This window comes from Centropristis striata, chromosome 23 (assembly GCF_030273125.1).
Source record: "Centropristis striata isolate RG_2023a ecotype Rhode Island chromosome 23, C.striata_1.0, whole genome shotgun sequence".
Classification (NCBI taxonomy): Eukaryota; Metazoa; Chordata; class Actinopteri; order Perciformes; family Serranidae; genus Centropristis; species Centropristis striata.
Window position 1 is genome coordinate 29,240,419 of NC_081539.1, and position 136,359 is coordinate 29,376,777.

General features: G+C 36.9%; 1 protein-coding gene across 1 annotated transcript; it reads right to left on the bottom strand.

The window, feature by feature from the left end:
- Positions 1 to 6,563: 6,563 nt before the first annotated feature.
- On the bottom strand, positions 6,564 to 114,864 carry ahrra (aryl-hydrocarbon receptor repressor a). The gene is made up of 9 exons (XM_059327474.1): positions 114,639 to 114,864; positions 114,179 to 114,271; positions 111,650 to 111,831; positions 33,012 to 33,130; positions 25,124 to 25,213; positions 16,715 to 16,853; positions 14,831 to 14,964; positions 13,644 to 13,846; positions 6,564 to 8,964 (listed from the first exon to the last, which is right to left on the bottom strand). Exons 2-9 carry the CDS (start codon positions 114,238 to 114,240, stop codon positions 7,818 to 7,820), a joined length of 2,076 nt encoding a protein of 691 aa, XP_059183457.1. The 5' UTR covers positions 114,241 to 114,271; positions 114,639 to 114,864; the 3' UTR covers positions 6,564 to 7,817.
- Positions 114,865 to 136,359: the final 21,495 nt, after the last annotated feature.

Below are 136,359 nucleotides of genomic sequence, written 5' to 3' on the forward strand. Positions count from 1 at the left end.
TCTGTCTGCAGCCAAAAAATGTATTTGGTAATGAAGGTGATTTTCCAATTTCCCATTGCAGATCAAACATAACGGTGAGCCACTAACGTTGGCGGTGAAAGCAAACAAATCTCTGCACAACTATTAAAATCTCTATTTTGCTTCGAGACTTTTCTTTTTTTGACTTTGGAATCAATAGTTAGCCTAAGAGAAACTAAAAAACTAGACACCACTATTTAGGTTTGGTAAAATGTAAAGCATTAGTCAGGACCAGATGTATGTAAGAGCATTTTAATTTACTGAAATGTTAAAAAATAATGATAATTCGGTGTTTAGGCTACACATTTTTGGCTGACAACAATGATATCATTGCCCTTTAATGTCTCCACCCATGGCTACTACCAAGCGGCCACATAATTAAATGACAAAATGATATCTTTATATTGCTTTTGCTGAATTTTAAAACTGGACTTCATAGCTTTAATTGTGATAAATAAAAGAGCAATTATTGAATGTGATTTTTTAAATATTTTTTTTGTGTTACAGTTGCATTAGAACAAAAAAAAACATTCATCCAGTCCCAGGGTGTCATATAACCTGAGGTTTTGAATATAGACACTCTGCCATATAGTGCTGCACAACAGAACACTATCCTGCAGTAGCTGTTCCTGTGGTATGATTCCAGTTATTTTTTTATTTTAATACATAGTTTCCATCTTCCAGTGTTGTTATTGTTAGTTACCCGCTTTTGCTCTATTCCTAAACCTATATTTTTATGTCCTCTAAACGCAACCACATGGCCCTAGAAGTTTAATTTGACCTCATTTACATATAAAATTGGTAAAATTAGATGGCTTGCCAGTGGCCAGCTAAACTTCAGAAATGGAAAATATTTGTATTTCACACTGAAGCTGTATGAACTCATCTATTCAGTATTAAGAGTTTTACACAACCGCAAAAGACCAAAGGGCATTAGAAAATAAGTCTGAATAGACCCAGTTACTATTGCTGTGTAGAAAAAATGTCCTTTTTGAACCGCAATTTGGCCTTAAGAGCTACTATGATCTACAGTGAGGGAGTGTTATTCAGTGATCAAAGGGCTGATTCTCCCTGTCACAATGCATCTTTTTTAAGACTGATATTTTGGATATGGGTTAGAAAAATGTTGAGTCCTGTAATCAAAATTGTGTCTCTGTTCAGAGGGAGTAACATTGGATAAAGAAGATATTGAAGGTTCTATTTTAACCCATAAGAACCCAGACCCAGTAATCCTTAAAGATTAATTATGGGGGATATACCACAGACCAAGTGGACCACATAGAACACATTTATGATGTTTAAAAAAAAAAAAAATACTACCCCTAAATGTCAAAGATCTGTGATGTGACATATATACGTTACATTGGGCATTTATAGTATTTATGTTTATGATATTTCTTATTTTTAAATGAATAAACTAGACACATTTTCCTTTTTCTCTGCATCTCCACAACATATATTAAAATTGTGACACTAATAATGCTGTTTAACAACAAATTATTTTTCAGATTTCTTTTTAAGTAACAAAATAATGATAAATCAATAATAAATAAAAACAAATAACCATTTGCCTTTTTGTTTTCATCTCCATAACATGTATCATAATTGTGACTTTAATAGTGCTGTTCGACAACAAATTCCATTTCATTCTCAACAAGCTACTGTAGCTGAAAAACACACTTATGTACTTGAGAAATACATGAACATTACTAGAACATTGAAAATGTTTGTGACACCCGTGTCACCGTGGGTTCTTATGGGTTAAATCCAGTGTGAATCCAAATGAATACAATTAACTACCTTGTAGGATAAGACAGCTATTCTCAACCTTGGGGTCGGGACCCCAATTGGGGTCGCGAGATGATTTCTGGGGGTCGCCAAACCATTTTGGAAGTCAGCTCTGTCTCCACTGTGTCTTTTTAGTCTTTTTGGTCACTTAATGTCTTTTTTTTGGTCATTTTGTGTTTTTTTTTTTTTACTTATTTTGTGTCTTTTTTTGGTCATTTTGTGTCTTTTTTTTATCATTTTGTGGTCAATTTGTGTCTTTTTTGGTCATTTTGTTTCCTTTTTTTGTCATTTTGTGTCTTTTTTGGTAATTTTGTTTCTTTTTGGGGTAATTTTGTGTATTTTTTGGTCAATTTGTGTCTTTTTTTTGTCATTTTGTGTCTTTTTTGGGTGATCTGAACTGTGCATGTGAGATTGTGTTCAGTGAGCGGGGGTCGCGGACAACATGGATGTTAAATTGGGGGTTGCGACTCAAAAAGGTTGAGAACTACTGGGATAAGAGACCAGCTCTACTGGGAATCCCGAGGACCAGGATTTAACCACAGCTTTTAGGTAACATCTCTTTCTCTTTTTGTTCTCTGCTTCTATTCTCGCCCCGCACCTCTCTGTGGATGCCAACGTTCCCCTGGCTCTAGCTCTCGTCCTAGACAGTGGTGAGAGACTGGTGTTGAGTTTCCCAGATCGTGTGAAGGAGCTGTCATGCCAACTTTACAGCACATTAATCATACAGGCAATGTGGCTAGAGATACTCTGTATCCTGTTCTGCTGAGTATTTATTATTAATAGAGACACAAATCTGAAGGATGAGACCATATTTGATATACGTGAAAAATTCAAAAGCTACTAAAGAGACAAGGACGTAAGCTGAAGAATAGGATTTTCATTCTGGAACGTGTTCAAGAGAGCCACGTTGGACATTATTTCACATTATTTGATTTGAGCTTTATGATATTTATATGACATTGTTAAAAATGACTTCATCTTCATGATCTAATATCTAGGACTTTTTGTTTTACAAAGCTACGCTGCTGTGTGCTTTCACTCATCTATTGCAAATCTTAAATGTTGAAGTGCTTGACATTTACAGCTGCATACACTGCAAAAAAGCCAACTTGTAGCCTATTTTTTTGGCCTAAAACAGTGATTTAAGTTGGTAAAACTTGGAAATATAAATTATTGACATTTAGGGCAATAATGTAAGTTAGCACAACAAAGGAAGCCAGTTGTCTGCTCAAAAACAAGTTGGTGAGTTGTTGTTACTTATATCTTTAAGTTGGGGTTCAAAACAAGGGACAATAGTTCTGCTAAATTCGGTCATTAGCGAAAGCTAGCGACTAACTGATGCTAGCTGCTTACTGATGCTAGCGGCTAACTGATGCTAGCTGCGCTGCTTGTTACAGCTACAAGAGTAGCCATTAGCGTATCAATGCTAACTCAAAATTGTGGTCGCAACATTAGCTGACATTTCATAGCGGCGTTACAATCGTGCCAATTCAGCACATTGCAGAAGTTAGCAGAAGAAAGGATTAAAAGTTATTACAATGTAAAATTATAAGTTAGAACTTAGTTATAAGTTTGACAAAAATCTGAATTCAGAGTTGAGCAAACTCAAAAACAAAACTTAAAATATTTAGTTTAATCGTCCAACTTAAAATTTTATTAAAGTTTGTTGCCTTACAATTTTGAGTTCTTTTTTTGCAGTGTAATGTTCATATTCTGAATAACTAATTGTTTGTAATCTGTAGCAGCCCTGAGAAAAATTATAATTTTATCTCGTGTTTAAGAACAGGTGGGGAAAAAATGTCAGACACATCTTCTTTATTTACTTTTCTTTTTAAATCTGTGAAAATTAAGTATGCATGTATGTAATTAGGTATCCAAATGTTCCACTATAATGTTTTTAAAAAATCATTTATTGGCAAAACATCCTACTCATAATGGCTGAATGTCCCTGTTACCCTGATTAACTGTAAACTAACATTGTAGGTTGTAGCTGTTGGTTAGCTTTTAAAAAAGTTTTTTTAGTCAGCAAGCTGCGGGCTAACGGCTAACATCAGTGAAGCTAAGTCTGACAGCAGATTTGCACCATTTAATACACATTTCTAGTCAAAGGACAAACACGTCAGTAAGGTAACATAACCTGTTAACACACAATATAGAGAAATTAAAACTCACTTGGGAGAAAATATGAATGCTTTTTGTTCTATTTATGACAAAGGTTAGTGGTGCAATTCAGCCTCTAGTGGCCAAAATTAAATATTTATATATATATATATATATATATATATATTTATAATTATAAATTAGTAAAACATTTATTGTTCATCTGTTTAGATTATCCTAGCTAAACAGTTTGTTTCAACGGTTCTTAAGTCATAAACACAGAAGAGAAACCATTTTGATCGGACCTAGAAATAGATCACCAGAATTTTTTTTCTCACTTGCCTCTCGGGGATTCCAGAGTGATTTGATTACTGTGAATTGTGGATTTTGGTGGAAGTCCACATGTGACACCAAGCTTTATCATCATCTGTCTCATGGCAAAAGAACAACACTTCAGCCAGATTTTCCATATAAAGAAAAGTCTTTTAATAGATAAGTTCCATTTGCAAAAACACGTAGAAACATTGGAAGACACTGCATATGTACACTGTGTTCGCTACCTTGCAGCTACCTCCTCCATGAGACAAGTATGAGTCTTTTTAACAATTATCAAAAAAAAAAGCAAGAAAAAAAGCCATATTTATTTACCTTAGTGAAACAGAAAAGCCTTCAAAACTGTAGTTTTTAAATTATACACTTTTGCCTCTTACAATAAATACGAATTGTCAAACATTTATTGAAATGAACACACACAAAGAGAAAAAGACAAATTCAAAACAGTGACACCATGTACAGTTGTGCATGTCGACTCAAAAACTTATCTGGGTAGGCTGAACTTCAACTGAACTACTCCCAGTAGTGCAATTAGAAACTACAACAGTAGCTTCACAGAACTGAGATTCTAACATTGAATCAATTTGGTGCTTTTAATTCATTTGTGCAAAAATATTGATCGTGAAGACAATGTCTGATGTTTTCGGACTCAAAAGACAACATGAAAGGTGTATATTCATTTCAAAGGAAATGTGTCGTATCTGCAGTGAGATAGGCTGTATCCAGTTGAAATGCTGATCTTGCCATAAACACTAATCCAAACTGTACAACATTAGCTTTGACATAAAATCACATAAATCAATTAATTATTTGTATGACTTTAAATGATTGTCATGAATCAACATCAAACCTTTTAACAACAGACAGACTGCCTCGTTTTCCTTCAGTTCAAACTAACACTTCTACCATGTCCAAACAAACCTTCAAATGATAATTCATAAAGTAATTTCACCGACGCAGACCGTCATCCTTAGGTCAAAGTTCATTTTAGGTCCTGTAATTTAAAGGGCAACTCTAGTGTGATCATTTATCTCTTGCACAGGGCGGTCAGAACCAAGGAGCACATGCTTGAGTGATCATTAAGGGTTTGTTTCTACCTGTGCTGCCTTCATGGGGGTAATCAGTTTCTGGTTTAATAAACAGATGTAGTGAATGTACTTAAAGCTTTGTCCAATAGTTTTACAAGTTTTGGTCCATTAACTGCAACGTTATCCAAAGGATTCTGTATTTGCAAGAAGAAACCATTTTTAAAAACCATTTCAAACCATTCATCGTGATTTATTTAAGGATACTCTGACCAAAGCATTGCATTGTACGCACAGACTGTATGAAAGAAGTGGATGTAGCCTCTGGGTCTTAAGTGAAGCCAGTGAGGAAGTGACTTAAACCTGCATTCTTTCTAATGGCCAGCAGGGGGCGACTCCACTATTTGCAACAACAAAAAAAGTTCTAATTGCATAGGAGTCCACGAGAAAATGACCCTACTTCTCACTTGATTTATTACCTCATTTATTTTTTGACAATGTTTTCTCTCCCTCTACACTCTGGCGATGATGTCACACACTGTGACACGAACATTCCGTGCAATACACACCCATTATAATCTCAGAATTTCTCCAAAAATGATCATGGTCTTTGAACACGGATTGATAAAAAACTATATGACCTATCGAAACGTGGATTAATACACCGATACACAAGACTTGTGTCTACTGTTTAAAGTTTAAATTGAGTCTCTAGGTGAAATTATGCCGGAGAAGTAGACGTTTAAAAATCTCCAATTATTGTTCTTTTTCGCTCATTTTCTTCCGGCTGTCCCATTCATTTCAATGCAAAATTTTGGGCAGTTTTTTTACGTCGCGAAAAATTCATATTCTTTAGAGAAAAGTAATAGCACACCGATCCCAACCAAACCGCATGTTTTGATATATCATTTGTCCTGCAACTCTTCAAGTTGTAGGACTAGTAGCGGGACGAAATTGCGAAATTGCGAAATTACTTCTCACTTGATTTATTACCTCAGTAAACATTTTTCTAATAAATGTATGGTCTTCTTCAATACAGCATAATGTTGACTTTTTTAACGTTATGACCCATTTAAGAGTGAAATAGACAAAAAAAAAAAGGGTATGCTTTAGGGCGTATCTATCTTGGGATTGAAAAATCATCATCATCATCATCATCAGAAACCTGTTTATCAGGATAGAGCGTAGCAATGTGCATCCATGGCATTATGTAAATTGACATATAGCTGTAAACTTTTTTTTGTTGTAGTTGGTGGTATTTTCTTAAAACTTTTGTTCAGTTCAGGAAAATTAGGGGACACATTTTGGTCACCTAAAACATATTGTTTAACATTCAATTAAACTAAAGAATAGGCTGTTCTTTTTTCTTTTCCTTTTTTCCACAACTGCATTTTGTTTATTTAGTTCTTCGCTATCCAAAATTAGCCGCCCAGTTATTAGCACAGTTAAGGGATTCACCTTGCTAACCAAGCTAGCTAGCTATTGCTAGCATTAGCTGATAACTTAGCATTTGGGACCTCAGTAAGATCCACCCTCTCAACCAAATGAGGTCGCCTCTGGCTCCAAAAATAAAATAAAAAACAGTGAAGGCCAAAGTGCCAGACTTGAGGCTTTAAAATGCTTGTTCACAAATTATGGGTGTCATCACGGTGGCCACGTCCACTTCTGTTATACAGTCATTGCATGCTACGCTCTTGGAGAATCAAATTCAGGACACAAATTCTGAGTCAACAAGGATGTGAAAAAGATAAAATAAAATTGGTTCTGTGATGCATAAAAAACAGCTTTTCCGCAGCTGCTCAGTATTATATTTTAGACTCCTTGAAGGGTTTAAATGATTAATTAAAACAGACCCTGGTTGCAAACTTAATATCCTGCAAGTTATGTAATTTTGACCAAACATATTTTTACTGCAATTGATTAAGTTTCAAGTCGCTGCGAGCTGATTAAATACAATTCTAAAATGCATAGAAACCAGTAGATTCCATTCATACAGCACTGGGGGCAGTCATGAAGAAGGTAGGCGATTTTTAGTTAAAGCACTAAAACATGCAAAACCACCATCAACACAGATAATCCTTAGGTTGTTATGACTCCAAAGTGTGCTCTCACAATCAGCCATCTCCCTAGATAAGCCCAGCAGGGTGTAAGTCATCTCCTGTGTGCGCGATTCAAAAAGTCTTTTTACAGCAAAATCTTTGTTCCTCCCACATAAGCCAGGTGTACACAACACATAAAACAAAAAATGAAATTGTGTTTCTAGACATAATTTGTCTCATTGTCACTAAATCCAAAAAGTGCTAGGAACAAACTACAAATTAATAATCCATTAACTGGATTCAAAGTATTATTTTTGATTGTCACAACACGAACACGAGAACCTGAGTCTTATTTGTGACCTCTTCGTCGATTAGAAGAAGAAGCCATTTTAAATGTTGACATCCTGGGAATCCTTTTGTAATGCTGGTGCACGCGGCGCAATACAAAGTACTTAAATGCACACTGATTGATTGATTGTGCGTGTGTGAAATGACCTGTTTGCACTAATCACTTTTATGGCATATAAATGTAGGGACTTGACTTGTGGTGGCCTGTGCTCATCACACACGGCATAATGTTCCTTTGACCAACCATCATGGATTGGCTTATGTCGTGAGTGCCCTCAGACCATGGTGGGGAGTCCATCGGCTCCTGCTTGATGGAATGCACCAGGCCGTGACCTTTGAACTCATAAGTGCCATGCTTGTTGTAGTCCGGGTGCATGTACGCCTTGTGAGGGTCCTGCGGGTAGATGTGTGAGTCCATGAGGTTGACAGGTTGGTTACTGCATAGAGAGTCTGAGTGAGAGAGTCTCTGAGGACTAAACTGGTTGTTGTCATTATTATTGCCCAAGTCTTTGTCACATTTCAACAGACGTCCGGTTGCGTTGCCGCTGTTGTTGACTGCATAGTTCTGATAGTTGCCGTTGTTGTACGGTGGGCTGATTCCTGCTTTCCCTCGGTGACAGGGCGAGTACTGCGGGTCGTAATATTCTGCCTCTGATTTGAGATGGAGGTTGGAGCTCTGGTCGTATACGCCGTTAGCGTAGCGGCGGTCGATGGCCTCGGGGTCGCGGCAACCCCAGGGTCGCCCGTAGGCGTCGCAGCCGTTCTCGGAGTCGGAGTCGTGCTCCACCTTGATGGGAGGCATCTCGGGCATCAGGTGGCCATCGTAGCATTCCCCGTAGCCGTTCTCGTTCTTCACCAGATCAACACAGTAGGCATCCGGGTCCGACGGAATCTGGACGTTCCCGTAGAGTTTAGAGACAAACACCTCGCCACCTCTGCCGCTGTGACAGCTCGGGGAAAGGCGGTACGGCTTCCCATACTGGCCGGCCTTGTTCATGCGGTTGGAGGGGATGTAGCCGACGCCCTGGCCCGCCCTCAGGGGACCCGAGTTGGGCCGCAGAGGCCAGCCGCCGCCCAGGCCTGGGCTGACACCTTTATGGGTGGCCATGGTGGACTTGCAGTAGTTGAGGGGCTCCTCCTGGTTGTAGTAGCCATCAGGGCGGTACTTGAGGTTGTCTTTGGAGAGCGGGGTCCAAGGAGTGTGGTGACCCCGCTGGGTAGCGCCAGGAGTGGGACAGGAGAGGAGGAGAGGGTCTGCGATGTCGCCCATTCCTCCGCTGAAGGAGTGCCTCCGGAGGTGTTCCCCTCGCTCACTGTGAGGGAGGAGAGAGAGGAGATCATTAGTGTCAGTGGAGATACGAGGTAGTCCTGGAGGACACTCATAGTCCGGCGGCTTAGACCAGATTTGAGAAGAAAGGGGACACGTCGGACAAAAGCACAAAATTTTTCCACATGCTCTCTATCACCATAGGTTTCAATTTTTGGTAGGAGCCACTTCATCAAGATTGTGGATTGGAGATGGCAGCCATATAAAGTCTATGAGAAACAATAAATCTTCCAAGCCACTCAGAAGGTCAATCTTGGTGTCAAAATCTACATTTTCTGGGTCAAAGAATCATTTAAAGCTACTGAGAATATCACTAGATGACTCACTGTAAATAATGTGTTGATCAAGATCTGACATGAGATGAAAGCTTTACCTTGATTTGTTTGAGCAGTGTACATGGCAGCTAATCCTAATGCTATGCTAATGGAACATAGATTCCAAACATTTTCAACTCAGGATTCCCTGCTGCAGCACTTGCAGACCTACCAGTCTGGGTGAAAATGAACATATCTATTTGATCAAATAATCATCTAGTGATATTCTCAATAGCTATAAATGATTTCTTGACCCAGAAAATGTAGATTTTGACACCAAGATTGACCTTCTGAGTGGCTTGGAAGATATAGCATTTCTCATAGACTTTATATGGCTGCCATCTCCGATCCGCAATCTTGATGAAGTGGCTCCTACCAAAAATTTAAACCTATGGTGATAGAGAGTATGTGGAAAAAATTTGGTGCTTTTGTCCGGCGTGTCCCCTTTATTTAGCTAAGAGGTGGTCTCTTGAAAAATCTCTGGATGTCCAAGATATCCCTATGAGAATGTCCACAAACTGAATGTTTTTTCTACTGATTGATGAATGACTCAAAGCCCAAATATCTAGGGTTTGGTTCACTTAAGTTTATAAGAAAGTGTTTCCAAAAGTGACTCATCTTTTCCAGGATTCGACTCATCTTAAAATTGAGAACAGAGTCAACATCCATAACCCGAAGATCAATGATAGACCGCACTCCAAGTTTATAGGCAGAACAATGCAATATATCTTCATTTTCTCCTAAAACACTGAGTATTAAGTGACCAAACAACACTATAATTCTCATCCTGCAGTACAGATGTTGATTGATATGTAAGTGAAGGGTTAACACCAGGAAGTGCTTGACATGTTTTACATAAAACCAGAGCATACACAAAGGTAAAGGCAATATGGATTTAGTCAAATTTCCACAACTGGATTGACTGACTTTCTTTAAGGAAGTATTAATCCCTCAAACAAAAGATAGAGACATATGTTCAAGTTTTTAATTAACTTTGTTAGTAATGAGGACATTTTTAATTTTCTTTCTGTCATTTTTTGAAGATTATTTTGTAAGAAGAATGTTTCAAAACCTTTTTTTTTAACAATGTGACTGAAACTTTTGTCAAGATCAGACAGATCATTTAATTATGAATGCATTTTCATGACTATATATTGGATATATATGCCTTATTATGAAAAAAAAATGTTTTAAACTAGGAGAACAAGGAGAAAAATGTATTTTTTCTCCTTGTTTTACTGCTTTGACTGTCTTTTGCTTCTCTTAACTCTTTCAACTGGATCATTAAACATTACAATGATGAGCAGTGATGGGGAGAACTAGTATTACCCATAGCATTAAATGAAAATATTCTCTAATATTAGCTAATCTGCTGCTCCTACCCTTCAAATCATGTGTTGTGAATATTGCACATGGCAGTATTCTCAAACCTGATAAGCTTCACAGCAGGGGTCTCAAACTCAAATTACCTGGGGGCCGCTGGAGGCAGTGTCAAAATGACCAAAAAAAGACACAAAATTACAAAAAAAAAAAGACACAAAATTACTAAAAAAAAAAAAAGACAAAAAATGACAGAAAAAAAACAAAATTATTTTAAAAAGACACAAAATAACAAAAAAGACACAAAATGACAAAAAAAAAGACAAAAAAATGACCAAAAAAAGACACAGAATTACCAAAAAAGACACAAAATAATTTTAAAAAAGACACAAAATGACAAAAAAAATACACAAAATTATTAAAAAAGACACAAAATTATTTAAAAAAGAAACAAAATTACCAAAAAAAAGCAATTAAAGAGACCTTCCACACACAACACGGTAAAGTGCCATTCATATAAAACTCACATTAAACTTTCATATCGAGGTGGGGGCGACAAAATATCGTCACGAGGGCCGCAATTGGCCCGCGGGCCGCGAGTTTGAGACCCCTGCTTTACAGCCTTCCAGTCCAACCTGCCAACATGCTGTCCACTTATAAGTAATTGGTATTTTTCTAAAGAAACCTGGATGCTGCTGAGGAGGAATGAACAGCAGAGGGGGTGGTAGGGCTCTGCTCCTTAACTACAGCTCAACCCTTTGCCTCTCAGCTTCCCAAAGTTGTTAATGATGCATGAAGCACGGAGGACCCGGTCCAAGCTGAGACATGTATTTGCTCCTAATTGGCCACAGGTAAGGCGTCCAGCATTCATCTGGTTTAGTGTCAGAGCCTGCTGGGTGAGGAAAGGGCTTATGTTTGTGTTGGTAACTGGGTCCCTGGGTAAATACTTGGGTGTTCAGAAAGCTGTTGCTCGGCAATAAGCTGGTGCCTCTAAAAAATAAACTGAAAACTGAATAAATAATACATGAGAAATTATGTCTATGTCGTGGTTCATCCCGCTAATACAGGTTTTAATACAGTACAGGCCAAAAGTTTGGACACACCTTCTCATTCAATGTTTTTCCTTTATTTTCATGACTATTTACATTGTAGATTCATCAAAACTATTAATGAACACATGTGGAATTATGTACTTAACAAAAAAGTGTGAAATAACTGAAAACATGTCTTATATTCTAGTAAGCAAAGGGTGGTTACTTTGAGGAATCTAAAATACAAGACATGTTTTCAGTTATTTCACACTTTTTTTGTTAAGTACATAATTCCATATGTGTTTATTCATAGTTTTGATGCCTTCAGTGAGAATCTACAATGTAAATAGTCATGAAAATAAAGAAAAACGCATTGAATGAGATGGGTGTGTCCAAACTTTTGGCCTGTACTGTATGTGTTTGTGTTCTCTGGCCTCGTGGCTCTTAGTCAAGGCACACTGTAAAAAAAAATCTGTTTAATTTACGGTAAAATACCGGCAGCTGTGGTTGCCAGAACTTCACCGTAAGAAATACAGTGAGCGCATGTAAATGTAAATATCAGCAAAAAAACTGTAATTTATACTGAATAATCCCATTACTTTCAGGATAATTGTGTCATCGTGGTATTTCTCCATTCATTTTACATGAAAATTGTTTATTTTTACAGCACAACTGTGTGTTTTCTACAGTTTATGACAGTAGAATTTAAAGTTTTATGCTATTCTTTGATTTACAGTAATTAAAAGTATCTACTACGGTGATGTACAATGTTCAATTTTACGACCTATTTCTGATGCAATTTGACAGTGTTTTACTGTCATTTCTACAAACATTTTTTACAGTGCAGTCATTAAGTTTGTTTTTTACATGTAAACTGTACTTTACCAAAGTAAATCCAATCCAAATAGTGTTGTAATTATATATTATGATGGCATGTCTGTGCTGACGGCTGTGGCCTTTCAACGTTTACATTTTTGACCTTTCCTTGTAGCTCCCCCATCAGGCAAATCCCTGTAATCTCTTAAAGAGATAACAGGTTGCCAAAATACATCAATCCTCAAGTTTGGACCAAAGGTGTCTGAGATATCAAGTTTGTGTTAAATGGCTTGACCTTTAATTACTGTACAGCACCCCCATTAAAATAATCAGTGAATTTACACAAGGACACAGTGTGCACATACACTACCGGTCAAAAGTTTTAAAACACCCCAATTTTTCCAGTTTTTTATTGAAATTCAAGCAGTTCAAGTCAAATGAACAGCTTGAAAGGGTCCAAAGGTAAGTGGTGAACTGCCAGAGGTAAATAAAAAAGGTAAGCTTAACCAAAACTGGAAAATAATGTACATTTCAGAATTATACAAGTAGGCCTTTTTCAGGGAACAAGAAATGGGTTAACAACTTAACTCTATGGAGTCTTGGGCTATTTTGTCCATTTTTGAATTCTTTTCATGTCTTTGTAAGTCATTTTGTGTCTTTTTTGTCATTTTGTGTCTTTTTGTGTCTTTTTGTGTCTTTTTTTTCCATTTTGTGTCTTTTTTTAGTCATTTTGTGTCTTTTTGTGTCTTTTTTTAGTCATTTTGTGTCTTTTTTTGTCATTTTGTGTCTTTTTTTAGTCATTTTGTGTCTTTTTGTGTCTTTTTGTCATTTTGTGTCTTTTTTTAGTCATTTAGTGTCTTTTTGTGTCTTTTTGTGTCATTTTGTTTCCTTTTTTGTCATTTTGTGTCTTTTTTTTGTCCTTTAGTCCAACATAAAATGTGATTTTGAATCTTTTTTTTACTTTCAAAACACTATCATGCTAAATAAAGAATTTTAAATGTTGCAAATGTGCATTCATTTCAGAGTACACTGAGACATTAAACTGCATCATTTTCAATTAAATTCTGGAAAAGTTGGTGTGTTCTAAAACTTTTGACCAGTAGTGTATGTATGTATGTATATTCATCTTCCCTCTATCTTCAGTTTTAGTTGTAAGGATGTTGCTCATATATGAGGTCTCTTACCCGATTTGCTCCATTATCCCTCCACCTCCTCCCTTGTTCTTTCCCCGCATTAACATGTTCTTCATCTTCATCTCAGTGATGGAGGGCAGTAGGAGGGGTACACCTATGCAGAATAGAGCCATCTGGGGAGGCAGCGGTGCCCCGGAGGCTGACTTCTTCTTCTGACCGTGGAGGAACTTCAATCGACCCTGGAACTGCATAGTCTGGCAGAGAAGAGAAGAAGGAAAAGAAGGAATTATTGCTTTGAATATGTACAATTATCTACAGTATATATCATATGCACTGCAAAAAAGCCAACTTGTATTTTTTGGCCTAAAACAGTGATTTAAGTTGGTAAAACTTGGAAATATAAATTTTGCCACTTTCATCTTTATTCATGATATTCAAGTTTGTTTATATATAACAGTATATTTTTGACACAAACACAGTGCCAGTGAATATTACAGTAGAGTAATGTATTTAAAAAAAAAAAAACTGAGCAACTGAAACTGAATTAACTCATTTATCATTTTACGATCTTTTACTGTCATGGTTTAGCAGTTTTTTACCGTAAAATCTACAGACATTTTTTACAGTGTAGAGAGAAAGGGCAATTCTCTGGCCTGTTTATTTGCTAGCACAATGAGTACTGTGCACTACAGTTTTGTGTCTTTCCTGCAATTATGTTGACTGATCAGGAAAGCATCTTATTTGCTCACTCGTTGGCTACAAGTGCTTCCAGTATAAAACTGCCATCTAGAATTTCTGTTGTGCAGCCAAGCTCAGTGCAACCAGAGCTGACTTGGTGACAGTGAACTCTAATGACCCTGATGAAATGGTCCAAACCCATATTCTTATTGCTCTGTCATCAGGGCCTCTAGCTTTTCCACTGCTGTTCTCCAAACCACTCCAGTCACAGCCATGAGAGATGAACCAAGCTCCTTCTGCTGCTGTGTCCAGGCTCCCAATTACCTCATAATGCCTTGCTATACAACTATAAATAACTGTACACACTACAATTAAAAATGAAGTTTTGCTGCACCAAAGGGGTCATAATACTTTTTATAGGCCTGGGTCTTCTCCCAGAACGTGGGCACAGTTACTCCGAGCTTCATTTTCATAGCATATTCTGCACTGCGTAAACTTTGATGCATTAAAAACTGAAGTTACTGTTCAGTTCAGCTGGCAGTTTCATTCAGACCACTCACCAAGAATCCAGAGGTGCTGTCCAAGAGGCATCGGACTCTGGCGATGAAACATCTGTTGAGAAAGCAGGAGAGCTCTGGAGGAATTCCCCCCGCCTCGGGAGAATGGAACAGGCTGCTCACTACAAAGTCCTCACCTGAAATATAATCAGGAAAAATGGAGGAGGTCATTTGTGTGGCAGAACTACAATGTGTTTCACAGTCAGGAAAAAGGAAAAAAGAACACAAAGAGCAATAAAACGTTTTTAAAAAAAAATCAGTCTGTACACATGCACTGTTAATATGTACACTGTAAAAAGAAATCCTGTTGTTTTTACGGTAAAAAAACGGCAGCTGTGGTTGCCAGAACTTTACCGTAATAAATACGGTAGTACATTTTTTAATTTTACGGTAAAAAGATATTGCCACTGTTGATTTTAAGATTGCCATTTTCTTCCATTTTTTACTGTATAAATAAAAGGTTTTTCCATCAAAAGATTGTTTTGCCATATAATTGACAAGAAAATACTTCATAAATGAAAACGCATAAATTAAAGATTTTACTATTAAATATTACAGTATATTTTTGTTAGAGATATAGTGTTTAGTACATTTAACAGTGAGAAAAAATATTTTTACAAAAAATAAATGCAAAAATTACAGTGATGCTTGTATATTATTTACATTAAAGACATATTATAGCATATTTTACAGTGGAGTAATGTATTTTTCAAAAAACAAAACTGTAAAAAAATACTGTTTTGGCTGATATATACATATACAGTGTTTCATTGTTACTGAAACTGAATTAACCCATTTTTCATTTTACAATCTTTTACTGTCATGGTTTAGCAGTGTTTCACCGTAAAATCTACAGACATTTTTTACAGTGTATAACTTTGCAAAGTAATGCATTATAATTTGTATATTAAATGTAATCGTGAGCTGTGGATGATGAGCAGGACCGCCTCTGAGGAAATCGGGTATTTCAGTATAAAGAGCGACAAAGTTCACGAAGGGAGGAGTTTGGGTTGGATGGATCAAATAAACACAGGACTTTCACCCTGGTTTGTGTCATGGAACTTAAGTACTAAACTAATGTAAATTACATTACAAATGTAGTTTAAAAAAGGACAAAAAACATTCATTTTTAGCAAAACCTTTGTTTCCTCCCATCTAGATGGTTTTTAGATTATGTATGTATGTTTTCTGTTCTGTTTTTCCCCCTTTTTTTTTATCCTTTTTATAATTAGACTGTTATGCTTTTAACCTGTAGCACTTTGAGATTTCCTGTAATGTAAAGTGCATTACAAATAAAATGTATTATTATTATTATTATTAGTTATTTTAACCCAAATCACAAGCTTTTACTAAACCTGACCAAGAAATTCAAATGTAGTTATTTTAATCTAAATCATGATCTTTTACTAAACCTAATCAAGTAGTTTTGTTGCCTAAACAGGTTCTGCACTGCAGGGATACCCCTGTTGCTGGGTATTTATTATAGATAATGCATGAAAAGGGTGCATAACCTTTCCTAAGGTATCATTCGAATCATTGTATGAGGGTAGGTAAAAAAATAATAGAACTTCAAAATTGAATCAAATAGTTTCCGAAGAGAGTCCATGACTACACTGTAAAACCCAATGTTGCTTGTTTGTTATTATAACAAAATTTTCCTTTTCAATACAACAAGATTTGTGCAAAAAGTCATTTTAACCTAAAATATTGAGTCAAATAGCAAGAATCATTTGAGGTAACTCCTTTTCCCTTGTTGTCTTGACATAAAATTCTTTCGCAGCATTGACTCAAATATTTAAGTTGAAACACTAAGTTGGGTTTTACAGTGTACCAACATAACTACAATTTAAGCAAACAGCTTGCTCAAGAGAAAATCCCAGTACCCACCAGTTCCTGCAGCGAGCTGGCTGTCCTGGTGTGAGGACGTCCCCTGTGGAGGACACATGGCCCAGTGGAGCTGCCGTTTGAACTCCTGGCGGTCGTCTATGTGGATGTAGTCAAACACATTCTGGTGCATCACATCAGTCTGTGGGGGAAAAAGGATTTTATTACACTTTGACAATTTGTACGTAGCAGGGCTGTAGTACTGGAGTCTGGTCTAGAGTAGCTATTCTCAACCTTTGAGTGGGGTCGCGAGATGATTTCTGGGGGTCGCCAAATCATTTTGGAAGTCAGCTCTGTCTCCACTGTGTTAAAGTGTTCATGTGTTAATGTGGTTTAGTCTTTTTGGTCATTTAATGTCTTTTTTTTGGTCATTTTGTGTCTTTTTTGTGTCTTTTTTTAGATCATTTTGTGGTTAATTTGTGTGTTTTTTGGTCATTTTGTTTCCTTTTTCTGGTCATTTTCTGTCTATTTTTTGTCATTTTGTGTCTTTTAGGTAATTTTGTTTCTTTTTTTGGTGATTTTGTGTCTTTTTTTGGTAATTTTGTTTCTTTTTTGGGTGATTTTGTGTCTTTTTTTGGGTCATTTTGTGTCTTTTTTGGTCATTCTGTGTCTGTTTTGATCATTTTGTGGTCAATTTGTGTCTTTTTTGGTCATTTTGTTTCCTTTTTTTGGTCATTTTGTTTCTTTTTTGGGTGATCTGAACTGTGCGTGTGAGATTCTGTTCAGTGAGCGGGGGTCGCGGACAACATGCATGTTAAATTGGGGGTCGCGACTCAAAAAGGTTGAGAACTACTGGTCTAGAGACCATCTTTTTTGAAGTCTTGCAAGTGCTTTACTGGACTTGGAGTTGTTTTAGTCTCTTGACTATTAAAAATTGATCAAGTTGTTCCTGGCATGCTGTTTCGGAATAAGTTGTACAAAAGGTTGCATGATTGGCATGATTAGATTATTTCTCTCCATCTCCCTAATCACTATATTAGCATTGGAAAGACACTATTATGGCGTTGAATAGTACTTGATCTGCTTTAGACTCAGTCTTGACTTGGTCAAGACTGCCTTTGGACATAGTCTTTCCTCAGACTCGACCAGACCGGACCTGGTCTTGGACTTGACTTTGATGCGATTGAGTTTTTCTTGGCTACAAGCCTAGTGCATAGTTTAGTTTAGTTTATTATTAAGATCCCCATTAGCTGCAGCAAAGCCACAGCTATTCTTCCTGGGGTCCAACAGTATCAAATATACAGTTAAAAACACAAAACATAATAAAAATAAAACAAAACAAATTATTACAATTATTCACATATTAATCCATATGACACACATTTCTACATATATGTATACATCATTACAAAATCTACTAACACATACTAATACATATAGTAATCATAGGCAGAGCCACTTCTAGTTCATCAGTAGCCATTTTTAAAAACAGATTAAAAACTTATCTTTTCTCTACAGCATTCGGTTGAACTGTGTGCATGTGTGTTTGTGGGAGTGGGTGCACTTGTGTGAGTAAGTAAGTGTATATGTGGTCTCTTCAATTAATTTGTAATTGATTTTTGTTTGTTTTTCTGTGTTTTTGTTTGTTTGTTTGCACATTGAGTCTGCCTTGTGCATGAAATGCGCTCTATAAATAAAGTTGAATTGAATTGAATAGTTGTAGACTGTCACACTTTGGAGGGGGGGATTCCTGTTGTTGCTGCTCTGATACACACATCTACCTCAGGACTCCCAGGGAGCATGTTGACTTCCCCCATCAGAATAGGTTTTTATTTGTCATTGTCACATGTGCAACGAAATTCAAAGTGCTCTCCAGTAAGTGCAACATTTAAGAGTCTATAAAAATATGAATATAAAAAGAGAAATATGTACAATTCAAAATACCCAGTTTAGACAAACACATAAACACACCCAGACATACATGCATAGTCACACAGGAAAAAAACAAACAAACAGCATAAACACAAAATCGAGACAAACAACAGTACAGAACATATCTCAAGTGTGTTGAGCCATCAATGTGAATGCAGTGCAATATTATCGTTTTCTGGGGGTTGCCAAATCATTTTGGAAGTCAGCTTTGTGTTAAAGTGTTCATGTATTTTAGTCTTTTTGGTCACTTAATGTCTTTTTTTGGTCATTTTGTGTCTTTTTTTGGTCATTTTGTGGTCAATTTGTGTCTTTTTTAGTCATTTTGTTTCCTTTTTTGGGACATTTTGTGTCTTTTTTGGGTCATGTTGTGTCTTTTCTGGTCATTTTGTGTCTTTTTTGGTCAGGTGTGTTGAGCCATCAATGTGAAATATTATCAGTGCAATATTATCAGTTTTTTCCAGTATTGAGGGTTATTGCAGTTGGATAAAAGCTGTGTTTGAGTCTGTTAGTCCTTGTGTTGAGTGATCTGTACCTTCTGCCTGAGGGCAACAGTTCAAACAGTGAGTGACCGGGATGGTGTGTATCTTTAATAATGTTCTGGGCTTTTTTGAGGCAGTGGGAACTGTGTAGTTCCCCCATCACACACACACATAAGGACCATAATGTACACACAAAGTCTATGGAAGTTACAGAAAAATCCAGTCCAGTAAGAGTCTAAGGGCCGCAGTAGGGCCAGTGAGGGCAGCTGTGTTTGTCAAACATCGCGTGACACCGGCTCCCGAACAGCAGTCCAGCCACACACACACACACACACACACACACACACACACACACAGAGAGAGTGAGTCGGGTTCCAGCCCACTCTCGTCATGCCTCTCTCTCTTTTCCAGCAATAGCTTTGCTTTCTGTCATTCCATGACAGATTCCTCACTAAAATGTTCAACCTTCTCCTCTTCCCTCTCTCCCTCCTCCCTGCACTCTCTCCATAATTTCCACACTGGTGGCACGCGAGGGTTTTTGATCGCTTGCCTCTGAAAACACAATCTGTTCCCACCGTCTTCGGCGGGCGCTTCGTCCTGTGGTTTGGTTCCCTACCGGCAGTCAGGCAGACAGACGGATCGAGTGACTATTGTTTATGTTTCTCGTAAAAAACACAGAGAGGAAAAGAAGAGGGTAAAAAAATGAGAATAAGTGATATTTTCGCTGACCTTCAAAGGCTAACTGTCCCAGTAACAAATGGGATCAAAGGCCAGTGGAGGTTTTCTGCTCTTCTGCAGGGCTTTCTTGTGGTGCTACTTAGTGAAGCGTTCTGGTTTCTTTTTTTCCTGTGGTATATTAGGGATAAGTGTCCTTCTGACTACAATTGTGGGCTCGAAATTATGTGACATGTTGTCAAGGCCTCAGAGGCAAACTATGTGACTTAAAAACAACCAATAGCTCCTTTGCAATAATTGAACATGTGGGAAAGGCTAAAAGAATGTTTTGGTGACAGTCTCTGAAATATAACATAATAATCTGTGAGTACTTAAAAAAAGATTTTCATTTTTTTTATGTACTGCAAGAACAAACTGTTCGCTGTCAACAACACATTCATTCCACTTTGGTCTGAAGGTCACAGTACTGAGAGCGTTGACAAGTGCAGAAAACTATATGATATGGTTCGAAGTGAAGATTTTCTACCTCTGGTGATCAAACATCATCTTATCACACAAAATACTTTGCATGTTGGATTCTCGGGCTCTTTCTCTTGAGCATTTTTTTTGCATTTGTTGAATTAAGACTATTGATGTTTTAAGGCATAGAACAAGCCTTTAAAACAGTACTGTCACTGTTATGTTCTGTATACTTAAGGACCTATTGGGGTTTTATTGGCAGGAGTTGGTTAATTTGATTGTTTGTTTAGTCCTAATTACTATAAACAGATATTTGCATATGAATGCAAAATATGTAGGCAACGGGACAGGATTTTGGTATCAGAAGCGTTCAGGCGTTCTTCCAATGTGTTTATAGTGATTAGCCGAAATGCGGGCTTAAAACCAAAAAACACCTGCTAATTTGGAGTGTAAACAATGGCCGATGGATTCTGAAATTGGTTTGGTCAAGACTGAAATATCTCCACAACTATTGGATTGATTGCAATTAAATTTTGTACAGAATGCATGGTCCCAAGAAAAATAATCTGGTTAACAACCCATTGAGGTAGGACACGCAGTATAGGAGCTAAGCCACACCCCCTCCATGTTAGCGGCTGGGAAATGAGCCAAACTAAAAGATCAAAGTCAAAGTACTTGACCATGATAGCATTCTCTTTGGGAGCATTTTGGCATGCTGACGTAAGCAATTAGCTCAAAGCACCGCTATGCAGCCTCACAAGGCTGGTAGTCTAGACGGATTTCAGAATAAAGGCCTCCTATAAGAAGTGAGGAGCATTTATGGGTACAAGTCAGGAACCGGCCTACCTTACATATCTCAAGGGTGCTGAGTCCAAAAAAAATGGTTCCCAAGCGAAATTGTGAGTTTTTGACCTTCTCATTTGTATCAAATGGCCACCAAATTGCCCATCTTGCTCAGTCATTGGACCATTTCCCCTTAGTTTTTTTGTAAGTAGGCAATCAAAGATGAGGAAATTAAGTTTCTGGATCTATAGTCTAGGGTCAGAGCAAGGATATAGTGGAGGCTCAGTGTCTTTTTTATGCATATATATATGCAAATTACCAACTGGAACATTTAAAAGTGATATTGATTGAATATTTATGTCGGCTTTAAAAAAATGACACAATTGCTTATGCTTAATTTCACCTTAAAAGTTTGTATTTTGCATATATATATATATATATATACATACATACATAAAAAAGACACTGAGCCTCCACTATATCCTTGCTCTGACCCTAGACTATAGATCCAGAAACTTAATTTCCTCATCTTTGATTGACTACTAACAAAAAACTTGGAGAAAATGGTCCAACGACCAACGGCCGCCATTTTGATATGCAAATGAGAAGGTCAAAAACTCAAAATTTCGCTTGGGAACCATTTTTTTTTGGATTCAGCACCCTTGAAATAAGTAAAGTAGGCCAGTTCCTGACTTGTACCCATAAATGCTCCTCACTTTCACTTTTTGGACAATTCCATCTAGACTATGGGGGGCTATAAGTCTTTTTTTATATGAAGTCCACTGAACAGTTTTCTTGCTTTGTTTACCCATGCATACACACATTTTAATATACCTTACAGTTTTAATTTCCTTTGTCTGTCCCTTCTGGCGCCCATGCTGCCCTGCATACACACACACACACACACACACACACACTTATGTGCACACAGACACACACTGTGGCAGGATCTTTCAGACCGCTTTGGTTTGCATGTCGATTTCATGGCGCTGGGTTACTGCCCCCGTCTGCTTGTAAGCCAAGTGGGAGTGCTGTAGCAGAATAATTTCTACCCCATAGTGTAAGTGTGCTGTGTGTGTGTGTGTGTGTGTGTGTGTGTGTAGGCAGACATGAGGGCAAAGAAGGGATTTTAACAGTGAAAAGCACTTTATTCATGGTTTTGAAGGAGAGCGATGATTTCAGCATCGCAGGACAGGCAAGCCGTGTTGATATCATCCATAATTAATGACTGGCTGGCTATAGCCGCCGGAGAGGAAGGAAGCTAAACCGTTGGTGACTTATCAGTGCCCGCACACACTCAGACATACACACACAGACACCCACAGCGTGTATCCAAGGGTGAAACTGAGGTCTTCACCTTCCTGTGGCCTCTTAGCTGTGACTTAGTGGGTTCACGCTGCCCTCTAGATAGAGTTATCAGGCAGACTGAAAGAGAGCCTTTTCCTCTGGCTCATTAGCCAAAAGGATGAAAAGGGAAGAAAGTAGAACAGGATGGATGAAAGAGAACAGATTGGCTGAGGCTAAAAAGGGGAATGCGGAACTTGCTGTATAATAGCAGAGACCTCTGACACTTGTTGAGTGAAAACTTTGAGACGGGCTCAATGAGAGGCTTCCCAGGGCTGGGTTTATTAGCTAACCTTAGAAAAAACTGTGACATCTGTTGGAGTAAACATTGATTTTATTTCTACAGGTTATTAAAGAGATAGTTGGTCAATACACTCACTTTGTGTCTTTCCAATAGTGAGATGCAAAGATAAATACCAGCTTTGCAGCTGGAACTAGCAGTTAGTTAGCTTAGCTTAGCTTAGCTTAGCATAGATTGAAAAAAGGAGCCTCCCAGCTGCTCGGTTTCAGACTCATTCACATGAAGGGAGGAAGGAAAATAATCTGGATTTGTCTATTAGGGACAGTGGCGGTTCTAGACCAATTTTACTGTTGGGGCCAAGGAGGGGCCAGTGTTTAATCAGAGGGGCACATTAAAAATCGTCAAAAATGATATTTAAGCATTCAAAACCTTTATTTTAGCTAAAAGTCTCATATTTGGAAGAACTACATTGATTGAAGCAATGAGACTCACCAACATTAACAGTTATTTTTGTACGACAATGACATTTGTCCTTTTTTTGCACCATCACTTTTTTTATTTTGAAAGTGCAGTACAGTGAGAATGATCTTTATATTTAGCTTTTATTGCACAATTAAACTATTATACAATGTTCACATTCTGGGTTCCTTTTGTGTACAATGAGATATTGTTTATTATCAATACACTCACTTTGTTTCTTTCCAATAGTGAGATGCAAAGATAAATACCAGCTTTGCAGCTGGAACTAGCAGTTAGCTTAGCTTAGCTTAGCTTAGCTTAGCATAGATTGAAAAAAGGAGCCTGCCAGCTGCTCGGTTTCAGACTCATTCACATGAAGGGAGGAAGGAAAATAATCTGGAATTGTCTATCAACGAACTTTGTTTTAAAGCTCTGAGCTCTTCCTGGGGGGTTTGCTTTCTATACATTCTATGGTCGGGATCATAGGCATCTATCTTAACATTATCCTCCTAAACCCAAGCTTTTGTTTGGTATGTATTGTTAGTTTCTCCTAGATATTTGATATTTTGGATTTGTAGGACATGATAACTACAACAGCTAAGCATTGTCTTTGAACAGGAAGTAGTTTTTGAAAAAAAACAACAAATCGGTTAATTTCACTGTATTACACAATTAATTCACCAGTGTATAAAACTTTTATTTCCTTACATTTACTCCCTCTCTTTGGAAGAACGATAGTAAAAGTCTATTCGTTCTCAAATGAGTACTTCCTGATTAGCAGTCGTAGCTTGTTGCTATTGCTAAAAAATAGTCAAACTTGCACAGAATATCACGCTACAAACATTATTAAGCACAAATGAACAAGTTTTAACCATAAAATCTGATCAGATTTTGTACCTGGTTCACTTTTGTCTAGGGATAAGCTGCTGATTGACTTTAGCAAGGTGCTGCCATCTGATTTTTACACTGATTGATGTATTGTGCTTTTTCTAGAGTGTGTACTACTGAGGACAACATGTTATAGTTAAGCAGAATTAAGTATAAGGTCCATGAAACCTAAAATGAAATGTCCACATATGAGGACGCAGGGTGACAGGAGGTTATGCCTGCATTTTTTTATTATTATTGCATTTGCTGTCAGGCGCCTACATTTCTGGAATAGTTTTATGTTGTATAGCTTGAGCTCACCTTAGCCTCAGGCAGAAGCCCACTGGATGACTGACAATTAGTCAAAATGTGACCAGCTGAGTAAAGAGAGAAGAACCAAGAGATCTGTTGCACACTGTGGCTTAGTAGATGTCATTATACCTACTCTGACTGCTGATATGTTCAACATACTACTACACAGTTCCCGCTGCCTCCAAAAAGCCCAGAACATTATTAAGGACACACACTGTTTGAACTGTTGCCCTCAGGCAGAAGGTACAGATCACTCAACACAAGGACTAACAGACTCAAATACAGCTTTTATCCAACTGCAATAACCCTCAATACTGGAAAAAAACCATAATATTGCACTGCATTCACATTGATGGCTCAACACACCTGACCAAAAAAAGACACAGAATGACCAAAAAAGACACAAAATGACCAGAAAAGACACAACATGACCAAAAAAGACACAAAATGACCAAAAAAAAAGACACAAAATGACTAAAAAAAGACACAAAATGTCCCAAAAAAGGAAACAAAATGACCAAAAAAGACACAAATTGACCAAAAAAAGACACATAATGACCAACAAAAGACACAAAATTACCAAAAAAGACACAAAATGACCAAAAAAAGGCATTAAGTGACCAAAAAGACTAAAATGTGTGTTGTGTGTTCATGCTGTTTGTTTTTTTTGTTTTTCCTGTGCGACTATGCATGTATGTCTGGGTGTGTTTATGTGTTTGTCTAAACTAGGTATTTTGAATTGTACATATTTTTCTTTTTATATTCATATTTTTATAGACTCTTAAATGTTGCACTTACTGGAGAGCACTTTGAATTTCGTTGTACATGTGACAATGACAAATAAAGACCTATTCCTATTCCTACACATCTTTCATGATACAGCTTTGTAGCAAAAATATATATTTGAGATGTCCATCTCACCTGATGAAATCCCAGATAGTCCACAATGGTTGAAGAGGCGTAAAAGACCATCCCATCACTGCTCACCACCAACGCAAAGCCTGTAAGTGACTACACACACACACACACAGACAGAGAGACAGAAATAAGCAGTGACTCAGGATAACTCATGCAGCAAATAAACTCAAGTGCAACAAATACATAATTGACAAACACAAACAACTGCATTTAATCGCTGCCAACTCAGCAAAGCTAACTTTAGACGGTATGAAACACAGTGCAACATACTCAAAAGGTTTTATTTAAGACCCAACTGTGGTTACAGTCATTACTGTACATTTATTATTTTTTTAAGCAAAAGCCGCCAGAATTTGACTCCAGCCAGACTTTTTATAGCACAATGTTCAATTTATATAATTCTTTCCATAATAACAGTAAAAATGGAACAAAAGATCGAATAATACTGGACACTGGAGCAGGAATGAAAGACAGATGGTCATGGAGCTGAGCGGGCCAAATAAAACTTGCTGATTTGTAATGCAAAATATTGCTTTTGAAAGACCTTTTTTGAATATTTTCGGTGGTATTTAGATTAATGGTATTTTTAAAGCAGTTAACTCGGGGATGACATACACACCAATTTGCTCTACTTTAAATTTATGTATTTCATAACTTTGATAATTAAGTCTGTTTGACTGGTAACATGCTTTGATTTGTGATACCAAACACGTTGATTAAAAGCAGAGAACTCCAGACACAAACACAGACTCATTCCTGCTTTCCCTTTTTACTCACACACACACCCGTGCACGCATGAGGGAATGTGTTTGGCCAGAACAGCTTACAGAGACAAGTGTTGATTAAAAAGAAAATTTAAATAAATACATAGCTGGCTTCAGTACAATGAGGAGCGATGGACAGACGGAGAAAAAAGAAAACACAAGAAAGACACGTGGAAAAGAAGTCCTCCAGTGTGTGTGTGTGTGTGTGTGTGCGTGTGTGTGTGTGTGTGCACAGCTGTGATAGCGTGACAACTGCAAGGCTACTTGACTTGCGTGACTGCTGCTGCCAGAGTCTGTCATCTCTATTTTACTGCGAGACTATGCAGGTCTTCCCTTGTGTGTGTGTTTGTGTGTGTGTTCTATGGGGTCGTACATCCCTGTGGCCTTTCAATTCACACTCACTCCCTCTCGTTCTCTGAACATTGATCTGATTGCCTTAGCAATGCTCTGCTAGCTGCACATGCGCCATGCTAACTGCAGAATAGACTCTTATACCTGTCTGTAAATAGAGCAATTTGTCCCAGAGGTACGTGAGTCATACTGTGACAAAGCAACGCAATATCTGCACGGTGATATGATGACAATATGTGGGAAACATAGATGTTGGGGAGGGAAGCAGAGATGGAGGATGACTCAGGTTCTCAAAGGTGTAGATGTAGATTTTGTTTGACAAGTTCAACTGGAACATGTTCATGACATCCAGGGAGAGGACGACCCCCCACAGACTCACACACACACACACACACACACACACACACACATTCTTGTACTTCTACCTTTGTGAGGACCCTCATTGTAATAGTGAATTTTCATTAGTTTTAGTTTTATTTTCATTGTGATTTTTTGTTTTCAAATTCAATTAGTTTTAATTAGTTTTTAGAGTGAGTTTGCCAGTTTTAGTTCAGCATTTATGTTTTTGAAATGCTTTAGTTTTAGTTGAGTTTTTATTAGTTTTAGTTTTTTGTTGGATCAACTTAGATTAGTAGGCTATAGCTTCCAATATACTTAATATACTGGTCACTTGGGGCCGTAAAAACATCTGGTAACAGCATGTTGAGAACAAATAAAACATGTTTTTTAAAAACAGCGCTTTGTGTCCAAATCCAACATGCCAGTGTTGAAAATATAAAAATGTTTGTTCTCATATTCTCATTGTATGGGAACCTTGTGTCTAAGAGCTAAGATGTAAGCTAAGATGTAAAGGCTGTGTAGCTTTTTCCTGTGTCATTTCCCCCAGAGTTGTGATATTTCCTGTCTAATTAATATATCTTATATAATTCTTGCACTAAAAATGTACATCCAGTTGCAGAGCTTGTTGTAATGCAACATTTCTTGCGTGTGAAGCTCTGACCAATGATTCAGTGATCTGCAATTAGGAGAACCAGTCCAAACAATGGACCTGAAAACAGCCTGAGTAGACTTGAATGTGATGTTGCCTGTAGGAGGTCCAATGAGGCCATAAAAAGGCCAACATTTACATGTTACAGGGTTCATTTAGGCTTTTTTAACCAGTTCACCTTTCCCCATTGCTCTTCCACCTCACTGAAATGCCACAGTACATTTCTGCAACCCATTTTCTTTTTAAAGGACTATGACATTTTTATTCTCCTGGAACAAACAGGCCTTTGGACTTGAGCCCTTAAAGAATGTGTGCCGACAAAAACACTATATTTTGTAAGTTGATTACTGTAATTGGCTTTCCAACATGGAATGCTTGGCAATTATACTATAGACAAATACAGTTCATTTATGTCCAAAACTATTATGGGAACACCCATTAACTATGTTCAAGACAAGCCATTTACAATGTATTTCATAGAAACAGAGCTGAAAGGAATAGCTGTAATAATGATTATTCTTTTTTATTTATTAAAAAAAAGAAGCTGATAGATCGCAAAGATAAGATCAAACCCTCTATTAAGATTTTATTTTTAATTACACTGTAAAAAATAATCCGTTAAATTTACGGTAAAATACCGGCAGCTGTGGTTGCCAGAATTACACCGTAAAAATTACAATGAGTGGGTTTTCTACTGTAAATTTAAATGTAAATATCAGCAAAAACTTCTAATTTAGACCGAGTAGTCCCTTAATTTAAAGGTAATTGTGTCCTTGAGACAATATGGTATTTCTCCATTCATTTTACATGATTTTTTGAAATATTTTTACAGTAAAACTGTGTGTTTTTCAAAAGTTTTGTTATATTCTGTGATTGACAGTAATTAAAAGTGTCTATTATGGTGATATGCAATTTTTATTTTAGGCCGTATTTCTCATGCAATTTGACAGCTTTTTACTGTAATTTCTACAAACACTTTTTACAGTGTACTTCGTTATTTTCAAGCAGCATCCATCCTTATATTTTTATGTATGATGTGCTTATGTCGACTCTGCTGTTTTACTTAATGCACAATCCTCCCCTTGTTATGTTATGTTTATGTTTATTTTGTATGTTCTTGTGCCCACTGGCACGTATGTGTATGTTACTAAGAAAAAACGAATAAAAAGTAAAAAAAAAAAGTAAAAAAAAGAAGAAACTAAAAGCCATAAATGCTGTTTATCTCTATGATAAAACAAGAAAAGAGTAATAGACAGAAAGAAAGGAAGAGAGAAATATTGTATTAATATTGGCTGCACTGTGCTGCATGCTGTTTTTGTGTGTTTTCTCCATTCACTTCCTTGCATACTAAAGCCTTTAGGTAATGGAAACAGGCACCTGCTGCTGGCCTGCTCCGCCACATATCTGCAACTACGACGCCCCCGGCTCCCATAACCGCCCCTGGGAGACTAAAAGCTTTGACTTACAAATCTTAAGAGGCGCTTTGCACGCAGAGCCCAAAATAAAATATTGGTTCAGTGGATTTGGAAGCGAGGGAGAGGAGGGGAAGAGGTGGGAGGTGCTGTGGTCTTGTCTCATTGTTTCGACAGAGTTCCTTCAGCTTTCCTTCTGTCTGGCTGTCACAGCGAGATGAAAGCAGTGATGATGAGGTCATGACAAACATGGAGACCTTCCTACACACGCACACTAAGGTTAGAATAATATCGCATTCTGATATATTGAATGATATTTGAAGAAATGTTGGATATCAGCCAATGAGTGAAATAGTTTCACACATACACTACCGGTCAAAAGTTTTAGAACACCCCAATTTTTCCAGTTTTTTATTGAAATTCAAGCAGTTCAAGTCAAATGAACAGCTTGAAAGGGTCCAAAGGTAAGTGGTGAACTGCCAGAGGTAAATAAAAAAAGGTAAGCTTAACCAAAACTGAAAAATAATGTACATTTCAGAATTATACAAGTAGGCCTTTTTCAGGGAACAAGAAATGGGTTAACAACTTAACTCTATGGAGTCTTGGGCTATTTTGTCCATTTTTGAATTCTTTTCATGTCTTTGTAAGTCATTTTGTGTCTTTTTTTTGGTCATTTTGTGTCTTTTTTTAGTCCTTTAGTCCAACATAAAATGTGATTTTGAATCTTTTTTTTACTTTCAAAACACTATCATGCTTAATAAAGAATTTTAAATGTTGCAAATGTGCATTAATTTCAGAGTACACTGAGACATTAAACTGCATAATTTTCAATTAAATTCTGGAAAAGTTGGTGTGTTCTAAAACTTTTGACCCGTAGTGTATATTGAATGATATTTGAAGAAATGTTGGATATCAGCCAATGAGTGAAATAGTTTCACACATAGGAAACACATTACAGCTAGCTGGCTGTCTGACAGTTGGTCTACACCCCCAAAATGACCATTTGCTGTTCATTACACTGTAATAAATGATTCTGTAGTCATTTAATTTTACTTAATATATTTGATAAAATGTATTAAATATAAATGCATCCTTGATTTTGAGGCAGTTGTTTAAGTAACTTTAATATAAAAATGTTGTTAAATATGTATGTTTAGGGGGGAAAAAAGTGTTAATTGAGTAGTGGAGAAGGGGTAGGTTTAAATAAGCATATGCTTCATCCTACTCCTTTTCGGACATGTTGCGTTCACATTACATCGTTTGTTTTGACTATTGCTATTTTTTTTTTTTTTTGATTATTCTCATTGGATGTATTTCTTTTTGTGTTTACTTTGTTGTGTTACTCGCACATGTTCGGAATAAAAGCTGAACTGAAATATCAACCTCAGTGGCGGTTCTAGACCAATTTTACTGTGGGGGCCAAAGAGGGGCCAGTGTTTAATCAGAGGGGCACATTAGCACATGAAAAAATAGCAAAGATGATATTTAAGCATTCAAAATCTTTGAATGTCTTGAAAAAAGACACAAAATGACCAAAAAGACACAAAATGACCAAAAAGACACAAAATGACCAAAAAAGACACAAAATGAGAAGACAGGATAACAAAAAAAAAAACACCCCACAGAAGACACAAAAATGACAAAAAAAGACACAAAATGACCAAAAAAAGACACAAAATAACTAAAACAGACACAAAAAGACACATAAATTACACCAATGACAAAAAAAGACACAAAATTACAAAAAAAAGACACAAAATAACTAAAAAAGACACAACAACAGACAAAAAAATTACCAAAAAAGACACAAGAAAACACAAAAAAGACACAAAATGACTTACAAAGACACGTAAAGATATGAAAAGGATTAAAAAATGACAAAATAGCCCTATAAGACTCCGTAGAGTTAAACTATTATACAATGTAACATTCTGGGTTCCTTTTGTGTACAATGAGATATTGTTTGAACAAAAGAAATGTTAGAATTGCTTCATTGTTCATTGTTATAAATTGATCATTTTAGTATTAATTTGACACAAGGGCCACAGCAGGGGCCAAAGGCTTCTTCACAGGGGCAGTGGCCCCTGGAGGCCCCTGTGTAGAACCGCCACTGATCAACCTCCAAAACTCACACAGAAACATGCAGAAGCAGATAGAAATGCACCTCTCAAACAAACATACCATGTAGCTAAACACATATAGCGTAACTCACACATACACAGACATGCGATCCAACCAAACACACACAAACATGTCTGTCTCTTCCTCTCTGGGGATCCCATCACCATAACAACTAATGCACAGTTTGCTGTGAGGCCCTGCTGCAGGTTGAGTCACGCAACGGGAGGCAGCACATCACTACGGTCAATCTATCCTTTTGTTTACCGCCCCATTGAGACAACCTAACACGTTAACAGAAGCATCAGTGGGTCGGCTCGGCTCTGTGTGTGTGAGCACGGAGTCGCTGGCCGGCGATCAGTGTCGCCCTTTGTTCGGCAGATACACACTTAGGGCACTGAGTGTGTGGAAATGATCTGACGCTAAAGTAATTCCCATGATTATGACATCCTCTCTGCTCGGATGCCTTCAACAGAAACATTTGCCTTTCTAGGAATTAAAAATACTTCATCGCATTATTTGGTCATAGCCAAGTACATTTGCAAGTCCTGACATAATGTCAAAAAAATAACAAATGACTTCATCATACTCTTAAAAATCTGGTTAAAATCTGATTAAAGGACCTCCAATGTAAAAATGAAAAATTTAGAAAAAAAAATCTGCAAGAAACAGTCGTACAAACAGAGTTATTCTTCAACTTGACTATGACGGCATATTAGGGCCAAGTATGAATAAAAATAAAAATACAAACCCGGGGGAGGGGGTTAATATTTTGAGAAAAAAGTTGCAAATTTACCAGATTAAAGTGGCAAATCTACAAGAAAAAAAGTCACAGATTTAAGAGATTTAAAGTGGCAAATCTGCACGAAAAAGTCACAGATTTACGAGAAAAAAAGTGACGAAAATAAACAACGAAAAAATCGAAAAAATAAAAAAAAAAGGATACTGAGTGTGTGGAAATGATCTGACGCTAAAGTAATTCCCATGATTATGACATCCTCTCTGCTCGGATGCCTTCGACAGAAACATTTGCCTTTCTAGGAATTAAAAATACTTCATCGCATTATTGGCCACAGCCAAGTACATTTGCAAGTCCTGACATAATGTCAAAAAAATAACACATGACTTCATCATACTCTGAAATTAATGCACTTATAATGAATCTGTGGTGAAAATCTGATTAAAGGACCTCCAATGTAAAAATGAAAAATTTAGAAAAAAAAATCTGCAAGAAACAGTCGTACAAACAGAGTTATTCTTCAGTGACTTGTTCCAGGAGAACTTGACTATGACGGCATATTAGGGCCAAGTATGAATAAAAATAAAAATACAAACCCGGGGTAGGGGGTTAATATTTTGAGAAAAAAGTTGCAAATTTACCAGATTAAAGTGGCAAATCTGCACGAAAAAAGTCGCAGATTTAAGAGATTTAAAGTGACGAAAAAAAACAACTAAAAAATCAAAAAAATCGAAAAAAAGGATAGTGAGTGTGTGGAAATGATCTGACGCTCAAGTAATTCCCATGATTATGACATCCTCTCTGCTCGGATGCCTTCGACAGAAACATTTGCCTTTCTAGGAATTAAAACTACTTCATCTCATTATTTGGTCATAGCCAAGTACATTTGCAAAGTCCTGACATAATGTCAAAAAATAACACATGACTTCATCATACTGTGAAATTAATGCACTTATAATGAATCTGTGGTTAAAATCTGATTAAAGGTTTGAGGTCAACTGACAAAAAACAAATCTCCCATTTGCTCTGATTACTGTTGACAGGCTTGGTGTGTTCTTCTCACTCTCTTCTGCTCACTTTCACACACGACCACATGCATTCAGACAGAGGAGCACTCACACACACACACACACACACACACACACACACACACACACACACACACACACACACACACACTTGACTGGCTGCTCAAGCCGCCAGCGTGTAAGAGTCCCCACCTCCTTCATCAGCTCTGACACTCCCGTCTCACCCATATGTCACGCAACACCACAGCACTGCAAAGGAGGTCAGAGCAAAGGGCGAAGGGCACACACACACACACACACACACACACACACACACACACACAAAAGCTCCCCCTACCTACCCCTCTTTTTCCAATTCACACTCACTCACTCAGACACAAACGGTCTCCTGAGCATTTCGTCGGCGGGACAACGGAAAAGACAACGATATGATAGTAGCATCATATCATATTTCTATTCCCACATAACACTTTCTGTTGCTCCACACTTACTTCCAGGAGGAGGCTGCTCTCGTTGACCGCGTTGCCCAGTGGAAGGCTCTCTTTCCTGGGTTCGGGGTTGGAGGATGCTGTGCTCATACTGTGCTTCCTGGAGGGCTTCTCATGGTTCACTGTGGTAAAAAAGACAAAGAAAAGGGTCGTTATTTTATGTTAACTCACAATAAGTTATATGATTTGGCTCATTTAATTCTTGAGCTGTTGCAGACATGTGGTTGTTTCAAAATAAAGGCGTATCCTAAAGATGATACACTACCGGTCAAAAGTTTTAGAACACCCCAATTTTTCCAGTTTTTTATTGAAATTCAAGCAGTTCAAGTCAAATGAACAGCTTGAAAGGGTACAAAGGTAAGTGGTGAACTGCCAGAGGTAAATAAAAAAAGGTAAGCTTAACCAAAACTGAAAAATAATTCAGACACAAATAGGCCTTTTTCAGGGAACAAGAAGTGGGTTAACAACTTAACTCTATGGAGTCTTGGGCTATTTTGTCCATTTTTGAATTCTTTTCATGTCTTTGTAAGTCATTTTGTGTCTTTTTAGTCATTTTGTGTCTTTTTTGGTAATTTTGTGTCTTTTGGTGTCTTTTTTTAGTCATTTTGTGTCTTTTTTTTGTCATTTGTGTCTTTTTTTAGTCCTTTAGTCCAACATAAAATGTGATTTTGAATCTTTTTTTTATTTTCAAAACACTATCATGCTCAATAAAGAATTTTAAATGTTGCAAATGTGCATTAATTTCAGAGTACACTGAGACATTAAACTGCATCATTTTCAATTAAATTCTGGAAAAGTCGGTGTGTTCTAAAACTTTTGACCAGTAGTGTATGTATCGATTTTTCATTATAACCTTAATTCTGCTTTCAAGGTCTGGAAAAATAAAACCAATACAGAGCTGTGAAAGCCTTGTCAACACAGGAAAAGTTAAGGGCGAGAACAACATTTTCTAAAGTATGCTTGCCAATTCTCCCACAACCTCTATGGTGTGGCAGCTAGCGAGAGCTGGACCAGCGCTCAGACATGTGGCCGACACATTAACGGCATCAGGCTCCTTTTGCACTGCACTAACACCAGGTATTAGTCTGTGTGGTGGGGCCATCTAACAAGACAAAACAGTGGAGGATTTCATGACTTTACAGGATTCTTCTCACACGATACAGCCGCACGCACATGCAGAGCTCACTGGTGCACGGAGAGTGAGGTAGAACAGTAGTTCTCAACCTTTTTGAGTTGCGACCCCCAATTTAACATGCATGTTGTCCGTGACCCCCGCTCACTGAACAGAATCTCACACGCACAGTTCAGATCACCCAAAAAAGAAACAAAATGACCAAAAAAGACACAAATTGACCACAAAATGATCAAAAAAAGACACCAAATTACCAAAAAAGACACAAAATGACCAAAAAATACACTAAAATGACCCAAAAAAGAAAAAAAATTACCAAAAAAGGAAACAAAATGACCAAAAAAGACACAAATTGACCACAAAATACACTAAAATGACCCAAAAAAGAAAAAAAATTACCAAAAAAGGAAACAAAATGACCAAAAAAGACACAAATTGACCACAAAATTACAAAAAAAGACACAAAATGACAAAAAAAAGACACAAAATGACAAAAAAGACACAAAATGACCAAAAAAAGACACAAAATGACCAAAAAAAGACACAAAATGACCAAAAAATACACTAAAATGACCCCAAAAAGAAAAAAAAATACCAAAAAAAGGAAACAAAATGACCAAAAAAGACACAAATTGACCACAAAATGACAAAAAAAAAAAGACACAAAATGACAAAAAAATACATTAAATGACCAAAAAGACTAAAACACATTAACACATGAACACTTTAACACAGTGGAGACAGAGCTGACTTCCAAAATGATTTGGCGACCCCCAGAAATCATTTCGCGACCCCAATTGGGGTCCCGACCCCACGGTTGAGAATAGCTGAGGTAGAACACAGCAGTCAGGGGTCCGGTTGATTGTTGAAATGGACTTAATTGCACTAAAAGAGGAGTCTGCGAGCGGATAATTGCTGAAGTTTCCGTGAGTGTGAAAGCTTTGCAGTTCCAGTGCTACTGTTTTGAGCTGAGTCTGACCTCTGACCTCATAGTGGAGGTGGCCAACACAAAAGAAAAACTCTGTAAGTAGATCTGTAAGTCGGGTTATGCTACATTTCAATCCAACTCAAATGGACAGTGTAAAGGGTGGTAATTCTAATCTTTTATCTCTAATCAAGTCAAGTCAAGTATAGTTTATTTGTCCCAACTTGGGCAATTTGTTTGCAGTCTAGGTGCATAAAATACATAAAAAACAATACATTCCAACACACAGACATACAACAGATCACAGCCTCATTATATATATATATCTAAAGATAAAACAAACAAAACAATAGTGCAACAGAAGGCAATTTCATGTGGAGTGTCAACCACATAAGTCCCCAACCCTAATAACCAAACCCTAATCTCTCCACACTGCACTGCAACTGAAGATAATTCAGCCTTTTTCCTCACTCTTCTGCTCCTTTCTGCCATCTGATATTTATAAAAAAAAAGTAGAAATCCCTACTAAACTTGTAAAAATATCATAAGTAAGTCTTGCTCCATCAACCACTACACATATTCCGTGTTCCCGCCGTAGAGTACTAGAGGCCTACTATACCTACTACTACCATGCCAGGGTGTGTGTACATGCAATTAGCCTCCACGACTGTGGCGTGCAGAACTGTCACATGTGCATTGGTGACGTGTGTGTTGCGTGTTGGAGGCATGTTTGCGTGTTTCTCTTATGGGTGTGCTGTCAGGGGGCATGTGGCTCACTCCAAGAGATCAGCCCTTCGCTCCGTCACTCATTGTAGCAGGCACAGATTAGTCACGCAACACACACATGCACACACACACACACACACACACACACACCATAGCCTCATTACGAAAAACTATCTAAGTATGTATGTATGTATCTTCCGATGCTTCGTATAGGCCCCTCCCCCACTCAATAACCCCATTACGGCTTCCATTCCTCCCCCTTTAACCTTCTACTATCTCCTGTCGTCTGTCCATCCCTCCCCCATCAACCCTTCTTCTTCTACCCTCCTCCTCCTCCTCATCCTCCTCCTCCTCATCCTCATCATCCTCTCCACCCTTTCTTTGTTCCACTCGGCATTGCAGGCGATCGACAAACCGATTTCGTGATGCTGAAAGAGTTCCCCTTCTCTTAATTCCACTCTGGAGCACGCTATCCATACATTTTGTCTGGATTAACTTTTCGCATGTTTAATCATTTATTCCCTCAGTTACAAGAGCAGCTAGCCACCTAAAATAATCTATATCATTTTAAGTGTACGGTCTATTTAGAATATGTTCACTGCTTTGTTTTGCTGACTACTGCTGTCTCAATCTGTTAGTTTGTTTGTGCAAGAAGCAGTTTTTAGTCATTGTGCATTGTCTAAAGTGCTTTTGACTAAATATTTAAAAAACATGGTTTTCTTATTTTTTCTATTACTACTATAACTATGTTTTGTATGTTTTTGTGTATTTTTTATTTATTCTTACTCACTTTTTTTCACTTATTTTAAATTCTTATGTATGCATATAAATATTTCTCTATTCTTCTCTTTTACTGTTTCACATTTTTATATATGTGTTGTTTTTAACTTCGACAAACCGATTTCGCGATGCTGAAAGAGTTCCCCTTCTCTTAATTCCACTCTGGAGCACGCAAAAGCTAATGCGCCCGTTTTTTTTTTTTCCTATCCATACATTTTGTCTGGATTAACTTTTCGCACGTTTAATCATTTATTCCCTCAGTTACAAGAGCAGGGTTTTTCCAAGCTATGTGTGAAAATAAAGGGCGCAATTTAAAGGGATAGTTTGGATGTTTTGAAGATGGGTTGTATAAGGAACTTATACATATTTAGTGTATGAAGAATCAGGCACGGAAGCTAAGTAATGTAATGCTATGGACGGCAGCAGCTAGCCACCTAAAATAATCTATATTATTCTAAGTTTATGCTCTATTTAAATATATATGTTTATACAAAACAATATATGTTTGTTTGTGCAAGAAGCAGTTTTTAGTCATTGTGCATTGTTTTAAAATCCAGACTCATTGTCTAAAGTGCTTTTGACTAAATATTTAAAAAACATGGTCTTCTTATTTTTTCTATTACTACTATAACTATGTTTTGTATGTTTTTGTGTATTTTATTTATTTTTACTCACTATTTTTTACTTATTTTAAATTCTTATGTATGTATATAAATATTTCTCTATTCTTCTCTTTTACTGTTTCACATTTTTATATATGTATTGTTTTTAACTTGGAATCGATTTGTTCCAACTTTGTTTTAATGTTTTAACTTCTCTCTATAGCAGCTATTCTCAACCTTGGGGTCGGGACCCCAATTGGGGTCGGGACCCCAATTGGGGTCGCAAGATGATTTCTGGGGGTCGCCAAATCATTTTTGGTCATTTTGTGTTTTTTTGGGGGGTCATTTTGTGTCTTTTCTTAAGTCATTTTGTGTCTTTTTTTGGTCATATTGTGTCCTTTTTTTTAAAAGTCATTTTGTGTCTTTTTTTGGTCATTTTGTGTCTTTTTTTGGTCATTTTGTTTCTCTTTTGGGTGATCTGAACTGTGCGCGTGAGATTGTGTTCAGTGAGCGGGGGTCACGGAAAACATGCATGTTAAATTGGGGGTCGTGACTCAAAAAGGTTGAGAACTACTGGTCTATAACACCTTGAGTCTACATGCTCTATGAATAAAACTGCCTTACCTTGCTTAATTGTATGACTTTTTTTTTTTTAAAGGCTAGGTACGGATTCACCAAAGTCATGCAACAACACAAACAAACTCAATAACAAAGCAACTTGCTCCTTCAAAGGTAAAATTGCTGTTTTTGTCAATGGGATCTGGTGGCTTTGACGAGAGCATGGAAAACATCTTCACTTCCTGTCTGACAGCAAAATAAAACAGTAAAAATATTCTGCATTTAGCATACAATTAAACTGATATTGATTATTTTTAGGTTTCTAAAATATGTTAGCTGCTGCTCTCTGTCCACAGCAGTATACTGAAAGCTTCCACGCACAAAAGATTGTACAATATTCTAACGTTTGCAGCTAGGAAAAATATCCTTTTGCAATGGGTCAGTGACAAGGTTCCTTCTGTCTGTGCTTGGCGCAAAATAATTTTTGATCTGATCCCTTTAGAATATCTTACCAACGTCATACATCACAGTGTAGATCAGTTCTACAGAGTGTGGCGCCCATTTTTGGACTATATCGGACCTGGCCTTTCCTCCACTCTATTAAAAGGTGATGTGCACCTGAATGACATTTGTGTAATGTAAGACTGATCCACCACTTTGTGTATAATGCAACATGGTCTCACAGGAATCCATGACATAGCCACGGATTTCGCTTAACTCAAAATCCGTGGAATAGCCACGGAATCACTCAAATTTCCGTGAAACTGACACTGATTTCGCTACAATGCAAGTTAATGCCAGTCATATCCCGTGGCTATTCCAACATACAAAGTGATTATGTACATTCACTGAGTGAATATTTAGAAAATAAAACATATATTTCTCGCTAGAAATGTGATCAAAATCCATTTTTTTGCAGAAACTAAGTCAAAAATATTGATTTTTTCACTAAAAATGAGAGAACTGTCCGCCATGTTTTTTTTTTCTGACCGCCGGGTCCTTGAAGGTCACGTGACTTGGAACAAACCAATAGCCACGGGATATGACTGTCATTAACTTGCATTGTAGTGAAATCCGTGTCAGTTTCACGGAAATTTGAGTTCATAATAATGCCATATGTTCATCTTTTATGTAAGAGCTGTCATGTTTTGTGTTTGTTTTGTTGTTTGTCTAGTTTTGTAGACACTTTTGTTTTGTTGAATGGAAACAAAAACTGCAATAAAAACAATGAAGAAAAAAAACAAACAAACTGGCCATCTACTGCAGGTAATAAATACACTGACTATGCATACCTCATGCAACTCCACTTTAAAAATCCAAACTATCCCTTTAAGCTGATGACTGCACTGACAGGCAGCTTGGTAAACTCATAAATGCCAGTAATAATGTTAAGTATTTTGTCATCACCTCCACTAGGTGCAAACACATATAAACAAACAGACTCAGACAGCCACACACACACACACACACACACACACACACACACACACACACGCACACAAAACCATTCTCTTCAATCACCGCAATACCATCCGACCAGTGGAAACTAGCGCAGAGGGAAATGAATCTAATAAGCCTCTTTATTTTCCTCCTTCAACGCCTCATGTATTTTTGTTTTCTCTCTTACGGCAGCTTTTGGAGAGGATGCAGCGTCAGGAAAGACAAACATACGGGATGATTAATTATCGGCACAGGCACTTCCTCTGCCAACAATACGGCCTTTATTCCTCGCCGCTCATGTCTTCGGGTTTGCTTTTCTTTGCCTCTATTTTCTCCCTCTCTGGTCCATAAAGGAAAACAGAGTAGGTAATGGTGAGGCGTTTATGTGCTCTGTGTGGGGACGGGGTGTTAAGTAAAAAGTGACAAGTAGCGGGATGTGGATGCTGCCAAAGGGTGAGGCAGAAAGCGTCTAGCTCCTTAAGACGGCCAGGCCTGTCTTTCCACTTCAACTGAGTACACAAAATGTTAGGACCACCCGCCAAAATATCAAGCTACATGATTTAATTTGCACATTTTAGGTCAGAATTGTCTCAGGACTTGAGTTGGCAAGTGACAGGACACTTGGATGAGCGGCTACGAAGCGTATAATGACATTAGATGATTTGTTGAAATGAAAAGATAATCTGATATTACGAAAGGGACGGTGATGGAAGTGAGAAAAGATTTGTAAAGACCGCTTGTAAAATGTGATTAGATTTACGAGGGATTTCTTTAGATTACTGTGTGACAAAAGAATTAGCTCTGCTGCTCCTGGAAAGCAGCTGAGTGTCAGAGACGAGACAAACTACACTCAAAAAAATAATTAAGCCAAAAATGTGGACTTTATGTAATTTAATTACATGTACATTTTCCTTGTAATTTTGTTACATACGTTGAATTTAAAAGGTCAAATTAAATGCAATGTTTTCCTTTCATTTAAAAGTAACATAAATAAATTAAATAACGTTAATGCAAATTACATAAACTTAATGTGTAAATTTACTTAAAGTTTATGTAGACTTTTACATAAACCTTTTGAGTTTATTCAAGCATCTCATACGCAAGCAGTTATGAAAAAGTTTCTTTATTAACATTAAGCACCAAATTGGGGCAACAGATTACTGTTTAGGGAACACATATTCAACATTAATAAGTTGCTTATTAGCATGCAAATAAGTAACATATTGGCTCTTAATGAGTCATTATTAAGTAGTTATTAATGCCTTTTTCTGCATGGCCTTATTATACAACCAGTAAGCCATTAACTAAGAGTTTTCCCTCTATTACCTCAGAATTATTGCTTATTAGTAGTAAGTAAGGAAGGTTTTTTATATGAGTTATGATCTTAATAAGCTTTACTTTGTATGGACTTTATAAGTCTCTTTAACTTTATATGTAATATTGAATGAACTCATAAGGTTTATGTAAAAGTATACGTAAATTTTAAGTAAATCTACACATTAAGTTTATGTAGAACTTTGCATTAACGCTATTTAATTTATCTTTATTACTTTTTAATGAAAGAAAAACATTGCATTTAATTTGACCTTTTACATTCAACGTATGTGACAAAATTACATGGAAAATTTACATGTAATGAAATTACATAAAGTCCACATTTTTGGCTTAATAATTTTTTGGAGTGTAGATTTCAATCAGGTATTAATTTCTGCCACCTCTAGGGGGTGAGGTGACTGTGCTCTCCTGGATGTGTACAGCAACAATCTGGGTGTGTTCTTCTGTTTTCAACACCATCTCCTTTAAAACCACTTCCTCCCATGCTACCAATAACAGCCGAAAAAAGAGAAACATGAAGAGAAAACAGAGAAGAGAAAGAAGAAACCTCCACATTGAGGGGGAGAGCGGTTAAAAAAAAAAGAGGAGGGGAAGCGAGATGTCTCTGTGGACACACAGTGTCACTGACATGCTTTTATTCTGGAGGGGTAATTGAGATAAAACACAAAGGAATGTCCCACAAAATGACGAGAACTGCAGAGATGAATATTTCAATACAGTCCTGTACATTAGATTCAAAGATGGCATTTCATACTATAATATGTAATAGTTATGCTTACAGTAGCCATTGCATTGTGAGTAATTTCATTTCTGATACTTTGTGCACATTCCTAAACTTGTTAAAATGCCAAAAAACTTTTTTTCTTGCCACATTGTAACAACAAGAAAAAAAGTAATACAACATATAATAATTAATATAATTAAGTGTGTGGTATAAAAATAAGCCCTAAATGTATCAGCTTAATCATTAAAGTAATGTACATATTAAAGCCCCAATAATTAAAATGAAAAGGGCCGTTCTGCATAATAAGAACATTTACTTTATTAAGTATATTTGATAAGAATATAGAAGAAAAAATCATATTGTAATAAAATAAAAGAAGAGAAAGAAGAAACCTCCACATTGAGGGGGAGAGCGGTTAAAAAAAAAAAAGAGGAGGGGAAGCGAGATGTCTCTGTGGACACACAGTGTCACTGACATGCTTTTATTCTGGAGGGGTAATGGAGATAAAACACAAAAGAAATGTCCCACAAAATGACGAGAACTGCCGAGATTAATATTTCAATACATGTCCTGTACATTAGATTCAAAGATGGCATTTCATACTATAATATGTAATAGTTATGCTTACAGTAGCCATTGCATTATGAGTACTTTCATTTCTGATACTTTGTGCACATTCCTAAACTTGTTAAAATGCCAAAAGCTTTTTTTCTTGCCACATTGTAACAACAAGAAAAAAAGTAATACAACATATAATTATTAATATAATTAAGTGTGTATTATAAAAATAAGCCCTAAATTTATCAGCTTAATCATTAAAGTAATGTACATATTAAAGCCTCAATAACTAAAATGAAAAGGGCCGTTCTGCATAATAAGAACATTTACTTTATTAAGTATATTTGATAAGAATATAGAAGAAAAACTCATATTGTAATAGAATAAAAGAAGAGAAAGAAGAAACCCCCACATTGAGGGGGAGAGCGGTTAAAAAAAAAAGAGGAGGGGAAGCGAGATGTCCCTGTGGACACACAGTGTCACTGACATGCTTTTATTCTGGAGGGGTAATGGAGATAAAACACAAAGGAATGTCCCACAAATTGACGAGAACTGCAGAGATGAATATTTAAATGCAGTCCTGTACATTAGATTGAAAGATGGCATGGCATGACATTATGTTGAGGAGTGTTGCATGACTTTAGAAATGGAGTACATGTAGTGAGTAGCATGCATTTGAAGTGATACTACAGGTCCATTCTTTAGCTCATGACTGATATCCAGAGCAGTGTGCAGCCAGGAGCAGGTAAGTGTTCATACATGGCTGCTCATAGACACAACACCAGCTGCTGCACGCCTTCAACCTACACGCCTGCATGCATGCTCCTCCAAATCAAGTCAAACAGGTGGTTATTGCTGCTTTTTTGAGTGTTTCTAGACATTTTCAGTTGGAAAATGATGTTGATTAGTGACTAACAAGCAGTAGTGGACTACTAACTAACTATTAATAGGGAGGTTAGTACAATATTTTAAAGTCTGATGTTGTAGATCAGGGGTCTCAAACTCAAATTACCTGGGGGCCGCTGGAGGCAGTATGAAAATGACCCAAAAAAAGACAGGAAATTACTAAAAAAAAGACAAAATGACCAAAAGAAGACACATAATTACCAAAAAAGACAAAATTATTTAAAGAAACAAAATTACCAAAAAAAGACACAAAATGACCAAAATAGACACATAATTACCAAAAAAAGACACAAAATTATTCAAAAATGACACAAAAAAGACATAATTACCAAAAAAAGACACAAAATTATTAAAAAAGACACAAAATTACTAAAAACGACACAAAATTACCAAAAAAAGACGCAGAATTACCAAAAAAGACACAAAATTATTTTTAAAAAAGACACAAAATTACCAAAAAAAGAAACACAATTACCAAAAAAGACACCGAATTAACAAAAAAGACACAAAATTATTTTAAAAAGACACAAAATTACCAAAAAAATTCCTAACATTCCTAAACTTGATAAAATGCCAAAAACTTTTTTTTTCTTGCCACATTATAACAACAAGAAAAAAAGTAATACAAAATATAATTAAGTGTGTATTGTAAAAATAAGCCCTAAATTTATCAGCTTAATCATTAAAGTAATGTACATATTAAAGCACCAATAATTAATGTGAAAAGGGCCATTCTGCATAATGAGAACATTTACTTTATTAAGTATATTTGTTAAGTTAAACATAGTATTTCTATGTGACCAGGCCAAAAAAATCATATTGTAATAAAATCAATTACATGGTTGCTCATAAAGTTGGATTAAAATATGTTTTACCTCTTTCCACATCTTCTCAAAAACTTTATTAACCAATATTTTCCAAACATGGGTAATTTTGTGTCTTTTTTGGTCACTTTGTGTCTTTTTCTGATAATTTTTTGGTCATTTTGTGTCTTTTTTGGGTCATTTTGTGACTTTTTTTTGGTCATTTTGTGTCTTTTCTGGTCAATTTGATTCTTTTTTGGGTCATTTTGTGGCTACTTTGAGGAATCTAAAATACAAGACATGTTTTCAGTTATTTCACACTTTTTTGTTCAGTACATAATTCCATATGTGTTCATTCATAGTTTTGATGCCTTCAGTGAGAATCTACAATGTAAATAGTCATGAAAATAAAGAAAACGCATTGAATGAGAAGGTGTGTGTCCAAACTTTTGGCCTGTACTGTATATTATCAATAATAAAATAACCTTTTAAGTTAAAGCTGCAAAATTACAAAAAAGAAACACTCATTTAAAAGCTCATTTAAGTCATTTTATAAAAAACTTTTGTGCATAAACCATAAATGTTTCAATTTCATTTCCAGCTATATACTGACTATGTTTACATGAGACATTTAAGCTAACATATTAATACATGGTCGCCCATAAAGTTGGAATAATATTGTTTTCAGACACAGTCCTCTGTTAATTGTGACTTCACTTTCATTGTGATATGTTTGGAAAAGATTGGTTAATAAAGTTTTGAGAAGATGTGGAAAGAGGTAAAACATATTTTAATCCAACTTTATGAGCATGAGTATTTATGTGTCTCTTAGAGAGGGTAGATGTTGTCTAAATGTTATCAGATCCATGCTATCCACGTGTGCCCAGGCTCTCCGTCCGTCTCCCTGATTCCAGCAGCGTGGTGCCATCTTTTGGCAGCTGATCCTCTGCTGAGTGTATATATATATATACAGTACAGGCCAAAAGTTTGGACACACCTTCTCATTCAATGCGTTTTTCTTTATTTTCATGACTATTTACATTGTAGATTCTCACTGAAGGCATCAAAACTATGAATAAACACATATGGAATTATGTACTTAACAAAAAAAGTGTGAAATAACTGAAAACATGTCTTGTATTTTAGATTCCTCAAAGTAACCACCCTTTGCTTACTAGAATATAAGACATGTTTTCAGTTATTTCACACTTTTTTGTTCAGTACATAATTCAACATGTGTTCATTCATAGTTTTGATGAATCTACAATGTAAATAGTCATGAAAATAAAGAAAAAACGCATTGAATGAGAAGGTGTGTCCAAACTTTTGGCCTGTACTGTATATTGTATTTATGATATGGAAACATTTATGGTTTATGCGCAAACGTTTTTTTAATAAAATGACTTAAATAAGCTTTAATTTAGGATTTTTACCGAATGGAGTGTTTCTTTTTTGTAATTTTGCTTCTTTAACCCATTGAGGCCTGAAACGCCTGTAAAACCTCTGGGTGATTTTAAAATAAGCCCCTAAAACCTGAAGTTTTTCTGGAAATTCAACAGAAGTGTCAACTCTTCTACTAAATAATAGATTGTTCAGCCTCTGTAGCAGACAGAAATTAAATTCAAAAAGTATTTGAGAGCTTATACAAATACTACAAAACGACATATCCGCTGTCCAGGCTTCAATGGGTTAACTTAAAAAGTGATTTTATTATTGATATATATTGTATTTATTTGTCTCTTAGAGAGTCTAGATGTTGTCTAAATATTATCAGATCCATGCTATCCACGTGTGCCCAGGCTCTCCGTCCGTCTCCCTGATTCCAGCAGCGTGGGTGCCATCTTTTGGCAGCTGATCCTCTGCTGTCTGGGTGTTTGACTCGTATACAGAAAAGCTCCGAAACCTGAACATGTGAGCGCCGTGCAGCACAGCAGCCCCTCCCTCCCCTCCCTCCCCTCCCTCCCCTCCCACAAGGCTTGCGTGAGTAGAGAAAACTGTGTGTGTGTGCATGTGTGTGTGTTGAGGTTGGGTTGGCTTACAGCCACTTCCTTTGCCTATTCCCGCCCCCTTCCCTCAGTGCTCTTCTTCTCTGTCTCTCTCTCTCTCTCTCTCTCTCTCTCTCCGCAGGCACAGGAAATCCACAGCAGAGAGAGCAACACCAACACACACAGAGCGAGAGAGAGAGAGAGAGAGAGAGAGAGAGAAGCTGGCTGATCAAGGGCTGGTTGTCACGCGAGCGAGCCGTCTGTCAATCTCCCCCCCCTTCCTCCTGACAGGGTGCTGGCGGCCGGCCAAGGCCTTGCGTGCAAGCCGGCGAGCCACATTAGCCCATAAAGAATTTCATAATAGCAACAGCTGTTAAATATTGATGACTGCTGGCAAGCGCTCAATGGTGCTCCGCAAAAAGGTTAAGCCTGCACTGTAATGGAAGCTAATACTTCATTATACCACAGATCAAATGTCCGGATCTCGGCCTTTCCAAATCCAACCCTTCGACTTTTTTTTCTTGTTTTTTTGCAATGTGGCAAAGAAAGACATATTTTTTATGAAGACAAAAAGGAGCTTTTTCCACTTTTTTTAATACTGTCCTTGATGGATATATATATATATATATATATATATATATATATATATATATATATAGTAAAGTACTTGAAGTACTTGAGTAAAGTAGAAGTACCTCAAAATTGTACTTAAGTACAGTACTTGAGTAAATGTACTTAATTACATTCCACCACTGGTAGAATGCATACTGTATATATATATATATATATATATATATATATATACAGTATGCATTCTACCAGTGGTGGAATGTAATACAGTACTATACAGTACTATAGTACAGTACTATAGTACAGTACTTGAGTAAATGTACTTAATTACATTCCATATTACATTCCATATATATATATATATATATATATATATATATATATATATACAGTATGCATTTTACCAGTGGTGGAATGTAATTAAGTACATTTACTCAAGTACTGTGCTTAAGTACAATTTTGAGGTACTTCTACTTTACTCAAGTATTTTCATTTTATGTAACTTTATACTTCTACTCCACTACATTTAAAGGAAGATATTGTACTTTTTACTCCGCTACATTTAGCTGTTACCTTAACTACTTTTCAGGTGAGGATTTTTTTTAAAAAACAAGTTCAATTTAAAGTGATGGTACATTTTTATAAATTAAACCACATAACAGTATATTAAGTAGTTAAAATTAGCCCTCCCCCAACAAAGTTAAGACACTGCTTACATAAATGCATCAAAAAATAATACATTTCAGGTCCTTTACTTGAGTAAAAGTACTTATACCATATTGTGAAATACTCCACTACAAGTAAAACTAGGATATTCAGCAAGTATTAAAAGTAAAAGTACTCATTGTGCAGTAAAAAGCTCCCTGTCTGTGTCTTACTGATGTTTTTGGATTAATATCATCACTGGAGCATTTTACTGCTGTAGATGTTTATGACTGTGGTCATTTCTCGGGTGATTAGTTTACTAATTGGTCGTTTCGGTTTTCTCTTTATTTCTTCCGTGAATTTTCAATGCTTTTTTCATGCAGAAAAACTTATTTCCAAGAAACTGATGAGCACAATGCTGCTAAACATAAGACTGAAAGTGGGGCTTTTGCATGATTATTTGTGGATGAACTTTTGTTTTTCAGGTCTGTGGATTAAATCAACTAATCGAATATCCAAGGGTTAGTTTACTTCTATTGCTTTAGTCGAGGATTGCCCTAATAACTAAAACTCCTTTATGAGTGGAAAGTTAATCTAAAGCAATGCATCATAATTAATAAGATCATCTTGTTTTTAGTGTGCTGTCCTGTGAGAGTCAAGTATCTTTTAACCCTTTGATGCACAACATATTTTAACCCCTTCTAATGCACAATATGGGTCTAAAATGACCCTCATTCATTCCCCATGTTATTTAATGCTGCTGTGTGTTTCTGTGCTCTATCTTCTAATATCAACTTATTTTTTTATTGAATATTCCAAGTGTTCTTTAAATATCTTGTTTTTGATAACAACAGATCATTATTTCCATTTTGCCTCTCATACTTTATGAAGAAAAAAAGCTTTTGTATTATTACATAGCTAACTACTTGGCTAAGTAGCTTGCTAAGCTAACTACTTAGCCAAGAAGTTAGCTAAGTAGTTAGCTTAGCAAGCAACTTAGCTAACTACTTAGCTGAGAAGTTAGTTAAGTAGTTAGCTTAGCAAGCTACTTAGCTAAATACTTAGCCAAGTAGTTAGCTTAGTAGTTAGCTTAGCAAGTTAATTAGCTTACTACTTATCCAAGAAGTTAGCTAAGTAGTTAGCTTAGCAAGCTACTTAGCTAAAAAATGGATATGGGTCATTTTTGACCCATGTTGTGCATTAGAAGAGTAGTGACACAAAAAGGGATTTTATTAAAGGAAAACATAAAATTAAGATGCATGATGATCAAAAACAAACTAATTGAGGGAAACCTGGAATACTGAATGATGAAAATAATTTATTGCAAAGATATAGAACATAAAAACTCTGTCGGGTCACTTTAGACCCATGTTGTGCATCAAAGGGTTAAAAGACAGAAGCTGCATTTCCAGCTGATCCAAGAGGGTTTTTAGGAGGAGATTTTCACAAACATTCAAGATCAACACATCTGGACATACATGGCTAACAAGTATTGATGTAAATACCTTGACTTCTACAGTAAAGTACTTATCAAAAAATGCTTTTGATAACATCGGATTGAGGTCTATAATCTTTGTGACGTTGTTTTCGATGAGATTGTTTTGTTTCCACTGTGACATATAAGATTACATTTGAAGGGATCGACTGGCAGGATTTAGAGCAGTTCCCCTTCAACAAAACAACATCGACAAAAAGTACTTTTCTCTGAGGAAGGGCGGGCAGGAATCACAAATATTCATCTTTCAGAGGAGATTATAATGTGAGTGAGTGATTTTTAAAGGGGAGTGCGCATGGGGAAGTCGATCTCAGATTCCTGAATAGAACATAAACAATAGCCCCTAGAAACTGAAGCGAAGGGGAAGTGATATTATGACGAAGCAATAAGATCACACAGATCGGAGGTTGGGATGTAAACTCAATTGTTTCCACTTCTCTGTTTTGGTTGGCACCAGTTACCATGTTACACAGGAGTGATACGCCACAACACACGAGCCCTCGGGCAGAACAGGCTTGTATGGCGGCTTGTATGCTGCTACTGTATGTGGTCGGACTGCACGGTGCATCATAAAACTGGCGCCATGCACTCTCCTCATACACACACACACTAGACTAGAGGACTATTATAGCAATCATTATATCAAAGTCATCTAATTGCTTCTATAAATAGAGAACATGACTGATTGTGGAGCTCATGCTTTATGTGAACACAATGTTTGTCTGCTGAGAAATTGGATTTCTGATGAACCGGCTGAAAGAGCGACACATACACGGAGCCAGCTAAAAGGCTGTCTAAACACTCCTAAATCTGCCTCGTCAAGCCCTGGGAACATTAAACCACAACATACGGCCAACGTGGTGCAATATTTATACAGACAATTAGAAAAACTAACAGAATGCAAATGGATGAAGGCCCAAGGAGAATGTGCTTCACACACACACACACACACACACAGGCTGCATCCAGGCATGTGTTGCGTGAGATGAGCCAGTTATGCAGGAAAGCTTTTAATTTGACTGTACCCAAATGAGTGCAACAGTGTATTTTCTAATTGAAGACAACAAGACGTTGCAGTTTTTTTCCTCCTGTTGCTGGGGATCTGACATGTTCCACCAGTACAAACAGCGACCCTGGCCTTCAGAGCGCTCAGCGGGGGTGAACTCAGGATACTAACTCCCTCATGAGTCACATATATCCCAGCAATAACCCTGCCTGGAGGGGGAATGACAACACATGTGTATGCACTCTGAAGCTCGCATGAACCGTTTGCAGTTGCAGACACAAACACACATAGTGGAGGTTTTTCGGAGTCGAGGGGAAACCCTATTGTTAGGCCTCTCTGCAGCCCGGCTACTATATTTATCGCAAACTTCCTCTGATTGGCTCATTCAAACTCGTTTTCTTTTAGAGGGCCTGAGTGTTCAGACATGCTTTTGTTTTGTGGGAAAACAATGAATGCAGAGGGGACACTTTCTACAAGCACAATAAGTAAAACACTTTTCTTTAGGATTGTTAGTATACAAGAAATATTAAGATCCTTTGGTAAAAGTACTAATACCACACTGTAAAAATATTCTGCATGCTCTGAAAGTGCGTCAGCATTACTTCTTTTTTTTTAAGATTAAGTATAGTCGCACTTGTTTTAAATAATCTTTTTAACAATTAAAAGCACATTTTAAATTGGTAATTTTTATAAGTTAAATATAACATTTCTATATTGTTAAAATGGTTATTTTGTTATAGTGAAGGGCTCAGTATAAGGGTATATAATAATAACTTGGGACTTGACTACACTGCAAAAAAGCCAACTTGTATTTTTTGGCCTAAAACAGTGATTTAAGTTGGTAAAACTTGGAAATATGAATTACTGACATTTAGGGCAATAATGTAAGTTAGCACAACAAAGGAAGCCAGTTGTCTGCTCAAAAACAAGTTGGTGAGTTGTTGTTACTTATATCTTTAAGTTGGGGTTCACAACAAGGGACAATAGTTCTGATAACTCTTATTTCTTTGTTGTGAAATTTGGTCATTAGCGAAAGCTAGCGGCTAACTGATGCTAGCGGCTAACTGATGCTAGCAGCTAACTGATGCTAGCGGCTAACTGATGCTAGCGGCGCTGCTTGTTACAGCTAGACAAGAGTAGCCATTAGCGTATCAATGCTAACTCAAAATTGTGGTCACAACATTAGCTGACAATTCATAGCGGCTTTACAATCGTGCCAGAGAAATTCAGAGTTGAGCAAACTCAAAAACAAAACTTAAAATATTTAGTTTAATTGTCCAACTTAAAATTTTATCGAAGTTTGTTGCCTTGAAACTTTGAGTTCACCCAACTTTTCTTTTTTTGCAGTGTGCTAATCAGTAGTTTCATGTACAACAAAGCATAAATAAGTTTTGTGTGCAACACTTAACATAGTATTAGGAATTAGAAACTGACATGAAAAGAAAAGACTCAAACGCCTCAAATTTGTTCTTAAGTACATTACTTGAGTAAATATCCTTAGTTCCAGTGCAGTGATGATCATCCAACTGTAGAGTGAACAGTATGAACTGTTAATGAGTGAACATGTGAGATACAGAGCATCACTGTAAGAGACATTAGCTCCTGCATGCATGTCTGTGTTTGCGTGGTTCCTTTATAAATAGCTTTTCCTTGGATTCCTGTTTTGATGAGGATGGCTGTGGCTTGTTGCTCTCTCAAGGAGCTGGTGGTTAATAAAAGTTGCATTCAGGAACCCCACCTGGCCACAATAAAGCACAAGCCCTCTATTTCTGTACTTGCACAATCTCCATTTTCACGAGCAGACTGAGATTCAAGAGCTGGAAATTAACGTACAGCGTGTCCTCTTAAACTGTAAAGTTTATGTGCACATTTTGCCAGTCGCCGTAAAGCCCATCTCACTGATTTTGAGTTTAATTAGAGATAAATTTGAAATGAAAACCTCTCGTGCTTTATAAACAAACAAGATGCTTGAAAGCAGATGTGCCATGAGAGGTGAATTTAATGTTTTAAATGATTGCAGGAGAGAGAGAGAGGGGGATGGGGAGGGAGAGGAGAAGTAAAAGCGGGATAAATTATTTTTTGGTTTCTCATAAGTTGAGTTGTTTAGGTCCAAAGAGTCCACTACTATACTCTAATAAAAGTAGAGCAGAGCACAGGACTGTTAGCTCCAGATGTATAGAATAAACAACCATAAAGCGTAAATACTATATAGCTCACTCCTGCAATATTTATAACTGCCGCTCAGCTTTTCATTACAAAAATGTCTTTGAGTCTCCTGTTTATTCTGACTGAAAAAGGAAATTCTTAACAACTGCTCAGGGAATAATTATTAGTTTTCTACCCCCGTGTTTTAGTCTTTCTGCATTCCTGCATGAGAGCGGAGGTTACAGTCTGCAGATGCACCTCCACTTTAGTAGTTTTTTCGTGTGTTGCGTGCCAACTAGTGTCACTCGCATTATTCTAAATAACAGGGAGAAAGACAAGCCTGAGATTGTCCCTCTCCTCCCTGCTGGCCAGTCAGAAGCAACTTGTTTTGTGGTCACATACAGAACATTCAACAGGTTTTCTGGAAAAAGACCACACCTTTCATGAAAATCTATGATCCTGTTAGCATTTTCTTTTTCTTTTTTTATCCATGCTGTCTCTCCATAACAAGAGGGTAATCTGTTAAAAAGATTATGGTGCCGTTTCGGCCCATTGAGGCAAATAATAATGGGCAGATGGTCCCTCAGGCTGAATCCATATGGGAGGGAAACTACACTAATGCTGCTGCAGCACGCAATGCTAAAGGAAAGCTAACCACGGAGCACTGCAGCGTCAACAAGTTGTATTCATTTGCTGAAACATGTTAGTGGAGACAATGTGTGCAAAGTGGCTAACATAATGGGCTAATGAGTAAAGTTATAGTGAGTTCAATGAAATGATGGAAAGAAAAGAGTATAAAGTAGTTTTACAGTACTGTGGTGAAACTATGCTTGGGCAAAATGTCACCATGTGTCCAAAAACTTCTCATGAGCTAAGAAAACAAACTTGTTTTTAACTATGACAATGTCTTTTTTGCCAATCCAGTGGGGGTTATATTGTTTATTTAGCCTGAGAAGTTGGAGAATTTTCTCAACCCATAAATAAACATGAAATCCTTTAGTTCTTCTGAAACCAGATTTGGCAATACACTGTTTTCTTTCAACAGGAACAATAAGTAAAGAGATGACTAATCAAGTATTTCCCTTCTCTACAGTTATGTAAGTCTGGAAATATTTTAACTCATCTCAATTTATGGGGGTCCATGGCACTTAACTTGGTTTACTTGCACCTAAAATAAAAACAGGAGGTGAAAACTCCTGTCTGCAATTTTTTAAATATCATTTAATATCATCATCATTTATTATATCACAGAAAAAAATATACACTGCAAAAAAAGAAAAGTTGGGTGAACTCAAAATTTCAAGGCAACAAACTTCGATAACATTTTAAATTGGACAATTAAACTAAATATTTTAAGTTTTGTTTTTGAGTTTGCTCTACTCTGAATTTCTCTGTCAGCTAATGTTGTGACCACAATTTTGAGTTAGCATTGATACGCTAATGGCTACTCTTGTAGCTGTAACAAGCAGTTAGTCGCTAGCATCAGTTAGCCGCTAGCATCAGTTAGCCGCTAGCTTTCGCTAATGACCAAATTTCACAACAAAGAAATAAGAGTTATCAGAACTATTGTCCTTTGTTGTGAACCCCAACTTAAAGATATAAGTAACAACAACTCAGCAACTTGTTTTTGAGCAGACAACTGGCTTCCTTTGTTGTGCTAACTTACATTATTGCCCTAAATGTCAATAATTTATATTTCCAAGTTTTACCAACTTAAATCACTGTTTTAGGCCAAAAAATACAAGTTGGCTTTTTTGCAGTGTAGGCACTGTAATGGCAGTTTTTTTTCCAGTCCTAATGCGTACACAGTATGTCCCATTCAGAAATCAACACTAACACACAAGCCAGTCCAATGTGTAATTAAATTGGTGTGAGGTGGTTAATGTGTTCAGAGCTGAGGAGGATCAAGTGATGCTGATCATGCTTTATGCATGAAAGCCATTAACTTGTCAGTCAGTAGATGCTATCAGAGGTGTTGTGTATCCAATGTGCCCCAGTGTGTGTGTGTGTGTGTGTGTGTGCAGGACCAATCTGTGAGGCAGGTAATGTAGAGCAATAGCATAACACAGTATTTAGGATCTTCCTTTCCTTATCTAATTCAATTTACATTCAGCCACAGTTCAGTTTAACCCCACCACAGCCCTTCATAGTGTTAAAAGCATATTTTTCATTACAAAAGGTCCAAAACGTTAAAGATAGACCCTGTTTATGGTGCAAGGCTGACCAGTTTCAGCCTGATTTCACTGATTTTACTTCACATCACCTGTCAGCTTCACTTTAACACGAGTGGCCCGTCTCTTGCGTTTCTCACCAACAATATCACACAACAATTTGGCCTCTGACAGAGCTAATTCATTAAGCGACACGCTAACCCAACAGTAATCTGATTATCCTTCTCCTAACACCCCATCCCTGTGTAGCAGGGTATTAGCGCCCGAGGAGGACGCAAACACTGGACGCTCGCAGAAACATCCCGGAGGTATCTGGGAAAATCATCAAGTTTATGATAAACTTATAGGAAAAGTGTAATGAAAGCTCACATTTCGTTAGCCTCATAGCATAATTGCCTATAAGTCATTTTTTGGCCAAATTGTGATATCTGCCTAACTTTACTCTCCTACTACTGCTGCATCTTTCTGCCTTTTTGCCTATGTTCTCAACCTATCAGAACACATGTTAGAGTCCAAAATCGCTTTCTGCCTTAGTCATCTCCTTGACTTACATACAAACCAAACTCCATTATTTAAATGTAAGAGAAAAATTGCCTTAGTCAGGGCATATTCTGCCTAAGTCACTTTTATCTGTTATGAAATAGATGTGTTTCATTTTCATTAAATCATCAATCAATCATTAAAAATTTTGTTTTTTCTTGTTTTCCGAAAAAGTTCAAATATGACTTAGGCAAATATGCTATGAGGCTAACGATTTGCAACCATAAAGAGCAGAAATACTCAATACTCAGAAGTATTAGCTTCCGACAACAATATTAGTGAATCACACAAACTCTGACCTGTATGTTTCACTGCCTTAAATTAACCATATGGCCTTAAAGTTGACTTTAAACTGGAACCTGGGACCAATATTTTGTCAAATACATTTTGATTTTGGACACTTTCATATAAAATCCAATGATTCTTTTAGAAATTCATTCTTGTTAAGCTTTTGAAACAGCAACTGAGAAACTGAGGATGATCGTATAAATGTTCCTACTTCTTTACTGTCTGATTCTTGATTGACAACAATATTAGCTTTCCAAAAATCCCAGTATTTGAGTATTTTTTTCTTCTTTCTGACACCACAGTTGTAAATAAGTGAGGTATCCTTTGTCAGGTCTGGACATATCGTGACTGTCCACTTCACATCCTCCCATCTGTGCCCCTTGCATGTCATCACAACCCTCTAATCCAAGCCTGTTTATACTAACAGTGTTTGCTCCGATCACTTCATTTGGCTCAGGGAGGGAGGACATATACCCCCTGTGCTATCACCCAGCAGGCGATACGTGTGTTTGTGTGTATGTGTGTGTGTGTGAGGGAAGGATATAAGGGAGGGGGGCATGATGGGGAGTGATGGTGGGATCACGCAAGCTTGCTAAAACAGGCAAAGTCAGGAGAGAGTCACGCATGGCAGGGCTTTGCTGCGGATGCCACTCAGTCGCCACTGTACTTCCTGGCATCTGGTGTTAGCGTGATGCCACGAGTGTATATATGTATGTGTGTGTTATGTTTAATTCCCAACCAACTGAGGAGATTTTCAGAGTGTAAACAAACACCGACTTGTGTGCCCTCTCCAAACAGGCTGTCACTCTGAATAGGAAGACTATTTTTCTCGCTGTTCTCGCCAACTGTAGCACCGTGTTAGCATTCAATACAGCTACTCAGCCGCTAAAACTGTTCTTAGACTATTTCTGGAGGAGTTTTGACCAGCCTGATGACGTCACAATGACATCATCAGCAAACTGGAGGTGTGGATTTGCACAGATATGGGCCTACACTACCGGTCAAAAGTTTTAGAACACCCCAATTTTTCCAGTTTTTTATTGAAATTCAAGCAGTTCAAGTCAAATGAACAGCTTGAAAGGGTACAAAGGTAAGTGGTGAACTGCCAGAGGTAAATAAAAAAAGGTAAGCTTAACCAAAACTGAAAAATAATGTACATTTCAGAATTATACAAGTAGGCCTTTTTCAGGGAACAAGAAATGGGTTAACAACTTAACTCTATGGAGTCTTGGGCTATTTTGTCCATTTTTAAATTATTTTCATGTCTTTGAAAGTCATTTTGTGTCTTTTTTTAGTCATTTTGTGTCTTTTGGTGTCTTCTTTGTCATTTTGTGTCTTTTTTTGGTAATTTTGTGTCTTTTTTTAGTCCTTTAGTCCAACATAAAATGTGATTTTTAATCTTTTTTTTTTACTTTCAAAACACTATCATGCTCAATAAAGAATTTTAAATGTTGCAAATGTGCATTAATTTCAGAGTACACTGAGACATTAAACTGCATCATTTTCAATTAAATTCTGGAAAAGTTAGTGTGTTCTAAAACTTTTGACCAGTAGTGTATGTGAGAAGGGTCTAAAAAAAAAGATGCTTTTCAGTTGGTAGTTACAGGAAATGTAAGATTTAGTGTTTGAAACTCATATTTGGGACTAAGTCAGGATTTCTCAGTGGCTGAACCTATTTGAACTATTTGTCAGGACTTCTCAGTTAAGGCAAAAGTATATTGGGATTATGATTATTCAATCATTGACTTTTTTTTCTTGAACAGTGGATTTTCTTGAATTTTTAATATCATTGGACTGAAAAAGAAATCAATAATAAATGGAAAAGGGATAAATAATACAAATACATAATATATAATTCAAATATATATGCCTTTAAATAAATTATATGAAAAGAATAAACAATTAAACACTGGATTAAAGAAATCGAATGTATAGAATATATAAAAATAGTGAATAAAGAATAGATTAGACCAGAATAAATTAGATCAAATATGTTGCAGTGCACTGCCGCAACCTACTGAAAACTTTTGAAACATATAATCAACATTTTGGTCAACTTTATTTGACATATTCCAGTCAGTAATGAGAGCATTATTGTGAAACAGGATGAGAGATTGAGCCATTTCTCAGCCGGTTTCTCTTTAAATGTGTTTCTTCAGAATGCTGGAATTTTCCTTTGAATCTAAAAGGTTATTGTTTGGGGCACTGGTGGTTTTGTGGGTCTGTATTTGTGTCAGTGGGTTGGTCAGCCTTTTATTTAACTCTTTGTGTGTGAACATACTTATGACAGTAACTGTTTGTGTGCATGTGTGTGTTTCAGCCCTCATTAACATTTAATCTGGTCATCCCTTCACATGACACAGTCAGAAGCAGTGTCAGCCAGTGTGTGTGCTTATTTGTGTATCTGAACCAGAGAAACAGAAGGATTGTTTTGGACAGTTAGGCAGTACAGTATAGTCTAGATGGATTTCAAAATAAAGGCCTCCTATAAGAAGTGAGGAGCATTTATGGGTACAAGTCAGGAACCGGCCTACCTTACATATCTCAAGGGTGCTGAGTCCAAAAAAAATGGCTCCCAAGCGAAATTTTGAGTTTTTGACCTTCTAATTTGTATCAAATGGCCACCAAATTGCCCATCTTGCTCAGTCATTGGACCATTTCCCCTTAGTTTTTTTGTAAGTAGGCAATCAAAGATGAGGAAATTAAGTTTCTGGATCTATAGTCTAGAGTCAGAGCAAGGATATAGTGGAGGCTCAGTGTCTTTTTTATGTATATATATATATGCAAAATACCAACTGGAACATTTAAAAGTGATATTGATTGAATATTTATGTCGGCCTTAAAAAAATGACACAAATAATGCTTAATTTCACCTTAAAAGTTGGTATTTTGCATATATATACATAAAAAAGGCACTGAGCCTCCACTATACTCTTGCTCTGACCCTAGACTATAGATCCAGAAACTTAATTTCCTCATCTTTGATTGCCTACTTACAAAAAAACTAAGGGGGAAATGGTCCAACGACCAACGGCCGCCATTTTGATATGCAAATTAGAAGGTCAAAAACTCAAAATTTCGCTTGGGAACCATTTTTTTTGGGATTCAGCACCCTTGAAATAAGTAATGTAGGCCAGTTCCCGACTTGTACCCATAAATGCTCCTCACTTTCACTTTTTGGACAATTCCGTCTAGACTAGTAGGCCACAGCAGGGTCAAACTCTGACCTGTATGTTTCACTGCCTTAAATTAACCATATGGCCTTAAAGTTGACTTTAAACTGGAACCTGGGACCAATATTTTGTCAAATACATTACACTGTAAAACCCAATGCTGCTTGTTTGTTATTATAACTCATTTTTCCTTTTCAATACAACAAAGATTTGTGCAAAAAGTAATTTTAACTTAAAATATTGACAACTCCATTGTCTTCGTTGTCTTGACATAAAGTTCTTTTGCAGCATGGACAATCAAATATTTTAGTTGAGACAACAAGTTGGTTTTACAGTGTACCTTTGATTTTGGACATTTTCATATAAAATCCAATGATTCTTTTAGAAATTAATTCTTGTTAAGCATTTGAAACAGCAACTGAGAAACTGAGGATGATCCTATAAATGTTCCTACTTCTTTACTGTCTGATTCCTCAAGATGGTGGATTTAAACCTTAGACACTCAGCGTAGACGGCTTGTATCTTTGCCAAATTAGCATAAACTGTTTAGATTCTCTAAGAACTTAGCTATAGATCTGTTTATATGCTAAATCATCCCTTCATGTTCGTGCACAGAAGAGCAATACTGCACTGCTGAGGCAAAAAGTAAATGTGGAAAAAGTTTCAGGGGAAATTTTGCAGGCTAATTTGATTTATGTAAATAGTAGGTAACTTACAGTCATTATATAATTTGATTTGTTAGGATTAACGTTACTTATAAAGACAGATGCTGGAAGAAATGCAAGATGAGATCATGTGCATCTGAGATTTGTTTTCAGCTGGAGATAGAAATGTAATCACACAGAAATGCATGCATGTATCTGTCAAGTCTTCAAAAAAAAACGGTTGGGGCAAAGAGTTCTGATGTGACATCTGCAAGGTTTGAACTTTAAATATTTACTCAAGAGAATTCCAAAGGTCAAGGGTCAGACAGGAGACATTTTTAACAATTATGATGAGCAAGAGGACCTTAATGCACGACACGCTTCTCAAACTACCCATGCAATTATCGCCTCTGCACTAATGAACCTCACATTACACAGTGTGTCAGTAAACCACCGTTCGGGCCTTGCAGCATATAAACTAACAGCAGAGACCTGTGGGCAGCACCGCTGGACCAGAGCCCACACCGCCAATCTGAACCTCCAGTCCTCCTGGCTAGTTTCATGCTGACACTGCATCTAAGAAAGACTCTTGAACCTAAAATCAAGACTGTTTAACATACACTACTGGTCAAAAGTTTTAGAACACACCAACTTTTCCAGAATTTAATTGAAAATGATGCAGTTTAATGTCTCAGTGTACTCTGAAATTAATGCACTTTTGCAACATTTAAAATTCTTTATTGAGCATGATAGTGTTTTGAAAGTAAAAAAAAGATTCAAAATCACATTTTATGTTGGACTAAAGGACTAAAAAAAGACACAAAATGACTAAAAAAAGACACATGACCAAAAAAAGACACAAAATGACTAAAAAAAGACACAAAATGACCAAAAAAAGACACAAAATCACAAAAAACCCCACCAAAAGACACAAAATGACTAAAAAAAGACACAAAATGACTAAAAAAAGACACAAAATGACCAAAAAAAGACACAAAATGACCAAAAAAAGACACAAAATCACAAAAAAAGACACAAAATGACTAAAAAAAGACACAAAATGACCAAAAAAAGACACAAAATGACCAAAAAAAGACACAAAATGACAAAAAAAGACACCAAAAGACACAAAATGACTAAAAAAAAGACACAACATGACCAAAAAAAAGATACAAAAAGACACTAAATGACTAAAAAAAGACACAAAATGACTTACAAAGACATGAAAAGAATTCAAAAATTGACAAAATAGCCCAAGACTCCATAGAGTTAAGTTGTTAACCCATTTCTTGTTCCCTGAAAAAGGCCTACTTGTATAATTCTGAAATGTACATTATTTTTCAGTTTTGGTTAACCTTACCTTTTTTTATTTACCTCTGGCAGTTCACCACTTACCTTTGTACCCTTTCAAGCTGTTCATTTGACTTGAACTGCTTGAATTTCAATAAAAAACTGAAAAAATTGGGCTGTTCTAAAACTTTTGACCGGTAGTGTATATATGTACATTTTCTTTAGTGTTGGCGAAGTTGCTCTTCAACTTGTGCATCATCTACTTCAAACCTCTACTTCTACTTCTCTTATCTCTATTCTGTGATGTTGCAACGACAAAAATCATTAAAGCTAATCTATGCAAATCTAACTGCGATACAGAAAGAGAGAGAGAGAGAGAAATGTGAGATGGCGGCTTTTATAAGTCTTGTGGTTTCAAACCCAGACTAAAGTAGCTGCTTTGTCCATCGAGTAGTCCAAAGTCAACTTCAGCACCACAGCTTGGTTTCACCCAACATTTAACCCACATCTTCATAAATCACATATTATAACTCTCTATTCACGCTGAGAGAAATCTTTAAATAAATAGATGATTTTAAGCGATTTGAAGACTGATCATATTTTTTCCTTAATGAACGCAGCATGTGACTTCCACCTCAAATCAAACATGTCTGAGGTAGAAGTGCAGAACATGTGTTTCCAAAGCTGCGCTGCACTCTACGGTATGTCACCATGCGGGCCTTTCCTCCAGTGTTTTCTGCTCACAGCTGAAGTCTGATTTATGAGCAGGACCGCAGAAATTCCTCTGCAATAGCTTCAGGATGTCTCTGGAATAACTGTAATATCTCTGATTTGGGAAAGTATTAACAGCTCAAAACACTGCTGTGTCACTGTGACCAACTCACGCGAGGTGAAGCATGCCTCTTTTCCTCTCTGTTGCATAAGGACGTCGTAAATTGTGGCTTGTTCTGTTTTTTTTTCCCTTAACAATTGGTTCTGTTGTGAAATCTTTCCAGCTGAATCGACTAGAAAATGTCCAGTGTTAGGCTGACAGATCACTGCGTTAATTAAGAGTTATGTTGAGTTTGTATTGAGTCCAATATGGCATAAAGTAGGAACGATTTTTAATCATTTCAATGGAAAGTAATTCTGTTTCTTTTGTTGACTACAGAAAGAGAAAGCACTGCGACAGTTTAAAGAAGTTAATACATCTCATTCAAGATCCTGATGTAATTAAAATGCACACACACACACACACACACACATCCAAAAACACAATGCAAACACATTTACATTTTAGTCCGCTAATTGTGGCTTGTTCTGTTTTTTTCTTCTTAACAATTGGTTCTGTTGTGAAATCTTTCCAGCTGAATCGACTAGAAAATGTCCAGTGTTAGGCTGACAGATCACTGTGTTGATTAAGAATTATCATTATTATTATTGAGTCCAATATGGCATAAAGTAGGAATGATTTTGAATCATTTCAATGGAGAATTTCAGTTTTCTGTGCTAGTAATTCTGTTTCTTTTGTTGACTACAGAAAGAGAAAGCACTGCAACAGTTTAAAGAAGTTAATATATCTCATTCAAGATCCTGATGTAATTAAAATGCACACACACACACACACACACACACACACACACACACAAAAACACAATGCAAACACATTTACATTTTAGTCCGTAAATTGTGGCTTGTTCTGTTTTTTTTTCTTAACAATTGGTTCTGTTGTGAAATCTGATGGGATTACTTTCCAGCTGAATCGACTAAAAAATGTCCAGTGTTAGGCTGACAGATCACTGTGTTAATTAAGAGTTATGTTGAGTTTGTATTGAGCCCAATATGGCAAAAAGTAGCAATTCTGTTTCTTTTGTTGACTACAGAAAGAGAAAGCGTGCAACAGTTTAAAGAAGTTATCTCATTCAAGATCCTGATGTAATTAAAATGCACACACACACACACACACACACACACACACACACACCCAAAAACACAATGCAAACACCTTTACATTTTAGTCCGTTAAGGATGTGGTGTCTTGCTCAACAATACTTCAACAGGACACACAGCTGCTGTTTCTGCTGCTGCTGCTGCTGCTGCTGCTGCTGCTGGGTTTGGACCGTCCATTTGAAGGCCAGTCTCCCGTTACACACACTTTGTGCACACACACACAAAATAAACACACCAAATACCCACATCCTCCTCACCCGACAACAGTGCTGCAACTGTTTCTCATGTGACAGAAGGGGGGTGAGCTGCTGAGCTGAGGGAGTGGCGGGGAATAGCGTGCGAAGACCTAATACAATGTTTCAACCCCAGATGGGTCACATCAGTAGCCCGCAATCAACAAATTTGGCCCTGCCAACTTTACACGCTTTACATGTCAGGATGGGACGGCACAGGGAACAGAGAGAAACCTGTTTCTGCTTTTTTTCTCTCTCCCCCCCCATGTTTCTTTTTATCACCTGCCACAGCTTATAATTATTAATTACTGTGACTGGTTATTCCATTGTGGAGGAGAAGAGAAGAAGGAGAAAAAGGGGAAGAAAGGAGAAATGAGAAAGGGAGGGAAATAGAAGAAAGGGGAAAGAAAAGAAGGGGGAAGGAGGAGAATAAATGATGAAAACAGAAGAGAAAAGAAGAGGAGATAAGAAAAAGAGAGAAGATGAGAAAAGGAGAAAGAAGAAAAGGGGAGAGGAGAAAAGATGAAGAATACAGAAGAGAAAAGAAGGGGAGAGGAGAGGAGAGAAAGGGAGGAAAGGGGAAAGGAGTGGAGTAGAAGAGAAGAGAAATGAAGAGGAAGAAAGAAGAGAAGAGATGAGGAGAAGAGAACAGAAAAGAAGAGAAATGAAGAGGAAGAAAGAAGAGAAAAGATGAGGAGAAGAGAAGAGAAGAGAAATGAAGAGGAAGAAAGAAGAGAAGAAATGAGGAGAAGAGAAGAAGAGAAGAGAAAAGAAGAGAAATGAAGAGGAAAGAAGAAGAGAAGAGATGAGGAGAAGAGAACAGAAAAGAAGAGAAATGAAGAGGAAGAAAGAAGAGAAGAAATGAGGAGAAGAGAAGAAGAGAAGAGAAATGAAGAGGAAAGAAGAAGAGAAGAGATGAGGGGAAAAAAAGGATATAAAGGACTGCAGGACAGAAAATCAGAGTGGAACCCAGTGGGATGAAAGCAGAAAATAACAGGGCTGGTTCCTCACATCAGGGTATTTCATGGAAACTTGGTGAGAATAAGGTTAACTGCAATAGATGTTCGGGGTCACGGGACACCCTGGAGCTCTGTCTACCCTCCCAGTCCACATCTTAGTCGAGCAGAAAGTGCTCAGCAAAAGCTCTGCGGTCAGCCGATCCATTTCCTCGCTGACACCAGTGATTATTACCAGCACCGCAAAGCCATTTAGAGCTGGCAAAACACCTTTGTCTCTGTCCAAAGTGGTTAGGATGAGCCGAGAGGACACCTGGTGAGTAACTTTAGACCGAGGCCTCCCTAATGCGCTCACAGTAGGGATGTTTAAATCAGGCCGATGTTATCGCCGCCTCTGGAGAAATAAAGCTCGAGATAACAAAAGTTTCTGCATCCTGCGCCAAATTATCAGTGACAAATCACACGCATGCCTGCATGCATTTGCACAAACACACACAGTAGACATACCATAAGAGATATCTGCCTCAGACACACAAACGGCGCTTTACCATTCTCTTCCCATGACGGAGAAGTGTGTGGTCTTGTCATTCAGACTTTGTTTCCACTGTGGCCTCCCGTCTTTAAATAGCCTGCTATAATCTGTCCATTCAAGCACAGACACATCTAGTTTCACCCAATTTTATAGCGCACTGTGCAGTTTGAAATCAGAGCAGACTGGAAGATCTGATCTGCTGCAGGGTTGTGCACATGGCGACGGTGGCTTCACATCAGTAGAAATGGAGTTAACTACACTGCAAAAAAAGAAAAGTTGGAGGAACTCAAAATTTCAAGGCAACAAACGTCGATACAATTTTAAGTTGGACAATTAAACTAAATATTTAAAGTTTTGTTTTTGAGTTTGATACGCTAAAGGCTACTCCTGTAGCTGTAACAAGCAGTGCCGCTAGCATCAGCTAGCCGCTAGCATCAGTTAGCCGCTAGCATCAGTTAGCCGCTAGCTTTCGCTAATGACCGAATTTCCCAACAAAGAAATGAGAGTTATCAGAACTATTGTCCCTTGTTGTGAACCCCAACTTAAAGATATAAGTAACAACAACTCACCAACTTGTTTTTGAGCAGACAACTGGCTTCCTTTGTTGTGCTAACTTACATTATTGCCCTAAATGTTTTAAATGGTGCACAAGATCCACTGCAATTAATGAATTATCTCAAACGCTTGTGACAGAATGATAAAGTGAGCCTTTCTGGCAGCTTTCTGTTTTAGCTTTGTGTGCTTTTGAATTATAGCTGTTACTTTAGGATAATGACTTAACAAACTTGGGTGTGGACTAATAATCATCATGAACTTGTTTATGACAGAACGCTCTATATGGTATTGCAATTCATGCACCGATTCCCATGACATTGTCTAAAACTCTGACTAACAAAGAAGAGGTGGGAGGAGAAAAAAAAGAAGAATGGAATCCCTTTTGCACAATAAAAAAAAGGCAGAAAGAGAGGAAAAGATAAAGAGAAGCCAGGGTGGGAACTGCCATAAAATGAACAGAGAATGAGATTCAAAGTCTTTTTCCCACCGGACAATAAAACATGAAAAAGTATGTGTTAGAAGGAAGGAGAAATCCTTTGTGGCTCCACTGTACTGTGAAGGAGAGTCAGAGAGAGCTCCAGATGTGTCTCAAACATGCTTCAAGTTTCATTGTGATACTTAGTGGGTCTTAGTGAAGCGGACCCAGGGTTTGCATTAAACCCAATCCAGTCTGGCCCATGTTCATGCAGGGCCAGATGGTGAGCACATGAGAGGGAGATAGCAACAGCTTTGACCCTAATTGTACAGTTATCTTTTGGATAATTGTACACACCACCCACCAAATTACTAAGAACTTTTGATTTATTCTATAGGTTCCAACAAGATGCTCCATCACTGTCCACAGTGAGCTATCTGCAATGCAGTGGGCCAGTTTGGAAACTCTGAGTTATCAAAACTAACAAAAGACAGACTTGGGTGGGTGTATGTATTTTTTGTAGGGCAGCCAGGAAGTTGCATCCCCATGTGATGTATTTAGAATTAGCTTTTGAAATGTTTGCATTGGAGTTTGGATCACTGCAGAAAATAAGCTCTGTGGCGAACACATGTTTCTGATGCTTACGCGTTCTATTCAGCAGGATTATCTCTTATCTCTTTTTGGTCATTTTGTTTCTTTTTTGGGCAATTTTGTGGGAGTTTTTGTTCGTCATTTTGTGTCTTTTTTGATCAATTTGTGTCTTTTTGTGGTCATTTTGTGGTCAATTTGAGTCCTTTTTTGCTTAATTTTATGACATTTTTTGGTAATTTTGTGTCTTTTTTTGATCATTTTTTGTCATTTTGTGATCAATTTGATTCTTTTTTGGGTAATTTTGTGTCTTTTCTGACAAATTCCAAAGTATGTCACTACCGCTATGCTTCAGACATTCTCCAACATGCTAACCAGCGGCTTTGACAAGCTAGCGAAACTGTAGTCTAATAAATTGTAAGCTAACCTACATTCTAAAAGAGTTTGCAAGAGCTCTAAAAAACACAACGAGAGACCCCAGGGTGCTAACATGCTAACTGACTTGTTGTTATCGTCAACCATTCTAAATTAAAATCTTCCTGACCTGATTCAGGCAGAAATAATGGCCACAGATAAATGAATGTATTCAAGTTTAATGTCATTTCAATCTAATGAAATAGCCGCTACTAGGCTACCATTTGCTAACATAACAGCAACGTCTCGTCTATGATTGTGAGCTATTGTGCATATGTTTTGGAGTCACCTGTAAGTAATAATCCTCATGAGAAAAAAGAAGATCTAAAACAGGTGCGTTGAATGCTTTGCTGTATGATTGTGCTGTTTAAGTTCCTGTGTGTTTGAGTAAAAAATAGTTCCAGCAAATACAAAAGTATATTGTAACACCTCCCTCATTTCAACACTTTCAGAAGCTGACATCACCTCTCCTTTCCTGTCTCTCTCTCTCTTCCCCTTGCACGACGGTCACAGCTTCTCCCTGTCTAAACATTTAGGCTTCGAAATTCACCTCAGTGGTGAATCACCAGGCAGGGGGAGAGGTCAGGACAGGCAGGGGAACGGAGGAAAGAGAGGAAGACAAAGCCATTAGACCATGTGTGTGCTATATTTAAAAAATAAAATGTTGACTAACCACCGCTGGTTTTAATCAGAACAACCCCAGAGGTTACTATGTGAATAATAAATTATAAATTGTCTCTATCTTAACCCATAAGAACCCATGGTGACACGCGTGTCAACAAACACTTTAAATCTTCTAGAATATCCCATATTCAGCTTTTTGCTTCACATTAACTCATTAAATCCCTAAGAAAGACTGTGTCACTGCACTGCAAAAAAGCCAACTTGTATTTTTTGGCCTAAAACAGTGATTTAAGTTGGTAAAACTTTGAAATATAAATTATTGACATTTAGGGCAATAATGTAAGTTAGCACAACAAAGGAAGCCAGTTGTCTGCTCAAAAACAAGTTGGTGAGTTGTTGTTACTTATATCTTTAAGTTGGGGTTCACAACAAGGGACAATAGTTCTGATAACTCTTATTTCTTTGTTGTGAAATTCGGTCATTAGCGAAAGCTAGCGGCTAACTATACACAATTACAATCGTGCTAATTCAGCACATTGCAGAAGTTAGCAGAAGTAAGGATTGAAAGTTATTATAATGTAAAATTATAAGTTAGTACAACAGTTGAGTTGACAAAAATAAGAATTCAGAGTTGAGCAAACTCAAAAACAAAACTTAAAATATTTAGTTTAATTGTCCAACTTAAAATTTTATCGAAGTTTGTTGCCTTGAAATTTTGAGTTCACCCATCTTTTCTTTTTTTGCAGTGCGTGTGACTGTGACAAGAAGTGACTTCTCCAAAATATGTGTGTGACTGGAAACAGAAATGTGGAAAAGTAGCTAATTTCAAAAAGCTTTTTTTTTGTTACTAGGCTAAGTTTAAACCCATTTAACAATTCTAATTCTAATCGAAGTACATTTGACCAAATATTTAAAAAAAATAATCCTATCCTACCCTGTCACAATTTCGATATATGTTGTGGAGATGCAAAGAAAAAGGCAAATTTGTGTTTCTGTGAGCAGAAAAGGTGTCTAGTTTATTTATTTTAAAATAAGAAATATCATAAACATAACTTCCATAAACGCCCAATCTAACATATATGTCACAGATCTTTGACATTTAGCGGTAGATTTAAAAAAAAAAAATTAAAACATCATAAATGTGTTCTATGTGGTTCACTTGGTCTGTGGTATATCCCCCATAATTTTACTTTAAGGATTAATAGCTCTGGGTTCTTATGGGTTAGAATACAGAAAGACACTGTTTCAAACATGGTCTTGATTTAAATACAAGACAGAGAATCCTGATTAAGACTTTATTTTGTGCTGCTTTGAAAGCTAATTTCTTTCTCTGACATGTCAAACATTTGCTTAAAGGAGCTTGACAGTTGGAACACTGCTATAGCTGTAAAGCCATAGTTGGCTTTCTGCATCTCAAATTCATATTTTCTTGACTCCAGGCCAAACAAGCTGGTTGAAATGCTGCCAACTGGAACATAAACTGTTATGCTTCTGGCTCCTTTCATGTATTTTTTTTTTTTACTCTTATCACATATGAGCCAAGTGTAAATTTTTAATCTGGCACATAATCACACATCATCATAAGCCTCAGTGTTTTTTTACGAGGAGCAAAATAAAAGAGGTTGACAAAGGAAACGAAGAACAGAGAAGGAGCTTCCGATCGCCTGCTCCAGGTGCAGATTTGTGTGAGCATTTCTGTGGAACGACCGTCTTTGTGTGTGATCTCATCTGATCAGTGTCAGGTATGACAGCGCCGCATCCTGAAGGTGTTTTCAGTGTGTGTGTGTGTGCATGTGTGTGTGTGTGAAGCATGAGAGTTGCATTACGTGTGTGACTGCACCACATCAGTGTTCTGTATCCAAGCTGTGCGTGTGTATGTGTGTGTGTGTGCATGCATGTGTGTGTGTGTGCATGCGTGTGTGTGTATATGTGTGTGTGTGTGTGTGTGTGTGTGTATGTGTGTGTGTGTGTGTGTGTGTGTGTGTGTGTGTGTGTGTGTGTGTGTGTGTGTGTGAATAAGGATTTTTATGAGTGATTCCACCTGATCAGTGTTAACTATGCCAGCTCTGTATCCTAAAGGTGTGGTGTGTGTGTGTGTGTGGGTGTGTGTGGGTGCGTGTGTGTGTGTGGGTGTGTGTGTGTGTGTGTGTGTGTGTGTGTGTGTGTGTGTGTGTGGCAGGGAGAGAGCTGGGATTCCCTAAAGCGTGTTCAGTAAATCCTCAACCGGCACGGATTCCCAGGCATTGCGTGCAGCAGGGTGGGACTCCCGAGCTAAACCACGCCTCCACACACATATATACTCTCACACACACACACACACACACACACACACACACACACACACACACACATACGTACATACAGTAGACAACAGCTCCTAACAGAGGCCACCAGTGTAATGTTAGGTGCAAGGATTAAGCTGGTGTCGTGGGAGGGTTAATGGATTTCAACCATTTATTCACCTGTCATCCCCATTAAATCCATAGCCGGCCCTTCCGTGACCAAATGAGACCTCTTATCTCTATAACAGCCCTCATCTGGTTAACCTCAACCCCGCTTCCACTCCACGCTGTGTGTCAGTGGAAATGCATAACCCCTGTATGCTCGCGGCAGCACTCGGAAAAACACAGAATGATACTTATCTGGTGTAAATATGAAAGCAATGATCCAATATACCTTCAGATTCAGTGTGTTTGTGATTTTTTTGTCATGGCTGCAACACCTAAAGACAAATGCGGTTTTTGAAGTTAAAGAGCAGGTTCGGCTGATGAGTCTCACATGTTCAGGAGGTTTTGGTTGCAGTGTGGGTGGTCAGTCCACAATAGATCAGAGCACTGACGAGAAAAACCAGTTGTGTGTGTGTGTGTGTGTGTGTGTGTGTGTCGGAGGGAGGGTGCAGGGTGAGAGTGCAGCCTATTATGGTCGACTGTACCCAAAACATGTCATTGCTGAGAAATGGCTGGCTCTGCACCGCCAAACTATTTCCAGTGAAACGCTTTTCATTTTGAACATTATCATTATTATAGTGTTTAAGTGCATAAACAAAGTCTGCTTCCTGTTTGCATTGTTGACGTATGTACAGGTGGATAAAGCTGGATTTTCAATTTGTGAGTGTGTCAAATTGGCAATAGACAAGTTTTTTAATTTAACTTATTATTATGAATTAAATGCTGTAGAATTGTGACACCATTGGTTTTCTATAACTTTCACTTGAACTATGCTATTCTGTCTACAACCAGGTATAATCTGAGAATATAAAGGTGTGATTTAGGAAGTGCGTCCACCATTGTGCGACCAAAACAGGAAGAGGATTGTGCTTTTGTTTTCCCCGGTAGCTGTTGGTAGTGTGGCCAAAGGGTTAAAGGATTAGTTGCGCCTTTACTTAAGATAATAAAATAATAACACTGAAACGCCAGAGTCCAAACTGTGACCGTGCATTGTTGGTAGCAGCGCTTCCATTCTTGCCTTTCACAATAAAAGCTGTAGATATCTCCACTGCATCGCTGCTTACAGAGATTTTGCTCAGTGGCAACTAACTATAATAGGTTACAGTAGCAACCAGAATAACTCTGTAAATCTGCCCGGCAAAAGAAAAAAAGCCCCATTGAACCAAGAGGAGTGATAAAAACAGAGGTAAAACAACAGTAAAGCACTGCACAATAGAAAGTTATTTCTCAAGCTATTCTCAACCTTGGGGTCGGGACCCCAATTGGGGTCGCGAGATGATTTCTGGAGGTCACCAAATCATTTTGGAAGTCAGCTCTGTCTCCACTGTGTTAAAGTGTTCATGTGTTAATGTGTTTTAGTCTTTTTGGTCACTTAATGTCTCTTTTTGGTCATTTTGTGTCTTTTTTGATCATTTTGTGGTCAATTTGTGTCTTTTTTGGTCATTTTGTTTCCTTTCTTTGGTCATTTTGTGTCTTTTTTTTAGTAATTTTGTGTCTTTTTTGGTAATTTTGTGTCTCTTTGGTCATTTTGTTTCCTTTCTTTGGTAATTTTGTGTCTTTTTTTAGTCATTTTGTGTCTTTTTTGGTAATTTTGTGTCTTTTTGGTCATTTTGTTTCCTTTTTTTGGTCATTTTGTTTCTTTTTTGGGTGATCTGAACTGTGCATGTGAGATTCTGTTCAGTGAGCGGGGGTCGCGGACAACATGCATGTTAAATTGGGGGTCGCGACTCAAAAAGTTTGAGAACTACTGCTCTAGAAGACCTCATACCTTTACCAAACTAGACAAACGCACCACTTGCTGGGCCATCATTGGGTCTTTGCTTCAGGTTGTAAATCTCAACAAACATGGCATCTGTTCTGGAAACAAGTCTATAAATGTCATCATATTTCTTCTGTCATGCCTGAAATGCTGAGGTTGAGCTTTTTTATTTTGGGATGGGTCATTCGGATCAACTGACGCCAGCTTTCTGACAAACGGTCCGGCCGATCTCTGGTTTATAACACACCAACAACAACGTCAAAACAGCTACATGGCATTTTTATTGATGCAGTTTCAGTCCTGACGTCATATGTCATTTGTCGGGACTGAAAGTATTGAAACACTTGTGAAAACCTTCAGAATAAAAGCCCTTCTGTTGGGAGGTAGCTGTGTAACAAAGCAGAACACTTGAACTTGGCATTCTGTGCTGTACTTAATGAATAGTACCACAAGAAACAGCTCCATAATGGATATATAATGTGGTGTACATGGCCACTTAACTGTTGAACCACACAGTAACAGGTTGAAGAGATAAGAAAGACCAAGAAAGACGTCTATAGAGTTGTTTTGCTCTGCAGGTCACAGCCAAAGTGGAACATCCCAGAAGTCTTTAGTTTATCAGTTTGACTGATTAGTTGAACATCAAGTGTTTAAACGGCCTTACTTAGAAATTAACACTATTAAGGAAAATAGAAATGATGCTATTTACAGCCTCGTTTCAGTGTGTACAGTACATATGCGCTAATGCGTGTCCATGTGTGCAGCCTTGATGTGTAAACCTGACACCATTACAACATGTGATGCACACCACCTGTGCAAACAGCACTACAAAGACTTCCCTGTTTTCATGGACTGGCCCTTTAATTAGCCTTTAATTGGACCACAGCTCACACAGTTAAGACAGTGAGACACAAGCAGACAGCTGTGGAACGAACAGAAGCAGAGACGGCAGATTAACTGCCTATGAATGGCAAAAAAAAAAGACTTTTCCCTACATCAACCAGTCGGTAATCAGTCATTTTCAATGGTGTGATCAGCAGGTATGAGAACTGCATGTATAATGACGCAGGATATTTTAATAAAAAGGATATTTATATGAAGATAAATACGCTTAAGCTGTTAGGTAAGGTGCCTGCCAGCACACACACACACACACACACACACACACACTGACACACACCTCTATACCCCAAAATACTTCATGATTTACAAACCACATCTGAGAAGTTATGCAATGTTCAAACATGTGGCCAGAACTGAAAACAAACCATGGCACGCAACGGCAGCGAGGTCATTTTATACACTGGAGAGTCTTACTGCTCTCTCTCTCTCTCTCTTCTGCTTCCCAATCTCTCTCAACCTGCTTTCTCTCTCTCTCATTCCCAAAGGAGCACTTGTGAAGCTCACAGGGAAAGCGGTCAGACATTATTAGCTCAGCAACATGCCACTGAGTTTTTCCTGACATAAGTTGAGGCCTTAAATAGACTTAACACCGCAGCAGGGACACGCGATGTCTCCTACTGTCCCAGCCATTGATGAAAATAGGAGCGAGTTGGAATGAATGGGCAAAAGGATCCGAAAAAGACAATGTAACAAAATTAAATGGCACCAATCCTGATGATGAGGCGATGATCCGAGACAAGTGAGCTAAAGCATGTACTTTTTACGGTTGATAAGAAACATGTGACAGCTTCTTTGAGGTACTGTATTCTGTGTCATTTTCATCTAATCGCTAACACACTTGGGTGGCAGATAGCCAGACCAAGAGTTGATTTGCATATTTTGTAACCACTCTAATAAACCTCAACCAAGAGTTACCAAGGGTATTTCACACAGAGACAATAATCTCCTTGTCCAAAATCATCTTTAAACATGGATAAGTCCCCAAGTTGGCAAACAGTGGAATCATTGACAAGTAAGATGTCCAAATTCAGCTCGTTAAGGAACCAAGCACTGTTAAACTTGGCATAAAAACCTGTTTATAGTGAAACTGTGTTGTCATGTTTTTATCATACTAATTGTGCAAACCCAGTCTTATTATGCAATTCCAATTTTATCGGAATTACGTCTTTTATTTGGCGGATATGAACACACCAAAATACCCAGACGATGGTAACCAGAAATCAGAAGGGTGGATGGTTTATCCATCCATCTGGCCTGATAAAAAATATTTTTCGAGTAAAATACAAAGATCACTGAATGGAGATCACATGGAAATGCTTTAAAAAGTCTATAAACTACAGGAAGAATAAAAAATTGAGCAAATATGAAGATATGCCACGCATGATGGAGAAAAAATAAGTGTGAAAACACTGTAAAAAGCCAAGATTCCTTGACTTGTTTTCCATATCCTGCTCTGTCTTTTTAGGCAGATGCAAGCTTTTGCATTTGATGGGGAATTTGAGAACCGATTCAACAGGTGATGTGAATCTTTTTGTTTTATGACAGAAGAGTCAGCAGTAGTAAATCAAATAAAAGCAGCATGTGGGGATCTATTGTTCTGTGTGCATGTGTGCGTGTGTTTGCACATGTCTGAATATGTAGCCAGCATCCTGTGGAGAAGCAGAGGGAAACCATACCATTGTGTTGGTGTGTGTCGACACCCGCTTCCTGGTCACCGTTTCACCAACACTTCAACTGAAACGGACGTAGAACAATAGAAAATAGGTTTTTCTTTTGAACGGCTACACTACCTTTTGAAGGTCTATGCTTTGTAATATTGCTAGATCTGTGTCACCAAAATAAATAACAGCTATATATATCGATATATATTAGATGCAAGTTAAAAAAAAAGATTAGCTTCATTTTGTGCATGTGTGTGCTGCCTAGGAAGTAATTGTTACAATTATATATATATATATATATATATATATATATATATATATATACACATATATTATATCGACAGTCTCCACTGTGTTAAATTGTTCATGTGTTAATGTGTTTTTGTCTTTTTGGTAATTTAATGTCTTTTTTTGGTCAATTTGTGTGTCTTTTTTTTGGTCATTTTGTGTCTTTTCTTGGTCATTTTGTGTCTTTTTTGGTCATTTTGCTTCATTTTGTGCACGTGTGCGCTGCCTAGGAAGTAATTGTTACAATAATATATATATATATATATATATATATATATATATATATGTATATATATATATATATATAGTATTTGTGAGCTAAAGGTCACAGTTAAAGGTTTAAAATGTAATTTCTGACTCTCTAAGTGTCTAAGTATCGAAATCCGACAGTTCATTTTTTTTTATCATATAAATAATTAAACTGCAAAATAATTAGTAGTATTAAAATAAATAAATACATGTTGGAACATGTTGTGTATTACTGCATATTTATTGTTGTCTTTTGCAGTCTGGACTTGTATTTATTGTGAAACTGCAGCAGTTTCACAACAAATTAGAGCCCATATGCAGTGTTGAAAGGTGGATATTTTTTTCTTCGGAACTAAATTTTCCTCATGAGACTTTCATATGCATTCTCCATCACAGTCCAAGGAGAAAATCTACAAAAGGTGCAACTCTATCAGGTCTGGTCACCAGATCCACTTACTGTCATGCAAGAAGACATGGCACACAAGAATCCTCTTTGGAAAAAAGGCTGAGCGGGGTATCGAACATCCTCTAGAACGCCCCGGGACAAGAGAGGAACGCCTCTATGTACATAACGAATGACACACCATTAAATCCACATTTACCCACATTCCAACTGGATGCAACAGCTGTGTGGAGAATGAATTACTACATGTAGTACTAGCACGAGGGACGGAGAGATGGAGGGATGGAAAGGAGGGAACACATATGGAGGGAGAGATGGATTGGCACGAGTTGCCTGTAATGTATTGCTTCCACAGGATGCCCTGCACGCTCAAAAGAAACCATAATTGGCCTCGATCACGCTCAGCCATTGAGACATACAGTAAAAGTGACTGGCAGTGGAGAGAGAGAGAGAGAGAGAGAGAGAGAGAGAGAGAGAGAGAGAGAGAGAGAGGGGAGGGGGAGATGGTAAGGCTGTGTGACAGAGTGATTTTGCAGAAGAGGATGAACTGTAAATATTGACCCTGGAGAGGAGGGCAATATGTGTGTGCAAGATGCGTGTGTGATATTGTTTCCCTGCTGGTGCAGAGAAATGATATCACGAACACACACACACACACACACACACACACACACACACACACACACACACACACACACACACACAAACACACACAAAGTTCAAGTTCTTCACTGGTCTGGAAAATGCAGTAGCTATGAATCTTATTGAGATGAAATAAACATCACAGTGGTTTTGTGGTTGTGTGTATAGTTCTCGGGCAGATTTTAAGATTTTTTTTAACAGAACTTTTGAAACATGGAAGATGCTCCCAAATGGTTATGTTATAGTATAAACACCTAAACCACACACATGTTGTTTTTTTTTCCTCGTTATATAGACCAGCTATTCTCAACCTTGGGGTCGGGACCCCAATTGGGGTCGCGAGATGATTTCTGGGGGTCGCCAAATCATTTTGGAAGTCAGCTCTGTCTCCACTGTGTTAAAGTGTTCATGTGTTGATTTGTTTTTGGTCACGTAATGTCTTTTTGTGGTCATTTTGTGTTTGTTTTTTTGTCATTTTGTGTCTTTTTTGGTCATTTTGTGTCTTCATTTTATTGTATTTTTATATTTTATTGCTTGAATTATGCCTAGGTTGTTCTTTTTATTCTATCAATCTATCTATCTATCTATCTATCTATCTATCTATCTATCTATCTATCTATCTATCTATCTATCTATCTATCTATCTATATTTTGTGTCTTTTTAGGCCATTTTGTGTCTTTTTTTGATCATTTTGTGTCTTTTTTTTATCATTTTCTGGTCATTTTGTGTCTTTTTTGGTCATTTTGTGTTTGTTTTTTGTCATTTTATGTCTTTTCTTTCGTCATTTTGTGTTTTTTGGTTAATTTGTGTCTTTTTTTGGTCATTTTGTGTCTTTTTTGGTCATTTTGTGTCTTTTTTTGATCATTTTGTGTCTTTTTTGGTAATTTTTTGTCTTTTTTTGGTCATTTAGTGGTCAATTTGTGTGTTTTTTGGTCATTTTGTTTCCTTTTTTAGTCATTTTGTTTCTTTTTTGGGTGATCCGAACTGTGCATGTGAGGGGTCGTGGACAACATGCATGTTAAATTGGGGGTCGCGACTCAAAAAGGTTGAGAATAGCTGATATAGAGTATCTAAATGTTTCACCTGACTGTTCAGTGTACGCTATCTATGAACATGCAGCACCTGAAGGAACTGCCCAGCACCAAATCTCCCAAACACCACAACCTCAAATCAGATGACCTGTTAACCCTTTGCCCCCCAGGACTAATCCTCCTTCAGCTCAGCATTGGAATGCTGCACTTCCCCAACATCTACCTCAAACCTTTTAGTTTCCCTCTGAGCTCTGAAGTCCTTCTCAGTCACATAGATTCTTAAATTGTAGCACTTTGCCTTTTCATTAAAGGTATTGTAAAAAATAAATGATCATTATTTCTATGTTAGCTGCAACAACTATATTTAAGCAGTGAGGTATTGTTGGTTATTACTTTTTTTATTTGCCAAGATACTCACAGCTGCCCAGGATTTAACAAGCACTAAGCTACTTTTTACCCACTCTCACCTCATTATTTAGCACTTTCTACTGTAAGAAGGGTTCATAAACAGGATTTTCAATTTTCATAAAATATTGTGGGATAGAGTTTTCACTCTGTTTATGTGCAGATATGTGTATTTGATTTATGGTAGTTGAGTTATCACTTTCAATTTGGGGGTTTTCAGTTCAGAATAGACAAACAAAACTTCCTCATTCCATATTGCGGTAAGTTCTTTTCATCTGTTTACATTTTTACTGAAATGATTACATATGATACACTGTAAAAAAAAATCTGTTTAATTTACGGTAAAATACCGGCAGCTGCGGTTGCCAGAACATCACCGTAAAAAATACAGTGAGCATATGTAAATGTAAATATCAGCAAAAACTGTAATTTATACAGAATAATCCCATTACTTTTAGGATAACTGTGTCATCATGGTATTTCTCCCTTAACTTTACATGGAAATTTTATATTTTTACAGCAAAACTGTGTGTTTTCTACAATTTATGGCGGTAGAATTTAAAGTTTCATACTATTCTTTGATTTACAGTAATTAAAACTATCTACTATGGTGATGTACAATGTTTAATTCTACGACCTATTTCTGATGCAATTTGACAGTTTTTTACTGTAATTTCCACAAACATTTTTTACAGTGTAGTCAGACGGCTTAGCTAAATAAAGGGGACACGCCGGACAAAAGTACCAAATTTTTTCCACATACTCTCTATCACTATAGGTTTCAATTTTTGGTAGGAGCCACTTCATCAAGATTGCGGATCGGAGATGGCAGCCATATAAAGTCTATGAGAAATGCTATATTTTCCAAGCCACTTAGAAGGTCAATCTTGGTGTCAAAATCTACATTTTCTGGGTCAAGAAATCATTTATAGCTATTGAGAATATCACTAGATGATTATTTGATCAAATAGATATGTTCATTTTCACCCAGACTGGAAGGTCTGCAACTGCTGCAGCAGGGAATCCTGAGCTGAAAATGTTTGGAATCTATGTTCCATTAGCATAGCATTAGGATTAGCTGCCATGTACACTGCTCAAACAAATCAAGGTAAAGCTTTCAAATCATGTCAGATCTTGATCAACACATTATTTACAGTGAGTCATCTAGTGATATTCTCAGTAGCTTTAAATGATTCTTTGACCCAGAAAATGTAGATTTTGACACCAAGATTGACCTTCTAAGTGGCTTGGAAGATTTATTGTTTCTCATAGACTTTATATGGCTGCCACCTCCGATCCGAAATCTTGATGAAGTGGCTCCTACCAAAAATTGAAACCTTTGGTGATAGAGAGCATGTGGAAAAATTTTGGTGCTTTTGTCCGACGTGTCCCCTTTATTCTTAAATCTGGTCCTAAGCCGCCTGACTAGTGTAGCATGCCAGTAACATGAGGTTACAATCAGATATATATTGTGTTTAACATTGCTCTTGCCTCTCTTTCACAGTCAACAAACGGCTGAAAAGTGACAAAGGAACTTGCTGAAGAGAGAAATTAATGTTTTGACACAGCTTGCTTTTATAATTACACTCTCCTTGGCTGGTATGTGCAGAGTGGGACAGAGCGTTAAAGCGTGGATCTCACGCCAAAAGCGTGAGAGCTGGCAACCCTGCTCATAACAAAGATCACAATTGTCATGACACAGACTCGTTCACCCTTCTTCTCTTCTTCTCTCCCTCTTCCTCCATCTCTCTCCCGGCCCTTGTCCTGGTATGCCCTCCCTCCCTCCGTCATGCCGCTGTCCCTTTTGAGCGACTCATGCATGGATACAATGTGCTCCACTGTGCTCTTTGAAGGCTAGCATTACTGTTCACACGCAATCTGCACCCAACACCGATATGTTTCTCCCTCTTTCTTGCTTTCATTTTTTCCACTCTTCCTTTTTATCCCTTCTTCATTTTTTACTTACCCCCTTCTCAAGACATAGTCGTGGAAACTGGTAGATCTTGAGAATTATGCACTACTGGTCAAAAGTTTTAGAACACACCAACTTTTCCAGAATTTAATTGAAAATTATGCAGTTTAATGTCTCAGTGTACTCTGACATTAATGCACATTTGCAACATTTAACATTCTTGATTGAGCATGATAGTGTTTTGAAAGTAAAAAAAAGATTCAAAATCACATTTTATGTTGGACTAAAGGACTAAAAAAAGACACAAAATGACAAAAAAAGACACAAAATGACTAAAAAAAGACACAAAATTACTTACAAAGACATGAAAATAATTCAAAAACGGACAAAATAGCCCAAGACTCCATAGAGTTAAGTTGTTAACCCATTTCTTTTCTTGTTCCCTGAAAAAGGCCTACTTGTATAAATCTGAAATGTACATTATTTTCCAGTTTTGGTTAAGCTTACCTTTTTTTATTTACCTCTGGCAGTTCACCACTTACCTTTGTACCCTTTCAAGCTGTTCATTTGACTTGAACTGCTTGAATTTCAATAAAAAACTGGAAAAATTGGGGTGTTCTAAAACTTTTGACCGGTAGTGTAATTGTATAGCAAACTCCTATTTTTACTCAAGTGAAGGTATTAATTCATTATCTTCATTAAAGGCATCCCATTATTATCATTTACACGTACCTAGATGTTTCTTATAAATTCTTTGTGGTCATATTTACAGATGCACACATTCTTAGACATGATGTGTCCTGGAAGCTCGGCTTCCAAAATATGCAGTATCTGCTGAAAACGAACCGCTTACATCTTTCTTTAATTACAGGTTTATAGCCTCTCTTGCTCACCAAGCAATGAGCATAAACAGCCACTGGTCTCACCGCAATCACATTATGGAAACTAACCTGATGTTCTTCCTCTAATTATTTCACGCACCGGAAACATAAAACACATTACATCAGACTGTATTTAGGGGAAAAAAATAAAAGTTGAACCTTTAAAGGGGACCTCATTTTCAGGTTCATACTTTAGAACCTGTTTACATGCTTTAATGTTTTATTTAAGAAAAATCTCTCTCTCTGTTACTTGTTTTCACCTTTTGTCTGAAACGCTCAGTTTTAGCGCCTGTCTCTTTAAATCCCCCTCCCAAAAAAAGCCCAGTTTGATCTGACTAGTCAGCATTTCCAGGGTCTTACACATCCGCACTCTGGGCATCTCTGCACCTTCATTGCAGCCAGGGAATGACTGTCACAGCATTGTAACAACACTTCCTACATCTAGTATTGTTGTGACATCACAACGTTACAGAAGTCCTGACTGTTCATTTTAAAGGCACAGTTTCTCAATAGAGGCTGTGAGCTTTTCTCTGTGGATTGACATTTTTGGTAAAATAATAGTATTTTTAGCACAAAGAACTGCAGTATAATTAAAACCAACAAGGAAATCTCACTGTACAACATGGTACCTTTAATAAACTTGATATGGTTGGTTGAATTTCTGTACATTATAGGAATTATGTACATTCATTTGTATAAAAACGTTGATGACTGATTCCTCCTCTCTTCTTTTCAAGAAGAAATATGCAAACATACACTACCGGTCAAAAGTTTTAGAACACCCCAATTTTTCCAGTTTTTTATTGAAATTCAAGCAGTTCAAGTCAAATGAACAGCTTGAAAGGGTACAAAGGTAAGTGGTGAACTGCCAGAGGTAAATAAAAAAAGGTAAGCTTAACCAAAACTGAAAAATAATGTACATTTCAGAATTATACAAGTAGGCCTTTTTCAGGGAACAAGAAGTGGGTTAACAACTTAACTCTATGGAGTCTTGGGCTATTTTGTCCATTTTTTAAAATTATTTTCATGTCTTTGTAAGTCATTTTGTGTCTTTTTTGGTCATTTTGTGTCTTTTTTTAGTCATTTTGTGTCTTTTGGTGTCTTTTTTTGTCATTTTGTGTCTTTTTTTAGTCCTTTAGTCCAACATAAAATGTGATTTTGAATCTTTTTTTTTACTTTCAAAACACTATCATGCTCAATAAAGAATTTTAAATGTTGCAAATGTGCATTAATTTCAGAGTACACTGAGACATTAAACTGCATCATTTTCAATTAAATTCTGGAAAAGTTGGTGTGTTCTAAAACTTTTGACCAGTAGTGTATATCAACATGCAAGTGGTACGTCTACTTTCGTTTCTATCTTGTGCGTCTCCAATTGTTTCCATGTGGTCGGCCTCAGGAATCTCTCCTAGATATTCAGAGCATGCCACTGCCACAGCAGGAATATGATACCTGACTTTCTTTTTCCAACTCTCCCTTGTTTTTCTCCTCTCAGTCTCAGTGACAGGAATATTCCTTGCCTTTTTTTTTTTCTGTGTTTAATCTGATATTAAAGAATTTGGTGTGTGTGGCAGCTCTCCAGTGTCATTCAGTGATAGTGTATAGGAGGTAAATGAACTCATTTCTGCAAGGATGCTCTCTCTCTCTCTTTCTCTCTCTCTTTTTTATGTTTCTCGCTTCCACGGTCTCTCCTTCATTCACTCACTCTCTCTCTCTCTCTCTCTCTCTCTTTCTCTCTCTCCGCTCGCTTTGACAGATCGTTTTCATAACCACTTTTCTGAGGTCACAGCCTCGTCTGCAGTAGTCACGCAACCCTTCGCCTGCTCAGTCAGCTTTACATGCACACACACACACACATAGTAAATGTACACATACGCATGCACACACACTACTACAGTAACACTACACTACACTACACAAAAGCCTGTCTTAAAGAGACAGTGTGCGGCTTTCTCCCAGCAGCCACAACATGTTACAGACTCCGCTTTTAAAGGGTCAGCATGTCTATTTTTGGCTCTCTGTGCTCAAAGCATTCCTCTGCTGATGGCACACACATGCAACCTGTGGCTGCACAGTGGAAATGCAACACAGGCTAAATATGATTTTCAAATTGACTTTTTTTTTGGAAATTAACATTTTAATCATGTTTTTATATTTATCCTGAGCATTAAACACATACAGGGAATTAATGAGGCCTGTTCTGGTAACATTCTGCTGCAGGTGATTCATAAAAACAATCTCTTAATGTGGTTGGTGCATTCTTAAAGAGTAATTGCTTTGCCTTTACCTCATGAACCACATGCCAATTAATGACGAGAGGGTGAGAGGCAATTCCACAACAATTTCTCTTTATCCCTGATGGGTTTTTTTCAACATGGTCACACAGAAATCCGTGAAATAGCCACGGAATCGCTCAAATTTCCGTGAAACTGACACGGATTTCGCTACAATGCAAGTTAATGACAGTCATATCCCGTTTATTCCCGCTATTCCATGGATATTTGTTCCTATTGGTTTGTTCCAAGTCACGTGACTTTCAAGGTCCCAGCAGTCAGAACAAAAAACATGGCGGACAGTTCTCTCATTTTTAGTGAAAAATCTATATTTTGACTTAATTTCTGCATAAAAATGGATTTTGATCACATTTCTAGCAAGAAATATATGTTTCTGATATGTTTCTGAAATTTGAGTGATTCAGTGGCTATTCCACGGATTTTGAGTTAAGCGAAATCCGTGGAATAGCCACGGATTCGCTCAAATTTCCGTGAAACTGACACGGATTTCGCTACAATGCAAGTTAATGACAGTCATATCCCGTGGCTATTCCAACATACAAAGTGATTATGTACATTCACTGAGTGAAGATTTAGAAAATAAAACATATATTTCTCGCTAGAAATGTGATCAAAATCCATTTTTATGCAGAAACTAAGTCAAAATATTGATTTTTCACTAAAAATGAGAGAACTGTCCGCCATGTTTTTTTGTTCTGACCGCCGGAACCTTGAAAGTCACGTGACTTGGAACAAACCAATAGCCACGGGATATGACTGTCATTAACTTGCATTGTAGCGAAATCCGTGCCAGTTTCACGGAAATTTGAGCGATTCCGTGGCTATTTCACGGATTTCTGTGAGACCAGGTTGGTTTTTTTCTATGTGTAGCACTTTTTTTCTCTTACAAGGTGATGGAAGCTCACATTGTCCTGTCCTGTCCGGGCTTATCCATCTTTCTGTCTCCATCTCTCTGTCCTCTTGTTTGTTGCCTCTCCCAACACCTCTCTATCCTCTCATCACCTTCCTACCACCAGGATAGCCCAAGGAGAAATATACAGTAACTGGGGATGACAGGGTACCAGAGGAAAAGACGGCGGGCAGAGAGAAAGTGAGTGCCAGTGGTTAAGGAAGACAACAGAACAAAGGGATTATTCACATTGCTGGACCTCTAAAATAAGCATGAATTCCTACAGAGGTCTGATTTGTTGGACGAAGGTTGTGTATGAGATCTGATACCAATATTAACTGACAGAGATGTTGAAAAGATGTGCACAAAAATAACATTACAGCCAGGATCCAGCCAAACTGCAAACAGTATGTCAGTTGTATTTGTACATACACTGTAAAAAAATGTTTTGTTTAATTTACGGTAAAATACCGGCAGCTGTTGTTGCCAGAATTTTACCGTAAAAAAAAAAGTGAGTGGGTTTTCTACTGTAAATTTAAATGTAAATACGTTCAAAAACTGTAATTTAGACTGAATATTCATGTTTTTTTTAGGGTAATTGTGTCCTTGTGACATTATGGTATGTCTCCATTAATTTTACATGAATTGTTTTATATTTTTACAGTAAAACTGTGTTTTCAAAAGTTTTGTACTATTCCTGGATTTACGGTAATTTAAAGTGTCTGTTACGATGATGTGCAATTTTTTACGGCCTATTTCTCATGCAATTTGACAGTGTTTTACTGTAATTTCTACAAATATTTTTTACAGTGTACAATGAGCATCTATATTACCTTAATGAGCTTCTTTTCTTTTGCAGCCAGCCTAACTCATCACTGGAACATATGTTGGAGTGATTAGCAAACCACAAATGGGCAGTGGTAGACTCGTAATCTATTATTTTGCTGCTAATTGATCTTCTGCTTAGCCCCGCCCCCACTTAGTTACTGTTGCTAAGCCTGTTAAGCCTCGACTACAGCACATGCAGTTTACAATAACAGTGGTAGGTTTATGAATAGAAATGGGTTTTTTTTAAACTTTTTTTCTAAACAATGCTTTTAGACAAAGGTGGACAAAAACAGACTTTCTATTTCTAGCCATCTTAAATCCTTAACACATTATGTTAATGATCTTGTTTCAAACTTCAGTCTTATGTTTTATAATCCTGTTTCTGTAAGTGTAGGTCAAACTCATAACCCTACACTACACGGTATGGATCATGAAGTCAAAAGTACTTTCACACAGAAAATGAATGATAAGCACAGAAAGAGCAATTTAAAAAAAAATTGTGTGTACTGCAAATAGATGCATCTATTTGTAGTACACACATTCAGAAAAATGAATATTATTACCAAAAACATGTTTTTTAAAATTGCTCTTTCTGTGCTTATCATTCATTTTCTGTGTGAAAGTACTTTTGACAAAAAAAACAACAACAAAAATATACAGACATGCAAAGTAATTGCACAAAACAAACGAGGCAAAGCTATGATTGGGTCAGTAGTCTTAGTTTTTTTTGTCTGAAAGGCTCAAAAATGCTCATTTGTTAAATACAAGCAAACGTCCACACAGTGTCAAAGCCTGGATGCATTGTAAATATGTATGAACACACACAAACATTGTTGGTTTCAAGTATTATTACCTGCACTCTAGCTGTATAATCAACGTTGACATTTTGACACGTACTCTACACAGAGTGGACAATAATTCTTTACAAGCTGAAATGAGATTTTCCAGCTCATCAAATCTCAGTTTGTGTTTTTTGTCATGACATCACCAGCAGGGGAGGGGGGAGGCCGCAAAACAGCCTCAATATGGCCTGGAAATCGACTGAGAATTTGGCCGGGAAGGATTGCATGAGAAGGAGAAGGACTTGAAGTAGCAGGGAGGAGAAGCTTGCCAAGAGTAAAGGCTCAGGCTTGAAGGCTTTTGGCAGGTGTTTTGACTCTGCTATCCATCCAGCTGCTGACTTAAAACATGGGAGGTGTTACATGAGAATCTATTAGCCGTACAGACAGGCTGCAGTCTCTCTGATCTTCTATCCTTTTACTCATTTCAAAGAATGCAACTGTTGCAAAACCACTGCCTCGTAGAAATAGATAACAGTCAAACTGATGCAATCTTTAAACAGAATGACTAAGATGTTTTTCTGGGAAAATCTTAACATAGTTAATTAATCGTCTACCACACCACAGCAGTTGCAGCCTCATCAATGATCATATGGCTCTGCCAATTAGGTCAAGCCTGAGTTTTCTACATGAATTGGCCCATCTGACATTTTAACAAAGATGCTGGTCCGAGGATGGATGGATGGATGGATGGATGGAGAATTGGTACTGTGATGGCCCAATGAATTATGCAATACGGTTTCTCTCCTTCTATTTTATGCCTCCTTTCTGCCTTTTTGCAACCCCCCATCCACCTTTTCTAGAACACGGCACTGTGTTAAAATCATTCATGACATTATCTCTGGTGACATGTTGACCTCATTGCAAGAGTCTTCTTGCTCAGCAGTTGCAATGCTCATTTACATTTAAGGTCGTTAAAGGATCATGGACTAAGTGGTGGTCAGGGAAGGGTTAATCTCTAAAACCCATATCTGCATATTAACCCATTGAGGCCTGAAAAACCGCTGGGCGATTTTAAAATAAGCCTCTAATTTTCTGGAAATTCTGGAAAAATTCTGGGGAAAAAAGTGTCAACTCTTCCTATTAAATAATAGATTTTTCAGCCTCTGTAGCAGATAGAAATGAAATTCAAAAAGGTATTTGAGAGCTTATAGCCTACAAATACTACAAAACGACGTATCCGCTTTCCAGGCTTCAATGGGTTAATGCAAGATTTCTAGGCAATGGGACCATTTTTGATAATCCGAAGCATTTTGGTGTCTTTGAATCCATTTTGCTAATGACAAATTAGCTTAGCTAGGCTAGCTACTTGTTAAACGATCCAGTCATAGACGTCTTTTCACAACTCCAACTCTATTCTCTAATCTCAAGTTGCTAATCAGACTGGAAACACATGTGAGAGAAAGTATTAGTCTGGATATCCTGATAGCCGGCTACACTGTAAAAAACCTTTGTAGAAATTACAGTAAAACACTGTCAAATTGCATCAGAAATAGGTTGTCAAATTAAACATTGTACATCACCGTAGTAGATACTTTTAATTACTGTAAATCGAAGAATATCATAAAACTTTAAATTCAACTGCCATAAACTGTAGAAAACACACCGTTTTAGTGTAAAAATATAAAATTTTGATGTAAAATTAATGGAGAAATACCATGATGACACAATTATCCTAAAAGTAATGGGATTATTCAGTATAAATTACAGTTTTTGCTGATATTTACATTTACATACGCTCACTGTATTTTTTACAGTGAAGTTCTGGCAACCAAAGCTGCCGGTATTTTACCGTAAATTAAACAGATTTTTTTTTTACAGTGTACACTAGAACCCCAGAAATATTGTCCCCAGGTGCTAAATCATCATCAGACCAATAGCTGATGGTTTCTGAGATTGGGAGCAAGAAGAAATGAACTTGACAGGCGTGTGAAGTAACACTGGAAAAGTAAAGAATCAGCAGCAATAGTGACTAAAGTGAAAACAATGAAAAGTGAGTGAGTGTGGGAGAGAGAGAGTGGGAGGCAGGCTGAAGCCACACCAGTAGGCAGGCAGGTTGAGGTTGTCCAGGCCTCCAGGCAAAGGAGTGGTGGCACCACAAGAGAGGAAGGATTAAATGGAAGATTAACAAGCTCAGAGATGGCAACACAAAGTTAAAAAAAAACACAGCTGCCTTGACATTGGAAAGAAATGACAATGAAAGTGATAAATCAAGAAAAACATAGATGTATGATAACAGAAGCCCAAATAATTCAAGGGAATTAAATAAATATGTCTGTGCTGCTGCTCTGTAGTGCAATCTGTTGCATTATTCATTTTTATTAGTTTAGTTTAAACCCACCAAGGGAGAGTGCCCTGATGAGTTGTAACTTCATTCTTATTTCTTTAGTTTTTTCCCATAAGAAGCCACCGATAACTCTTTTGTTAAAGCCAACACAAAAGACAAAGGATTAAAATATGAACAGATGGTATGGATGATCTGTTAGTCGATAAAGGGATCCAACAGCACATCAGCTCAAGCAGGAAACATTGACAGACAATCAGCGTTTGCTGCTTCTGTGTGTGCATGAGAGTGGGTATTTATAAAACTATCACCGCATTATCATGCCCTAGACATGTGAGCGGGTGCGGCATCTTCATCCTTAACTCGTTTAGGACATATTGAGGTCATTTTCCCCGGGTTTACACAACATTGCGTGAGAAGGGAAGGGTATCCGGTGGATCCAATTGCCCTCTGTGAGGGCGGCAGCGCCTCCATGAATGTGGCCTTTGAGTGGCGAGAGGCCAGTAGACATGCAGACAGCCTGTACTTACTGTATCTGGGAAATAGGCCTGATGCGACTTCAAACAGCCACAATGATGTTATTATGGTCCCCCCCTCCTCCTCCTCCTCCTCCTCCTCCTCCTCCTCCTTCTCCTCCCAAGCCTCTCTCTCTCTCTCTCTCTCTCTCTCTCTCTCTCTCTCCTTTCTGAGAACTTGTTGCTCATGAGTCACAAGGATGGAGTCTCCAGTGATCTGTTGTTTACCCTCATATTACGAATGATGGGACTTGGACTGCTTTAATTTCAGTTTAAAGAAGATGTTTTTTGCTGTCACCCCCTCTAATATTATATATCTAATATATTATATATATTATATTATATACTGTACTATATCTATCTATCTATCTATCTATCTATCTATCTATCTATCTATCTATCTATCTATCTATCTATCTATCTATCTATCTATCTATCTATCTATCCATCCATCCATCTATCCATCTACCCATCTATCTACCCATCTATCCATCTATCTACACATTTATCTATCTAACTTTCTATCTATCTATCTATCTATCTATCTATCTATCTATCTATCTATCTATCTATCTATCTATCCATCTATCTACACATTTATCTATCTAACTTTCTATCTATCTATCTATCTATCTATCTATCTATCTATCTACCCATCTATCTATCTATCTATCTATCTATCTATCTATCTATCTATCTATCTATCTATCTATCTATCTATCTATCTATCTATCTATCTATCCATCTCTCTGCTTATTCAATTTAATCAGAAAAACTGTGACGACCTTCGCCATGGCCAATGGTGCGTTCAAGTGCTCCTAGGAATTTCCCAAAACGTTGGGAAGTTGTTTGGACTCTGGTGTGTTCATAAAGTTGTAATGTGGAAACAACATGGATGCAACAAAGAAGCACATTCAGAGAGCCCTGCCAGTGGGGGCTGTGCATTAGGTACTCACAAAAAAATCCATAATTCATCATCATCTATTTTTAAGATATGAATGTTTAAAAAACATGAGGTTTTCCGTTTTCAGAATCCATAAACCAATTGTATGTTGTCCAAACTATGTCTTATTACGAAGCCTTTTAATATGCTGGGTTTTTTTTAGAGGAATATTCTACTGATGACATAGCTGTTTCCATTAATTGCAACTAAGAGGAACTAAGGAAAAGGAGCAGGTGATCCATGGAATATGATCAGGAAACTCTTTTTTATGATTATTCTGACACCACATGAATGCAGCACAAAAGCCCTATCTTGCAAAACAAAAGTGAAAAATAATTTGTGTACACTGTAAAAAAAAAATCTGTTTAATTTACGGTAAAATACCGGCAGCTGTGGTTGCCAGAACATCACCGTAAAAAATACAGTGAGCGTATGTAAATGTAAATATCAGCAAAAACTGTAATTTATACAGAATAATCCCATTACTTTTAGGATAATTGTGTCATTATGGTATTTCTCCATTACCTTTACATGGAAATTTTATATTTTTACAGCAAAACTGTGTGTTTTCTACAATTTATGGCGGTAGAATTTAAAGTTTTATACTATTCTTTGATTTACAGTAATTAAAACTATCTACTATGGTGTACAATGTTTAATTTTACGACCTATTTCTGATGCAATTTGACAGTTTTTTACTGTAATTTCCACAAACCAAATCATACAGTGTATGATCCTTGTGATTCGGATCTGCTCCAAAATATAAAGGATTCTTCCTTGGCCCATGCTGCACCTTTCCACAAAGTTTCATTAAAACCAGGCCATTAGTTCATCCCTAATCCTGCTGACAAACACACAAACCTCCTTGGCAGATGGACTAAACTTTTGCAGTGATAACCCTACGCTGACTTTGCTCCTAACTTTAGGCAAACAAGCATTTCACACTCCTTCATTCTAAACTGGGTTATCCATATCTTAAAGCCAAGATTTGCTGTTTTCCCCCTGAAAATCAAATAAAGCCTCCCAGCCAATATTTGACAGCCAGTAATATGCAAGAGGTAGGAAAAGTTCAACATCATCCCAGGCAGACACAAAGTTTTTACAATATGATGCTATAGCACAGTGAAAATACAAGTAAAAACAGCTTTTATCAACTTATATCAGACAGATATCGAAGTCCTGGTTTCACAAAATGACGCAGGTGGCAGTTATGGACGACGAGTGGATGTGACTCGGTTTTGATTTTGGTGCTATATTTACACAGGCTTTCAACATCGGCGCAGGCTGTCATGTCAACATCTTTTCAGTGTCAGATTGTTTGCTGGGCCGGGCTAACTTTTGACAGTGAGAAACTGGGTTAGACATCAGAATGACAATTTTATCACATTTAATTTGTCAAGTAATCCCTAAAAAAAAAAAAACAACAGTTTGTTTTGCAGGTTTTTTTGTTTTTATAAAGTAAATGGAGGTTATATGTTACTTATTTCTGCTCCAAATGAACACTATCACACAATCTTGACACTAGTGCTTGTTCTTTACAAGGTATATACTGTATATGTCTATGTAAAAACAGTTTAATGTGCACAATTTCATCCCTTTTTGCAGAAAATAAAGAGAATATAATCATCTTCTTAATGACCCTAATGATCCTAATATATAACTCTGTGTTAACATGCAGTTTAAAACATGAAAGCTTTATATTTCAGGCTGTAAAGTCAATATATTAACATACCGAGACTCTGCTCACTTTAATCTCCCTGCTTGCAAGCTAATTGTTATCCCATGCTGTAAAAAAAAAGCTCTCCCATGTGTTAATCTGGAGACACAGCGAGGGAAAGCCTGGAGATCCATTACAGGTTAAGAAACGCTCCGTTAGAAATAAAATATGATTGAAAAATGATGGGAGTGGCGTATGAAAAATAAACATGGGTGGAAGCCACTTCCAGCTCTATATTTGACAGATGACACTGTATGAAAACAAGGATTAGACTGTCAATGCTCTGAGTGGATAAATGTGGGTACATGTGTGTGTATGCGTGTGTGATGCATATTTAAAACATTTGCAATTTGATGATGAAAACAAACCCTGGCACATTAGCATGGAGAATTTCCCAGCTCCGCACGCAAACTTAGAGCAGGGGAGGGCCGCAGTGTGTGTGTGTGTGTGTGTGTGTGTGTGTGTGTGTGTGTGTGTTGCTGTGGGTGAAGCCGGCAGCTGTTTAAATTCAGTCTAACAGCAACTCTCTCTGCAACATGCCAATTTAAAACACGATCCTCCGGGACAGAGGGTGTCTGACACTTCTCTCCAGCACCTCTTTCTGTCATTTTCTCTACATTTCTTTCTCTATCCCTCCGTCTCATTCATCTTCCTTTTGTTGCAAACATCCCAACCTGGTCTCACAGAAATCCGTGAAATAGCCACGGATTTCGCTTAACTCAAAATCCGTGGAATAGCCACGGAATCGCTCAAATTTCCGTGAAACTGACACGGATTTCGCTACAATGCAAGTTAACCTTATAAAGCCTGACCCATTAAATAATTGCCAGAATTTTTTTTTTTTTTAAACTTGAGTGTTTATTGAACCTGCTGACAGATAATAAAAAAAAAATCCAAAAACAATAGGGATATATGATTCTAATTTGTATCATATTTGATACATCAGTTCTTTTTGTGCAATTTGTTGCTCACAGTTTGTTTTTCTTGAACTAACAAAAACATATAAAACCCAACATTTTTAACCTTTTAAGGCTTTACTTTCTTTTAACATTTTCCTCAAACATGCAAAATATTTTTTCCCATATAACACAACATCATACATCTGCTGATATGAAGTTTTTACGCAGCAATGACTGATCCACCAGTGGAACCTGCATATAATTTTTGCTATATCTTGTATTTTTGTGCAATTTGTTGCTCAGTTGTTGTTTTTTTCAACACATGTCAGGTTTTTCAGGAAAAAATAACACACTGATGATGTATAGGTCTCAAAAACTTGTGTATCAAATATGATACACTTGGCTTTATAGGGTTAATGACAGTCATATCCCGTGGCTATTGGTTTGTTCCAAGTCACGTGACTTTCAAGGTTCCGGCGGTCAGAACAAAAAACATGGCGGACAGTTCTCTCATTTTTAGTGAAAAATCAATATTTTGACTTAGTTTCTGCATAAAAATGGATTTTGATCACATTTGTAGCGAGAAATATATGTTTTATTTTCTAAATATTCACTCAGTGAATGTACATAATCACTTTGTATGTTGGAATAGCCACGGGATATGACTGTCATTAACTTGCATTGTAGCGAAATCCGTGTCAGTTTGACGGAAATTTGAGCGATTCCGTGGCTATTCCACGGATTTTGAGTTAAGCGAAATCCGTGGCTATTTCACGGATTTCGGTGAGATCATGTTGCATTTTCTCTACATTTCTTTCTCTATCCCTCCTTCTCATTCATCTTCCTTTTCTTGCAAACATCCACCACGTTGTGTCTCTGAGTTAACTGTACTCAGACCTCACTTATCTCACTACATTAGCCGTGATGAGCTCCTGCACCTGATATGATGATCTGACTTGATCCCTTTGCACTCTGTCATGTACCATCTTTAAGAGGTCGTGTCATTGTGCCTGATGAATAAGTCATTAGATCTGCGCCGTGCTCGTCCCTGAAAGGTCCAGAGGCTCGCTGCCTGTGGCTCCATTTCTAATGAGGTCACAAACACAAAGGAACCTCCGTGACAGACAACAGCTCAGCCGTGACCCTTGAAGATAGGATAAAACTCTTGGTCATTTTTGGGAGATAAAAAGGTCATATCGAACTAGAAAAGCAATTGAAGCGAAGCAGCTTTTAGTTAAAGTTTCAGGCAAAATGCAAAAGCTGAAAGAAGCTGAAATGGAAGTGCTGAAAGGAGTTGAACTGTCAGACACTGAGGCCTGAAACGCCTGTAAAACCTCTGGGCGATTTTAAAATCAGCCCCTAAAACCTGAAGTTTTTCTGGAAATTCAATAGAAGTGTCAACTCTTCCTACTAAATAATAGATTTTTCAGCCTCTGTAGCAGATAGAAATGAAATTCAAAAAGTATTTGAGAGCTTATACAAATACTACAAACTGACGTATCCGCTTTCCAGGCTTCAATGGGTTAAAGGAACACTCCACCGTTTTTTCATATTAAAACATGTTATTCGGTCAAGTAAGACGAGTTGATACAGACCTCTTGCGTCTCAATGCGTGCACTCAATCGCCCTGGCGCGCGGCGCCACTTGGCTAGCACTTAGCTTAGCCCAGTTCATTCATTAGGATCCAAACAGATGGACAGTTAGAAGCGACCAAACTCCTCCACGTTTTCCCTATTTAAATACAGCTACACGAGTAGTTAAACGACCAAGTATGGCCACACAAAATAAAACGTGGCGCTTTTCTACGCGGATAAAAAGGAGAACTATAATGTATGGCGGAAGAGCACTTGGGAGCACTTCGACTGCGCCACGTTTTATTTTGTGTCACCATACTTGGTCGTTTAACTACTCGTGTAGCTGTATTTAAATAGGGAAAACGTGGAGGAGTTTGGTCGCTTCTAACTGTCCATCTGTTTGGATCCTAATGAATGAACTGGGCTAAGCTAAGTGCTAGCCAAGTGGCGCCGCGCGCCAGGGCGATTGAGTGCACGCATTGAGACGCAAGAGGTCTGTATCAACTCGTCTTACTTGACCGAATAACATGTTTTAATATGAAAAAACGGTGGAGTGTTCCTTTAAGTAGAAGCACTGAGAAGAAGGTGAACACTCAGAATCGAAGTTCTGGCACTGAAAGGACTTGAAACGTCAGCCGAGGTGTAGGGGATGAATTGAGCTGGAGGTGTCGGTCAAAGTGGAAGCCTAAAAAGAGATCAGCGCCAGCTCGAGTGAATAAATTGAAAGATGATGTCAGTTTAAATGTCGTCTGAAGTGTAAGCACCGAAAGCAGTTGAAATGTCAGTGGAAGTGTGGAGGATAAATTTATTGTAGCTGGAGGTGTCACTTAATGTGAGAGTCTAAAAAGAGATTAGTAACAGCTCAAGTGTGTAAAGTGAGAAATGATCAGGTTCATCTCATTATATACAATGAAGTTTTGCATGATGTAGTTAACCCTTTGATGCACAACATGGGTCTAAAGTGACCCGACAGAGTTTTTATGTTCTATATCTTTGCAACAAATTAATTTCATCATTCAGGATTCCAGGTTTTCCTCAATTAGTTTGTTTTTGATCATCATACATCCTAATTTTATGTTTTCCTTTATTCATTTTTGAATAAAAACCAGTTTTTGCAAAAAAAACCAAGACACAACATGACCAAAAATACACTGAATTACCGAAAAAAGACACAAAATTATTAGAAAATGACACAAAATGACACAAAAAAGACACAAATGACCAAAAAAAAGACAGAATTACCAAAAAAAGACACAAAATTATTAGAAAATGACTCAAAAAAGACACAAAATGACCAAAAATACACTGAATTACCAAAAAAGACACAAAATTATTAGAAAATGACTCAAAAAAGACACAAAATTACCAAAAAAACACAGATTTACCATAAAAAGACACAAAATTATTAGAAAATGACTCAAAAAAGACACAAAATTATTAGAAAATGACTCAAAAAAGACACAAAATGACCAAAAATACACAGAATTACCATAAAAAGACACAAAATTATTAGAAAATGACCAAAAAAAGACACAAAATGACCCAAAATTATCAGGGTTATTACATGTTGTGCATCAAAGGGTTAAAAAATAGCAAATCAATCAATCAATTCTTATCAAAAATATGTAAACCCAAACTAGTAAAGCAGCTCTGACAGCCATAAAGTGTGCACGTGTAAGATTAAACTAGAGCTGCAGCAGGAAAGATTTTTATTTCATTTGATCAAATTGGATTAACCACTGACTTAATAACTGGCAGTGGCAATGAAATACTGCTGAAAATGCACCAATTTGTTTGATTACACATGTACTCATCATGATGCAAAATTACTACACCACATTTATTTACTTCTGTATTTGCTTTTCATAAAAAAGGATTGAGATTGTAGGTTAGTGTAGTGCTTCATAATAGAATATTCACGTTTCCAACCACTAGAGCCTGAATCCTAAGAATATCATGAATAGACAAAACAACCATGTGATCTCAGGAAAGAACTGCAACATAACTTTTAAAAATAGCATATTCCTCCTCTATTATTCACTACTTCTTTAGCTCATTGCGCTCTCTTTTTCCCTTCCTTTTCTTCAGTTGAAACTACAGTTTAAGCCACTCAGAAAGCCTCAGAGAGCTTTTTACCATGAACTCCCCCAGTGGGCCTTTAGTGCTTGTGATGTCAGTAAAAACCTCCAGTGATGGCCAGCGATCCAGCACACACACACACACACACACACACACACACACATTCTTGTACTTCAATCTTTGTGAGGACCCTCATTGGAACAGTGAATTCCCTTGCAAGGTTACAATAGTTTTGGATTTTTCATTAGTTTTAATTTTGTTGTGAATTTTTGTTTTCAGTTAGTTTTAGTTCGTTTTTAGAGTGAGTTTGCTAGTTTTAGTTTAGTTTTTATTAGTTTTAGTGTTAGTTTTAGTTTTTTGTAATGGGGTATTTGTTGGGTGGGAGATTAAAAGAGGTCACAGTAAATTTTGCCTTTATTTCCTTTGTCTTATCCATCTTCATTATGTATGAAAAAAGTTGACAAAGACGAAAACGAAGGACATTTTCACTATAATTTCAGTTAGTTTTGTAACCACACAATACAGCTTCAGTTAATTATCATTATCATGTAACCTTTAACACTTAAAACAAAGTCTGAAATCTCAAAAAAGCCTTTAAAGAAGTGAGGACCGGCCAAAATGTCCTCACTTTGAAAAAATGTCCTCACTCTGCTGGTTAAAAACGTGTCCCGGTCCCCACTATGTAGGAAGGACAAGAACACACACACACACACACACACAGACAAAGACTGGTAGAAGGCTAGTAACCACACCTCGAGTACATTTTATAGCGAATAACGTCACTGATTTCACATTTTCAATGGAATAAACCGTTTCAACACATTTCTAAATAAAGGAAATACTTCTTAAATTAGTTTCTTAAGTCGATTGCATCTTGAGAAACATTTTGTTTGTGTGTGCTTAAGTGTGTACACATACATGCCGCTGGTTATGCTAAATCATACTTCCCACTAGAGTTCTTCTCACCAACTCTATCACTCTGTGATGAAATTTCAAGTGAGGTTAATACATAGGGGGGTACAAAACGGAATCCCTTTCCTTGCCAGTCATTTTTGCAACACACACACACACACACACACACACACACACACACAAAGATGCACAGATCCTAAAATAAATCCCAGTAAGCATTAGGGCCCCGTCGTGGCTCTGTTTACTGTTGAACACTTAAGATATACCTTCCATTCTCCTAACAAATAACGCCTGGGGGGCTGAAGGGCTGAGCCAAGCACAAGTCACGCAACTGCCTCTCTCTCTCAGTCACACACACACACACACACACACACACACACACACACACACTCGCCACCCTGACTCACTGGATACCTGGCTGCCTGGGTGAGACATTCACCCCTGCAGAGCTGTTCCTCTAACAATGTTTCTGGACGCTGTCAAGAAGTCAGAGACCATCCTGCTGCTGTTAACTGATGTTTGGCTTCACTTTGTCTTTCTTTTTGCCCAAGTTAAAGTGTGTGTGTGTGTGTGTGTGTGTGATAAGGAAGGACCGTCTTTACCCTCTCACTCTCCCTGTTGCCGTACCCTCTGCTTGCGTCTCTTTCCACCCTAAAAATATTTTGTCAGGCTCACTCATTCGATCATAATTCAGCAGAGAGCAGGAGTTCAAGCAGAGTTCAGACTGTTCTGGGTGCACAGAGTGCAGCTAAGGCCTGCCAGGCAATAAAAATAAAAAAATATGATAAATCCTCTTGCATCACATTTTCTAGTTATCTTTAATTAGCTTTTACTATGTCATCTTTTACACTGAAATCCATGCTTTTTTTTTTCAATATACAGCCTGCACAGCAATATATCTTGAGTCAGTATCAGTTAAATTTGTATGGTGAGCACACTTGAAAAAAAGCTACTCCCCCCCAAAGCTTCTCCAAATAACCCTAACTTTATATGACATGATCGGAGGAACTATTTTTACTCGGGCGAGATACGTGCTCCTGTTTTCCCATATCAAATGCTGATGAAAGGGGACCTCATCTGGCTGACGGTAGTTAGCGTATTGAGCTGTATCGGGTCAGATGCCACCTTTGGTTAGTGATCTTTCCAACCACATGGAAACATATCGATTTACATTAGGGGGACAACAGCAGGGACCGGGCTTGGCCACTGTTGCACACTGAAGCATGCTTCAATTAAGATAAATGGAGGTGACAGACAAAACAAACGGTCTGATGTACAGTGTGCCGGGGCAGCCAGCGTACACACACACACACACACACACACACAACCTGATGACATGTAGTACATGTGGAAGTCATGCCACGCAAGTCTTCAGAGAACAAACTAGATTCTTATCAGTAATATTGCTGATAAAGGGCGTACACTTCCAGTCATTCCATCATTCATACAGGTGTTGGCATTTAAACAACCTGGTCTCACAGAAATCCGTGATATAGCCACGGATTTCGCTTAACTCAAAATCCGTGGAATAGCCACGGAATCGCTCAAATTTCCGTGAAACTGACACGGATTTCGCTACAATGCAAGTTAATGACAGTCATATTTTTCTGGCGAGATTATGTACATTCACTGAGTGAATATTTAGAAAATAAAACATATATTTCTCGCTAGAGATGTGATCAAAATCCATTTTTATGCAGAAACAAAGTCAAAATATTAATTTTTTCACTGCCGCCGGAACCTTGAAAGTCACGTGACTTGGAACAAACCAATAGGAAAACGTATTAACTGTCATTAACTTGCATTGTAGCGAAATCCGTGTCAGTTTCACAGAAATTTGAGCGATTCCGTGGCTATTCCACGGATTTCTGTGAGACCAGGTTGCATTTAAACACATTTAGACACATTTAACACTTTTTTCTGGTCAAGTTAAAAGTGTTCAGGGTGTCCATGATGCTTTCCGGTAAGGTTGCAGGTGCAGGTGAGTGTTTGACTTATCTTTGACCGCATCTCTGTTGCTATGGTTACGGCTAAGTAGGTGTCAATTGTCAGGAATTAATGGCCGCCCTGCAGCCAATCAGAACATGGTTTAACTTGCTTTAAAATGATCAAGCGACAGCGCCTTAAAAGACAGTTGTGTCAGATGAGATCTGCTTATTGGGGCCAAAGGGGGGGGGGGGGGGGGGGGGGGGGTCAAGGCTTAATATTACAGGGGTGCTGGCCCCCCTTGCACCAGACTTAGAACCGCCACTGCACAATGGACTGACTAACACGTATCCTAACTGAATGTGAGGTGACACAGTATGAAATGCATGCATGAATGCACATTGTAGCAGGGCTTTAGGACTTCATTAATATGTTTTAATTTAGAATTTCACATTAACATACAGTATGTTGCCACATTTTGATTGATTTTTGTGTGTTTCTATAATAAGACTGTCACAGATTATGTCTCATTGGTGCAATTAAATCCACTTCTATTACGTTCTTGTGTTTTCTTCCTCTCACACCAATATTTCGCTGGTGAATGGTCTGCCTCAGTGAGATCAGCATCGTGCCAGAGCAGCAGAGTCTCTGAGTTCATTCATCAGCCCTGTGAATAGCCTCTCCATTCGCTCGGTTTAGCCATCAACAGATCGCATTACTGACACCAGTGAGCTTTTTATGCGGGTGGCCATGTTAAATTGGTTGTGCTGTAGCTAATAGGCCTTGGGTGTTCACTTGGAGGCAACAGGGGAGTGAATCTATGTCATGCCATCAATCAGTTCATTGTGGGCAGTCTGTAAAGCATGCAAACAGGACAACACAGGGACACAGACAAGCTTGACAATAACAAAATTAGATTTTTGGAGTCCACTATTGATTTGGTTACTTCTACAATGCTAAATTCCAATCAAGGCCACATGTAGGACTTTTTCTTTGGTCATATTCATTCCAGCTCGGTTGCAAATTTGACTGAAATTCAGTGATCTCGAAATAAACAGTCGCAAAACTTTTTCCTAAACTCAGGAAGCTGTTTCTGTGCAGAAGTGCCCGCACGCCACAAAAAATAAAAAACGACTGTTCTGAGGCTTAATGAGTTATCAAATGGGCTTTCAACATGTGGCTTTGGGCGGTTCGGGATCTGTAAGCCATATTGCATGTTTTGCATGGAGATCAACAAAATCTATTTGTTTGTTGTTGTGTGGGGGGATGAATATAAATTGGCAATGTGAAATTAGTTCATCTAAGCCAAAAGGGGTGTAGTTGAGGTTAAGCATGCTACAGTGGCGTGATTATAAAAATAGCACAGCTACACTGCAAAAACCAATGTTTGTGATAAGAAACGTGTCTGCCAATAAATGTAGATTTAGTGCTGTTTGCACACCCCGTGATATTAACCCTCCTGTTATGTTGCGGGTCAAATTGACCCATTTCAAAGTTAAAAAATGTTTTTAAAAAAATGTAAAGAAAAATTAAAGGTATTTTTTTCTCTAGATTAAATTTCTTCAGCTTGGTAATTGTCTAAGTGTAATCACCACACAAAATGAAAATGCTCATCTGTAATGTGCGAGAATGCAGGTGTCATGACTGTTTTGTTATTTATTGTTCTGTTACATAAGAAAAATGTTTAAATGTAAAATAAAAGAATAAAAAAATCAATGTGATGTAAAACTATTGTATTTTATATGTAAGTCTTTCCAATATACATTTAAAAAAAGTTTTAACACTTAAATGAAAATTATGAATTATCCTCATTGAACCATGATCTGTGAGAGGTAAAGAACATCACTGCACTAAATATTGATTGAGATGGTTAGTAATGGAGTTATTAATGAAATATAAACTGTATATTGGGATTTTTTAGTTTCAGATTTTTTAGTTTCTAAAATTGACCCACAAACAATATTGCTGTTCCTGAGAAACGAACATAACAGGAGGGTTAAAATATATTTGACTTCAGAGCAGCATGTGGAATGTCTAATTGAAGGCCATGATATTATAATCTATGTAAAACAACAGCTGGGATTTGTCAGCTTGTTTGGAGCACCGCTGCATGCTTCAAGTGCTCCCATAATATAATTATCAACTCAAACTCCAGGGGCTTTGGTGCGCTGGTTGCTTCCCTCCTTGTCCCTCCGAGCTTCCAGAGCGGCGCGCTAGGCGCTAGCTGTGGCAGTAATTACACAAGACAGCTTCCAACAATAGTGTTGGGCCAACAAAGGCTTCTGCTCCCTCTGCATGAGTCCTGGCTGTCTATTCACACTCGCTCAAACTCAAACACACACTCTACCCGTCTGTTCGCACACACACACACCTCCCACTGCTGCACGGCCGCCACTAGCTGTTACAGTTAGCGTCTAACGGGGGCCCCCCTCGGCACTGATTTGAGTAATTCACTTATGGCCTTTTGTGATCCCAGGGGGCTCTGTTGCCCCCCGCCCCCCCTAAGGCCAACAGAGTCCAACTCCACTCAAGCGAGTTCAGTGTCTGTGGCACGAGAGGCCAGGCAGGGACAAAGCCAGTGTCATGCCTTTGATTCAAGCAACTAATGAGTTAGCTGTGAGGATCCTAAACGCATAAGGCGGCTTCTCCATTCATGGTTCTCGACACATACAAGGGATTAGCGTGGCTGTCCTGTCGCGCTAGTTAACAGCTATTGTGTGGCTGATTACAGCAGAGGGGGCAAACACACATGCAAGAGGGTGGGAGAGTGAGCCGACATGCAACTAATGTGCAATTTAGCATGGGACCATTAGGCGGGTAATGACTATATTGGAGCTGCAACATAGGAAACATATTACATTTTAATTGCAAATATACAAGCAACTAGTACCGATATGATTTTCTTTTGGAGATAATGCAACCTAAATTGTCAAATCCCACCTAAATGAGCTGTAATACCACCTTAAATAATCAAGTGGAACTCTTGGGGAAATATAATGCATGCATGCATCAAAACTGACCCACACATTAGGTCATAGTTAACAAAAGAGCTAGAGTAGATTATAACAGTTTGGAACTATACTACACTACCGGTCAAAAGTTTTAGAACACCCCAATTTTTCCATTTTGTTATTGAAATTCAAGCAGTTCAAGTCAAATGAACAGCTTGAAAGGGTACAAAGGTAAGTGGTGAACTGCCAGAGGTAAATAAAAAAAGGTAAGCTTAACCAAAACTGAAAAATAATGTACATTTCAGAATTATACAAGAAGGCCTTTTTCAGGGAACAAGAAATGGGTTAACAACTTAACTCTATGGAGTCTTGGGCTATTTTGTCCATTTTTGAATTCTTTTCATGTCTTTGTAAGTCATTTTGTGTCTTTTTTTTTTTGTCATTTTGTGTCTTTTTTTAGTCATTTTGTGTCTTTTGGTGTCTTTTTTTGTCATTTTGTGTCTTTTTTTGGTAATTTTGTGTCTTTTTTTAGTCCTTTACTCCAACATAAAATGTGATTTTGAATCTTTTTTTTACTTTCAAAACTCTATCATGCTAAATAAAGAATTTTAAATGTTGCAAATCCAAATTCTGGAAAAGTTGGTGTGTTCTAAAACTTTTGATCAGTAGTGTATATTTTAGTTTGAGTACATTTTTAAAAACCCCATTGTCCTGGGTTTGATTGTTGATTGACCCAGTCGGTTCTACCACTGAGTACTGGGTAAAATAAATGCAATATTGCTATATTGAGCCAATCACTAGTGATTCTTTTGAATGCAAAAAAAGTAAAATCTAAAGATGTTAAAGGTTGTTTTAGGTATATAACTTATTGTTTAAACGTATGTCTGTCTGAACCCCATTCACAATAAATGAACAGGGTTTTAGCTTGCCAAAATAAAGCACAGGAATGATAAGACCCTGAGCACTGGTATTAGGTTAGTCATAACAGCGAGAACACATTAACATTTACACTGGAAATGTATTAAGCGGCCATACATCTACGTTTGTATATAGTACTCGTAGCACGGAATTACAGACATCGCATGTGGAGGAAAGAGGAAGGAGAAAAGCCTGAGCACTGGCATTTAGCCTGATCACGCACTCTTCATGAAGCACATGAAGATGAGAGGTGATTTTCTTTCACAGAGGTCAGTGAAACAAACAGAAGGGCAGAACCCCATGGGGAGGAAAAGGAGGGAAAGGAGGAGGAAGAGAGACACATGTTAGATATGCTCAAAGAATAGTTAATAAAATAATGTAGAGAGAAAAAGGGGTGACAGGTTGAATCGTTAGCCCTCATTTGATGATGATAATCTCACATTAGAGCAAATTTTCTCTGCTTCAACAGCCGACACGCACACACAGGGATGTTGTGATCTATTATCTCCCTGGATGCTCTTAATCAATTCACACCACTATAGGTCTTTTAAGGGTTTGGTGATATTGTTTGAATAATCTCAGCTCACTATGGAGCTGAAGCAATGTCCAAACATGAAACAGTTTAAAACGAGGTACAAAGACACTATTTTCCAGAGGTACGTGGATGAGGGAGATCTTTTTACACTGGTTGTCATTTTGTGTTGTTGTTTCTTTTCCTTGTGTTGTTGTTTCTTTTCCTTTCATATGTACACTACCGGTCAAAAGTTTTAGAACACCCCAATTTTTCCAGTTTTTTATTGAAATTCAAGCAGTTCAAGTCAAATGAACAGCTTGAAAGGGTACAAAGGTAAGTGGTGAACTGCCAGAGGTAAATAAAAAAAGGTAAGCTTAACCAAAACTATGAAAAATAATGTACATTTCAGAATTATACAAGTAGGCCATTTTCAGGGAACAAGAAATGGGTTAACAACTTAACTCTATGGAGTCTTGGGCTATTTTGTCCATTTTTGAATTCTTTTCATGTCTTTGTAAGTCATTTTGTGTCTTTTTTTGGTCATTTTGTTTCTTTTTTTAGTCATTTTGTGTCTTTTGGTGTCTTTTTTGGTCATTTTGTGTCTTTTTTTAATCCTTTAGTCCAACATAAAATGTGATTTTGAATCTTTTTTTTACTTTCAAAACACTATCATGCTCAATAAAGCATTTTGAATGTTGCAAATGTGCATTCATTTCAGAGTACACTGAGACATTAAACTGCATCATTTTCAATTAAATTCTGGAAAAGTTGGTGTGTTCTAAAACTTTTGACCTGTAGTGTATGTATGTATGTATAATTTCGCTGTATAGGTAAATTATATTTATGTTTTTGTAATACAAGACATGTTTAGACAAGGACAACTTGTCATATTTAAGGAGAGGGGGTGGGAGTTTATAAGTTTTACTTCTTCTCACTCCTTTTCGAATATGTATTCTGTCATGTTAAATGTTTTGTCTGACTCTTTTTTTTAATTTATTATTATTTCTTTTCATATTCGAAATAAACTTAAATCAAATCAAATCAAAAATCTGTCAAAATAATTTGAGAAGAAAGATTTTGTGAATTACTGGCAAAAGTGCCAGTTTCTTGAAAAAAAAACACAAAAGCACAAATGACACTTTGGTCCAATTTAAGAAAAAGATGTCATTCATAATATCACCTTTTCATGATGTAAAAGTGTTGTAATGCAACCACTCGGGGTGAACTGGAGATGTCGTGCCACCAACACTAGAACAGCGCTGGCCAGTCTGCTTGTATCAGTCTTCAGGCTTGTTGTGACATATGACATTTAACTGATATGATGGGTTGAAGTCCTCGTATCCTTCAGGCTTTGAAACATCGCGTGCTGGAGGATTCAAATGTGCAATAGTCCTCCACAACTAAGGCATCAAGAAATCAGCATGTAAGTATTGATTCACAGCTCGTCAAGTTGATACTAATTACCCAAGAAGTTTAACTGATTCATAGTGATTTCTATCTCCTAATCCCTACAAGACTGTAATTGGGTCAGAATGAAAAGGTCAAAGGCTTTGACCTGCAGTGAGTTTGAGTGTTCACTTCAAAAAAGGTGTAGACAGATGTAACAAATGGGTTAATGAGCTGTGCACTCAGTGCATAGTCAAAACCTGGGAGCGTATGATACTAGTGCCACAGGTCAGCCTGAATAGGCTCCTTGAAAGGACCAGAATTATTAGGGCTCTAATGAAATGGTCAATAAAGAGTTTATATCCACACTGCAAAAAAGCCAACTTGTATTTTTTGGCCTAAAACAGTGATTTAAGTTGGTAAATATAAGTTGGAAATATAAATTATTGACATTTAGGGCAATAATGTAAGTTAGCACAACAAAGGAAGCCAGTTGTCTGCTCAAAAACAAGTTGGTGAGTTGTTGTTACTTATATCTTTAAGTTGGGGTTCACAACAAGGGACAATAGTTCTGATAACTCTTATTTCTTTGTTGTGAAATGTGGGGAAGCGGTGAAATTCATTAGCGAAAGCTAGCGGCTAACTGATGCTAGCGGCTAACTGATGCTAGCGGCTAACTGATGCAAGCAGCTAACTGATGCTAGCGGCTAACTGATGCTAACGGCGCTGCTTGTTACAGCTACAAGAGTAGCCATTAGCGTATCAATGCTAACTCAAAATTGTGGTCGCAACATTAGCTGACATTTCATAGCGGTGTTACAATCGTGCCAATTCAGCACATTGCAGAAGTACAACTAACAGTTGAGTTGACAAAAATCTGAATTCAGAGTTGAGCAAACTCAAGAACAAAACTTAAAATATTTAGTTCAATTGTCCAACTTAAAATTTTATCGAAGTTTGTTGCCTTGAAATTTTGAGTTCACCCAACTTTTCTTTTTTTTTGCAGTGCATATGAGATTTCTTCATTTCCAATTTGTGGCATTTTAGTGTTTTGAGCATAAAAATACAAACAGCTCTTCAGCATATTTGCAAGACGATGGCGATAAGTGTGAAACCTACATTCAACAAGTGCCATCTGGATGTAGCCACTAACAAGGCCTGTAACTCACTAATCAACATGCAAGCAATAAAATATAAAAATACAATAAAAATACAGTAAAAATAAAGTGTCTAAAGAAGAAGTATGTATTAAGGAGTAGAATTCCAGTGCAAAATAAATATGAATATGCAGTATAAAAATGTTTGGTGCTGTGAAACAAATAAGGTGCAATGAACAGTTTGCATAAATCATGTGTAATAATTATGTGTGTCATGTACAAATCAAAGTGCATTATTTTTTGTAGGTATAACTACGATTTGTGAACAAGACAGCCTGAACTAATGAACATATTATATCTCGTTTGTTTAATCTGAACAAAAACTAAGTGTAAAAACATTCTTTGTGCTAAGATAAGTAAAGCTAAAGGATATGACTGTCATTAACTTGCATTGTAGCGAAATCCGTGTCAGTTTCACGGAAATTTGAGCAATTCCGTGGCTATTCCACGGATTTTGAGTTAAGCGAAATCTATTTATTTCCGCTATTTCACGGATTTCTGTGAGACCAGGTTGTATAGATCTGTACTGGAACTGACTTCAGGAGTCTGTGAGAAGCTGAAGGACCTGCTAACACTAGCTCCTTGCAACATTTACAAATGTGAACAACTGCAGGTTTGCAAAGACAAAAACTCAGAACAACAGAGAATTGACCACATGTTGACCTTTCTGATGCTAAACCTTTTCACTTCAATTATAGTCCATGCAATTTGCTGATTTGTCTCGGCCTCTGCCCCACAGTCTTGTCTGCCTTTGGCTTGCAGAGCACAGGGAAGTAAAAAGTGTGGGGTCACTGAGAGTTTAGTAAACACAAAGTCCGTCTATAATGTGACCTGATACACATTTTCACCCCCGAGCAAAGACTCCATACACAAACCGTAGCTATCACGCTACAGCACTTCCCTCTTTTGGAAAAATCAAAAAGGTCTGCACTTGTATTGACACAATTTGACAGAGATTTGATATGAAAAAGATTAACCCAAATATTCAGAGAGAGAGGGGGGCTTACAACCAGGAAATTCTCTTAAAATGTGTAGATGAAAAAACGGATCTAGACTGATTGTTTTGTTCTGTCATCTCCTTCCTCTATTTCACGATGGTGTGTTAGTTACAAAATCGTGTCCTGTCTGCCGGCTGACGTCACCAGTGTGTCAGTGCCGTGAGTCTGAGGGTTTGTGGCCTTTCTCTTCCTCTTTTATTATAGCTCAGACAGCATTTAGAGGCAGACAACACACTTACTGGAACTGACTCGCACCGATTCGATTAACTCAAAATCCGTGGAATAGCCACGGAATCACTCAAATTTCCGTGAAACTGACACGAATTTCGCTACAATGCAAGTTAATATTTTTTCCTTTAGGAAAAAGGCGGTCAGAACAAAAAACATGCCGGACAGTTCTCTCATTTTTAGTGAAAAAAATCAATATTTTGACTTAGTTTCTGCATAAAAATGGATTTTGATCACATTTCTAGCGAGAAATATATGTTTTATTTTCTAAATATCCACTCAGTGAATGTACATAATCACTTTGTATGTTGGAATAGCCACGGGATATGATTAACTTATAACATTAACTTGCATTGTAGCGAAATCCGTGTCAGTTTCTTTTTTTTTTTTAACTTATTTTTTATTTGACATATACGCACATACATACATATAAACAAACACATATCTGACGCACATAGAGGAGATGTGCATTGTACACAGTTGCACTCGCCCTGCCCAACACTCTGCCCTAGTAGGGGTACTGTTCAAGCACAAAATAAGTAAATAAATAAATAACAGTACAGAATGTAAATCTACAATACAAAGTACGAGCAGTTACAAGCTAGAAGAACAAAACACTGTTTTGATCCGTGTCAGTTTCACGGAAATTTGAATGATTCCGTGGCTATTCCACGGTGTAATATTTCGACAAAAAAGTTGCAAATTTACTAGATTAAAGTGGCACATCTACAAGAAAAAAAGTTGCAGATTTAAGAGATTTAAAGTGGCAAATCTGCGCAAAAAAAGTCACAGATTTACGAGAAAAAAGTGGGAAAAGTGGGGATATGACTGTCATTAACTTGCATTGTAGCGAAATCCTTGTCAGTTTCAAGGAAATTTGAGTGATTCCGTGGCTATTCCACGGATTCCTGTGAGACCAGGTTGCTTTTGTATGGGTTTTGCATAGCAGAGAGGTGATCAGCACACCAAGTTACTTAACTTGGCCCTAGACAGGTAGCCTTGTACTGACGTCTCTGTGTATATGTGTTCCCATGTCCTGTCAACACCCTGACTGGACTGACAGCTCTGAGAGAAGGCGGGGCTTTAATTGAGGCCTTCCAGACACATACACTTATAAATACACCTTGCTGCGATGCGGATACATTTACACCACAGGCATTTATATTTGGGCATGACATTTGTTTTGGTGGTAACTTCAGGGGTTGTTATGATGTATTGCCAGACATTGATGATTTTCAAGGCAGATCATTTACTGAAAGAAAAGCACTGAAGTCATTTAGATTGTTTCCAGGTTGTTGATGTCTCACGGAGGTCAGTTTGCAGATCTATTTAGAGATTCAAAAATGAAAAGAGCAATGCAAAAACTATGGAAATGAAGGAGAAAAGTGGAGGATCTCTCTGCATTGTCCTGGATAATGTCAGTGTATGTTTTATTTGCATGTATTATTTTTAAATACGTTAATACTCCCACCTTACTCCCAAATACAAAAGTTAGGTCAGCACCACTTTGCATCGCTTTTAATGCACAGGGGACCCTTTGGTGTTAAGTTTAGGCAACAAAAGGACTCAGTTATGTTTATGAAAAGGTTGTGGTTTGAGTGGGAGTAAAGCGTTTATGATGATTTCACACAGGACACAAACAGTGGTCACCTGTGTGAAAGTTATGAAACAAGAACATCAGTTTCTGGGTTGAACGTCCTGTGTTTCTTTAACCCATCCAAACACGCTGACATGCTCTTTATACTATCATATTATATTATATTATACTATATCACCTGAATTCCTCAGGCAGCCCTGCACGTCCAGAAATTATGCTTAATATACATAGAAAAATAAAAAAAAATGTACACTACCGGTCAAAAGTTTAAGAACACCCCAATTTTTCCAGTTTTTTATTGAAATTCAAGCAGTTCAAGTCAAATGAACAGCTTGAAAGGGTACAAAGGTAAGTGGTGAACTGCCAGAGGTAAATAAAAAAAGGTAAAAGATAATGTACATTTCAGAATTATACAAGTAGGCCTTTTTTCAGGGAACAAGAAGTGGATTAACAACTTAACTTGGGCTATTTTGTCCATTTTTGAATTCTTTTCATGTCTTTGTAAGTCATTTTGTGTCTTTTTTTTAGTCATTTTGTGTCTTTTTGTGTCTTTTTTTTGTCATTTTGTGTCTTTTTTTGGTCATTTTGTGTCTTTTTTTAGTCCTTTAGTCCAACATAAAATGTGATTTTGAATCTTTTTTTTACTTTCAAAACACCATCATGCTCAATAAAGAATTTTAAATGTTGCAAATGTGCATTAATTTCAGAGTAGACTGAGACATTAAACTGCATCATTTTCAATTAAATTCTGGAAAAGTTGGTGTGTACTAAAACTTTTGACCAGTAGTGTACATAGAAATTTTTTTTTAAATGTATACCTTTGAAATCTTGTTTGAAATCTATTAATCAACTTTTATTTATTAATTTATGTTCCTTTGGTATGTCCCTTTGTTGGGGCAGTGTCTGAAAAAAATTGGAAAGAAATAGAAATGCAAAACATGCAAAAATACCGAAAGCTACGTGGTTTGAAAGTCTGAGCACAAACTCCTGTGAGTCAAAACTGTGGGTAGAAAAAACGAGTATTCTGCACGAGATGAAGGACTAATTCCTTGTATGTGATCCTAAGGATGATGATGAGGAAAGGGAGGGAGATATATATATTTACGGGCAATGAGATATACATATGGATATGTGCCAATGCTGCTTTTTCCCCCCAAGGGTGTGATGGGGAATCTGATCGCAGTGCCAGGAGGGTCAAGACCTGAGACGGTGACAGACGCCGTCAAAATAAGAGTCTATCACACCTCATCAGACACGCATTCAAAATAGCCAACATGGAAAGCACATACACACCCAACGCTAAGACATATAACACATTGTAGCGTGGCTGTCGGGGTTTAATGTCAATGTAACGCCGTGCTCTCTTCCTGCTCAGGGGCACTTCAACAGTTGTTGAGGCGGGTGTGATTGCCAGCTGAAACTTTTCCAGCTATTCTGAAAAAGATTTGAACCACTGATCCTCTGGTCACAAGCTTACATGCTTTACAATTAAGTTTTCTAAAAGAATTATTGTTTGAAAAATGTCAGAGGATGAGTGTGAGAGGGAATGAAGCTGGCAACTAGTCAAGGATGTGACCACATGACCTTCAAAATAAAAGCAGCGCGCACATTACAAGGAACTAGGAGGGAAGACAGGACATTAGGTCTCCGGGACATTTTGCTTCTGTTTGTTGGAACCAGTTTTAATTCATATTAGTCCATTTATACAGAAAAAGAGAGGAAAGAAAGGTGATAAGATATTAAAGTTGCATGACTGATTTCTTTGATTCACATTCTGAAGTAATAATGATTGTTTTCATGGCACTAAAATACAGCAGTAATACAAATTAATTTGAAAATATACTTAGTTATCTGATCCCTTCTGGAAGCATGCTTCTAACCTGATTAAATATTCGAAACAAAGCAAAATTCTAGTTTCAAATAATGAGATAAAAAGCAGTGGAACAAGATCGCGCAAAAAAAACACGTACACACCGGAGGAGAATTAAAGGCAATCAGGCAGAAAGACAAAGAAGGAGGGATAGTTAATCCTTAGGGTAAATATTTAACAAGCTCAGCAATTATAGTGAGGGCAGAGACCTAACATGGAAGAGAAGGGAATTACAGCCTGCACACACACACACACACACACACACATTCACACAGACTGACTCACTTTGGCATCTCCCTAAAAATGCTGAAAATATGGATAACCTGACCTAAAATAAAAACAACAGAAACATGGGACAAAGCTGTAGGCAATGAACTGATGACTTGGATTTTTTTTTTTTCATTATTTATTTTTTTTTTTTTTTAAAGGGGCCCCTCTGGACTTGTGGCCCATTTTTTTTTTTAAACAAAGACAAAGCAGTATCTCTATGTACTAATAAAGGACAAATGTTTGTCCAGTGATGCTGATCATTTCAAAATAAAATCAGCTTTAATAGTTCAACTGCATGAAAGTTCAACTTTATGAAAGTCAGCCAAGGGATCATGAGTTTTTGAAATATCTCTTTTTTTTTTCCTGCCCTCCAGGCAGACCAAGCAAAAATCTATTAAAAAAAAAAAAACCAGGAATATTTTTATTTTATTGATTAATATCACAGTGCATAATTGTGCATAAATCTTGTTTAAATATATATTTTTGCGAGCTTGGATGGCATGAAATAACACATGGAGTCATCTCGGGTCATGTGTCTCACGGTACCCTTAAGCACATCACAGCTGAGTCTCATGGAATATGATGAATAAGGGAAACTGGCTCAAGTGAATCTGTGTCTGATGTCGCCTGTGTGTGTATTTACACATATACACACACAGGCATGCAGATACACAGCCTTAGGGTGTATTTGCATAAAGTTCCCAGGTACATAGTGTTAACTGAGCTCCACCCTTGAGTAGTCACGCAACAGAGACAACCGGTCGAGTCTCATTGTGCTCTCAAGACCACCTGCCACACATTCTCTTCTCTTCTGTCTTTGAAAATTCAATCTTCTTATGATGGAGGGAATTAATTCTGTAAATCTATCTTTGAAAATGACTAAAACAAAAATACAATCTGTTGTCAAATCCCACATCCACTCATCCACTCATAGTCTTTTTGGTCACTTAATGTCTTTTTTTGGTCATTTTGTGTTTGTTTTTTTTAGTCATTTTGTGTCTTTTTTGGCCATTTTGTTTCTTTTTTGGTCATGTTGTGTCTTTTTTTGTCAATTTGTGTCTTTTTGTGGTCATTTTTTGTCATTTTGTGGTCAATTTGAGTCATTTTTTGCTTGATTTTATGTCATTTTTTGTCATTTTGTGTCTTTTTTGGTCATTTTGTGTCTCTTTTGGCCATTTTGTTTCTTTTTTAGTCATGTTGTGTCTTTTTTTGGTCAATTTGTGTCTTTTTGTGGTCATTTTTTGTCATTTTGTGGTCAATTTGAGTCATTTTTTGCTTGATTTTATGTAATTTTTTGGTCATTTTGTTAAAACTAACAATAAAATATAAAAAATATATATAAATGCACAGACAGAGAGATGTTTTAGTTGTTGTCTGCTTCATTATTTGTCCAAAATTCATCGTATCAACTGAGTTTGTATCATCTGAACTGTGCGTGTGAGATTCTGGGGTCGTGGACAACATGCATGTTAAATTGGGGGTCGCGACTCAAAAAGGTTGAGAACTACTGCACTAAACTACAGCTAACTGAAGTGGACATCAGTCAGAACACTTCACACAGTCCCCCCAGTGGACAAAAAGGAGAACTGCATCAGAATGGTTAAAAAAAACCCCTCTCTCTATAAAACATCCCATAAATGCAAACAAAACTTTAGGTTGCAGGTTTGGTGGTTTCACAGCATGTTTTCAGTGAATGACTCAGTGTTCAAGAAGAAGAAAAAAAGAGATGATTGCAACTGTTGGTCCAAACCACAGGAAGGATGTGGACTTGTTGCTCATCTTCCATTTATCTAGAACAGCTCTGGTCTCACTCCATGTTTAAATATCAGTGGAAAAACTGCGAGAGTCAAGTGAGTTGACCAGAGAGAGGGAGGGCAGAGATTGCAAATGTATACAGAAGCAAATCCCTCATGTTCCACTCTGATTAATCTCATTAGTGTAGCATCAAAAGCCAGCTAAGCTGCTCACTACTGTCACTGATAACAAGACATCCAGCAGAGGTAGAGCAAACAAATAGAGGCTTTGGCATTAATGCATATTTAAAGAGTTGGGAATCCTAAAATAATCCCTGATAAATGCCACGTTTAAGGTTAATATTAGCGCCTAAAAGCTATTGTCAGACAATACACAGGCTTTCACACACGATGAAGCCTTCTCTATTTTCTAAATAGACACTCTTTCATTCTTTAAGTGGCTCTTTTGAGGCAGCGGTTGCAGGCTTTATCTCTGCGTGATCCCTTATCCGAGAAAGGCACCTTTGATAAGTCCAATTAGCACCTGTACTGCAACTTTGCGTGATGCCTAAGCTACATGAGCATTCAGGGTAAAACAAGTAAGTGTATGTGTGTGTGTGTGTGTAAAGTTGCATGACTTCAGCCAACAGGATGCCAGTTGTTGGGTGCCATGCCAAAGCGAGGCAGCGGATGATGGAGATTAAGGGTGCTGCGAGGATCAGAGGAGCAGAAGGTGAAAGAGGAGAACCACATGTGTCGAAGAGGACACGGCTGCAAAATTTTCAGCTGGTCAAAACCGTGCAAATAGCTTGCCAACTTCTCCAAGAAAACAGCTTTCTATGAGGACTTTCTTTCAGCCCCCAGGACTAGGAAGGTCCCTCTCCTTTCCCCCTCATCCTCCTTTTACTTTATTACAAGCATTTCTCTCTTTCTTTCTGACAATACAGGAAAAAAGATGCATTTTCTTTCTTCTTTATACAAAAAAAAACAACCTCTTGTCTTAGAGCTGCTGCATCCAGCTGTGCCGGTAGCCTCTGAGTTGATAAGACAGCCGGCAATGAAATACGTTCTGAAGCAGCCCATGAATATTTGAAGTGGATTGTGGAGCAACACGAGGAGAGAGGAGGAGGTATTCAGTGGATGGTGGGAGGGTGGGAAAACAAGAGTGTGCCTCGATATAGCTTTTAATTACATGTGACGACAAGACACAAAGAGATGATAGGGAGAAATAGCTCATATCTACAGCGTTGCTACCTTCAAATCATCATCCTCACTAACTTAATAAAACTTTAAAACACGTCCCAAAAGAAAAGAAACGCAGGAGAATGAGACAACTCAAGAAACAGTTTCTGCAACGTCAGTCAATAAGGCAGGAGCACAAAATGAAGTGTTTTTAAAAAGACGAAAACTCAGAAGGTGCCCGTTGCCGTGTCAGGGAGTAACTCTCTCATGAGTTCATGTCATGGAGCTTTTACTGGAATTTTTACCATGTCAGCACAAGGGCTTTACTAATACAGTTTGGGATAATTTAATGTTTTTCAGCTGCTAAAATGTACCTAAAGTGACAGTTTCAAATTTAGCAAAATAGTAATTATATGTATTTTCTACTGAAACAGTGATACTACTGTTACTACTTCTGAGACTATTTAATTTAATATACAAGCCTGATTCCAAAAAAGTTGGAAGCTGTGTTAATAAAATTAGAATGCATCAAATTCAGAATTTCTGATAAAACAAAAGTTTGAACAATACATATCTTTGTAACTCATTTTCTAAGGATGTGTAAAATTATTTTAATTGACATTTTAACAGTGTCCCAACTTTTTTTGGGAATCTGGGAGGTGGATATTTATAAAGCATCCTGTCTTAAAATCAGTTTATATCTGTAAGAGTGTCAGTTTTATAGTGAATATGTACCACAGGTGGACAGCATTGACCTACATGCCAGTTTATGGCAGTAGATATCAACTCAGCAACTCCATATAAACTCAGAGACACACACATAAATCAAATGCCCCCTCCACCTGCCACTACAAGTCGACCTCCTTTACCTTGGAAGAAACTCTTGACGCGGAGGTAGGAGACTGCGAGGCGCAGCACGGACAGCTTGTCCAGCTTGGAGATGACATCCGGGGGGAACGGCAGCAGGCTGGCCAGCCGGTCCAGCTCAGCGTTCAGCCTGTCTCTGTGCCGCTTGGACGGGTTGGTTTTCTCGTTGGAGGAGGACGGCTTCCTGATGAGGAGACAGACAGAGGGGAGAGAGGCAGAACGGGGGTAGAACGGGCATCAGGACGAGTGTTTGGAGACACTTGTGACAATCAGAAGTCAAGAATTCAGCTGTAAAATAAGTTTCAGCTCGTTTTTTTAGTCGGGACGTACTGGGAGTTTTCACAGCTGGCAGAAAAATGGCACTAACTTCACTTGTTGGAGCTATTAAAAGTTTAAATCTTGTCTTCTCTTTTTTTATTTCTTTTTTTTTTTAATAAAGCTTACACTGTCTGCTTACCCTGGCATACATTTTCTAAATTCTAAACTCATATATCTTATATATCTTACCCCAAAGACAACCTCATGTCAATTCAGCTTGGGATAAATAAAGTCTATCTATCTATCTATCTATCTATCTATCTATCTATCTATCTATCTATCTATCTATCTATGACACAAAATGACCAAAAAAACAAACAAAATGACCAAAAAAAGACACAAATTGACCACAAAATGATCAAAAATGACACAAAATGACCGAAAATGATGAGATTTTATACCCAAAAAGTCAAAAGTTAACTTTAATTTGACACAAGGGGAGATATGTGACTATATCCAAACTATTTTACTATCTATCTATTTTATCTATCTATCTATCTATCTATCTATCTATCTATCTATCTATCTATCTAATTCATTCTCTGGGGAAAAATTAGAACAACACCTGACTCAGAGGAGTGTATATATATTATGTGACTATTTGCGTTTTTGATTGCTGTGGTAAATACGGCAAAAAAGAACTAAAAGCAATTTAAAAAAAGAAGTTTTCCAAATAGATACCTGTCAATTTGGTTTAATATTTGTTCCTCCTTATAATGAAATCAATCTTGTTTTGTTTGACTCTGGTTAAGTATGGCAAGCAGCGCAGCGTGCCAACCAAAGCAACAACATGTAACAAAGTAAACCACACTCTGCACAAGTCCCTCTTTCTATAAACTGTATTTCCTTTTGACTCAGCCTTCCTCAACACACTGTGCACTATTCTGATTTGTGTTTCCTCCAATGACAAGTCTCTTTATTTGGCACTAAGATTTATTTCTTCACAACAAGTCAAAACAAATTAGTTTCGTTTCTTTTCCTTCCGAATATCTTTCCACACTGACAAAAAACCCTGTATGTTTTTATTAATGTAATTCATCTGTATTAACCTAAATCCACTGTGGCTGCTCCACTCTTCTAAGTAACTCCTGATATTAAAGGTACTGGACATATACGTCTCAGTGTGCGCATGTAAAATGCTCCTTAGGCACAGAGTTATTTGTGTATTTTAGTAGCGTTACCAGCTGAACTTAACATGATCCGCACATGTAATGGTCAGCTCCAGTTCCCACAGCTGAAAGTTTCTGATCATCTCTGCAGACACAGAATGCTTCAACTTGATTTTATGCTGATGAATAAATCATCACATATTTGCAACAATTGCAAAAAGATCTGGATGTCTGAGCTTGATCACTTTTCGACTCAACTTGTGAGATATGAGGAACTAAAGGTACCAAAACATCATCATTAATTTAGTATTAAATAAGGAAAATCATTTGATAACTGCAGGCAATTCACCATAATTTAAAGTCTTCTATAAAATATCTAGTGGCGTTACTTACAGCAAGTATATTTCTGTCCAGTGCACAAACAGTATTGATTTGATGTGGCAAAGACATCCTTAGAGATCAGCAGCGAAGGGAGTGCAAAACATGAAAACTTCATAAATGCCACAGGCTCTCTTAAATTACCACTTCCCTCTTCAAAATGTTATATAACCTACGATTCACTATTCATGACATCAGCTGACAAGATGGCCCAAAAACGACTCTACTCTAAACCTTTGGACACCTAAAACAGTCAACCCAGCTCACGCTTTGACTCCTGTGCCTGCGGGTAAATCATGCAAAGTTTGAAAAATATATCCTTTGCTCACTGCAAGTAATTAGAGATAAAGATAAAGAGAAATACACATATAGTCTAATTCTATATTAAGCTGAGTAGTGAGAGTCTTCTAATATAAGTGCTGTATTATTAATACTATGTTTGCAATAATTACCTGATTATAACAGGTTATTTCATGCTGGAATTATATTAAAACTAGCACTCAATGCCATCTGAAGCTTGTAGTCACACCTTGTGTGATGTTGCGGCTCTGCAACTTCCTGTGATTCATTATATTTCTTAAATGTGCCATATCATAAGGCTGAGAGTGAAGTTGCCCCTTTGCATGGTAAAAAAAAAAAAAAGCACCAACATGTGCAGCTATTCCCCATTAACTATAGATTTTTTTTTTTTAAACAAATGCAACATATTCAAAGGCGCTCCTTAACTGTTTTTGGACGGGCTTCCTCCTCTTTCTGCCCGCATACAGGCAGTCTCCCGGAGGGATCATGATCTCGCGCTCCGTGGAGGTAACAGGTGCGCTGCGGAGAAGATAGAGAGGACGTTAACTTAAATATGACCGGGGAGAGACACGTACAACGCTATAATGCTACACAGTGAGAATTCAGATTGCACACTAGAAGTTAAAAGGATGAAATGCAGTAAATCCATGCATCCCTATAATTAAAGCAAAAATAATAGGCTACTAATTAAGTTATAGCTTGAATTTAAACAAAAGGGTACAAGCATTTGGATTTGTGGCATGTGAAAACTTACAATAACACATTCGTGCAACTTATCTAATCAATATTTTGAAATGCGTATAGCCTAATATATGCAGATTCTCTAAAAAATAAACAATAGACATAATTTCAATAAAAAATCAAATCAAATAATAAAAGCACTGACCAGAAATCCCTGGGGATCGCAGTTAATTCCAGTATAGTGATGGAGTCACATTCACTTAAAGTGCAGAAAAGAGATGCGGCTCCCTGGGTGCACCGACTCGGTAATGCCAAATGATAAATCCAAGGGAAATAAAATAAATCGGAGAGGTCCTGTAAGAGCTCCGAGCTGATGTTTTCATCAGCTTTGCACTGCTCGGGGCAGATGTTGGCTGATGCTTTATACCCAATTGAGTCGCCTTCACTTCCTCGCGTTTCAGGTGGCGGATTCCTCTGAATGACATGTCGAGCTCTTCGCACGCAACTCTCTGCCTCACAAACAGAGAGCACACACACACACACACACACACACACACACACACACACACAGGGCTTAGTATATGCTGCGTTCAGGCATTGTCTGCTCATTCGAAACACCGTGTTTCAATTTCTTTATGGCTTTTTTATATATATTTGGGGACATTTCTTGTATGTATATTCTAATAAGACACAATGCATTACTGTTTGTTCTCACTGAGACTGCTATTAATTTTTTAAATGTAAAGCTTTAATATGATAACGCTTTGTTCATTTTCTCTTAATTTTGCGGCGTAACATTCTGTTTGGCTCAGTGAAATACTTCTTAAAAACGCCGCCGACAATTCCTCATCATGTTGGTGTTTTCTTTGTATGTCTTTGTATATATTTTCGGTTTAAATACAATATATGCGTGACAAGTTTGTATATTTACGAGCAGCACATGAAAGTAGCAGTAGCCCAACTCGACCCGAGCCTGCTGCCTCGCGCACACACATTTTGTGAGCAGCGCGAGGGGAGGGATCACACGCGAAGGGCAGCAGAAGCACAAATCTGCAGCTTCACACCGAGGCTATCCGCGGTCGAAGGCGCTCGCGGACCGGAGGGGTTTGCTACCTTAAAGACAAACACACATTTTTACAAGGAAACCTGTTGCACGTGAATGTAACATTGCATTGCGCTGGACGGGGTTTGGGCTTTTTTTTTTTTATAAACGAATAATGAATTCAGTGGATGTAGCTTTTAAGAATCAAGCTGGCTCTCTGGGACAGATTTGGAAGCATCAGCGTCGAGCAGAACAGATATACGGAAATAAGATTATGCCTTCAAAACAAAAGCATTACTGTGTCACGGATCTAACAGCCTACTTAATGTAGTGGGGGCTCAACTGTAGAGTCTCTGGAGTCAAATAGTGACGACACTGTGCGTTTGAAAGGACAAATCAAGGTTTTTTTTGGTCTTTTTGACCACCGTGCGCATATGATTCTCCACTGAAGATGTATGGTGTTGTAATGGCATGTCAAACAAGGTTTATAATATATAAATATGTTTTATAAATGACAATAAGCTAGGTGATCTATTCCAATTGAATAACCATCACACATGCTTTTCTTTCCACTTTTATTTTGGAAGGGAATTGTATCCTCTTACTTTTAAATGTTGATTTTCTTAATGATAACACTAAAAATGTCATTATAATTTGTTGTTTTGTCACTGAAAGAACAACAGGAATAGTCTGAGCATAAACTGTATGCAGTGTTTACATAGCAGTCTGCTATACTGCCCCCTAGTGGACAAACGTATGCACTACAAGCAGGCACTGTTTGAAGTCACTTGAGCACACATGGGTTATTTATGTGGAGTAAATCATGCAAGCATATGACTGAGATACACTTTTCTTTAAATAAAGATGACATACAGTAATAGAGGAGTATCCCCTTGGTGATGTTGTTCCACATGTGATCACACATACAACTACAGAAATGGGAATATACCTCGGCAATGTGCATTTCTTCTTTAGCTTTTTTAGAGTTTTCTGATTCCCAACAAAATCAATAAATAATAAAAGACATAATGAAGGCAAAAAAAATGTGGCTGCAAATCCCAACAGCTCAGCTCTGAAATACTAAAATAAAACTAGAATCAGAATTCTTATAATAAAACTACTGACAATAATATCTTGAAGGTTTGCATTAGAAAGGTGTCAAATGAATGGTAAGTTTCTTGTATATATATCTGAATTAGGTTAAGTTCTGAACATTTTCAGCATCGCAACATTGCCTACTATACATTAAAACCCCCAGATATAATATACATCTTTCCCCCATACCTTTAGTGCTATTTATCAATCTAAATGACTTTGGTGCCAGTTGCAGAGTGACTATATGACAGCTCACTGGTGGTGCTAAAAGTGTCAAAAATAAATAAATAAATTAGAAAGTCTACAGCCATGTCTCTTTCAATAAATATTGAGCCAGTTACTCAAGATAATTGGGTAAATTCCTGATATTTACACCATGAAATTGCTCACAATAAGATCTGTGGATTATCCTGAGTCATGGTTTCTGGAAAGAGACATAGTTGTTGACTTTTTCATATTTATTTTTTGGGCACCACAAGTCATGTAGTTCAATTATATCTGAGAGAAAGCAGACATCTCTATAGCTCATTTTGTGTCTTTTTTTATCATTTGGTGGTCAATTTGTGTCTTTTTAGGTAATTTTGTTTCCTTTTTTGGTAATTTTGTGTCTTTTTTTTAGTCATTTTGTGTCTTTTTTTGGTCATTTTGTGTCTTTTTTTTGGTCATGTTGTGTCTTTTTTTTGGTCATTTTGTGTCTTTTTTTGGTCATGTTGTGTCTTTTTTGATCGTTTTGTGGTCAATTTGTGTCTTTTTTGGTCATTTTGTTTCATTTTTTGGTAATTTTGTGTCTTTTTTTAGTCATTTTGTGTCTTTTTTGTCATTTTGTTTCTTCTTTTTGTCATTTTGTGTCTTTTTCTGGTCATTTTGTCTTTTTTTTGGTCATTTTGTGTCTTTTTCTGGTCATTTTGTGTCTTTTTTGATCATTTTGTGGTGAATTTGTGTCTTTTTAGGTAATTTTGTTTCCTTTTTTGGTAATTTTGTGTCTTTTTTTAGTCATTTTGTGTCTTTTTTTGGTCATGTTGTGTCTTTTTTTTGGTCATTTTGTGTCTTTTTCTGGTCATTTTGTGTCTTTTTTGATCATTTTGTGATCAATTTGTGTCTTTTTTGGTCATTTTGTTTCCTTTTTTTTGGTCATTTTGTTTCTTTTTTGGGAAATCTGAACTGTGCGTGATTCTGTTCAGTGGACAACATGCATGTTAAATTGGGGGTCGCGACTCAAAAAGGTTGAGAACTACTGTGCTAAACAACTCACACCAAAAACATTTAGATTGAAATAGCTTCCTTAAAGTCTTTACTTATAAACACTACAAGACAGTCACATAGTCAGTATGTGGTGCTGTGGCAAGGCTCCACCCATAAATACATATAAAATCATGGCATTGTATGAAAACATCCATCAGGGGTGAGGTTTTATTTGTTGTGACAGGTGGAGCTGGGGATCTGCAGAGGTCCTAAGGTCCTGTTAACACTGTCAGTGGCTGCCATTAAAGCTACAGGGAGCTTTAGTATCAATGCAAATCCACTGGCAACACTATCCAAGCTGCCTTCCAGATTAGCTCAGGCTTAAAGCCCTGCTAACGCTGCGGGGACAGCGGGACCTTTGCACGCGACCCTGTGTGTGTGTGTGTGTGTGTGTGTGTGTGAGTGAGTGCATGTATGTATGTGTGCTTACAGCAGGTGTGTGTAGTATATGTGGTTTAATACACATTTTCGAGTAATGACCACAGAGCCAAATAGGACTTACTGAAAGCCATCTGCCAGCTGCAATTGTGTGGCTTTCATTGATTAAGATGTCTGTGTTAGCAGCACTGTGGGATTTAAGGGGACGTGCCAAGCGGGGACATGTCTGATTCTAATGGACATTCATAATTGATAGGACGGTCGATATCGGAAAGACAACTAAAAACTAATTGACCCATAGTAGAGCTAACAGTTTTGACCTTGCACACAGTGTAGATGTACATCAGTAACCTTGTAAGAAAAGTATTAGAGGAAATATGGTGGAATTTAACCCATAAGAACCTATGGTGACACCCGTGTAACAAACACTTTAAATCTTCTTTAACAGGGGTCTCAAACTCAAATTATCTGGGGGCCACTGGAGGCAGTATCAAAATGACCAAAATTACTAAAAAAAAAAGACACAAAATGACAGAAAAAACTAAATTACTTAAAAAAGACACACAATTACTAAAAAAAAAGACACAAAATTACTGAAAAAAACACAAAATTACTTTAAAAAGACACAAAAAAGACACAAAATCACCAAAAAAGACACAAAATGACAAGACAGAATAACCAAAAAAAAAACCCCACAGAAGACACAAAATGACCAACAAAAGACACATAATAACTAAAAATGACACAATAACAGACGCACAAAGACCAAAAAAGACACAAATGACTAAAAAAGACAGAAAATGACAAAAAAAAGACACAAATGACCAAAAAAGACTGAAAAAGACAAAAAAAGGACACAAAATAACTAAAAAAGACACAACAAAAGACACAACAGACACAAAATGACACAAAAAGACACAAATGACACAAAAAGACACAAAATTACGAAAAAGACACAAAATCACCAAAAAAGACACAAAATGAGAAGACAGAATAACCCAAAAAAAAACCACAGAAGACACAAAATGACAAAAAAAGACACAAAATGACCAACAAAAGACACATAATAACTAAAAATGACACAACAACAGACGCACAAAGACCAAAAAAGACACAAAAAGACACAAATGACTAAAAAAGACAGAAAATGACAAAAAAAGACACAAATGACAAAAAAAGACTGAAAAAGACAAAAAAAGACACAAAATAACTAAAAAAGACACAACAACAGACACAAAATGGCACAAAAAGACACAAATGACACAAAAAGACACAAAATTACTGAAAAAAAACACTAAATTACTTAAAAAAGACACAAAAAGACACAAAATCACCAAAAAAGACACAAAATCACCAAAAAAGACACAAAATGAGAAGACAGAATAACCAAAAAAAACCCACAGAAGACACAAAATGACAAAAATAAGACACAAAATAACTAAAAAAAGACACAAAATGACCAAAAAAGACGCATAATAACTAAAAATGACACAACAACAGACACACAAAGACCAAAAAAGACACAAATGACTAAAAAAGACAGAAAATGACAAAAAAAAGACACAAATGACCAAAAAAGACAAAAAAAGGACACAAAATAACTAAAAAAAGACACAACAACAGACACAAAATGACACAAATGACACAAAAAGAGACAAAATTACTTACAAAGACACGAAAATGATTCAAAAATGCACAAAATAGCCCAAGACTCCATAGAGTTAATGAGTTAAGGTGAAGCATAAAGCTGAATATGGGTGTAGATATATAAAAGTATTTAGATATCTTACTTAAGTAAAAGTACTAATACTACACTGTGAAATGACTCCACTACAAGTGAAAGTCCTGCATTCAAAACGTACTGAAGTAAAAGTACAAAAGTATCAGCGTCAAAATGTACTTAAAGTATTTAAAGTAAAAGTACTCGTTATGCAGAATGGCCCACTCAGATTGTTTTATATTCCAAATATATTATTGGATTATTATTTTTTCATGCATTTCTGCAAGCAGTATTTAACTTGTTGTCAGAGTAAGGCTCATTTTACTTACTAAAAATACTGTTATCTGGTTTAATTTATCAACATGCACAATTATTTTAAAATGATCATATTTTTTCATGTTTAATATGTAACTCTGTTTAAACCTGTAACTAGTAACTGAGACTGGCAGCTTAATGCAGTGGAGTAAAAAAAAGTACAATATTTGTCCCTAAAATGTAGCTAAGTAGAAGTATAAAGTTAAATATGTGGAAATACTCAAGAAAAGTACAAGAACCTCAAAATTGTACTAAAGTACAGTACTTCAGTAAATGTACTTACACTGTAAAAAATAATCTGTTTAATTTACGGAAAAATGCCGGCAGCTGTGGTTACCAGAACTTTACCGTAAAAATTACAGTGAGTGGGTTTTTTATTCTAAATTTAAACGTAAATATCAGCAAAAACTGTCATTTAGTCTGAATATTTATTATTTTTTTTTTTTTTTTTTTTTTTTTTTAGGGTTATTGTGTCATTCATTCACACATCATGGTATTTCTCCATAAATTTTGCATGAAAATGTTATATTTTTACACACAAAACTGTGTGTTTCTTCCAGTTTATGACAGTAAAAGTAAAAGTTTTGTGCTATTCTTTGATTTACGGTAATTAAAAGTGTCTAATATAGTGATATACAATTTTTCATTTTACGCCCTATTTCTGATGTATTTGACAGTGTTTTACTGTTATTTCTACAAACATTTTTTACAGTGTAGTTACTTTCCGCCACTGATATTGTTGATACTAACACTGTGGCACGTGATATGGTGCCAGGTGGCTGCTGACTTTAGTAATGACATCTGACATTTGTAATGAACCCTTATAGGGAGGTTATGAGCCTCCGCAAACCAACCAAATTGCAGTTTACCTCCATGTATGTCCAGACTCATATGGAGCCATGAGACAATGCTCCAAACACGGATGTTGCTGCAAGAAGCTACACGCTAAAATAGATGCTTCACACATATCATCAAGCCAACAGCATATAATCTATATAATCACCATGGTTTCAAACATGAACACCCAAGATTAGTGTCACCATCTCAGTATCAGAACAAATGTAAAATAGTTTGTATATAGTCACATATCTCCCCTTGTGTCAAATTTAAGTTAACCTTTGACTTTTTGGATTTAAAATCTCATCACTTCATCAATTTATCCTTTTAGACATTTTTGCGACATTTTTACATAATTAGATAGATAGATAGATAGATAGATAGATAGATAGATAGATAGATAGATAGATAGATAGATAGATAGATAGATAGATAGATATATCTATCTAGCATATGCATTCTTTATCTTACAGATAAAAAAACAGCAAAATTTGCCCAGCAAAATATAATAGTTCATCCTTGAGTCCAAGTGCATATTGGTGCTAAACTTGAAGAAATGAAGCAGTGGTGGAATAAGTATTAACAACATACTGTGACGTGACTCCACTACAAGTAAAAGTTCAGCATTCAAGACTTATTTAAGTAAAATTACAAAAGTATCAGCATCAAAATGTACTTAAAGTTTCAAAGCTAAAGGTACTCATTGTGCAGAAGGACCGCTGAAATTAAGAGCGGGACGGACGGACGGAAAAACAACCTGACGACATGTTTCCTGCCATGGCTGCCATCAGTGCAGAGACATAATAGAAATCTGTTGTTTTTTTTCATGTAAATAAGGTTTCAGAATGCAGAAAGGAAAACTGAATTTTATCAAAAAAAATTGTCAGGGGAGGATCCCAGGGACTGAAATCTTAGAAACAACCCTGCATAGACCTGACCTGTGTGGTGCTGCTTTGATTTGCTTAATATATATATATATATATATATATATATATATTTGATAAATATTTTATTATTTTTATTAACAGCCCGCTGGCCTCCTGTAATTTTTCCATAAGTGACCCCTGGTCATTGGTTATTTCATTTTTATTTTATTTTATATTGTTACTATTTATTTATTATTACATATTATATAATATATACTGCACTATTATTACAATTATATACCGTCTAGTCACTATAGCATTGTTGCCATCATATCATCAGTATAATTACCATCATCTTGCCAACCATCCGACCAACTGATCTTCTTTTTTTAACTCTTAAGTGTCCTTGTTCTAGTCTGTGTTTTTTCTATTGTTGTTTTTATTTATGCTACCTCAGTATCTTATTCTATTGTATTTTATTGTATTTTACTGTAATCTATCTATCTATCTATCTATCTATCTATCTATCTATCTATCTATCTATCTATCTATCTATCTATCTATCTATCCATCTATCCATCTATCCAGTTGAGTGTCCCTTTTGTAAATTTTGTCCATTTCTAACGATGGGCGGGACCAAGACAGGTGATGATCTGACCCGTGGGTGACCCTGTTGCAGAAAGCGAGTTTATAGTCTGGCAAACTGCTGCAGAGCAGAGCAGAGCAGTGTTTCAGGATTTGTGGAGCCAGAGTTTAATCCATGACAGCAGAGAATTGTTAATGGACACGAGGCTCAAGAGGTCCTGTTGGATCAAAGGGAAAGCATGTTCTGACCTTTACTGTACAGACATGCATGTTCACTTACACACACAGACTCCAACATACAAAAACAAAAACAATAGTGCTGTTTCAACTGTTTGAAACTGTTTCTCTTTCCCAAAGCTGGACCAAACAAGCACACACTGACCCCAAAGTGTTTAATTCCACATTCAAACAGATTGAAGGTTTTTCGGGGACAAGGAATGAATCTGCTTTGATCTCATAAGACTGTGAAACTGAAATCCACGGCACAATTAGAACTTGAACTTGAAAGGCCTGAGATGCACAAAATAATTTGACAATTTCACAATTTGACAATTTTCACAATCACTAACTACTGTATATGTATGATCATAAATCTTATGAATGATTGATTGTTATAAAACTATAAAATGCTGAGACATAGAACAGGAAATGACCAAATATTTGAGCTCAGCGATTTCCTGAGTATTATATACACTTAATTTCAAGGAAATTACAGTTGAAACCAGAAGTTTACATACACTATATAAAAAGACACATATGCTTTTTTTTCTCACTGTCTGACATGAAATCAGACAATCACTTTTCCTGTTTTAGGTCCGTTAGGATTACCAAAATTATTTCTATTTGCTAAATGCCAGAATAATGAGAGAAGGATTTTTTTAGACAATTTTTATTACTTTCTTGTGTTCATGTATTAATGTGTTTTAGTCTTTTTGGTAATTTCATGTCTTTTTTTTGGTCATTTTGTGTCATTTTTGATCATTTTGTGGTCAATTTGTGTCTTTTTTGGTCATTTTGTTTCCTTTTTTGGTCATTTTGTGTCTTTTTTTAGTCATTTTGTGTCTTTTTTTGGTCATTTTGTTTGTTTTTTTGGTCATTTTGTGTCTTTTTTTGGTCATTTTGTTTATTTTTTCGGGTCATTTTGTGTCTTTTTCTGGTCATTTTGTGTCTTTTTTGATCATTTTGTGGTCAATTTGTGTCTTTTTTGGTCATTTTGTTTCTTTTTTTGGTAACTTTGTGTCTTTTTTTAGTCATCTTGTGTCTTTTTTTGGTCATTTTGTGTCTTTTTTTGGGTCATTTTGTGTCTTTTTCTGGTCATTTTGTGTCATTTTTGATCATTTTGTGGTCAATTTGTGTCTTTTTTGGTCATTTTGTTTCCTTTTTTGGTAATTTTGTGTCTTTTTTTGGTCATTTTGTTTGTTTTTTTGGTCATTTTGTGTCTTTTTTTGGTCATTTTGTGTCTTTTTTTGGTCATTTTGTGTCTTTTTCTGGTCATTTTGTGTCTTTTTTGATCATTCTGTGGTCAATTTGTGTCTTTTTTGGTCATTTTGTTTCCTTTTTTGGTCATTTTGTGTCTTTTTTGGTCATTTTTTTTCCTTTTTTGGTCATTTTGTGTCTTTTTTTAGTCATCTTGTGTCTTTTTTTGGTCATTTTGTGTCTTTTTTTGGGTCATTTTGTGTCTTTTTCTGGTCATTTTGTGTCTTTTTTGAACATTTTGTGGTCAATTTGTGTCAAAAGTTTACATACACTAACATTATTATGCCTTGAAACTATTTGGGAAAGCCCAGATGATGCTGGCATGTCTTTGGAAGCTTCTGATAGGTTTATTGACAACATTAGAGTTAATTGGAGACACACCTGTGGATGTATTTTAAGGCATAATAATGTTAGTGTATGTAAACTTCTGACTTTGAAGAAAGTAATAAAAATTGTCAAAAAAAATCCTTCTCTCATTATTCTGGCATTTAGCAAACATAAATGGACCTAAAACAGGAAAAGTGATTGTCTGATTTCATGTCAGACAGTGAGAAAAAAAAGCATATGTGTCTTTTTATATAGTGTATGTAAACTTCTGGTTTCAACTGTATAATGTGCCAGATACATGGCACATAATGACACTTTAAAGTGCAGTTGTTAAGACTAATTTTAATTTTATGACAGGACAGTGATGCTCTGCTTCTGTAATACTATTGTATTTATTTACACGGATGATAATAGCATTAGGTGTGAATTAAGTCAGGTCAAGTCAAGTCAAAGTTTATTTATAGAGCACATTTAAAAAACAACCTCAGTTGACCAAAGTGCTGTACAGTTATTAAAATAGAATAAATCATACACAAATAGGTATAAATAAAAACAATGAAAACAATAAAATACTAAAAACTGTAAAACAATAAAATAGAATAGAATAAAATAGTAATAAAAGCTCAGTCCAAAACAGAGTAAGAGATAAAAAAGACAAATAAAAGGGCAAAAAAGTATTAAAAAAGATATTGTTTCAAGCAGGTAACTTAGCTGGATTCATTTTGCTCATGAAATTAGTTTTTCATCCATTTCTAGTTTACAGTAACATGAAAGATTGTGCAGTTCAATTACAGCAATGCCCTTACTTTTGAACTACACAATGTTTGACTTGTGCTTTTTATTATTTTATCTCTTTTTTTATCCTGCTGTATCTTATTTTATCCTATTTTTATTTCTATTTCCCTGTTTTAATTGACTGTTTTTACTGTTTTCAATTGTGTCTTGCTGTTTTTAATGTGTATGTAAAGCACTTTGAATTACCTTGTGTTGAATTGTGCTATACAAATAAATTTGCCTTGCCTTGCCTTTGAGCAAATACGTGATTTGCTGGTTACGATACACCCGATGCAGCCGAATGCTACACCTTCAACTCGTGCTTTCCTGTCACATGTATCAGGAGCTGTGTCAATCGGTTTGAGAGGGAAAATTGTGTTATGGGCCTCTGTGGGGATAATCTTTTGTTGACATTTGGATTTGAGTTCATTTTGTGGTCAGCACCAGGGTCAGACTGAGGTTGTCTTCCTTCTATGCTTTCTGTAATTTACTCCATCCTTCCTGTTTCTGTGGATGTATGTGAAGTGCTCAGAAAAAGAGAGACGGTGGAAGGGCGGCTGCATTGTGTAACACCCAGGATGCTGGGAAATCCCTGGAGCAAATGAGTCATTTTGCAAGGATGAATGTTGACAGTGGAATGCTGATGTGAAGTCAGGCAGCAACTGTTTGTTGGACAAACAATACACAAGGCCGTGATGGCTGTGCATGCTGGTTATTGGGTGTGCTTTAGCTTTAATTGACTTTAATTGTTTAAAACTTGTGAAGTTTGGTGCTAGCCGGTCTAACAGAGCAGTAGTTCTCAACCTTTTTGAGTCGCGAAACCCAATTTAACATGCATGTTGTCCGCGATCCCCACTCACTGAACAGAATCTCACACGCACAGTTCAGATCACCCAAAAAAGAAACAAAATGACCAAAAAAAGGAAACAAAATGACCAAAAAAGACACAAATTGAACCCAAAATGATCAAAAAAGACACAAAATGACCAGAAAAAGACACAAAATGACCCAAAAAAATAAACAAAATGACCAAAAAAAGACACAAAATGACCAAAAAAACAAACAAAGTGACCAAAAAAAGACACAAAATGACCAAAAAAGGAAACAAAATGACCAAAAAAGATACAAATTGACCACAAAATGATCAAAAGACACAAAATGACCAGAAAAAGACACAAAATGACCCAAAAAAATAAACAAAATGACCAAAAAAATACACAAAATGACCAAAAAACAAACAAAATGACTAAAAAAAGACACAAAATGACCAAAAAAGGAAACAAAATGACCAAAAAAGACACAAATTGACCACAAAATGATCAAAAAAGACACAAAATGACCAAAAAATGACACAAAATGACAAAAAAAAGACATGAAATGACAAAAAAGACTAAAACACATTAACACATGAACACTTTAACACAGTGGAGACAGAGCTGACTTCCAAATGATTTGGCGACCCCCAGAAATCATCTCGCGACCCCAATTGGGGTCCCGACCCCAAGGTTGAGAATAGCTGTAACAGAGGACAGAGTGAAAGCTTCAGAGGGCTCAATCCTGCAATCCCTGTTCCCACTAAATCACAGCGTCTGAGACCAAGCATCACAGGACACACACACACACACACACACACACACACACACACACACACACACACACAGTAGTTAAGCCATTGCCCTAGGTGATGCACATCTGAAAACCACACTGGCTTGTACAGCCAGAGGCCAATGGCCACAAAGTGAATTTCATAGTAATGTCACCCAAGCTTTTAGAGACTCCCAAATGCTGGGAAAAACCTCCAGATCTGGCAACTTATGTAAAGTGTGTCACCGCTGGCAGAGAGACAGTCACCAGTCTTACATTTCACCCCAATTTCCCCAAAATCTCTGTGCACACACCTGCAGAGCCACATCACAATTCATGGTACTTAATCGTAAAATATTGTATTTTTTTAACAGGTGAATTAAATTGGGGGGAAGTTTACTGTTTCCCAAGGAAAATCAATCAACAGAGTCAATTTCCTGTAAGTAGTGAAATGATATTCCATATTCTACCTTGTACTGGGATAATGTCACTTGTTCCAGTGCTTTAAAAACAGATGAAAAGGCTTTAGAATTGGCAGATATTTACGTAAATGATTTTAACGGGGGAAGTTAGGAATTCAAAGATATTATTACCATGACCTAGGAAAGTTCAATCAATATTTTTGTGCGTTAGCTACTGTGTCATAGCCTCAAACCAGAGAAGTAACTATCAAACTTTTGATGTCTTTAAGTTTAAAGTCTACACTGTAAAAAAAAAAGACTTTTGTTTACGGTAAAAAACCAGCAGCTGTGGTTGCCAGAACTTTACCATAATAAATACGGTGCAACTTTTTGTAACATTACGGTAAAATTATATTAGCACTGTTGATTTCACGTTTAAGATTGCCATTTTATTCCATATTTTACTGTATAAATAAAAAGTTTTTCCATCAAAAGAAACTTTGTTCTGCCATATAACTGACAAGAAAATACTATATAAATGCTGCATGAATTAAAGATTTTACCATTAAATATTACAGTTTATTTTTGTTGGAGATATGGTGTTAAGTACATTTAACAGAGAGAAAAAATATTTTTACAAAAAATGAATGCAAAAATGATGGCTTGTATATATATTACATCATATTTTTTGCCAGTGTATTTTACAGTAGAGTAAAGTATTTAAAAAATAAATAAAAATGTAAAAAATTCTGTTTCGGCTGATTTATACATTTACAGTGTTTCATTGTTACTGAAACTGAATTAAACCATTTATCATTTTATGGTCTTTTACTGTCATGGTTTAGCAGTTTTTCACCGTAAAAGCTACAGATATTTTTTGCAGTGTAGAGCTGTTCCAAAGACTGATTTTGTGGACCACAGAATGTTTGTTAACCTCCTTAGACTCAAGCTTTTGTTTGGTATGTATTGTTAGTTTCTCCTAGATATTTTGGATTTGTAGGACCTGATAAATACAAAAACTAAGCATTGTCTTTGAACTGGAATTAGTTTTTGAAAAAAAATAATGGGTTCATTTTACTGTATAATGCAATTAATTCACCAGTGAATAAAACTTTTTATTTCCTTACATTTACACCCTCTCATTTAAAGAATGATAGTAAAAGTCTATTCGTTTTCAAATGAATACTTCCTGATTAGCAGAGTCAGAACTTGTTGCTAATGCTAAAAAATAGTCAAACTTGCACAGAACATCAAACTACAAACATTATTAAGCACAAATACACAAGTTTTAGCCATAAAATCTGATCAGCTTTGGTACCTGGTCCACTTTTGTCTGGGTAAAAGCTGTTGATTGACTTTACCAAGATGCTGCCATCTGATTTTTACACTGATTGATGTATTGTTCTTATTCTAGAGTGCATAGTTATAGTTAAGCAGAATGAAATATAAGGTCCAGAAAACCTAAAATGAAATGTCCACATATGAGGACGCAGGGTCACAGGAGGTTAATGACATCACACATTTTACTTTTTGCACTGTAGTTTGTTTTGGGGTTTTTTTGGAAGAGAGTTGTTAATGTTTACTAACAACCATAAGGAAACCATAGGAATAATATGTTTTAATATTAAGTAACTGACTTTTCAGTGTCCTGCAGCACATTTGCATTTGTGAATTTTGTTGAATGTTCTTTAACACTTAAAAGTATTGATAACATTATACATTTTCTTATAATAATTACTACATCTATTAATTCAGGCACTGGTTGACTGTATGCAGAAAAAAAAGTTGTGTTCTCTAATGATTTACAGCCCGTCTCTTTGGAAAAAAGACAAACTTTTGGCCTTTTAAATGACTCACTCTGCTTTGCTAAAGTTCTTCCACTGAGAATCAATCGGCCTTGGAATCAGTTTTAATTGAAAGCAGGTGTGAAGTCGAACAGATTATAAGAGATGAACAACCAGCTTAAAGGACCTGGGTTTGGCTTGACAATAAAATGTCAAATCATCATTTTAGGATAAAATTCTGGTTTATGTACTGAAAAGGAAATGGAATTTTAAGTCATAGGCCATTTTTAGTTTCATCTTGTTCCCCCCTACACTGCAAAAAAAGAAAAGTTGGGTGAACTCAAAATTTCAAGGCAACAAACTTCGATAAAATTTTAAGTTGGACAATTAAACTAAATATTTTAAGTTTTGTTTTTGAGTTTGCTCAACTCTCAACTTCTGCAATGTGCTGAAGTGGCACGATTGTAACGCCGCTATGAAATGTCAGCTAATGTTGCGACCACAATTTTGAGTTAGCATTGATATGCTAATGGCTACTCTTGTAGCTGTAACAAGCAGCGCCACTAGCATCAGTTAGCCGCTAGCATAAGTTAGCCGCTAGCATCAGTTAGCCGCTAGCTTTCGCTGATGAATTTCACCTTTCTCACGCATTTCCCAACAAAGAAATAAGAGTTATCAGAACTATTGTCCCTTGTTGTGAACCCCAACTTAAAGATATAAGTAACAACAACTCACCAACTTGTTTTTGAGCAGAACAACTGGCTTCATTTGTTGTGCTAACTTACATTATTGCCCTAAATGTCAGTAATTTATATTTCCAAGTTTTACCAACTTAAATCACTGTTTTAGGCCAAAAAATACAAGTTGGCTTTTTTGCAGTGTAGCGGCACTAAATAATTTTTGCTGCATTAGAAAGATCTGTTGGTTCAGGAGAATACAGTATGTACTGCTATAGAGAAGCACATGGAATGAAGATCGGAAAACTTGCACTTAGCAAATTTGTATCTCTTCTGGAGATCTTCGAGGATTTAACTCAGTGGGACTCAGGTTCCTTCAGTCAGCCGGTTTCACCACAGACAGGAGACCACGTTCAGGGCATCTTACCAGTAGCAGGGGAAGTTAAAAACACAGTTTGAAAGAAATGAATTTATCCATTAAAAGTCTGTGCATCACTGATTCTGTGACTTCCATAATGCATCCCATGATCTACGTCTTTACTACTGCATGACTACTGTATTGACAGTCACAAAACAATATTATTAAATGTTATTCAATCCAATCAAAACCGTATGTGAGTGAAATCAATTGGAAGGAAATTGAATGAGTCACTCCATTTGCTGCCCACATGCCACAGCGGAGTTAATATACTCCAAATGTATTTTTCTCTCCTACAGTTTCTTACAGCTCACATGTGACGCTACATCTGAACAGTCAATCTGCCACAGGCCTGGAGAGGAAAGCTTTCCTACACTGAGTGATGCTTTTCATTAAACTCTACAGGAACCCTGTCGCCTGCCTGTCGGGCCAGTCTATATCCAGGTCATCAATAATGATTTCAACAAAGCCAGAGTGTTGCTATTTGGTCATGTTTGGGGATGGTCTGTGTTTCTGAACTTTGGTGAAAGTGGTTTGAAGTCGTCCTCGTTTTAAACCGACACATTTCTCAGCTGATTTTACTCACATGCTACAACAAAAACACTGCAGCCAACATGGACAATGAGTAATATATTAAAGATGTATTTATTTAAAGCCCCCCTCCCTGTCATAAAATGTGCTTTGTTACTTTAATTGGATGTTTGAGCATCACCATGCAGAATGTTTTGGCCCTAAATCTCAGTTCACTGTATGTACGAGCAATACTTTGTGACATCATAAAGTTTGGAAGCCAATCACGGTCAAGTATGCAACAAGAACGCTTCAATGCCAATATCATGACCTTTGTTGAATGTAATTTACTGTGCTTTGAACTTTGAACTTTCTTTATATTTTTTATGGTTTTAATTTATTTTTCTATTATTTACTTCTGTATTGTATTTATCTATCATCTACTTTACTATTACTGTTGTTATTATTATCCTTTTTATTGTTATTATTATTTTATTTATTTATTTTTCATTATTATTATTATTAGGTATTAAGGTAAGAGTTGGCCTTTGGGGCCTGATTTGGGAGGGGGGTGGGTTTGGGTGGAATTTGGAGTTCTACTGCCATTACTGATGCTGTAAACTGTGTGAAAAAATGTTAAAAAAAAGAAATTGTTTAAAAAAAAAAAGAACGCTTCAATGCAAAAATTACAACAGAGTTTTCAACAGGAGGCAGCTTGTGTTAAGCAGGTAAACTTTTTAAGATCAAACATATTTTCATATATATAGATTAGGATTTTTCAGTGGTTCTGTTTTGTAAAAAGTGACATTTCATGTCTTTGTTTAAATCATAAACCGGGTCTAGGTGCTATATAAATACTGTGAAAGTAAAAGAAACACTCAATCCAGAGAAACACACATTGCCTAAATTAAGACACTGTGCTTTTAAACAAACCATCCGGACGTCTATAACAGTAGTTCTCAACCTTTTTGAGTCGCGACCCCCAATTTAACATGCATGTTGTCCGCGACCCCCGCTCACTGAACAGAATCTCACACGCACAGTTCAGATCACCCAAAAAAGAAAAAATGATCTAAAAAAGGAAACAAAATGACCAAAAAAGACACAAATTGACCACAAAATGACCAAAAAAAGACACAAAATGACCAAAAAAGACACAACATTACCAAAAAAGACACAAAATGACTAAAAAAAGAAACAAAATTACCAAAAAAAGAAACAAAATTACCAAAAAAGTCACAAATTGACCACAAAATGATCAAAAAAAGACACAAAATGACCAAAAAACACACAAATTGACCACAAAATGATCAAAAAAAGACACAAAATGACCAAAAAAACACACAAAATGACCAAAAAACACACAAAATGACCAAAAAACACACAAAATGACCAAAAAACACACAAAATAACCCAAAAAAAGACATTAAGTGACCAAAAAGACTAAAACACATTAACACATGAACACTTTAACACAGTGGAGACAGAGCTGACTTCCAAAATGATTTGGCGACCCCCAGAAATCATCTCGCGACCCCAATTGGGGTCCCGACCCCAAGGTTGAGAATGATACTAATACATTTGCTTTAGTGAATATAAACTGTGAATTCTGAGTTTGATGCATTCTGTTTTTATTTACATTTTATGCAGCGTTCCAACTTTTTTGGAATTGGGGTTGTATATAATAAAGGGCTGTAGCGATACAGTGCTTTTGCATACATTCACAGCTGCAGAGACACAAAGAAATCCAACATACAAGCATGCAACAAAACCCATCCCCTTTAAGTTATCAAGTCAGACACAAACTATTATTTAAAGCACAACAGTTTTGTGTCTTCAACATGTCTGGAGGGGATTTTTAAATTCAGTTGTAGGAAACTGAACTACTACACAAGGCCTTTAAACTTCCTTGGCAGCTACTTATGACATCATCAGCTAGACCCGTGGGGGTTTTAAAGCAAGCCTACAAGTGGAAATGATGGCATCATGGTAAAAACTAAACCGTAGTGTTACTGTAACACAAGCAGGGAAAGGATCACAAAGTTGGCAATCTAACTAAGTGATGTCAAGTGCAAGTGGGTTATTGGTCAAAGACAGACTATTGTACTCACTGCTAATTGTTATTAGAAATATATCTGTCCTAAAAGCACCTTTTATTTTGTTTTAAAACCTTGCTTTTAGTGCAGAGAGTCATAAATATATCAGCAGACATGCAGCTGTAGGTAACTTTACATTACCTAAAGCAAGATCTAACGCCATCAAGCGCACGTTTCTGTTTAGAGGTATGAAAGAATGGAATTCACTGCCTAAAAATATCAAACTCACCACTAACATAAAGCAATTCAAAATATTAATAAAACAGTATTTATCAAAATAAGAAAACATGGTATATTTATATGTATGTAGTATATTTCTATTGATATATGATATGTGTTATTATAATGTATATACTGTAGAACGAATGTGTATATACAACATATGTATTATGTGTTAGTAGATTTTGTAATTATGTATACATATATGTAGAAATGTGTGTAATATGGATTAATATGTGAATAATTTTTGTTTTGTTTTGTTTATTTGTATTATGTTTTGTGTTTTCAACTGTATATTTGATATTGTTGGACCCCAGGAAGAATAGCTGTGGCTTTCCTCCAGCTAATGGGGTTCTTAATTATAAATTAACTAACTAAACCTAATGTTTGCATTAGCTCACATTAGCCACCAAAAGCTACTGGTCAAACCAGGCAGGTAAAGCTGTGGAAGAAACACCCACAGGTGGGCTTAGATGGGTGAGGCTGAGTTAGTGATGAATTCATTTTTTCGTTCATAAAAGAATGTGATATTTCTTCATTAAAAACTTCATTGTCGACTGGAAAATGGAGATCTATTCAGATACCTTCAATTAAGACACTTTTCTCCACCATCCTTTTCTCATTGGATCAAGGATGTTATGTATTTCTTAAAGCTAGAAAAAATCAAGTACACACTCAAAGGTTCCTCTCAATCTTTTTTCAAAATATGGAGGCCCTTTCTCGACTTTTATGACTCATACACGACTGATCGCAGCAGTGAACACTCCCCTTTTCCCCTTTTTTATTTTTTTTTATATTTTTCATTTTTATTATAATTTCTGTTCATTTATTTTTATTTATATATATCTTTATTAGTTAGGTTGCTTTTCTTGTTGTTGTGTTTGCTTCTGTTTTGTTTCTCTCTTCTCTATCTACTTTTGCTTTCCTATTACCTAAATGTGCTTTATATCCTATGAACCTATGGGAGGGTGGATGGGAATAGGGAACTCACTGTATCAACATATTTGCTAAAAACTACACTTGTACATTTTTGGAGATGTACCGGTATGTGTAAATTGAAGTAATATGCATATGTTCTTTATTTTTCATCTCTGTGGGATAAAAACTGTAAAAACCAATAAAACATACTTACAAAAAAAAAAATTAAGACACTTTTATGAGACAGAAATTAAAAAGGAAATCTCATTGGAAGGGAATGTTGTGATAGAGGTATTGACAGGTGCGTTCAAGCAAAAACTCCTTCAAGAATTGTCTCTAGGGCCTATTGAAACAACAGGGGAGAAATACAGAGTATATAAAAGTGAAATGGGAAAAATAATTTGATATTGAGTTGTCTGGGAGCGATTGGCAGAAGCAATTCACATACTTCAACAAGTTCAAAAAAACGGAGGCAGTTTGGTTGGAAAAATTTAACCGGTTTTTTATTACACCAAAATCAAAAATAAACAATTAGGCCAATAACAATATTGTTGGAGACATTGTGGGCAACTGAATGCCAACCATTCTCATATATCGTTAGCCTCAAAGCATAATTGTCTAAGTCATTTTTTGGCCAAATTGTGATATCTGCCTAACTTTACTCTCCTACCACTGTTGCATCTTTCTGCCTTATTGCCTGTGTTCTCAGCTAATCAGAATACCTGTTAGAGTCCAAAATCACTTTCTGCCTTATCATCTCTTTGACATTGTGTGGCATTTTTGCCACTACATACAAACATGGCCAACCGCATGACAAAGAGGCTCTGCTGACCACAAGTGAAGTAATAAGTCTTCTCTTTGATTCATCTGGTAAGCTAGTTCATGTTTCTTCAACTTTCTAGACAATAAATGTTCTTTCAGTCAATCAAAGGGATTAGGAGAAGTGTGTTTTTACTTTTAATCACATTTCTGCGACAAGGTATGATGAAGTGATGTAAACGCTAGCAAAACACTTTTTATTGCAAGTGTAAAGAGATTTGTTTTGACTAGAAATAAGACATTTTGACAAGATATAAGATAAGTATTCTTGGTTAGATTTTGAGTTTTTGCAGTGAACCTGTTCATATTTTCGGTTTTTGGTTTTAAGAGCTATGGGTGAAATTTTTGGGTATAATATCCCTAATGATCCACGGTGTATATATCTAGGACTGATAGCAGATAATGTAATAGGTAAAGAAGACATATACCTGTTCAAGATCCTATCACTTGCAGCTAAGAAAGCCTTTACAAGAAGTTGGCTGAGAAGTGACCCTCCTGGACTGAACCACTGGCTGGACATTGTAGAAAAAATTCGATCAATGGAACAAATGACCCACAGTCTTAGAATTAAAACAGAGCTATATGTTGTAAGATGGACAAAATGGCATCATTATATGACAAAGTAGTGTTTGCCAAGTTTGGTCGAATGCCACTGGAGACATGTTAAATAAACTACAATGTATACAGAATAGAGCTGCCCGCACAATACTAAAGTGTGACTACAGGACAAATATTATCTCTATGCACAAGGAACTAAATTGGTTATTGGTCAAAGACAGACTATTGTACTCACTGCTAATTGTTATTAGAAATACATCTGTCCTAAAAGCACCTTTTATTTTGTTTAAAAACCTTGCTTTTAGCGCAGAGAGTCATAAATATATCGGCAGACATGCAGCTGTAGGTAACTTTACATTACCTAAAGCAAGATCTAACGCCATCAAGCGCACATTTCTGTTTAGAGGTATGAAAGAATGGAATTCACTGCCTAAAAATATCAAACTCACCACTAACATAAAGCAATTCAAAATATTAATAAAACAGTATTTATCAAAATAAGAAAACATGGTATATTTATATGTATGTAGTATATTTCTATAGATATATGATATGTGTTATTATAATGTATATGCTGTAGAACGAAGGTGTATATACAACATATGTATTATGTGTTAGTAGATTTTGTAATGATGTATACATATATGTAGAAATGTGTGTAATATGGATTAATATGTAAATAATTTTTGTTTTGTTTTATTTTTATTATGTTTTGTGTTTTTTAACTGTATATTTGATACTGTTGGACCCCAGTAAGAATAGCTGTGGCTTTGCTGCAGCTAATGGGGATCTTAATAATAAACTAAAACCCCCCCTTGTGTTTTTGTATGTTTCTCTTTGTGTTTTTATTGACTGGAAAAAATAAAGTTTAAAAAAACCCAAAAACGTCATTGTAAAGAGACCATATGTGACTAATATAGCTGAAGTAGAGACCTCGATCAGAGACCCTGACATGTCACAGAACAGGCTCAGTGGATTGCATTTCAGCTGGACGTTACCACGGTGATGACTGAGGGCATCAGTAGAAGGTCACTGCCATCTTGTGGAAGAAAAAGGACTCTGCATCATATTTGATTTGGTTTTACACAAGCTGAAGCTGGTTCCCACACTGCAAAAAAGCCAACTTGTATTTTTTGGCCTAAAACAGTGATTTAAGTTGGTAAAACTTGGAAATATAAATTATTGACATTTAGATCAATAATGTAAGCTAGCACAACAAAGGAAGCCAGTTGTCTGCTCAAAAACAAGTTTGTGATTTGTTGTTACTTATATCTTTAAGTTGGGG

Bases quoted from the DNA above. Each gene is read 5' to 3' on its own strand.
- ahrra (XM_059327474.1), bottom strand. From the start codon at position 114,240: ATGATCCCTCCGGGAGACTGCCTGTATGCGGGCAGAAAGAGGAGGAAG. The intron at 111,832-114,178 runs GTTAAGGAGCGC...TCTCCTCATCAG, and splicing joins AGGAAGCCCGTCCAAAAACA to GAAGCCGTCCTCCTCCAACG. The intron at 25,214-33,011 runs GTAAGTGTGGAG...GTGTGTGTGTAG, and splicing joins AGAGCAGCCTCCTCCTGGAA to TCACTTACAGGCTTTGCGTT.